The 144,179-nt window shown below is 42.8% G+C and overlaps 2 protein-coding genes across 9 annotated transcripts in view; one reads left to right on the top strand and one right to left on the bottom strand.

Moving 5' to 3' along the window:
- Positions 1-51,978: 51,978 nt before the first annotated feature.
- pdgfd (platelet derived growth factor d) lies at positions 51,979-96,855 on the top strand. Of its 4 annotated transcripts, none has more exons than XM_061218384.1 (7): positions 51,979-52,268; positions 81,734-81,920; positions 82,648-82,828; positions 86,547-86,606; positions 87,563-87,764; positions 89,825-90,039; positions 92,594-96,855. In XM_061218384.1, exons 1-7 carry the CDS (start codon positions 52,064-52,066, stop codon positions 92,720-92,722), a joined length of 1,179 nt encoding a protein of 392 aa, XP_061074368.1. In that variant the 5' UTR covers positions 51,979-52,063; the 3' UTR covers positions 92,723-96,855. The 4 variants fall into 4 exon arrangements, with proteins under 4 accessions (XP_061074368.1, XP_061074367.1, XP_061074370.1 ...); XM_061218383.1 differs by having other exon boundaries at positions 81,716-81,920; XM_061218386.1 differs by having other exon boundaries at positions 51,979-52,625.
- A 38,453-nt stretch (positions 96,856-135,308) lies between these two features.
- dync2h1 (dynein cytoplasmic 2 heavy chain 1) overlaps positions 135,309-144,179 on the bottom strand; it is a 169,881-nt gene continuing 161,010 nt past the window's right edge. For all 5 annotated transcript variants that reach the window (XM_061216771.1, XM_061216770.1, XM_061216768.1 and 2 more), the window contains exons 88-90: positions 143,870-143,951; positions 139,975-140,091; positions 135,309-135,766 (exon numbers count right to left, since the gene is read on the bottom strand). In XM_061216771.1, coding sequence (XP_061072755.1) covers positions 135,608-135,766; positions 139,975-140,091; positions 143,870-143,951 — 358 coding nt within the window. In that variant the 3' untranslated portion in view covers positions 135,309-135,607. The remainder of the gene's footprint in view (positions 135,767-139,974; positions 140,092-143,869; positions 143,952-144,179) is intronic.

Here is a 144,179-nt window from a genome sequence, read left to right as displayed (position 1 = left end):
GTTCTCAGTACTTGTTTTGGTTCCGATTCTGGTGGTCGTCGATACGTTTAGAATTACTGCCGCACCAATCATTCACAGTCAAAATACTCCCCAGGATCTGTGGGCTGCTGAATATTCAGGACTGATATCCACTTACACATTCCATTAAATGGCATCTGATGAAGATACCACAGGTGCCCATTTTTTCTTCATCTTTTCTTAAAATAAACCATATTTTGGCAAAGTATGTTGAAATGTTGAACTGTTTAAAGGGGAATTCCATTCAGATTGAAATGAATAGCGTTTTTCTTTGCTGAAGAGCAATTGTAGTTTTTGAAAAATCCATCGTTTAAGTCAGCTCCCTTGTCCAATCCAAGACATTCTTTCTGGCTCATTACTGTGATAAGCGGAGATTTTGCCTTTCGTTGGAAGGGGCATTTCTGATGACCCAACTGCCGTTATCTAATTTAGCCATAACAGAATTCATATTCATTCACCTAATTGTGGTTAGACTAACACTACAAAGATTCCTGAGGCAAGTGTGAGTCCAGCTAAAATGTAATTACTACCAAAAATAGAAAGCTAGAGTAGCAGTAATGTACAGGTCCATTTAGCCTCTTAATGGTGCATTAGCTTAAGCACGCCGCCTCTACAGTGTGTAGTGGATAGGACTCAGTCTTTGCTAAAACTCTTTACCTGGGACAGAAATGCAACCTGAATTTAATTACAGGAAATTATGCTTCTATGAGCGATTTTATTAGAAATGAACCCTTGTTTAATTAAAGGAACTGACTTCCCATCACCTGAAGCTCAACCTTGCCAAAACTGAGCTTCTCTACATCCCTGCTAAGTCCTCTCCGTCAATCGACCTCTCACTGACTGTGGAGGACTTTGTAGTTTCCTCCTCCCGTACGGCAAAGAATCTTGGGGTGACTCTTGATAACTGCCTCTCCCTGGCTCCACAAGTATCCTCCACTGCCAGAACCTGCAGGTTCTTTCTGTATAATATACGCCGCATCCGTCATCTCCTGACGGAGAAAGCCACCCAGCTCCTAGTCCAGGCGCTCCTCATTTCCCGCCTGGATTACTGCAACTCCCTCCTAGCCGGTCTTCCAGCGTGCGCCATCAAGCCCCTCCAGCTGGTCCAGAATGCTGCAGCCCGCTTGATCACCAGTCAGCCCAGGTCGGCTCATGTCACCCCGCTTCTCATTGGCCTCCACTGGCTTCCTATTGCCTCACGCATCCGATTCAAGGCCCTAGTGTTGGCATTTCAGGCTGCTAAGGGGACTGCCCCACATTACATACAATCCCTGATCACCCCCTACTCCCCAGCTAGACCACTCCGGTCTGCCAGCTCTGGTCGCCTTACGGTTCCCTCTCTACGGGCACCTGGCGGTCGAGCTGCATGTTCACGCCTGTTTTCCGTTCTGGTTCCTCAGTGGTGGAATGACTTGCCTACCACTGTCAGGACAGCAGAATCCCTCCCCCTATTTCGACGCAGACTCAAAACACACCTCTTCAAACTCTACCTTAGTCCTCCCTCCTGATTTACCCCGCCCCCCCCTTCTGATACCCCTATCCCTGTCTAACCCCCCCCCCCCCAAAAAAAAATAAAAAAATAAATAAAAAATTGCACTTATGATGACGACTATATGTTTAGAACAGCAGTCCAGGTGTATTTTCCTAGTTCTGGATGTGATGCTTTGACTTGTGGTAGAACCTATGCACTTGTAAGTCGCTTTGGATTAAAAGCGTCTGCCAAATGACTAAAATGTAAATGTAAATGTAAATGAAAATTTTAAAAAGCTGGGAAATTTTTTATAGAGAAGTGATATTCTATAACAGAAAAACTCCAAATGCAGGAAGCACTAGAAGCATTACAATTTTCAATCAGGGAATTACTCGCTGGAGTACATATTTTGTCGTACAACTAATTTGGGCATTACATTTCCCTGAGGATGATAGTTAGAGTTTTTTATTGAATTCAGATGTGAATACTTTGGAAAATGTCAACACTGTGATCTAATGAGGTGAAAGTCTTTAAACGGGATACATGATTTTGATTTTTTTTTAAAAAGGTTTGTATTCTCTCTTATGAAGACAAACTCACTGTATTCCTCTATTCTGCATTCATTAATTTTTCCAATTCCTATAAGAAAACACACGGATCACACAAGGCGTTACAGATACCCTGTCCTTGACTTTGTTTGACAAAAGGAACAAAAGTAACATGGCATACATGGTCAGGACGAATGTAATCCGATCACTTCCTTGTGTCTGGCAGACCAAAAGGAGCTCATTGTGCTGGTTGATTAAGATTGACGCTCCGTGAATTTAGCGTCCATTCTTCGCTGCATGTCTTCCTAAATGACTCTTTTGTTAATGAAAACAAATTATTGATGCTTTTTCTTGCATCTCTGTGTAAACAAGACGGTTTCTTGTCGATGCCCTGTAATTTCAGAACTCTTTGCACTGTGCCTGATTGCTACTTCCTGCCACTCTGGGTTATTTATGCATGACAAACATGCCACAAATGAAAAGAACATTAATAATTGAGCACCATTTGACAGAGTTGCTCTCATACAGGCTGTGGTGTTCTGTAGTACAGTTTGGGCCTCGCTGAAAAAGAAAACAAACCAGAAAAAAGGCATAATTGGCCACACAAGCAAAAGTACACCGCAGAGAGAAGATTAGGAGCTCAATGCAGTGCAAACAGTGCAAAGTCGAGGAGCAATGCAAACAGTAATGAGACTGAATGTAAATAAAGCGAATCGCGATAAACTTTGTTTTGCTTTCATTAATGAAATACCTGTCAGCCAGGCTCACAGTGTCCTTGTTGTCCTTTTTATTTTTCCCTTTTACAGCCCTAGGGCTTTCCTCTTCCCCACTGCCTGACAGTGTTTTTCCTCCCCAGCTCTACTGGTGAGTCACTCATTTCCTTTTGTGGGTTGCCAGTGTGTGCCTTACATCATTGTAGGGAAGATTTTCACAATCCTGTCTGGAAACTTATTTCTGAAATGGGCTAATGACAAATATTTAAAAACTCAATATGGATACTTCCTGAAGTGGCTAAAGAATATACTGCATGTGCTATTCCTATTTCTGGTCCTTTCATTCACTTTCCATGTGTGCCTGTGACCCCTGCATACTGACCAGAAAATACCATACCATAACAATATTGCAGTGATTGCCCTACCTGCTGCCCAGCTCACGTTATATGTGGCAGGGGTGCCACCACCTGTCTAAATGTAGTATGACAGAGTGGAGCCCCCCCCCCCCCCCACCCCCATTCTATAAGGCAACAGCACTTACACCCCCCCCCCCCATTCATTGTTACATTTCAAATCCAATGCTTAATTTGTGAGCCAAAAGAACAGGAATTGTATCACTGTCCAAATACTTACGGACTGTACTGTAGATGCTCACCATATGTATCAGTGATTATAAAAATAAGTTATATTCTTATTTGTGGTTCATTATTAGAATTTGCCAGCTTGCTTATTCGTAGGTGAAAACCAAAAACTACAACACAATGCTTGAAATTCACAACACACTCCAAAAGGGCATCTGGTAATGTAAGCGACTTACTAACCCTGACACGCACACATTACGACGGCTGTCTTTGAGCAGCACAAATGATTTTGTGTGCTACACCTGCTGACATACTTTTTTCCACAATATTTTGAAACCAAAACAAACATGGAACCCATACAGCTTGCGACAAATGTGCTTTGTGCTGTAATTTGCATGGGATATTTAGCACTGCAGGAAACGTGTTTATTCAGCTCAACCATCGCAGACGTTGGCTCTTGTGTTCACTACGTACCCCTCCCCCTTTTGTCTGTGACAAATTTTTTATTTTCATTGGCTATTGGAAATTCCCCTTGCGATTTGAATCTTTGACGAGCGTGAACAACAGGATTATAACCACATATAATGCCGATAAAATTTGTAGCAATAGTGTTGTAAATGGTTTTAGCATAGTTTTTGTCATTTTGGCAAAACTTGGCATTTTTCAGACTACATTCTATGACTCTCCATGTGTCAGATACATATCTTATGCTGTCTTGTCCCTTTTTCTCAGAAACGCATTTTATGCTGACATTTAAGCAGACTTTTGAGAATCATAATTCATGGCAGTTCATTTTGTATGTAAGATGGATAACTTAACTTTGACGGTGATGTGTGTGAGTTTTAGAAAGTCATTCCTCATTTTGAATTTTGGGACGAATCTAAAATTGCCATTAATAAAAGATGGAGCAATTCTTCAGGAGTACAGAAGTGGGTGGAGCCGAAACCGAGCCGTGTCGAAAATGCAGGAAAACATCTTGGCTCAGCCGAGCGCGCTCCCTGCTCCGTCTCTGGAACCTTCTACCCCACAGCCTCGCAGTGACATCTTTAATTCATCTTCCCCCCTGAAGGCAGCGTTATTCTGGGACAGCCTCGGCAGTGGAGAGTGAAGGTTGGGAGGTCAGCCGTCCACCCATTGGAGTTCACCGCAGGTAAATAGTGCGGTTCTTACGATCTACGCAGCGTCCGCGCTGACTTTTGGATGTGTACATCGCATGCCTTGATACCACTCAGCATCTCCTGGCACTGTCAGAGTTCAGGACGAGGTCACAGGTGAAAACAGCAGTGCCACAGGAGGCTGTGTCATGCCTGACCCGGGGAGTTACCTGAGGTAAAGGCTAAGCTCCTGTCCCTGTTCCTAAGAGGAAATTTAAATGAGATTAATTTAATTCACTTAATTATGCCACGGTACAGTCATACTTTTCCAGATAGGAATGGACAATCCAGGTATTTTAATATGCCCTTTTATCTCGATGCTGAAAATATGAGTGCAATTAAAAAAATGTTTTTGGTCTTTAAAATGGTGTCATGTTTTTTTAGAGAAAGACATCACTAACTGTCCAAAATAAATAACTTCAAAAGGCCGGCAAAGAAAAAAATAAAAAAGTTCATTAGCAGGTCAGTTGATTCAGGGTCCTGATAATAGTGACGTCTGGCTTCTGCAAGTAATGATTTAATGATTGCTTCAAGGGAATTATTTCCAATCGCACAACAATAACCACACACATATAGTTATGTGCACAAACACATGCACACACACACACACACACACACACACACACATACACACACACAAATGCACACATACAGTATACACATGCACACACATGCACACGCAGACTAAAATAAAGTTAGAATATTTGTGGTATTAGTAGGAAGACAGCATTTCCCTATTTCTCAGTTCAGACAGACACCAAGGTCAGGCCCACTGCAGACATGTTGGCTTAACAATAATCTAACCTTGGTATTATGTCCGAGGAAAGGTCAACTTTGAAGAAAGCTCAAACTTACAGTATACTGCTGCAAATGCAAGTCACAGAGTGTCAGCAATGTTCCTGAAACAAGACACAAACAGATCAGCAAGAATGAGGACTAAACTACAGGCTACCAATCTAAATGACACAGATAAGATTTTGTTGGTCTAATCTCCAGCTCCTGGATGAGTCAGAAATGGCGGATTTTTTCAGTGACATCACTTTGCGAGAGTAATGGGTTTTTTGGTGAAAGATGGCACGCTCTTAGACACCCCAGTGGCGAGTCTGGGGGCCGGCCCGGACAGCTGTGCACACACAGAAGAGCATGCCGCGGGAGGGCACAATGCTGCACTGTCAGCCTCCTCCTCCGTGCGGAAGGAGCGAGGGCTTTTCAGCGCCTGCCAGTACCCACAGCTGAGCGGAAGGCTGGCCCCCACTGTCTCTTTCTGCCTCCATTGCTGCCTCAGACTCCTCCCTCCTCACGCCATCTTCCCCATACCCTGAGTGCTCTGTGCCCATACCCTACATCCATACCCTGAGTGCTCTGTGCCCATACCCTGCATCCATACCCTGAGTGCTCTGTGCCCATACCCTACATCCATACCCTGAGTGCTCTGTGCCCATACCCTGCATCCATACCCTGAGTGCTCTGTGCCCATACCCTACATCCATACCCTGAGTGCTCTGTGCCCATACCCTACATCCATACCCTGAGTGCTCTGTGCCCATACCCTACATCCATACCCTGAGTGCTCTGTGCCCATACCCTACATCCATACCCTGAGTGCTCTGTGCCCATACCCTACACCCATACCCTGAGTGCTCTGTGCCCATACCCTACATCCATACCCTGAGTGCTCTGTGCCCATACCCTACATCCATACCCTGAGTGCTCTGTGCCCATACCCTACATCCATACCCTGAGTGCTCTGTGCCCATACCCTACACCCATACCCTGAGTGCTCTGTGCCCATACCCTACATCCATACCCTGAGTGCTCTGTGCCCATACCCTACATCCATACCCTGAGTGCTGTGCCCATACCCTACATCCATACCCTGAGTGCTCTGTGCCCATACCCTACATCCATACCCTGAGTGCTCTGTGCCCATACCCTACATCCATACCCTGAGTGCTCTGTGCCCATACCCTACATCCATACCCTGAGTGCTCTGTGCCCATACCCTACATCCATACCCTGAGTGCTCTGTGCCCATACCCTACACCCATACCCTGAGTGCTCTGTGCCCATACCCTACATCCATACCCTGAGTGCTCTGTGCCCATACCCTACATCCATACCCTGAGTGCTCTGTGCCCATACCCTACATCCATACCCTGAGTGCTCTGTGCCCATACCCTACACCCATACCCTGAGTGCTCTGTGCCCATACCCTACACCCATACCCTGAGTGCTCTGTGCCCATACCCTACATCCATACCCTGAGTGCTGTGCCCATACCCTACATCCATACCCTGAGTGCTCTGTGCCCATACCCTACACCCATACCCTGAGTGCTCTGTGCCCATACCCTACATCCATACCCTGAGTGCTCTGTGCCCATACCCTACATCCATACCCTGAGTGCTGTGCCCATACCCTACATCCATACCCTGAGTGCTCTGTGCCCATACCCTACATCCATACCCTGAGTGCTCTGTGCCCATACCCTACATCCATACCCTGAGTGCTCTGTGCTCATACCCTACATCCATACCCTGAGTGCTCTGTGCCCATACCCTACATCCATACCCTGAGTGCTCTGTGCCCATACCCTACATCCATACCCTGAGTTACTCCCGAGTTGAGGAGCTCAAGCATGGTGCCGCTCCAGATAACTAGTTGGATTCCAGGTTGAGTATGATTTTGTACCACTAATGATTCCAGTTGACTCCTGAGAGAGGAATAAAAACCATGAATCGAGAGGGGGTTGGATATAATAATAATAATGAATGCTACGTGTCTAGCAGAAACAGGACTGTGAAGGGTGGATATGCCACTGAATTAGATTTTACCTCATTACATCCAGCTTTCCCTCACAATCAGCTTGGTATAATACATTTTGTTTTCTGCATTTACAGCATCATTCAATTTATAAAGAACACACCAGAATAAAGGATAAAGGCCATGCTGAGGCAGAATGTTTACTTGCCTTTTCACACTATGATTACAGCAGCACAAAGTGACACATATGCATGCTATTGACAGCTACAATTAGTATTTATTGGGCTTTTGTGTAATGCTTGATTGAAAGAATGTTGTGATGGCCAAGCCTGTTTTGATGGACTTGTTCGTTTCAATGTTTTGGGCATTTTACAAATTAAATGTAATTTTGACTAATGCGATTTCGGAGGGCCGTGTTAACTGTTTTTCAAAAAGTGACTTCTGCTTGCAGAAATGTACTCAAGCAATCAAGCGTCATACTATGATGATTTTAGAAAAGCTTTCCCTTGTGTAAAACAGGTGACACTAATTTCATGATAATCTGGCCACCGTTTCATAGGCAGAATGTGTGTATATGGGGAAAATGTCAGGTGAACAGAGAAAGTCAGAGCCGATGAACAGAGGGAATTATGGACTTGTGCATGTTTGGGTGGTGATTGTCATGGTGGGGAAGGTAAGGGTTGACACAGGCAGATATCCAAAGTATGCAGCTGGACCTCGGCAGTCTTGTTTCAAATTAAATTACAGCATCATCACTGGCCATGTCTCAGGAAATCAACAGCATAAGTATGAGCACAAGTGTTCAGGTTCACAGAGTAATGTACTGGTGCCTTTGGGAATAAGAGGGGGCTGTGTGCCTGCAGGTAGAAGTACCTTCATATCTACAAAGCACAATACATCTTTACACTGTATACTGTAATAGACAGCAAAGTCAACTATCCCATAGTAGAGAAATATAATGAGTTCTGATGTTTTTCTGTATGACAATGGAGATTGAACCAGACATCCATCTTGAAGCACACAATCTTCTGTAGATGAAGCAGGCTTCAATATCACAAAATATGAGAAGGGGTCAGAGAAGAACATATCCCAGAGGGCAACAGTTTCTGATCTTGGCCAGTGCGGAGGCAGCATCAGCATGTGTGCTGCCATTTCTGATGACGGCGTATGGTAAAGGCATTCCAGCTGAGTACAGCAGCCTCTATGTTCTCTGGATCATTTACATAAGAGACGGACGGGTTCAAGCTGGGGTACACCATGCAGCATATTGCAACAAAATCATTGTAAAATGTGCAATATAAATACAATTTGATTTTGTTTGGCCAAGCTCATGAAAATATAATCTATGTCATTACCTGGGACAATGTTTTTATCACATGTCAGCTTTGACCTTGCCGAAGTGGTACAGGAGTGATTTGCTCATGCACCAGCAATTTACATAGATCTGAATATTTGCCACCATACTCGCAATCCTAAGCCCCTTCAGGAGTTTCTATCCAGGAGGTGGCAGAAGGTTCATGAGCCCCATCCATACCAACAAGCTACCTTACTTTGCAGTGAGCCAATAGCTAAGGTGCTATTACTGCTGTGTCAGGTCTGGATTCTACACACAGTTTTTCACATTGCACAAGAAGACATTTGTTGCTACGATAACAAAAATGTATGGTTAAATGAAAGATAAGCTCAATCAGGAAGATGGGCGACAATATTAATTTGTTAGATGTTTTTAATTTGTTTGTTTGGCATTATGTGAGCTGTAATAAATCAGTGCCTCTATGTGTGAGACTGATACGTTTATTTTCAGCGTAGTTAGCATTTTCCCTACTTGTTACTGTAAAATCATTGTCGTGTACTTTGATGACTACATTTCCATTTCTGTTCTATTTTCAGCTGCTAAAATATCTGTTCTGCCATTATACCATATGTTTGCTTCTATTTTGAAATGAATGTCATTTAATTGAAAGTTTGTGCTTTAAGGCAAACTTGTGTTTTTGAAAATATGCCAGAATAGAACTGGCCATAAAGTTTTTACTTGCCTGACCTTCTTTTGTACATATAGTTCAGTCAGACAACTCACGATTGAATTAAATAATATTTATTGAGGTTTAATGCCAATGCAAAGTTTGGCGTCAAGGCTTGGCCTCTCATAACTCCCTGTTCTAAGCCATCTGAAATAACAGTGAGCGACTAAAACCTTCAGAAAGGCATGATTCGGGAGTAAGCTGGGCAATTCCAGCAAATGTAGCCACAGCACAGGCTGGCAGATCAGCAACAACATGCAGAATGGGCAAATGCAGCAGGGTATATGCAGAATGAGCAAAGGCAGCAGGGTATATGCAGAATGGGCAAAGGCAGCAGGGTATATGCAGAATGGGCAAAGGCAGCAGGGTATATGCAGAATGGGCAAATGCAGCAGGGTATATGCAGAATGAGCAAAGGCAGCAGGGTATATGCAGAAGAGCAAAGGCAGCAGGGTATATGCAGAATGGGCAAAGGCAGCAGGGTATATGCAGAATGGGCAAAGGCAGCAGGGTATATGCAGAATGGGCAAAGGCGTGAAGAGGTAAGACTCATGTTTAAACAGCTCCTCTGATTAAGATATAAGCATCATGTGAGCAAACCTCGCTTCTCGAGTTGTCTGCTCAAACTAGCTCCACAGACACCACATCATCTAATGGTTTTGATTTTTGTGTTCAAAGCCAAAAACGGAAAATGCACACCTCGTTTATCAAGATGCGCACCTAGGTATCGTGAAAGCAAAAAAAAAAGGTTGCACATTTCATTTGCCTGCATTTTGTTCATTGGCAACATTTCAGCAGCAAAGCTTCCTCCATCAGGGCTTGGCATTGGCAATTAAAAAACTGCACTGGAATTAAGAGTGTGCAAAATTTAGATTTCTGTGTTTTTTTTTAAATAGTGTGCTAAATGTTTTTACATTTATTTTTTAAATATACATAAGCAATTAAAAACTTTTAAGAGGGAGTCTGAGGCCTGTGGAAGTAACTGAAACACAAGGCTCAGAAACAGGTTGGACAGGGATACACTCACGTCCTAGTCACTGAGACAGTGCCTTCTGTCTCTCAGCTTTGCACCAAAGGCTCCCTGGGGACCAAAAATAATTTTTATTGAATTTCATCTCGATGCGCTCCAAGGCATTTCAACAGGAAATCGCTCGAAGTGGCTGTGCTCTCTCCCATTCCCTGTACTACATTTAAAACACAGAAGCAGTATTATACCGTTATTATCTGATACGAAAGACCTATAAGACCGCTCTCATCCAGGCAGACGGCTGTACTGAAACACATGGGTGAACACATCCGTGGCGTAATGCAACAGCAGCAGCCGGAGATGTAATCTCTCCTTCTCCATTTCAGGTCTGATTTGAAGTCTCTCCCCTGAATGAACACGGGTAATTATTCAGTACCCTTTCCGTGTCCCCGCGCAGTGTTCGGGCGAACCGGGGCAACTGTCCCTCCCTAACACACATGACATTTCCCAGGGTCCGCCGTGCCACCTCGCCTTTCCCGACAAGCGCTCCTGGGCCGGCTGACTCACCGGACTCGTATTTTTAGACGGCGCGCCGCCCTGGGCAGCCAGGCGAGCGCGGAGCGGGTCAGCGCAGGTGGAGTGGCGCTGTCTGGCTGCATCTCGCTCGCCGCACGCAGCAGGTTCCCCGCTCAGACTCCACAGTCGCCTCTCATCTGGGCTGATCTTCTGCTGGAGGAGAGCACGCACCCAAGCATTATGGTCCCATCCAGCATGCCAGCTATTCTGCCTTAAGGCCTTTATTTATCACAACAGTAGCCGTGAACTCAACATCCCGGACAAGAAATATTCCACCGTCCGCCACTTCATTACTTTTATGACTCCCTAAACCACTTCTGCGCTCACGCTTTGCTGCTTCGCTTGTTTTCATGAAATGCGGTAAATTCAAGATAAGAATAAGGGCCTGGGCTCGGTCAACATTTGCCCTTAAATCTGACTCATGCTGAAATGCAAATCCCTTTCTTCAAAACTCACCGATGCGGTCATTAGTTGATCGAAGTTAATAACGGATGGTTGACTCGGTGAAGACGATGAATTGTTTGGCCAGAGAGAGTTTCAGTTTACTGCAGTTTGTTTATTTCGGGCTCACGCCCAGGTGGGTAGTTGCTGTGAGCCCAGTTACAGGGCTAAATGACCGATGTATCAGACTTTTCAAAAGGAGAGGCGGGAAATGGATGCGTCAGCCAGCAGGAAGGCATTAGCTCATTCTCAGGTTTTCCAGAGCGCCTGTCATCTCCCCACCTTCTCGCTTGGCAGCCCGGCGCTTTAGATGGGCTTGACTCAGCTGCTCCTGGCGCCGCTTGCTCCAGATTCTGGGCTTTTTCCAAACCGGCACAACCGTTCCCTCCAAGACAAGGGACAGCGTGCGGCATATAAATTTGGGTCTCGTTTACTTTGATTTGAAAAGAAAACTCATTAACTCTTAATTTGTAGCTCGTAATACGGCCCACGTGCTCCCCTCCCAACCGCTCTGTACGTCGATACAATGTCAATAATTATTTTTTATACAAGGATAAATCATCAGCACGAGACCTCCAGGAGAGGCTATGCGCCTTACAAAGCGTTGAATGAAGCCGGCTGCGAGGCTGACAGAGGCACAGTCCCACTCTAGCAGTGGCAGGGAACAGACACATCTGCACGCCTACTGATATGAGCAAGGTTCCAGTGGGTCACACAGCAGTGATTTCAGTGAAGACTAGAGAGAGGGAAATTCGCTGATGAATCCTCCAGAAGCCTGGGTCTGATCAATCCGGTGGCACCAACAGGGTGGCGCGGACCTAAAGGCGGGACCCAGCCACCGGCTCCCCTCCCTGCCGTCCCACACGCCCGTCCCACACTGGCACACCCACTACCGAGCCTGCACAGCTGGAGACATCCACAATGCGTGTTATCCTCCACCTCCTGTCAGATCGCCACTCGTTTCACCGGACGCGCGCGCGCATACTCACGTACGCACACACATTCAAACAGGCACCGAGATACGCACTTTTACACACATGCATGCACGTGCACATGAGCGTGAACGCACGCATGACCGCACGCGTACACATACGCCCTCATACAGCACGTACGGATGCATGCGTGCATACTCACACACGAGTATAATCGCTATGTGCTACGATCAAACGCAGCGGAGCTAGAGAACAACCGAACAAGCTCCTGTCAGGGCCTCTTCAAAGACATAGCAGTGCTTAGCAGATCATGGAAGGGTTCAAATTATTACAAGTGTAATCATTATATGCTCTTTTAAATAGAGTAATGACAGAAAAACTGAATTTTCTGCATTTTTTCATTTAGCCCCAGAGTTATCATAGTGCTAAGTGCCCAACCCTGACCCTCTTAAAAAAGGCCAGATCTCCTGTGGTGAGTTATGGAGCGAGAGAGAAGTTGGAAGCACCCATAATTTCACTGTTCTGGCTGAACCAATCGCAGCATTAGGCCTCCCTAAGTGAAAAATCTGATCTTGCAAATGGGATACCATGAAACATTTAAAAAGCATATGTGTTGTGAGACACACTAAAAAGGTCTTTAATTTTCTGAAGAGTGTGTTACTGTGATACTGCTCTCTCTCTCTCCCTCTCTCTCTCTATCCCTCCCCCTCTCTTTCTCTCTCTAGCCAATAAAGGGCAAGTCTTCATGATGTGGATTTCAGGTCAGTGAACATAGCATGCAGCTCTACCTCTGAGAATCAAAATTCATCTTCTCATAGATCTGTGCCACCACAGAATACTTGCTATCCTTAATCAGAGGAAAACACTTCCACAATGCCCATTTCCATTTTTGGTTAAATTTTTAATAAAATAAATAACAACCTATTGTTAAAGGACTGAAGATTGCATGTGTGTATATTCTGTCTCTGTGTGCGCCTGTGTGTGTACATGTGTTGGGGGTTTTATGGCCATGTATAAATCATACACCCTGGCAGAGCTCCCATGTGAATCACGAGTCAATAAACACTGTTTATGAAAGGGGCCTAATTACTACATTCCTCATGACCACTCCCAAACATTCCGGTTCCTTCTGCAGCAAATGAGAAACCTGGTACTGCACAGTTTATGATGGCAAACACCCATGTCATTACACACTCCCCAAATCTATACAGGCTACTAGATCTACAATATACTGCACAGCAAAACATTTTTACACAATCTCTTTTCTTTAAGGCCGACCAGCTAATGAAGCCGACTCCACCTAGTGCATACACAACACGGAGATCCGGAAATGCGTTTATATAAGGCAGAACTACTGTAACATTCTTCACAATATGTGATAAACAAACAACTGTATATATTGTATTTGTAGAAAAGCTCTTTTTTTAACCGCTGCTTTTGGTATATTACACATTTGAAACATTTTGGAGTCGCTTTTCTTCTCATTTGTGTTTTTTGTGCGCATGGTGAAGGACGGGCCACGGAATATAGATACTGCTCCACAGCTAATCATTCTGCTAAAAAAATGCCCTCGTCTGGGTTGACAAAGCACTAATGATGTCTGAGAAGCTTGGAGGCTGACATCTTAAAAAGACACTCAAGGGTAAAAGCTTTCCTCCCCTTTCCCCTGCCCTCTCACACATTCCTTGTCATATATAGTGCCAGTAATAGGGCCTTACAGCCTACATACTGTAGCTGCCAGCAGCACTCAGTCACCTCTGCCATGGTAGAGGCCTCTCTCATTTATTCATCGAGACAGGAGCAGATCCATTTGTGAGGTGAGATATGGACAATGTACATGTACAATCGCTCTGTTACATATTTCATGTCCGTCCATTCAGTTACTGGCGATCCTCATGTCGGGCGGACGTCTATGGGGCTGGCGTCAAACGCAGCATTCAAAATGGCTCTGGGCACTTTGAGGATAAAGCATATATTAGGCCAGAGCTCATGAGAGTAAATGCTATTAAATGAAAAGAATGAAATAAATAAATGAGGCATTCGCAGATGAGTTTGGATCGAACCCAAAGCACTGAAGTGACTGCTGAATCACAGGCGGCAGATTAATCCTGGAGGATTTTGTTTTGTTTTTGTTGTTTTATTTCTCATAAATAAAATGTGGGTGGGACGGGGGGGGAGAGGTGTTATGGACAGAACTTAAATAGCTTGTTGGGTCTAAATACCAATGACAGGTGCCTTCTCTCAGGACCAACTCTTCAATTCAATCAAAACCTAAATTGTCTTACTGGAGTAAAAAGTGATATTCACAAAAACGAATCAAGATGAAAAAACAATGTCACGTGAATGTAGTATGTTAGAACGTGAATGTAATATTGTAAAACATGAATGTCATATGCATGAATGTAATATTGTAAAACATGAATGTAATATGTTAGAAGGTGAATGTAATATGGTAAAATGTGAATGTAATATTGAAACTTGAAGTAAACAGGACAGATTTTGTATTGAATGTTGGACACCTGTTAGCTGAGCCAACCACAGGAGTGTATGAAGGGACATATAATGATGATTGTGGTGTGTATACTGTATGTGTGCACTGTATGTGTGCACTGTATGTGTATAATGTATGTGTATACTGTATGTGTGCACTGTATGTGTATACTGTATGTGTGCACTGTATGTGTATAATGTATGTGTATACTGTATGTGTGCACTGTATGTGTATACTGTATGTGTGCACTGTATGTGTATACTGTAGGTGTGCACTGTATGTGTGCACTGCGGTGGAGAGTATCATAGAACAAAATAGAAGCTGAACACACAATAAATGCATTTGCTTTCAGAAAGTAAGAGGAGACATTTGGACAGATGAGAATTAAGAGGAGCTTTACAGGAATTGATGATTAATACTGGAATGAGTAAAAATAAGGACGCAACCACAAACTAATTCCAAAAAGCAATTCTACTGTTTATGAGTGCTAACTCAACAGGGGAACGTGTTGGAACTGTGTGAGTAAATGTGACCTGCCCTCAATGCTAAATGCTAAATGCTAATTTCTCCAGACAAATTGGAGATCTGTCAAGTGTCCATGAGTCAGCTCAATGTAAAAGACAATGTTAAAGACATCAAGGTGGCCTTGTACAGTTGTTAACATTTGCTGGCACTTGTTGGCAGCTGTCCTCAACATTTCCTGAAGGATAAACATGTCGAAGCTTAGCTGTTAATTATCTTTGTAAGTCTGTGGTCTGCGGCTCTAAAACATGAAACAAGAAGAAATTCCTCCGGATGACCCGCAGAAAAGAAGCATTAACATTGTCACTGAACTTACAGTGTGGGTATAAAAGGTATTTTGACAACATCTTGGCTCATCTTACCAGTCTGTGAGGGATTTCATCACAGTGCAGCTGTGTGTTTCTAACCATTACACCATAGCCCACCATTGTTCAGTTGAGAGATGGCTAAATCCTTTTCTGGAATGCTGGTGTGCATACAGGTTTTTGTTTCTACCTATTACCCTGGATTCATGAGAAAATGAGTGGAGTTCACAGCAGTTCACTTACATATCAAAGCACAGTAGATGTCACACATAGGGCATAAGTTTTTGGGTGTCGTGAAGAAGCTCATTGTGAACTGCAGTTGAAATGTCAGATGACATACCAGTACAAGGATCGGATGATAATTAGGCAGCACACGTTGATGTGAAATCCAGAAACAGATATGACGCTCCTCGCCCTCTCCCGATTTAGCCCAACTTGACATCAGCCTGCATCCGCTTCAGTCACAGTGTTAACTTGCCCTTAGCTCACATTAGCAGGCTGTTGAATTATTCCTCCATCTTGAGTGAGCCAAAATGACTTTGCGTAAATGATTGTAAGGCACTTATACAAGTACCATCCACTGTACCAACAACAAATCTGTTTTTGTCATTGTAGGACTTTAGAAATACAGAAAGCTGCGTAGTTGAAAAAGCTTTTAAAGGAGTATGATCATCATATCCTACATCACACTCACAGAGGACTTGGGGAATTGAGACAGGTTGCTGCAAAGAGCCTGTTGCTCTACCATTGACATTTGAACCCCTAACCCTCTAGTCTCGAGGCCAGAATCAGCGCTCCACACCGCTGCCCCTGTGTGCTAAAAGCCGTCCCCCCAGATTTATGATAAGGGGTTAGCAGTGCTGTGATACACACTTAATTTCACCATCTCCTAATGTGGATATCGATATCAATCTACAAGTATTTCAATATTAATAAAATGTAGTGTACACTGCTGCACTGTATTATTCAGTGACTATACAGACCTCCTGGGTGATTACCCCAGTCCTGACCTACAGGTCCACGGTGCCGGTACATAACTCAGAGTTATGGATGGGTGAGGGGCGGCGGTGTAGCACATAACACAGGTGGGATATAAGCAGGAGGACAGGGAGGTGAAGAGGACTGTGACTTTGGGGGAGGGGGGGTGCCGTGTTGTGTGAGTTATGGCAGGAGCGGGGCGGGGAGTGCGCGGGGGGGGGGGGGGGTGGCTGAGATACGAGGGGGGAGGCGTCACGGACGGGCGGCGGGGCGGGAGGAGCAGGGAGGCGCAGGGGGCGGGCGTGGCGAGCGGCTGGCCGTGATGTCAGAGCCGGGCGCGGACCCAGGCAGACGCCTGATGGATGTGTCGGGGCGGGGGAGGATGGGGACACGGGGCTGGCGGTCAGGTCTGAGCCGGCGGTGTAACCGTGGCGACGTCTCCCTGCCCGTAAAGTCAAACACACTGTACCGGCAGCGAGCTGCCCGTGAGGTATTCATCACTGACAGCACAGACAGCCAGGAGCGAGCGCCTGCCTTTTAGGGCGGCCGGGCATTTCCATTATTACTGCTGAAATTGTTTCACATCACAGGCGGAGCGGAGGCTTGGTGTGCATCCTAAGCAGAGCGAGGGAGGGAGGGAGAGAGAGAGAGAGGAGGCACAGAGAGAGGGAGAGAGAGAGGAGGCGCAGAGGGAGAGAGAGAGAGAGAGGAGGCGCAGAGGGAGAGAGAGAGAGAGGAGGCACAGAGGGAGGGAGGGAGAGAGGGAGTAGAGAGAGGAGGTGCAGAGGGAGGGAGAGAGAGAGAGGAGGCACAGAGGGAGGGTGAGCTGAGCAAAATTTTGTTCTCTCCGTCCTGTCCCTTGTCACCCTAGATATCCCCCCCCCAGGTGCTGACAGAGCGCCACTGGCCAGGCTCGTTATCAGCTTAACCCCCCAGCCTCCTTAAATTAACCCCACATGCCATCCCACCGTCCCCTCTGTCTGTCCCAGGGGGAACGTGTCCGAGCCGCGTTTCCCCTGTAACCTTCACTGCTCCCAGAATGACATCATCGGTATGCTGGGCCAGAGTACTGCTCAGGAGATGTACTGTGCAGAACCTGAATCTCTGGGGACTTCACTAAGCCACACAGATCACCATCCGGTACATGCGTATACAGCAGATACAGTTTGTGCTTTGCAGTGTCAATTTTTCGTGAGAAAATGCTGTACATGGGATTTAAAAATGTCACCTTAATGCTATTTCATACATACTGCAGAATAAAAAACACAACGACATTGTGACTCCAGAGGGAAGGTTGATGTATAAAAAACAATGGCTTCTTTCTTTGTTCTTTTCACCCCCTCAAGTCACTTTCCAGCCGATTACATGAAACCCCTTGGTTTCCTCCACTCAGGTTTAGCGATATGAAACAGCGCTCTTCAGGCTTGTTGCTTTGCTGGGACACCTTTGTGAAAACTGCCCAGCAACAGCGTGTATTGTTGGTGTGGCGGGCATGGTACCATCAGGTGCCATCCAGCAGTGGACAGATGACCACCCTACCAGGATGGCCCAGGTGCATCATGGGCCGGACGCACGCGAGAGTCTGAACCGAGAGAACATACAACCCGCATCCGCATTCAGGCGCTGTTAGCTGGAAATTTTCACAACCATTATGAAAAAATGATTATGTTGTCAACATAAACGATTATCACAGTGATATGACTGCTACTTCCCTTTAAGAAATAAAGTGCCCAGGTGTTTAAGAGTCTCCTTGCTGTAATGCCTGTAATACCTGCAATCAGTGGAAACAGCAGTGGCTCTCATATTTTCAAGCTCCGTGGCACATGTGAACAACAAAATGATGCTTGAGGAATTGCTTGAGGAAAAAAGAAAACTCAGCTTTTCAGTAAAGCTGTTGGTCTTACCCTGAGCTAGAAGTTATCTGTGTGCCTTTGAATAGCAGCCAAGCATCCACAATATACTGTAGCATAATAAGTGCTGCTACCTATGAGCAACAATATGACTCATAAAGCATTTGCATTCAACTGTACAGTATCATGTCGAAAGGCTAGCTTGTTCTCATCTTACATTTATGTTATGTTAAGCCACTTGTGAGCAGCATAGTGAACAATTCTGTGTGCCTGCAAACAAACAAGCCTTGTGAGTAAACTAGTATGTTTATGCTATAGACAAATTCTTGATTGTGAATTCTAAATTGAGGATTCTTGGAGAGAAAAGGTAATTTTCACTGTCTGCCGGACATTGTACTAAACATGCATTAGGTGTCTTTGTACACTCAAAAGTAAGGAAACAGTGCTGTTTGCCATATGACTTGAGCTTCATCCAGTCAAACCGAGCTCACTAACAGAGATAAGATTGACTTTTTACCAAATGCAATTCAAAGAAAGGGCTTACTTTTCCATTCTGAAAAGCGCAGCGCTCTACAAACAAACCAATATCTTTCAGACAAACCGAAAAAAGAAAGTGCCGTGATTCCTGAGTAGTTGAATAAAATGGCATACTTGCGGGTGTGAGAGAGGAACAAAAATAAAACTGTCGGACAGAGGAATTGATCTCATTCACCTGCCAAATCGATGTCCTCACTAAGGACTACTGACGTTATGTTCCCTACATCCAGCCTTGCTGAAGTTCCTTGAAGTGCCCGCAGGAGATTCATACCCAAGACCTTCTGGTTTCCATCTCTGCACTCAAACCTTTTCCTTTTCTCAACCATGAGAGGACAAGCGACAGCACTCAGCTCCCCTCCCACCCACCCACCCATACGGAAAGCTCTGGAGGACTTGAGCACACTTCCAGGCTGAACATGAGGAAGTGTGTCTGGGGTCGAGGGTCACCCCGCATCATTGAGCGGGAGATGGAGGGACTGGGACAACACAGTCCCCTGTGCCCAGCAGCTATAATGTACAATCCAAATGGACCAGTAAGAGGTTCCTCAACACTCCCAGCACTACCCACCTGCCCCATGTGGCAAAATGGAGACAGACATGCACTTACAACTGCATAAATATTCATGTAATCTACCCAGCTAGGCACAGAAACTTTAATGCATTAACTATGTTCTTTGTCTCTGCTGGTTATTCTTGAATGTTTAATCAAGAGACATCTCAAGAAGCCAAATTTCAAAAATGACATTTTCAGTACCAAACAGAAGTTAATAACTTAGTAACTGTGGAGCCGATGGTTCAGTAAGTCCCACACAGGGAATTACTTTCCATGTACCTTTTTGGGAAGTACCTTTTTATTGGAAAGAAATGGGACACACATGCATATATATACTGCACTGTATATAGGACCTCCACATGGAGATAATCTAAAGCTCTCATAATCCACTTTTTATCATAGCAAAAATATTAAACAAAATGTATACATACAGCTCTCCATTCTAGTGACCAGTAAGGCACTGCGATATATGCAATTATGGTAAAATGATTAAGGTAATTAATGGCTTCGATGCAGAGGGGATAGGCGGTGCCGCAGTATTAATGGTGGCATGATATTTAATGATATTGTCGATAAAGCTGTTACAGATCCTCGATCGCTGTGAAGCGTGAAGAATCGGGCGAGAGAAAAGCGGGGCGAGGTTCAGGAGCAGGCGGTCGAGCGCACGGGCGGCCGGCAGCCATGCGTGTCTGACGCGAGCGGAACTGAAGGAGCGTGGTGCGGGAAGCCCACGCACGCCACCTCACATAAGACGCAACACGCAGCTTACATGCTAACAGGGAGGTCTGCTGATTCTGGGGATTCCCACTGCCTCGCGGCTCGCAGAGCGGGGCCTTGTGGGACTGCAGTGCCAGCGGCCCCACCCAAGGACTGACCTTACGTTGTAAGAACACGGCCGTACGATGTCCTTCCCCTCCTGCGTGAGGTGTAATTCGCTACGGGCAGTATAATAACATGGGGAACAATCTGACAGTGCCTACGAAGTTCATGATCAGGTGTGATGCCTTTAAGCAAAAAACGTAATGAGAATTACTCCAGCAATCGTTGAGCTGCAAAATGGAGTGTGTGTAAAACATGCTGCCGAGGTCAGCTGCTCTCGGAGAAGGGCATCTGTAAAGCAAGAAAAAAATCGATTGAATTTTAGAAATAACTGGTCATAATATTTGTGTTGAAACACTTGTCCCAGGCCTAACAGGTGCTTGGGAGAACAAACGGGCAAAGTCCTCTGTGAACCCTCCAGACTGTGATTGGCTACCTGTGAACCCTCCAGACTGTATGATTGGCTACCTGTGAACCGTACAGACTGTGTGATTGGCTACCTGTGGCAATGCAACTGCAGACACTTGATAAAGTTGTTCTGCTTTCACTACTACTTTTTGCTACACACTTGAGCAGGCATGTCTCTTAGCCAGTTCATGAAAGAATAGAGCTCAAACAGTGTTTGCAAAACTGCTGTCAATCATAATGGGAGTTCAGTCAAACAACTCAAAAAGAATTAAGCAATATTTATTGAGGTTTAATGTAAACTATGGCGTCGGCTCTGCCTCTCGCCAGTCCTTGTTGGAAGGCTGCCGAAACAGGGAGTGGCTAGAAACCCCCACCCCCCTTGAGAAGCAGAGCTCACCGGTGGATACTGAGGTGGTGATGGGAGCAAAAATAATTTGACGCATGAATTAGAAATAGGAGGATCATTTGCACAAAATAAGCTAGCAAAAGTGGCAATAGCATGGCAGCATTCCAAAACATGCAGTCCAGCAGAAAGAGCCAGGCAGCGCAATGGCTTTAGTGTGCAGAATGAACCAGGCAGCAGGGCAGCTATGTATGATAGTATCAGGGCAGATACGGCAACAGCTAGCAGGCAGCATAGCATGGCAGAGCATGCAAAATGAGCAAGGGCCAGAACAGGAAAGGTTGGTGCTTTATATAGCCCTTCCTACTAGACGTAAGCATCATGTGAGGGGGCGGCACTTCTCGAGTTGTCTGCCCAAACTAGCTCCACAGGCTGCGCATCATTCATTCGCTCCTTTTGTGTCACAAGAGCGACTGTCCAGGAAAGATATACCGCAATCCATGTTTGTGGATGCACATCTGGTTCAGGTATTGTCCATATTTTTTATTTACATCTTCTTTTTTTTGTAGTTATGGTTATTGACTTAGTTATGGTTATTGACTTGATTCTATAAAAATAGATTTACACGATCAAGTTAAAAACAGAGGGTCCTGGCTAATAAATTGTATTATTCATAAAAAATATGTAAATTTTCCAAAATTTTGAAACATGTAGTATGTAACATACACAAGATTCTCCTGTCCGTGTTTTGAAAGTGTGACCCAAGGTCATTACTGAATATGCTTGAATTTTTAGTTTCTTTACATTTTTACATTTACATTTTTGTCATTTAGCAGATGCTTTTAATCCAAAGCGATTTACAAGTGCATAGGATAAAAAAAGTTACAAACATCAAATCCATAAATAGCAAAACATGCATGAAGAGCTGTTCTAAACAAAAACACAATAGTCATCGTTAGTGCAATTTTTTTACATTTATTTTTTATTAAGCGTTAGGGTTAGACAAGAGGGATATCGGAAGGGGGGGAATTAAATCAGGACTAAGGTATAGTCTGAAAAGGTGTGTCTGTGTGGAAATATGGGGAGGGATTCAGTGATGAACCAGAACATAGAACAGGTGTGAATGTGCAGCTCGACCACCTGGTGCTCGTAATGAGGGAACCACAAGGCGACCAGAGCTGGCAGACCAGAGTGGTCTTGCTGGGGTGTAGGGAGCAATTAAAGATTGGATGTGAAGTGGGGCAGTCCCCTTAGCAGCCTGGAATGGCAACACTAGCACCTTGAAGCGGATGAGTGCCAGTGGAGGCCAATGAGGAGTGGGGTGACATGGGCCGATCTGGGCTGACTGGTGATCAGGCGGGCTGCAGCATTCTGGACCAGCTGGAGGGGCTTGATGGCACAAGCTGGGAGACCGGCCAGGAGGGAGTGGCAGTAATCCAGGCGGGAAATGACAAGTGCCTGGACAAGGAGCTTGGTCAGGAGATGACGGATACGACGTATATTATGGAGGAAGAACCTGCAGGTTCTGGCAGTGGAGGATATATGTGGAACAAGGGTGAAGTGGTTATTAAGGGTCACCCCAAGATTCTTGGCTATATGGGAGGAGGATACTAAAAAGTCCTCGACAATCAGTGAGAGGTCAGTTGTCGGAGAGGACTTAGAGCAGGGATGTAGAGAAGCTCAGTCTTGCCAAGGTTAAGCTTCAGGTGGTGGGAAGTCATCCACGCAGAGCTATCAGCCAAGCAGGCATAGAGAGAAGAGGAGAGGACCAAGAACTGAACCCTGTGGGACTCTAGTCTGTAAGGGGTATGGGTCAGAAATTGAGCCCTTCCAAGTCACCTGGTAGGAACGACCAGAGAGGTCTGGATTCTGGGAGCACAATAGTACATAATACCTATGGACATACTGTTAATTTTGTAGACCAGTGCCACAAAAGCGTGGCATGCAGCTCTACCTCCCTAGATCACTCCACAACCTGTGAGATGACAAGCAGAACCTTGTGAAAGTAATCCACAGATTTTTTTATGCAAAGTGGATATACCCGCACTGTATGTTATCCTGATAAACACAGCTCTACAAAAGAGAAGAGACTGTCAGTCAGTCTTAGATCAAACTCGGGTTTAAATGGGCAGAGCACCACTGAGGCATATCTGAGCAGGCAACGAAACGGGAATGATGGTAGAGGAACATCACAACAAGCATACATTACACTCACTCTCTCGCCCTCTGTAAAATGTGCATTAGCTCCTCTTCTGCTACCAGCCCCTTCACTTCACAAAGCATGTTCCACCGGAGACCCACTCACACATACACCAGCATGCCCCCCCCCCCCCCCCCCCCCCCCCCACTCTTTTTCTCTCTCATACTAAATATGCAAGACTTGTATTCACAAATGTTCAAATGCATGTATGCACACTCACAGACATGAACACACATTTGCATATAAGCACAAGCCCCCATTCATCAGGTCAACCCTTTTTCATACGTGCAATCGTTATTAGCCGTGTAATACATTTATGAAGAAAAATGTGATTCTTCCATCAGAGACAAATCTCAGCAAGAGATCCGTTGGTGAGAGGAAACTATTTTCACATAAAGGCTGTTCAAAGGAAGGACCTTGAAATCTGTGATTTTCTGATTTTGTACATTACATTTCCTCCAGCTGGTCATACATGCCCAGGGCTTCGGCTGTGTTTATCACTGAGAGATTTTTTCTCCTGTTTTCTACAGAAAACTCATCTGATGTTTTCCCCTCTGGGAAAATATCGCTCTAAATTTCCAATAGCCAAGGGACAGGTTCCATTACTCATGGATATGTTCTTATGGCCCAATCAAGGAGCTGTTTTTCTCCCATTTCTGCTCCTGGGGGACAAATTCTAAAATACATATAATATAAAATGGTTAAATCTCTGAGATGTGCCTGGGGTGTTCTCACTTAACAATTAGTCATCTCTTTTTATCCATAAAGCACAGGACTTAGACCATGTGATATTTCATTTAAGAGGTAAGGAGCAAAAGCAGCAAACCATGACAATGATCCAGGAGAACAGGGGGAGGGGAGAGACAGGGATAAGAAAAGGAAGAAAAGGAGCGATAGATCGTCTTTGTGTGTGTGTGTGTGTGTGTGTGTGTGTGTGTGCATGTCTGTGTGGGTAATTTTCTCAATGTATTTTCTGAACTGGGGGTGGCAGGTTGTGGGATCACTGAAAAACTGTCTACTAGGACATGGGGGTTGGGTGGGGTTGGGGTGTTATCTATTTTTATTTCAGGCATGATTGTTTTGAGAAATGCACTTAAACGTACACTTCATTATGTGCAAGATATCAGTTTCCTTTTCCATTTAATGCTAAAGTTTTCTGTTAATCTTATCTTCTGATCCTCTTTTGAGCATGGCTCATCATTCTCAAAAGTAAAACAAAATCTATACAAGGCATTATATCAGCATTTCAAAAACATCATTTGGCTAATCGGGGAGGGACTATGCATGAGACAATATTAAAATTTCATAGTACAATTGTCTTTCCCAGCATTTTCACGATATGCAATATTATCTTGAGAATTATTTAAATAAGTTGAAAGTCTTAAACTTAACACTTAAATGGCTTAAAAATGTGAATGTATACCAATCATAAAATATCTGTTTCTAAAAGTTCTTATCGTTAAAAATATTAACACCGAAGAGCCAAAGCATTATGACCACTCACAGATGAAGCTAATAACATTGATCATCTCATAACAAGAGTGCATGTCAAGGTCTGGGGTATATTAGACGGTAAGCGAACAGTTGGCTCTCGTAGTCGACATGTTGGATGTGGGAGAAATGGGCAGGCGTAAAGACCTGAGCGACTTTGAGGGCCAAATCGTTTTGGCTAGACCACAGGGTTGGAGCCTCTCAGAAATGGCAAGGCTTGTGGGGCCAGCAGTAACGAGTACCTACTGACAGTGTTCCAAGGAGGCACAAATCACGAGCCGGAGACAGGGTTTTGGGCACCCAAGGCTGATCGATGCATGAGGGCAATGAAGGATATCCCGTCTGGTACAAACTGACAGAAGGACTACTGTAGCAGAAGTGGCAGAAAATGTTCATGTTGGTTACAGGAGGAACACACAATGCACTGCGTAGCCACGGACCGGTCAGGTTAGCCCATGCTAACCACCATAAAGCACCTACAATGGGCACGGGAACACCAGAACTGGACCTTGGAGAATTGGAAGAAGGTTGCCTGGTCTGTTGAGTCCTGTTTTCATTTGGACGGCCGGATATATGTTCACCGTTTACCTGGGGAAGAGATGGAACCAGGATGTACTGTGGGAAGAAGATAGGCCGGTGTGGAGGGAGTGTGATGCTCTGGGCAATGTTCAAGCGTTTCCCTGGCCTCCAAATTCCCCAGAATTCAATCTGATTGGCAGCGCCACCTTGCAACTTACAGGACTTAAAGGATCTGCTGCTAACATCTTGGTGCCAGATACCACAGGACACCTTCAGAGTCCATGCCTCGGTGGGTCAGAGCTGTTTTGGCGGCACACAACAGCATATTAGGCAGGTGGTCATAATGTTTAAGCTCATTGGTGTATACTTACATTGGTTATTGTCCCATTCCTAGTAGGTACCCTGAGTGTACATATTTGTTTGGAGCATAGTGGTGCACAGATGTGGGGATCAGAATGTTTAAAAACATGCAAGTCCACAGGAACAAGAAATGAGATCGTTCTTCCTTCCCAATTTGCACCACACACACACACACACACACACACACACACACGCACACAGCAGCCTATTTGCAGCTGTCTTGTCTTTTAATAAAGTTGCTTCTTATTGGAGGGACTAAGGTATGGGAGGAAAGTAAAGACTGATAATGATCATTTCATCCCTTAGTTCAGCCTTTTATTCAGTCACCAATTAGCGAGTGAGTCTGAGCAGCTGGGCGAAACGTCAATAAGCTTTTAGCAAAGCGACTAGGTGAGAGACAACGCTTTCAGCTCACTGGAGCAGCTGTCTCCCCTCCTCCCTAACCACCCCTCCCCCACAAAAAAACACCACAAAAATCTAAATCTGCCTCTGAAGAAAGCACACTGCAGCCCCACATTGCAAAAACAATAAGGTGCATTGATTTCACCTCATTTACATACCAACAGCACACTCCCCAGACAACAAGTGCGTCAGTGTGTTAACCCATAAAAAAAAAACGCTTAGTGTAAGAGACAGGCGGGTGGGGGTGGGGGGGGTGGGTGTTGTGTGCCATGGTGCAAGTGAGGAAGATTAAAGTGAAAACACACACATTCAACCTTGCTCGCTAATTGCAAAGTCGTCACACAGTGATGCTGAAACACCAACTCTGACACAAGGAAATAAAGTTTCTACTTCTTTTATAATTAAGTGTGGTTCCTCAAAGAATGTTCTCCTCCCACATCCACATTGTCTCTCGTCAGCCGTCATTTTCTCTTTTTTATCATGGTAAGCTGAATGATAAAAAATGGATTCAAAAATCCAAAGAATGGATTAGGAGTGGTCAGGAATATTGTCCTGAAACAGGTATTGAAGACTGAAACCGTTTTGTCCTCCATCATAAATCTCTCGTTCTTTGCCTACGTCTTACCCTCCATCTCTTTCTCCCTTTGCCCTCTCTGTCTTCACTGAAGCCTTCCAGTGGATATGCACACAGATGACTTGGACAGAAGTCACTTGCCTTTACTATGCAGTGGGCTATTGGCAGGGAGTTGGCAGAACAAACATGATTATTACATTACATTACATTAATGGCATTTGGCAGATGCTCTTATCCAGAGCAACATACAGTTGATTAGACTAAACAGGAGACAATCCTCCCCTGGAGCAATGCAATGCGGGGTTAAAGGCCTTGCTCAAGGGCCCAACGGCTGCACAGATCTTATTGTGGTGACGCCGGGGATTGAACCACCAACCTTGCGTGTTCCAGTCATGCACCTTAACCACTACGCTACAAGCCGCCTGCTTGTTATATCAACAACATCCAGGACTCTACACTTTGCAACAAAACAAAATCAATTTCAGCCGGCCTACTCGCCCCCCCCCCAAACAACTGATAGAGGGTTTCATGGCTTGTCTGATTAGTTATTGGAGTCTCTGAGTTCAAGACATTAAGTAATTCAGTCATTCAGTATGATTGACTTTTCCTTCCCACAAATGCTCAGTGTTGTATAAATGATATTTCTAAATTCTAGTACTCATACTCTATACTCATATCATTGTCACGCGGCAACACATACAAGTAGTTGTTTTGTTTGCCTTAAAATGGGAAAATGTATACATTTTAAGTATGTCACAGGCTTAGCAATATGTCTGTTTGCCATTGTTTGACTGTGTGTATTCACCCAGTGCCTTGTGTGACATGTCAAGAATAAAAACATATTGAAATGTTCATACTGGTGAGGTATATTAGCCACTATACATAAGATAATAGTTAGTCTATGCCTCCTATAGCTGCCGCAAAATGGTAAATCAGTGTACTAGCAAGCAATATGTTTCTGCAATTATAATTAGCAACAGTGTCAGATGGCCTGGACTGGGATGAATGCAAATAAACGTGCAATGTTAGAATATTTTTTAAGTAATTGGGAGAGCATTTCTCTGAAATGGGAATGAGTATTTCTCTCTGTAAAGAAAAGAGTGGAGTAAAATGGTACTTATTTCTCGTCATAGCCCTGTACCTCATTAAATGTGTGATTTGAAAGTAGCCAGGTCCAAAGGCCATGCATTAAAGTTTGATCGATGGATCTCTGTCAAAAATGAATTCTTTTAGCACACTACATGTAGAATGCAAGAACTGCATTCGCTCCTCTTCTGCTACCAACCTCTTCACTTTACAAAGCATGTTCTTCCCGAGACCCACTCACACATACACGGACCCGCATGCTTTCCTCTCTCTCGCTCGCTCTCTGGCCTCTCTCTTACTCTCATCCTCTCTCTCACCCTCTCTTGCACTCTCTCTCTCTCAGAAGCACACACACACGCCCATGTACACACACATACTGTACATAAGAGAGGAAGCAATACATTAGAAATTAAAATCTCAATGGATTTTGCATGACCAACATGTCTTCATCATGTAATCTTATCTACAGAAAAACTCTGCCTTCTGAAAGGCAGGACAATGGATTTATCAATCTGAGCAGCTGCACACTTTAGGGACCAACTCATGGAGGCAGTCAGAGTGGAGACACTCTGAACATTGAGTCTCTGAATAAACCATCAAACTCCTGAGATCAGACTGAACAGAAGCCCCTCCAGGAGCAGAGCTGAGACCCTGCAGTAAACTCTGTTCTCACCAGACCCACAGGCTCAATGGACAAGAGCACCCAAAACCCAACAAATAAGTCAATCTCAACAAGTATTTTAGTACTGCCAATGAGGTTAGCCCGTTTGACTAATTTCAAGATTTGTCAAGAACATTTCACATGGAAAGAAAACGGTAGTTTAAAACAATATTTTCTACTTGAGAGAAAAAAAATAAGCTTTCAAGTCTCATTACAAGACAGAAAGACTTTAAGACACAGTTTTGCAGTGAGGTCTGTCAGCTCTGCTCCTTCTTCTCTCCTCCAGCTCTCCACGTCTCCGTGTGGCTCCGTACCGCCTCTGCTCCTGGAGGAGTTCCTGTAGCGTTTTGCCTCACTCTTCCATATTTTGGGATTCTCTCCGTTTTATGGAGACAAGGGTGCATCCTAACTACCTTCTGTACTTCTGTTTTTTGGTGCCTCCTTGCTTTGCCACTAACACGTCTACATGAAGGAAGGCACACAAAGTGCAGTGCTGGGGAGATGAAGCCATTCTGCAGCAAAAGACCAGGCTGTACAAGAACCTCTCTGCAGAGGGAACCTGGAGTAGGGTGGGGGATGGCTGTGGTCACGGTGTTACCTTTAGTAATGACAGGGGGGAAGACACCAGTCCCTCTTGTCACTTTTGTCACACTGTTAAAAAAACTCACAATAAAAGTACAATTTGATTGTTTCCATTTTCCATTATCTTTTCTGCCTGCGATTCAACAAAATGCCCAAGCAAGAAAAGTCTTCAGTTTTACAGGGGAGGGAAACAGTTTATGGCAGCAAGCCATAGCCTGAGGTACCATGAGTAAGCAACAAGAGCATCATACATAAAACATCTCTTATTTTTGCCATTATCATTACTGTTGCCAATGGCACCGTTGCATTCTGTGTGCACCGGCAATACAACAGTTTGTGTTTTCCAGTAAAGAATTTTATATGGAATCTGAGTGTGTCAAAGGGCGAAGGCCGCAAGTGAGAACAAGCCTAACCATCCATACATCCTACATACGAACAGTGCTTACAAATGTCGTTCGGAGAGGCTTTCCCCGAATCCCACAAGACATGTAGCGTGTGTTTTTCACTGGGAAACAATGCCCTGAATCAGAAATGTACACAGGTATTCATGGCCTTTGCTGACTGGCAGCATGGGAAAACATTGTATGAAACCACTACACAAACGCAGAAATGAATATGCAGTTAGGGAGAGCCTATTTATGTGATAATGACCACTCGAAAAATTTCACAAAATGTTTTCAGATTTCCCTGGATGGCTCATTCATGAAATATGCACATCTCCTGAAAAATCGCCTCAGAAACATGGCATACTGAGCATGCACCTTTCTAAAATGAATACTGCTGAAACTGCATATTCATCTTTTCTCTTGTTTTGCTAATGAAGAAATATTCCGCATATTGTAAGTACAGCCATCACGGTCTATTATAGAGCTCGTTGAAAAAAGGAAGGCTACAGAAGGAAAAGTGCTGACAGCCTTTTGTTTATCTCTCTCCCTTTATGCGGGAAGGTTCCTATGAATGCCGCTGACAACAGCTGTCATCTGCACAGCTAATGACAAATTAACATAATAAAGACTAGTGAGTCCTTTAACTTAACATGTTTAACAGGGCGATCATAACTTGCTAAAAGTCTGGCCAAAGAGAAAAAGCAAAAGGGAGGGGAAACAAGGGAGCCAAGATGGAGAGAAACAGAGGGCTCATTGTAATCACTTATTTTTCTCTTTTATCTGTCACTTGTTCCTGACCCGGAAATCCATTGAGGTCTGCCATCTTTAAGGACATTCCAACTCCTTAAATGTTCCTGCTAGGAGCCAGAATCTTTCCTTTGAGCAAGAGAACATGAGCGCATCTTTTTTTGGAAAGTCTGACGTATTATTGAATGACCCGTGGATCCGTGGATCTCTCCCCATCTGCCACGCGTCTGCCACGGCTGTAACTGACGTGGCCTCGAACGGACCTTTGAAGGAGCAAGGGCATTCCATTTGCCTAATTCACGTTTTCAAGATTTCCCCATCTTTACTGCTTTTTCTTTCATCTTATTCCGGTGTCTCTTGGTGGGTGGAGCTAGGGACAAGAGAAGGAAAAAGAGGGGGAAAGTAAGGGATTGGAATGAACCCAGAGAAGTGAGGTGAAAAGAGTGAGAAGACAGATGGAAAGAGAGATGGGGTGACAGTGATTTCAAAGGGGCAGAAGGTCAGCCATAAAAGGTCATGGCTCCCAAAACAGGAAATACTGTCAATAAGTAGGACTACACATGTACATTTCACAGGGGGAGGGACAGGTAACACCACTGACCATCCAGTGCAAGTTTCCGTTAGCCTGACGAATGCACAATGGACAAATTCAGTAGCCATGACAAATTATGTTAATGTTTTAATGCGTTGTTTCTGATTGTTAAAGAATATCAGAAATACATTAACATTTCTCATTATAATTATGTACTATTTTCTTAATCAACCATATAATAATCACTGTTTCGGTTACAATTTCCATTGATATTTATTCATTTTTCTTGTCATTTGCCTTTTAAAAAATAGCTGAGGCAATATGATACAATGTATTGCTATGCCAACAAAGCATATTAAAATCTGAAGGGAGAAGAAGATGTAGCACGAGTTAGAATGAAACAGAAATATGGAAACATAGAGAGATTGAGATGAAAAAAAGAAGGAAATAAAAAATGATGAAAGTTAAATGGAGCAATGAGAAGGAGAGAGTGACGGCATTCTCTCATTGGGTTAAATGTCAATATATCAGCCTCCAGGTGTTAGGTGGGAACAGAAAGTGCCGTGACAGATTAACGTCCTCGCAAAGGTTATTTTGGAGCTTGTGCCATCTTTAGTCCCGAATACGGAGGTGTCATGTCATCGCACACAATACAGGGGGGGCAACAGCTGAGCTCTTCTCTAGGGTGATGAACAACGCTGTGCTGCTTCAGGGCTAAATCTTCACCCAGACACCTGGTCCAGAAATAGCCCACTCTTTTACTCTCACACTGTTTTCATTTCATCTTTAATTTAAAGTCATTTCAAACCCGAAAATGTACCGAAAGAGCGTCAGTGCACATCCGTTTCAGAACTTAAAATACATCTTAGTTTTACTGCTTCCCTCTTGTGGTACAGAACGACCATCTAATGGATCCTCTTGACCATAAGCCCACACAAAGCAACCGAAAACAGACAAATTTGAGATGAGAGAAGTAGGAAGTAGTAAGTAGAGAAGTTTGCAATGTGACAGTTTGCATTTAAGTTAGGTTTTCAGGTTAGACATGATAACTTCAATTACGTGTCAGAAATTGTATGTGTCCACACAGTTGTCAGATGACACATCCAGCTAAATCAATGTTTTTCAACTGTCACCATGGATACTGTAACAGAGGCAATCTGTGGGGGAAGGCGCTGGACTGGGGGGTGGGAATCATTCATTTAGATTGACTGAAATTGAACTTGAATGGAATACAAAACCTGTAGCTGTAAAAATGTTGTGTTTAAATGTATTACTCCCATTTTCATTTAAAGGAGCACACACACATACACATAAAAACCCCTCACTCTTAATTTATTTTCACCCAGCGATTTCACTTAATCATGTGGCTTCCTTCCCTCTCACAGTTTAATTTCTCCCTGTGATTCTATTTCACCTTCTGATTTCAATTAATCTTCTCAGTTCATCCTGTGGTTTGAGATCTGAGCAGCCTCACTCGATGTCCCCCAAGACTGAATCGCTATGAAATACCCAGTCATGTCAATGGGTACATGTGAGCTCTGTGAGCTTAAATGAAAGTAAGACTCACTGCTCAGCAAGCGAAAATTAATAGCACAACACATTTCATGAATCTCAAGCTAAAAAGAAGTAATTACTTAATTAGCATATCTTCCAAGCATACACATAGAATGAGCTGGAATGGCCTAATTGTTATTAAACTGAATCAGAAATGGAATTAAACCTAGAAATATTGAGATTAATGACACTTCTCCCATGCATGTGATTTACTTTAAATATATTTCAGTTTAAAGAAACAACACTGTTGATCACAATAATATATTTTTCGTTTTAAAGGCATCTGGCTGAGGACATACAAGTAAACATGTCTCAAGTATTTTGTAAAGCATAAAGTATAAAGTGTCTTGGATGACAAACACGTGTTGCTGTGAAAATATTTGTAAAAATATTATGTCTTTTATTTTTATTGAATGCCCCTCATAGCATAGGTTTCAGCATCATATAATATATGGTTTTTGAGAATAAAACCAGAGGCTCGGTCCCTTACAGGGGACAGAAATGAATTGCTGGGTCTTAGGAGGTTATAAGCAATTACCTTAAAAGCAGTTTAATGACTCAGAACACGCATTAACATCGGAAATTAACAGGCCAGTCATGATTAAAAACCCAATTAGCCCCTTTCAGGGCCTCAGAAATGCTGGAACAGTGCAGTCATATTTACATATTTATTGTGATTTACGCAACGTGTTGATTTTTAATGTTTCTCAAGGGTAAATATTTGGGTACAGTCGGATATTTCCAATTCAGCGCAGGCAGCAGTTTCCATATGAAATAAAACCTTCAAGCCGGTATCTGTAAGCTAGCTGGGCTTGGTGAAGAGTGTATTCCCTGCCCGTCTCACCAACACACCGTAATCATAATTTAGAGAACACAAAAGAAACTCTCTGCACTCAGCAATTTCTGCTCAAAGGCATCCCTCCCCGTCCCTGTGTATGCTTCAGTCATTCCTAACCACAGGAGACCACCGATCCGTGATTCTAGTGTGGTCTGAGCTACCTGAGCTCAATTCACAAGGCCCCGGCAATATGACAAATTAAATAACACAAATCTGACACAGTATCCACATATTTGCTGACGCAATTCAATGCGTGTACAAATGCACAAAGGACAGCAGCAGCACCGGACCCAGGATTCAGTCCTGAAGTGCACTGGTTCAGTCCTAGTGCGGCCACCTAGACGCTGCACCAGCACGAGAGGGCTTGCCAGTAGGGGTCGCCTGAGGATGTCGAGTGGTGAGTCTTTTCAGGTGGTGATTTTATTTTGAGGGGGGGGTGGGGGTGTTGCACAGCACCATGACAACCGTCCTTCCCCAAAGTCCTTTACAGTTCCTCCCACACATCTGTTATCTCCCTCAATCGACATACAATGTCCTTCAAGTTATATGAACAGTACTTCCAGGAAATTAGCCTGGCAGAAGACCACCTACGTTCTCTGTCATTAAAGATTCAGACCTCCCTCGTGTACAAATGTACATTTCTTGTTTTTCTCTCCCCATTTAAAATGCACTGGCCGATGCCTCATCTTCTGAGAATTGGCATCTCGATTGAAAGCTTGTAGAACCTATTTGCCTTTATTTCGCCTGTTTTCTTGTTCCCTCGCCAAGAAATGCAATGATCCATACAATTTGGATTCAGCCAAAGAGGAAATGCAGCAGCAAAAAATCAGCACCAAACATTCAGCCCAGCATTAACCCATATCCAGAACATTTCCATCTCAAAAAAAGTAAACATCAAATTTCTTGAAAAAATCAGCTTTGATCCGAATGATGATCTAATTTGCCATTCATATTCTCCATATGGCATTGTGCATACAACATATACAGCAATTCTGTACTACAACAAAAAAATACAAGATGGAATTTATAATCAATGATCTGGTATTTGCAGTGGTATAACTTAGCTGTCCTCCACAAGAGAGGGAGACATACAGTATCCATTTCAATTGTTTTGCCAACAGCTGCATGAATGATTAAGCTTGAGGGATGTCAAAGGTCCACTGCTGCTTCTCTACATATTTCAGCATTATTATTTGAGCTTCTTTTAGGTCTTTCACTCTGAAATACACTTACATATTAGTCCATGAATTATCTGGTATCTTAACTGCTATGAACAGTGAAATAATTGATATTTCTATTAATAATCACATTTATATTGTACATTAACTTCACACTCCATACCCAAGTTTAAAATAAGTATTGTGTACAGGATATAGACTACCAACTCTTGCCAAGACAAGACCTTTAAAAAATGATGCAAGACATTACAGTAGCTAACATTAAAAGACAAAGACTTTGTTTTTAATAAAAAAGTTTCAACAGCCAAAAACTAAAATAAAAGGCATAAAATCTCAGTGAGTCGTATTCAGTGCGGTTATCTCTGTTGTTATAAACCGTGGATACTGACGAGAGGAAATAATGAACTGTGAACGGGGCCTACACATTCCATTTTCATTTCTTAACCGCAGCGGCAGAAGGCGGGTGTGGGGCACTAAAATGGCTCCCCTAGCCTGCAGCCGAGTGAGAAGGTGATGTTTCATTATCGCTCACTGCATTCACTGTCGACGCAAGCTTGGCCCGGGTGTCTGGATCATGTAGCGCACACAGACACTGATATGTTATTAGGCCATTTGTCAGCAGTGTGTGGCCCGTACAATCCACAGTGAAAAGGAATACGTCACTAATTTACTCTGCGGGTTAATTCAATTAGAGTCAGAGCAACTTTTTTAATGAAGTGTAGTCTATATAAAATTGCATTAACAACACAAAACAAAACAGACGGAAGATATGTTCAGCTATGGAGATGATTTTAAGCCTGTGCAGTTATATCTGTGACCATATAGTAGTGACTGTGGAAAACATCACATTCATTGATTTGAAAGATGTCTTGTCCAAATCAACTAGAATAACTAAAACTTAAATTCCAAAACTGCAATGAATAGAAATGGTTTGAGAGCTAAAAATGTAAAGTACATGAAAACCAAAATATCTTCCACTTATTACATTGGGAAATTCTTCTCATGCAATTCAAGTCATTTGGAAATATTTTTTCACTTTTTCAAAATTCATCATACAACTCTCTACACCAACACGCAGCTTGACAAAGCAGTTTATTTCATGCCCAAAATGCACTACCAAAACACTGCTAACATGTCAAAAAATAAAACCCTTACAAAACACCAGCAAGAACACTTAGTCAATCATAGCACAATCACCTAAAAAACACAAAGAACCAGGGGCATTACAGTAGATGCATTCTTTTCTATCAGTCTTTGAAGTAGTAAGTAGTGTTGGACTCTCTAGTTTTTCTTTGGTTTTTGTAATCTGTTAAAATATTACTTTGTTTTTATTGTATGGAATGCACCACAGTATATGCAATGGGGATGAGTCATAGAAATGCTATCCTAACAAATTGCTGTCCACTTCAATTTTAGCCTATAGTATATCATATGCAAATTGGACTGCAGAAAATGCAGTTTTTTTTGGTGGTTGAGCTTGAGTGAGAAATGCATGTTAATTGAATGCATTTTCTGTCAATTCAATGAAAAAACAAAACAAAGCAGATTGGTCCACATAGAGTGATGTTGTGCTAACTGTGTTTTGGAAAAGTCTTGGTATCAAAAAAATGCTTGTAAAAAACTGTAAAATAAGGATAGAAAGAAAAACAATAAACAAGAGAAAATGTTACATACACCTTTATTATCTAATTATCTAACAATATCCTGACAGTGCACTACCACCTATCAGTTTCTCTTCTGTGGAGCTTAGCTGAAGCTTGTGTATGAGACATTCTGAAATGTTTGATTAATTTGTTTTGTTCCTCTTCCTTCAGGAAATCCTCACTATCTGACTGCTAGAGAAATCTCAAGCTGATGAGATGCAGTGTAATTATTAATAGTGTAGAATAAACAAACAGCCACAGAGGGTGCCCAAGTAATGGAGTTACAGTAGGTCTGCTTGATTTGCAGCGTCTGCCATTTATATTGCAGCGATACAATGACCTTCTCCAAGACTCACTGAAGACCCAAGGTCTTTAATGCTTGTGAATATAAGTATTATATGCATTTCATACTGAACAGATGTGACTACAGCATTCATTGTATTTCCTGTAAACTCCCATGCATACAGAATAAAATGCACTTAATTGCACACTTAGTTCTTTAATCTAATTTATATGGAAATAATATAATAATATAATATTTCATCTTTTTATCCTGTCCAACTCATGTAGTGAACAAGTATGATGCCATATAAGCAATTCATGACTTTTGCACACAAAGAGTCAATCACTCATCAATCATTGCATCCTGCTCTTGATACTGGCATATAAAAAGGCATGTCAGGATATGCACAATGCTCAAAGATTGTAATTGTCACCCTTGCAAGTCTCATTAGAATTTGTTTATTTCCTTATCGCAGCACAGCAAACACTTGACTGCATTTGTCGTTCTGTAATGTGCTGTTGCTAACCATGTTGCCAACTTAGTAAAAACCCAACACTTTCGGGGTTACATGGGGTGACATTAGCTCAGGAGGTAAGAGCAGTCGGAGGGTAGCCGGGTCGATCCTGCCTAGGGGGATGTGTCCAAGTGCCCCTGAGCAAGAAACCTAATGCCCAAATGCTCCTGACGAGCTGGTTGGTGCCAATCACTGTTGGTGTGTGAGAAACATCAATTGCACAGCGCTTTGGATAAAGGCACTATATAAATGCTGACATTTACCATTTAGTATTTACATGAATTGTGTCTTTGTGTAAGAACATGTGTCTTTGTGTAAGAACAGCGAGTGTTCACATATATCTTACATGATATATTGTGCATTTGTACACATTTACAATAAGTATTTGTCATTGGCTTTTCAACAGACCCACAATTCAAGTGAAACCCTACACTGAACGGGAACGGAGGAAAATGACAGCCTGCTTGATATCCAATCTCATCTAGTTATGTGCTTGCAAAAGCAATCATTATCACCCTTTGGATCTGATCAAACACATGATTCAACGTGTGAAGCCAAGGTGTTATTTCAGCATGCACATACTGACAATCACCTGCAGCCATGGGAAAGCGCAATGTCGTTACAAAGACCAAGGGGAAATTAGATGAAGTAACCTGGGGCTGAAATGGCAATGTGTATAGCCTGTCAACTGGACATTATTGGTCAGATATTGATGTATACAGAGGCATATCAGGCCAAGCATCATCAGCATAGCATGCGACTTTTAAGCAAGATCCAGAGAGGAAAAACATTTAAAGAGTGTCAAGGAAAACATTCAGTAAATAATGCTTGGTTAGACTCTTCTCTAGTACCTCTAGAGAAAGTAACCAAAAGAGACCTTTCAGAGGACTTAAAATGCGAACATATGCAACATCTTCCAGTAAATCTCCCAGGCAAGCACACAACACCATCATTCATAAACATTCATAATCTAGTAATGCGGGCATGACATGTTGCTCTGCGAGTCTGTCACTAGCAATAAGTGGCCAGACATCATTTCAGACAGCTCTTTAGTGCTGCGAAGGCTATGAACGCTGTTTTGCAAGAAAACACTGCATAGAAATGAAAGGCCACTGCGCTACCTGATCTGGATGCTGAATGCACAATCAATGCACTGGGTCAGCTGAGGCTCGTTGCACTTTTGATTTCAGCGAACCAGAGAGAGAGAGCTGTCAATAGGGAAAACAGCTATAGAGACCGGAAAAAGAGCTCGTTCAGTGAATAACACTGAGGCCCTAAGCGTCTCTCCGCAGCCTGTGTGCGATATGGGTGATATGGTGGACAGCGCCTTAACGAGCGTCTAATGCAACGCAACAGTAACCGAGCAGCAGAATTAGCGTCAGGTCCTTTCACCATTTCTGCGCTCAGTTTAGTTCTAACCAGTGTTGGCCTGCCAAGGAAATACGTTTAATTTTCATGTTCATTGAAGGAAATTATTGCAGTGCTTATTAGAAATGCTTTATTACAACAACAGTAGCCTGTTCGGAGTCCAATTTATCTCTCCTGTGTTAATTACAATTGTGTGACTAAAGTGCCTGAGAAATGCATTTGTATGGAATAAAAATAAGAATTACTGTTTGGGAGTAGAGTAATATGTTCCCTTAAATATTTCATTGTCATTTAATGTGGTTTCCAATAGAAAAATTGTTGCCCTCCTGCTAAAGAGGCGAGTGTTTGCAGAAGGCTTTGTAGCTCTTAGTTGCCAGCATTCAAACAAAAATGTCTCCTTTTAAAACTGGATGGGAAGCAATGCATTGTGGGATATTCTGGATGGTCTCAGGAGTGTTGTCTTTGTCTAGCTCCCAGCCTCAACATATCTTGCAAAAAATCGTTGAAAGAAAGGAACCATTGATAATTTTTAGAGCATCAGCAAATGGGTCTGGCAGTATAATACAGTAGAGCAGAGCTTATATTACGCACACTTACATAAGCACAAACTCACTATCACAAGTTCACACACACACACACACACGTACATGCATGCACGCACGCACGCACGCACACACACACACACACACACACACACACACACACACACTGCTCATTGTTCTGAAACAGGGGGAGAGGAGGCACAGCCAATCACTCTCAGCAAAAAGGTAAAAATGAAAAGGACAGAAAAATTTCTCTACCACTTTGTTGAGAAAGCAAATTTAAAAACAAGATTTTATTAAAGCTATTGGTCCCTTGCATTTTCAGACTGACAGCTTACAGAAGCTGAGGGAACCATTCTTTCTTTGAATAAAAACAACTTATTATACCGTACAGTCAATATGGAATAAACAACGCATTATTAATACAAATACTGACTTTTGATTGAACAAATCATTTGGTGAACTGCGGTGTAGTTAGCTCACGTGGGCACCACCTGGGATACCAGACTGAAAAATGACACACTTCAGAAGAAATGTTTCCTTTTAGGGACCAGGAGGAAGGCTACTCAGGGACAACACTTCAAAGTGACACAAACCGGACAAGAAGAAAGAACATGAAGGACCTAGTGCTGCATTTAATCTGACTCCTTCTCCTGCAGGAAGACACCCTGGAGAGGACAACAGCAACACAATCCTTGTTGCAGGCTAGCAGCTATGTACTAAACATTCAGTGATTTTCCTTTGATTTTATTCTTAGGTAAATTAAACATGGTTAGCATCAAGACAAAATTAGTGTAAAAGAGATAATGTGCACTGGGCTCCGAGGAGATCTCCACATTTATTATTCACAGATGAATAGTTAAAAGTTTACAACACCCCCCTCCACTTAATCACATACTATGTGAAATGGGTCTGATGACAACGTTCTTGACATGATGTACTGTGGTTAACAGATGGGCACTGCATGAATCTTTCATCATATTTAAATAGTCATATATTGTAGAAAATATGATTGACAATAACTATGGTCTATCAGCAAAAACCCATTAACCTGAAAATGACATGGATTTAAATGCACTGTGAAACGGTAAAGCATGAAATGGGGAAAGTTAAGTGAAAAGTACATCTGAGCTAGGAAGAAGAGCATGCTGGGATAGTCTCCCTGTGGGACACTGCAGCTGCTGTTAACACACAGGGAATGGCAATGAATAAAAGCTTGGTGGCTTTCTGGAGATTGGACAGCTGCAAGGCCTGCCCCTCTGTTGTAAATCCAACCAAGTCAGTCTGTCTCTGTCTATCTGAGGCCCGGTCCTGTTCTACAGTCTCACAGCACCCCCATCCCCACCATTCTGGAAATACAATTATATTACATTTATTTCTATATTAAATCATTAACCTCATTCCAACAAGAAAATGCAAACAAAGTTCAAAATTTTGTCTTCCCTACAATTGACCTTACATCTAGTGTGTATAACTTATTCATATATTGAATTAATGCAGTGCCCGTAACCAAAATTATGAGGATGAGACCACATACATTTCATGAATAGCTTCTGCAGTGACAATTATGTTATTTTTATGTAGGCAAAGCAGCTTTGGTACCAGTGTGGTCTGGTGCATCTTGTAGGGGAAAATAGTCATTAGTTTACTTTGATGTGTAATGGGTTTAAGGAGACTGGCATGATTGTGGCTGTGAAGATGGCAACACACTGTAGCTATGCCAAATGCCTTATGCTGAGGCAACACACAAAGGCAACATCAACCGACTGGTCTGTATCCTCTCATTTAAATTAGCTGGCTAATTTATCACCATTCAATCAGCAGTGGGGAGCCATGCTTTTCAGGGTAAATGCATTGCTTTTCAAGTCCTGCTCTGTAAGAACATAAAAAACAAATGACCAAACAAACAAGAGAAACACTATAAAAGCCCTTTCACCTGGCCTCTCGAGATTGACCGATTCCTACCTTGTTTACATAAAAATTGATCTCCAAATCTGAGGCTTTAGTGGCATTGAATCTAAAGCCATAGATCAGTCTTCATCGGCAGAGATTTTCACAGCAGGCTTTTAGTGCTTATTTCAACATGAGGAGGAATGAGGTTTTGATGAGTGTGCAAACAATAATGGAAAATGGAAAGTTAAGCCTTTGGGCTCAATTTTAGTCGCACTCAATTTTTAACACCCTCCTGCCCTGCAATCTAATTATAGATGCATGGGAGGTGCCCACAGACATTGTTACCAGGCATGCGTGCCAACTCACCACCCTGCAGGCTGGGAGTACAGCAAGGGGCACAGGCCTTCCCCACCAAATCCATGCCAACATCCACATTAAAAAATAAATAAATCAAAATATCTGGGAGGAAATCGCCCTTGGAAAACACAGGGGTTTCAACGGGCGGAGAGGGTGTGATGAAAGCAAAACGGAATTCACCTCCGCCTGTCCACTTCAACGCTGTGTCCTCATCCTGGCCAGAAACCGACGACCTGGCCACAACTGAAAACCTTCAAATAGAAAGCCTCTACAATAAATCCTCAAGTAATGAAACCTACAGCCAAATATTGATGGGGTTATTTGCCAACCCTTTTATAAATCCACCCTTTCATTTAAGATTCAGTGTTGACTTGTTATTAATGAGTCCTCCTTGCTTTGTATCCCAAGAGTCAGCCAAAGCTTTTTGTACAAAAAGGGGGTGGCGTTAGGGGTGAGATGGAGGCCGTTATTATTTGCCCCTTTGTTTGTGTGAGCATCAGTTGTCTATTGGTTTCCATCAAATGGCTAGGTGATCTGCACTGGCTCCACATGGAGGATTATTACCTAGCATTATTTCTATTCATTATCATTGAGTAGCAGTTTCAGATATGATGCGCATAATCTCTCTAATGTAGCCTGCTGCACTTTCTCGAGCTCAGACAGTTCATGGGCCTCCACCGTTCCCTGAAGCCAGCTTCGTGAATGGTGTTACTGTGTGCTGATGCACTGCAGGCTTGTGGGCTCCTGATCCCTGCACCCTCTGCAATCACAGTCACTTGCCTGCTCCAACACTCACACAGTCTCATTTCTGCCTCATCTTCAAGGACTTTTATTATCGAGCTGAGCTTCAGCGAGCTTCACTCGTCTGCATCCAATTCTAGTTCATTGTACATTAGGAATTGCTATTAAGAACATGTACAGCAGCTTTGTTTTGGCACATGACATACATCCACTGATCTAGCCAGGGAAGATTCCTTCCCTTCTTAATGGATCAGTTGAACACTTAAAAAGATGAAGAGAAAGAAAGTGACATTTCATTTGAATTTTAAGCAGAATATTGTCAACTAATTTGCAAAGCTAAGTCTTGTTTGTTGCTATTTTGGAAAGGATATTTGTATTCTTGTCTTTTTCATTTTGTTTTCATCTCTGTTGGTGCTCCAGACAGTGTTGGTCCTTTTTGAATAAACTCCTACACAAGTATATGTTGACATTTGGAGAAAGTAACTTACTGCTTGTACTTGGACCCAAAATAAAAAATGTTACTAAAAAATCTGCAAACTCATCTGATAATTAACACAAAGAGAAGTACCACTGCCATCTCTCTTCAAACTTCCCACTGTCAATCAAAGGCTACCACCATATGCTCCTGTCTTTCACTCTTAGACAGCCCTTGTGTGAGGGAGGTATTGCTCCACTGCTTTGTATGTAATGCTGACAAATTCATAACAGAAATTGCACAAACACTGTAGGAATATGATGGACATCTAAGGACATGTAACATGAAAATATTTTTTTTGAAGTTGGCTGGTATTATCACCACATCAGGCAAAATTGGCATGTAAGTTACAGTATCCCTAAAAACAATTATACTGTCAGTTTCCAGGGCACCAAGTGTCAGAATGCAATACTGCACAATTCACTGTTTTATTGAAATCTTTTGTCTAGCTCTGGTCAACTTCCTTAATGCAACCGTCAGGAGGTGAACCTGACAAGCCTTACTGACACAACAGTTCTGCTGATGGCTTTAAATGACTAAGCACTCAAATATTCACTTGTTTTGCTTCCGCTGTTCAGATAATTTCAGATACATAGAAGGAAGTAGAGGGGGATTAGTTACAGAACAAAGACTATGAACTATGAAAGCAATTTACTGTCTTAATGACACCGACCGTCAAGAGAGAAAGCTGCCAACATACCATTTGTGTACCTAAGTCATATCTCTTTTCATGGTTTAAGTCTCTGGTGACATTTTCAGAATCACTGGCATTGACCACGCACTATCCATTAGAGGAAAGCGGATATACTGTATCATATCGGATGTCTATAAACAAAGAGTCTAAATGCAGACGCTCGTGCTTTGGCAAATGTGTTGCAATGGACTATTTACTTGGACAAGCTTTATTTTGTTTTCAGACTATGCTGTTTTTCTGTGAATCGCGCATGCAAAGAAATTCCTATAGAGTATCAGCAGTTCCATTTAACTCGTTTTCAAAGAGAAATTCAAATCCCTCATAAATCATATTGCAGCAATAATAACACAGGGGTCCTGGATCACCAGGCAAGCCCATAAAGTGTACCGAGATGGAAGACACATATTTCTACAAGATGGAGTGCATATTCACAAGGTCACCACGGCGTATTTCGCTCAGCCGTGGACACACGCAGATTGAATCAGGAGACGTGTTTCCGCATGCAAAGAGTGAGGAGCAGATCTGACAGCACAGCTGGCTAATTCACGCAGGGGCCATGTTGTGTTTTTTTACATCACCTGAGCCTTTCTAGAAAAATTACAGCCATGTGAACAGCACGCATGACTTCAGAGGACTTGGGGCAATGCGTAAGGGCCTCACTGTTATTACTCTATTTTGGGAAGTAGAAAGAGCTATCTATATAGCTGCAGGTAAACGTGAGCATCCCCTGAGAGATTGCGTGATTTCCTCCATCAGAAAAGATGAGACATGCCAAATGCCATCTATTAGAGCCCCACTTTACGGGCAGTATAAAGCAATCAAGCCTAGATGGAACAGTACAAACATAATGGAGAAAGGCAAGCAACAGATTTCTGTTCAGTGAGTTATTTAAACAGAAAAAGCAATACACTGGGACAGAAATTCTCTGTTTAATACCCACATCTGTCCAACTAAAGCACACATCAGTCAACAAAATCAAGCAGCTCTGTCTAAAATGCCTGCTTCAATGAAGTGAGTTCAAGTGCTTTTCTCTTCAAAAGCTGAACTTTTCTCTCTGGGAGGTTCTGGGTTAAACTGCACTACATGGCTTCCATATTCGCAGAAAGAGATATAATCTCTACCATGTTGAGTAGCAGTTTCCAGAAAATATTTAATACAAAGGACGGTTTTAAGGTCAAAATGACAAAATAGATCATTCTCTCAAACTGAATGACTACATTTGAAGACTAAAGTTGCAGTGCATATGTGCGTCTGATAATCAGATTTTTTTTAGTATTTAAATTCACCACTGCATGATATTGATGCCCTTATCAGTCTTTCCTGACATAACCTTTGAATAGTTTATTTAAAATGTTGTTGCATACATTTCCCCCCTGGGAGATAGCATTAATATGTTACTTCCCCCAGAGATTTTTCAAGAATAACTGCGCTTTCTGTGTGGCTGTCTTCCCAGACGTATTCAAATCGACTGATTTATTAAAAGCAATTAGCTAATGCTTGGAAGGCCATTACAGCATTTTTTGGCAATCTGAACAAATCTATCTATATTATCACATGATGCGAGGTAACCACTCCCTTAGCTAAAAATGTACATTCATTTGAACTAACCGATGAATATCAATTGCATGTCACATTTTGTAGTGACTGAGCATACTAAGATGGTGTCCATCACGAGTTGGTTTGTGTCATTCAGACTGATCTGATTTGGGCTCACAGTATAGTAATTAATGAATCACAGATCCCGGCATGTCCCTCTGAGCTGCAGCTGCTTCTAACGGCTCTCTCCGAGAGGAAAAAGTTTAACCAGCCCACCCTCCACACAGCCTCCAGCTCCTATTGCAACTGTGACCTCGTGAGCTATTTCAGCCATTTTAAGACTATGTTTTGCGCATATTTATTTATTTACGACGGGAGAAAGATATGCTCTAATGAGCGGGCTGCGCTGCGGGACGCAGATGGTGCGTGACTGCGCAGCCTCCTCGGCGGGAGGAATGCGGCAGCGAGACGCGGTGTGAACTCCGGGTCTCGCCACTGACCCGGGGCGCAGACAATCCGCACCCTTCAGTGAGCACCACAATGGCCGGCATACACAGGAGTTCTGGCATTCCTCGCGGTTTCACACCCTCCCCCCCCCCCCCCACGCATGCCGCCCGCGCTGAGGAGGGACTATCCCGGAGAAAGAGCTCCCCCCCCAGCCCCCGCATTCTTTAACACGGAGCAGCACCTGCAGGTGCTCCTCCACCACATTTAAAGAGACGCTCTGACACGGCTGAAGGCATTCTCTACGCACCGTCCGTTATGTTTCATTATCTCAGGCTGATCTAACATATGTACACAGCACCCAGCTTATTTATTCCCAGACTAAATGACCTGCTCCAGTCGAGTAAGCAGGGGGTGCTGACCTTGCTGAATAGCACTATGTTAATAAATCTCAGGGGATTCAAAGCGTTGACCTGGTGAACTGGTGCCCGGTCTACCCATCATTACCTTTCCTGCACTGAGGGTGTGGAAAGAGGAAAGGTGGATAAAAAATGGTGGATAAAGTAATTGAGAGCTTTGTGGTGTGGAGATTTTGTTCCAGCTTAATTGTTGCTTTGCCGTTGGTTTCTTCATGGCTATTCGCTCATTCTGGCAGTGATGCAGATTACTTTAAATAAATCTTGCAGTACTATCATATATGATTTTTCATTAGCATATTATTATTTCTTAGTCCTGGGTTGCAAGTGCAATGAAAATATAGTAAGAATAAGAAGAAAAATACAAATATTCTGTCCAGCAAAAAAGAAAAGAACAAGAAAAAAGAAACCAGATCTTCATTTTTCACCTAACTTGTTGTATAGTGCGCACTCAACTTTTTAATTAGTTCCACAATCTGTTAGAGGTGTAGATTTGCTGAATTCATATTTTAGTGCTCGTCATACCTGCTACCACCAAATACCCATTTATTTCTTGAAATGTGTTTACACACTGTATAAATGGGGGCGGGAGTGACTATGGACAAACATTTAACTCCAACCATTGCCATGACTCCGTCCTGTCCATTTAAATAGTAACCTTCAAATTAATACATAACATGTCCTCTTCAAATCTTCAATGAAAATGTAAGCAAGTCTCCAGGAAGTTCAACCTGCTTGATTGCGTTTTCTCTTCTCTGTGATTCCAGATAACTCTTGAGAAAGTAGTGCTTTTCAGACTGTTATATATTTGTTTGCCATGAAATATGTATGGACTAAAGCAGGCTGCTAGCCTTCAGCAATGATCTGTCATGGTGTCATAACTACCTGATAGGAGTCCATTACGTACGTGATCAAATTCCCCAAAACACTCACAGTGTCCTCGGAAAACATGTGCAGCAAATGGTCATGAATTTAACCTACTGGATGAAATTTGCAATTTCATCAAACAAAAATAAATCCACCTTCTTTCTAATTTGGTCCCTTTTTTATGATTGCATCATGCTGGCACCCATCTACATGTAGGAATCTAGGTTGAGAGATGTTTTGAAATTATCGGAATAGCCTAACCACAGTATAGTTGGGTTTCACACGGACATAGCCGTATATATGTTCTAGTTGGTCAGAAGACTTTCGTTTTCAACCGAATGTCGGCAAGTTTTCACCTGAACGCCTCGCTGCCATTTCACTAAGGTTTCAGCAAAGACATGTTGACTGGGTCCCCTCCACCCACCTGATCAAAAGCAGAAAGCCATGCTCAGAAGTGCTGAGGCCTGTCAAAAGAGAGTGCATAATGGGACGTGACCTTCGACTCGTGCACGAAACGACGAGACGAGTCCCCACAAGCTCCCTCTGTGCTCACACAATCGACAAAGGCATCCCAGCATGCCTGTGATGCAATGCAGCCTTAGCCCTGTGTGGTCCCCTCTCCAGTGGGCAGGAGATAGGTCTTTTCTGGCAGTCCTTAGCCTATGGGGTGGTAGAATGTGGCCTCTGTCCAGTAGTACATATCCGAGCCCCAAAACTGCAGCCTGCAGGTCACAGGGGCTTATCCATTCATGCAGACATTAGACCATTCAGTCCTCAAGAGCTGAACACCCATAGGTTTGAAATGGTAAATGGTTGGCATTTATATAGCATTTATATAGCGCCTTTATCCAAAGCTCTGTACAATTGATGCTTCTCATTCACCCGTTCATACACACAATGGCACCATCACAGGCACCAACCAGCTCATCAGGAGCAATTGGGGGTTAGTCTTGCTCAAGGATACTTCGACACAACCAGGGTGGGATCGAACCGGCAACCCTCCGACTGCCAAGCGACTGCTCTTACCGCCTGGGCTAATGTGGTCCCATGTACTGTTTTAGACAGAACATCTTCATTAACCTATGATTGACTGTTTGGCCAGCACAATTTATGTCATATACGCATGAACTTCAAATCAACAAATAAGTCGGAACAAAATATTAGCCATAACCATAAAAATGGGTCATATACTGTAGAAGCAAGGTGCACCTCACTCCAGAAAAATAAATAGCAGCTCCAATCAAAGACCACTCACTGATGGAACTGCTTTTATCAGATGCTTTCAAAGCAACTGTTGCTTCCAGAGATTTATATGGAGAACCAGAGCACTTGAACAATCAACCAGGTGGATTCCACAGGCAACTGACAAATCAGACACCAGGGGTGCCATCAGACACAACAGAGGGAACAACAAACGACGGAGCGATCAATAAGACCGGCAAAAGGCACATCGAGAAGGTCCCGCAGCCGGCGGTGATGATGGCCAGACACTGGTGAGACTGGTTATAAGTCAAGAGGCACGCTGCTGAGAAGATGTGACTGTCTGTGCATGCTTAGAGTCCATTAGTTCACAGAACTACACACAGGCCCAGGGATCTAAGGGGTCGAGGTGAGTCATAGATACATTTAAACTTTATTCAGGGACGCTTTCCTCAAAGGTCAAAGAGTTGTGCTGTCTCTCGTGTTTTTCAGTCACAAACGTGCAGTGAGAAAGTAATGCCTGACATGAGAAATGTGTGAATCGACCACCGACGAAAGCTGTGCAGGGATATTCTTCCTCATTGCAGGAGAAGAGCATCAGTAATTAAGAACAACGCAAATGCTTCAAGCACATGTGTGAAGAGGTACATTACTGATTTCAATTAATTTACTGTATTTCCACATCAACTCTGATAGCATGAACACTTAGCCACAGAAATATCTAAAATAACCATGCTGTACAGTGGAATGCGTTAAAATAAGAAGCGCTCTTAAAAGAATTTATGGTAAGAAATGTATTTTTCCACATGACCAGAAATTACAGCTCAAATATGTACTACTATTGTTATATGTGGAAAGAACCATTACTTGGCTGCCAGACTTTCTCAGCCGCAGAGCTCCCCTCGGAGTGTGTTTTGAAAGCTGTGGAGGAAAAAAGATCATATCAGTGGCAGCTTTTATTTCCTCTCTGCAATTGTGCATTAATTTTACAGTTCAGCTGTCATCCCGGAGCTTAGCCATGCACAGGCTGCACATTAAACCCAGATCCAGGCTCTGCACAGGGACTCCCTTGCCTCCTCGCAGGGTAAAGTAGATTATAAAAATGCTACATGAAATCACACCCTTAAATGTGTCCACACCTGAGCACATTTCCCACCCGATGCAGATCTCACGGGGTTATTTGGGTTCAATGCGCAGCTTTGCATCTCCACAGCAAATGAACCTTCGGAGAGAGATTTTCATTCGATCCCCTAAAGTACAGCTATATTACTGTTTCACATTAGTAATCAAGCGAAGCTTGGACAAAAGCTTGGACAAATCTCTGCAGTAATAAATTGAAACGCCCCGTGTTTTGGTGGACATTCCCTAGAGATGGGCTTGGAGTTCACTTCGACAGCACTGTCCGACTCTCCAGTGTAGGAGGGATGTTCTCAGGCTCTGGGGCTTTTCTCTTGGCTCCGTTTGGACAGAAAACAAGCAATTATAAATTAGTGGTCTGAAAGCATGCATCCCTCTCCAACCAACAAATACACTAAGAGCAGTTCCCATGGGCTGGGCTGAAAAACACACATAACTCCTCTGAAGGATTTCACAAGGGCCATCTCTTTTATCAAGTAATTATCTCTTAATTACGCATCTCACTACAGCTACACATATTGGCATTAAACTGTGCTGCCTGGCACCAAATTATTCTCTGAAGTTCTAAAGTGTGATCACACAGCACATTTATTAATGGGATTTCTTTTCATGGCATTTTAGCAAGTGGGCATTGAAGGAATGGACATATATTTTATGCAGTTACACCTTGATGGATATATAGATATACAGTCAGTGCACACTTTATTAGGTATTTATTATTATGACTTATTCTTTTGCTGCTGTAGCCTATCCACTTCCATTTTTTGCGCGTTGTGTGTTCAGAGATGCTCTTCTGCATACCACTATTGTAATGTGTGGTTATTTGCGTTACTGTCACCTTCCTGTCAGCTTCGACCAGTCTGGTCATTCTCCTCTGACCACTCCCATTAACAAAGCGTTTCTGCCTGCAGAACTGCTGCTCACTGGATGTTTTTTGCACCATTCTGAGTAAACTCTACAGACAGTGAAAATTCCAGGAGATCAGCAGTTACAGAATACTCAAACCAGTTCGTCTGGCATCAGCAATTATACCACATTCAAAATCACAGAGGATCTATCATCAGACCAGGGATCTACATTTTCCCAGTGTTACAAAAGAGTCAAGTTTTTGTATTTTTGGCAATTCATATGCCAGGTGTGTCGTATTTATTCATGTATGGTGTTGCAATTTCTTAACCACATACAGTACCATGCAGTTCCATGAATTGCGACTCTGCTTCTCGTCACTAGAACAGGCTCTGGAGCACCTGGTATTCCCCGTCTCGGTGGCAGAGTGGGTGAGTAATTGTGGGATGTAGACAAGTCGCATGTGTCTTTTTCTGCTGGAGGGGACATCAATACCAGGGTGGTTTGATTTATGAATGAGAGCCGCTTCACGGTATTAATTTTACCATTCTTTAGGAATCTTGGGAGGAATCTGAATTCATAAATCACTCTGCCTCACACAAGGACTCGGGCTTGTGTCAACACCAAGGACGGTTAATGATCCTCAGGCCTGCAAGCATAACACATACTCTTTCTGCGGCGAGTTAATGCAGAAATAATGCAGAGAGAACACTTTGATAAACATGCCACTGTTTCATTGCTGAGTATAGCTCTCATTTCTGCAGGTGGAAATTTAATGAGGCAATGCAGGTTAAGTACCATGCATAATGCAAGGATGCACCCCACATATTCAGCCCCCCACATGGGAGTGTGTGGACCCGAACAGCCCGTAGGCAACATGATCATATATATAGGCCTAGCTCTGGCTGCAAGGCACTGCGTCTGAGCATTCCTTCACTGCAGCACAATTCACCTGAACGCTCACGTGCTACCCTCAGAGGAACCATCAAACCGAGTGAACCCTGTTTCTTCGGCTCTCCCGCTCTCTCTGGGACAGTGCAGAGACATTCTGCCTCCCGGCACGCTGCTGAGCCACCATCAATTTTTTCTCATTTTTTTTTTGCCAACAGAATGGTTGGAGTCAGAATTATGGTTAAAAAAAAATTGATTAATTGATCAGCCTTATCTCATATTTAAAAATAGATGGAATTTCTTAATAAAACCCATAAGCCAAGAAAGCCGGTAAGAATATTTATTTTGACGCATATCATTCCATTCAAATGGCAGATGTGAAATAGAAAAACAGCAGCAGTAGTTATTAATGTCAAATAAGCTCATGTTATGAAAAATGTGAAAGAGAAAATTTCTTAACTAAGAACGCTTTTGCATGCATGTATACACATTCAAGCACATTTCGAGAGCTGAGGTGGAATACTTGTAATATACAGTTCTTTATACAGTAGTAGTACCTTTCTGGCAAAATGAAACCTCCTGGTCATCATAGCATCCTACCTTCGCTTTAGATAATTTGCCCCCTAGAGGACACACAACAGTAGTACAATAAGTGACCTTAGAATTACTAGGTTCTATCTGCATTCTGAGAGGTTTTGAGCTATGGGAATGAGAATGGGAACCAAGCAGAGGCGACCTTTTATATTTAGCCTTTTTTCCAACTTTTAATCAGTATTTGTGTGTAAGACTTTACACATATATTGAGTGCCCTATAAGCAACATATTTATGATGCTAACTTATTTCCGTAAAAAATGTCAGTTAGAACTTGTAATTCTAAAATCTCAAATAGTCTTACAGCTTCTGGAACAAACCTGTTATTCAAAGTGCTGAATGTCCTTTCACATAGATTCACTGCATCTGAACACCAACTTCCCAGCTACCAAGAATTTACAGAATGTGGGTACAGTAGAACAGTCGATTTGCATTGATTTGCAGGACCACTGAGTTCCTTCACTTCGACAAAAGACACCAGGCACTCCTCTGAGAATCATTTAAGATCAAAAGAAGGTATTTTTAAGTATTTTGTGTTTTTACTTGAGCACATCAACATAATATTGCTGGGACGCTAATATTGCTTCACATTTAACAGTACAGAATCATGAAAAGGACCAGACCCAACAACTAAAAAAATAAAAAATAAATAAATAAATAAATTAGATATTAAAACCCTCTTCTTCCATAGATGAACTATTTCCGTTAAACTTCATGAAGCCTGCATTCAATTCTCTCCGATGTAAGTGAACCCTAAGGATAAAGGGTGGGTCTCAATAGCATTACCTCACTCAGTCGCTTGCATTCCGAGCAATTACAGGGGCCTCCAATCAGCGAGGGCAGCCAAGGCCACCGAGGAATATTGTGTATATTCAATAAAATGCACAATAATCTTTTTTAAAGGTGCAAATTAGCCTTCTTAACAACAGCCATTTAGAAATGCACATTGAAACCACGATCAATGCATCAATATAAATGTAATTGCTCAATCAGTAGGCCTACGTACTATCTAAATCAAGATCGATTCATAATGAAGCATAATTAGATAATGGAACGTTTAACTATGAAAGTCCTTTTGTTGACTACACCAAAGAATTACCTCATGAGCCCATTACTCGTAGTGTGCCTGAAACCGTTTCAATATTTTTATAACTAAAAACGGTGTCGATGGTTTTGCATAGTTTTGATAATACCTGACTAACCTACATATTAACTTAGCCACGGATTTTTTTTAAAGCGATAACTATGTGCAATTTTATTTAGAAACGTAGCTACAAGTAAAGGCGTTACTTTTCTTTAAGCAGTGTTCTGCTACGTAGAAATATTTTCCTTAGTGCGTAACACAGTTTTTTCCTTTTGTTTATTTTGCCTCAAGTGAAGTTCCCTAACTGCTTTCATTTTCCTGCCGGCGTATTTCCTCGTCTGGTGCTGGGTGGGGGTAGCTTCAGCCCACTTCAGATCTGTGGGCTTTGCCTAAACATCTTACTTGCGTGCATGCGTAACTTTTAGACAGGGGCACTTGGATGCTGCAAGAAGTGCTCTCGCGTCTCGTCTTTGAGATTGTCGGCAGAACACTATTGATGTTTAAATCAGTTTACCAATATAGAGTACCCTTTTGGAATTACGGACACGGATCTACACATAAAGTAAGAAATCAGCGACCACTATCGCGACCGGTTCTTCCTTGGCCGTGGAGGGGATATATCAACCTGCTGATCTACAGCAGCGGTAGGTTTCGGCTGCTGTAATTTTGAAGCAGTCAGCGATTTTATACCAGCCTGACAAAGGAGCACTGTAATTATGTGAATAAAAAGTTTATTTAAACTTTTCAGTCGGTTTGAGCAGTGCAATTCTCACCACAAAACAGTGGATCTGTGGACAGTTCACCTTCAACATAATTTTTTAAAACAAGACCTCCATTTGGGATTTACTGTTAACAGGCGGCTGCCAAGGTGAACAGCAGAGAATTCCCAATGCTATTGTCAGTGCTTTTTGTGATAACGCTGCTAAGCAGTTGGCATCAAGGCTCAGAGGCCCAGGCCGTATCAATAAAAACGCTACGATCTTCAAACATAAGGCGTGATGGTAAGTTAGTTGCTATATTTTCACTAAGTGTACACATCCTCAACCTTCAAGACCAATCGTTGCTTATAGTCGAAATTTGTTGTCTAACTGGCAATAACTTTTTGCTACCATATAGCGACTCCTGTTGGGAAAGAGTCGCAAGAATTCGTGCTTCTATGTATTTTCAATTCGGACGCACGTTCAACAAAGTGACAGTTAATGCAGCTGAACTGTATTACCATGTTGTTGTTTTTTTTTTACAATAGGATATGGTGTAAAATACTTTAAGGTGACAAATTCTTAATTATTTTCAGCAAAGATGATTTCCATTTATATAAATGTGCTATATTACATGGAACCCCTATAATTTCCGTGTTGTGTATTTATTTTAGAGTGGTGACAAATACATGATTTTTGAGACAAAAAGAAACAGGTAGAAAGCACGCGAAGGACTGTGTTCTAACAAGGCATTTCGTTGTATTTTGACTGCTGTACTCGGCATACAATCGGACATCCACTTTTATAACGTTAGGGCGACGGCAAAAAAAAAAGAAAAAAAAAAAGGACACGCGCAGCACACGACACCAAACACAAATTAGTGGTACATAATTCCTTTTAATTACCCCCCTTGCTCGAAGATACTACTTGAGCATGAAGCGTAGGCTACTTGGTTGGTTTTCAGGAAAGGATTAAATAATTATGCTCTAGGGGATATGTGCGGAAGGCTACATATTTATTAGTGTCGTCGGACTGGTGACTAGATGTAACCGACCTCCAGACCGGCGGTAGCAGTTGTGATTTCTGATTTTCGGGCGTTTAAATCGCTTTGAGCAAAGCAGCATAGGCTATGCCTATTGAGTTGGAAGTGGAATGCACAAAGTTCTTAGAATCGGATCCAAGCAGCTCGCACGCTGATCATTATCTCTCTGCCAAGCCTCAGAACAGTCTCAAAGCATTCCGATTGCACACGTGCCTTTTCCTCCTTTTCTCCTGTTCATATTGGGGTTCTGCTGCGAAGACGTATAGCTGCTAACCAGGACTTTACCAGGCTGTTATTCAGTAAACAGCAACATTCTTTATCTTTGCCTCCCCAAGTACAATTCTATTACTGCTATAATAGAAAAATCTTTATAATCTTATCACAGTCTATGGTATAATCTTTTCAAGATATAAACATACAAATAACTTTCTTGGAGCTGCTATGACACATTCTCATTTCCATCTAATGTAAAACATTCACTTGGGCACATTAATGAAGAATTGTATCTAACCATGTGTGTAAAGATTAATTTATCCACTTAACTTTTAAGACTGAAGTCCGTGACTTTGCGTTGCAGTAACACAGTGCTTACCAGGGATGAAAAAGAAACTGGAGTGTGCACAGTACGTCCTGTATTATTGAGCCACCATCACAAGTTGTAGGTCTGCCATCAGGCAGGAAAAGCAGCTCAAACAGAAGTTACCTCAGACATCTGGGCAGCTACAGGCCCATGTTTGGCAGTAGAGGATGTAAATACAGTTGTGCCTCTGCAGACACAAGTCTTCTGCTGGCTGGTGCAAAAGCCATAATGAATATCATGTAACAGGGGAACAATTCTGTTACCACTTCACTGATCTCAGCTACAGCATTAGGACTCATACAAAGGAAGATCGCTATAATTCTCTCATCTGAAGAATGCAAAATCAGTTAAGTCAAAGGTATTGAACCAAGTAACTGGTAGCAGGAACGAATCTGGTTTCCAAGGCCAGTATTTTAATTAGAAAAGATTTTAAAAGTATTATCAATTGCAGTTCTAAAGGGTGTTTCCACCTGGTGGGATTAAATTCCAGGGCCCACATTTCAGTATTCTTTCAGTAGTGTAAGTGAGTGTAGCGGTTCTTACTGTAGTATGGCTCTTAGTATGAAGAACCATACTTCTGAAGGCCAGCGACAGTGAGCAGTGGCCCACTCAACTTCTCAGCCCTCTGCAGGGTCCTGCTCGCCCTCTCTACTCAATGCAAGCTAGCTGAGGTTCTGAGCTGCTGTCCCTTCTTCTCCTGCCCCGAGAAACATCCTGACAGTTGTGTAAATAGGCTGCGGAGGTGCACAAGAAATATGACAATGGTCTCCGCATGGTCTGACTGTGTGCGCATTCGCTGTGCATGGGTGTGTGTCTGTTACAGGAATGAAGAGGTTGAAGATGTTTTTGAGAAAGTCTGGAGTTTATCTGTGTTTAACCTGTCCTCCCTTGGCAGGTGGGGTTGTAACAGTATGCGTAGTTCACCAAGAGGTATTCTCTGTGTTTGTCTAACCTTTGTTGGCACACAGCTCAGCGGTGCACAAGCTCAACAGATTTCCACTACAAAGAAACCTTTCATTCTTTGAAACAAGACCTACCAACCGACATAAATAACTGCTCAGAGCCCCCCCGACATTGGCAGAACCTATAGTACATAAACCCGATTATCTTATCTGCAGGCCAGACTACTCTTCAGCGCTGCCAGTGCTGCTGTCAAGCGTAATAGCAATTACCTCAGAACTAAAATGAATTAAACCTTACACAATTACAGTACATCAAAAATAGTCAGCTCCACCATTTCCTCACCAGGATCTCACATCTTGAAAAGATGGTGGCCTTGTCAACCACTTACCCCCCGCCCACGTTATGAAATTGTAGTCTGAAACAGGGATGAAGAAGAAGACTTTGCTTGTCTTTCCACTGTGGGCTCGTCTTACTGAAAACATGAATGGAAAACATTAAGCCAGTTTCAAGCCAAACTGTCATCTTGATTGCCAGGCCCTTTGTGGACAGGTGAGAAAGCCCTTGCAGATCCTTCATATCAACTGGGTGTTTGGAAGGGGAGGGCAGTGTGGGGCGCTCAGGACTGGAGTACCAATCAGAACCATTTTCATTATCATGGTTCGTCCATTTCCTTTTTTTAAATGAGAGCAGACAGTCCACCCTCCAGCAGAGTAACAGACAGGGAAGGGATCATGGCTGTGCCAGTGCCATGGCAGGGGGACTCCTGTCCCACTGACAAGGTTATTAATCTGGCCTTCATGCAGTTCCTTGTTGCTCTCCTCTAAAATAAAGTACCTTAAAGAGCTGCGAGCCAGCGCATGCGGTTTAAACAGTAATTGTATTCAGGTCAGATTTTTCACAGCTATGATTCTTGAAGTGTATGAAATGATTTTTTTATTTTTCAAAAGTGTGGGTTTTTGTGAGCAGGCAGGGCAAACTACCATGCTGAGAGCCCAAAGTGTTGACTGACTTTTAACTGACTTTAAATTAAGTGTGTTGTTGTTATTGATCTGCTGACTCAAGTGATATGTGATATCCTCTCGGCACAGACAGAAACGGTCCATGTTGTTCATCATTAGCATTACACAAGAGTTTCAACTGACTACCTAGAAGGCATTTCTGCAGTTCATTATGTTCAGAAAATAATATTTAAGGAAAATACACCCGTTAAATGAAAGCCATGTCATGATGTAGTCAGTACAGTCCATTTAATGGGACTCATGGCCAGAAGTGTAATACATATTGATCTGTGGGATTTCTGTGGTAAAGTATGATGCGTATGGCTGGACCAACATAAGAAATGCAATATACAGTACATTGAATATTACTGACAGAACATGATACACCAACACAAGACCGGTTTGGTAAATGGACAGTTTGATTTAAGATGACAGGAAGCTAAATGACTTGTAGCACCCACAGCTGTGTCCATCTTGTCCAATAACAAACCCAATGATTTCCTTCATGAGGGGTTTTCCCTTCTGGTGAAGAGCCATTAGGCTCGAAAACGTTAGTTTTGATGGTATTAAATTCACTTTGTATGGGAGCATAGCCAGTGTGCAAGTCTTCCTCCTTCCTGAGTTCTCCTTTCACACTTTCAGGATACATTTATCCTGAAAGTTGTTTCAATAAATAAGGCAATGGCAGCTTCTACTGAGCCAGCAGACTACGGAATTCAAGGTTAAATTCTCTAAGGCAATATTAGTCACCTGTGACCGATCACCTGCTGGCACACTTCGCCACAACGCACTCAGTCGATAGGCTACATAACCAGGCCCTATTTCCCGTGCCAGTTGCCTAGCTGCGGGTGGGTTTCCTCAAGTTTTCAAAGCGGCTCATGGCCCATGGCTCTGATCTCATTCCCAACTAGTATCTCTGAGGGCAGTCTAGCTGGCCACCAGTGCTTTACATGGAATTCATAGCATCAAAATGCTATAGTAGTATATCAGGGAGCTTCCACCACACCACTAATGCAACTTTCTCTCAGAGAGGACCTGTTGACATAAGCTTGAGGTGACGCAAAAATATCTCCTGCACAGGGATTGCAAAGCACAGTAGTCACCATTGCAAAATGCAAGGGGGCTCCCTCCACATGGTGTAATATGAGTTTAGCTGCATACATGCCAAGTATTGGCATCTTGTGTCAGTGGACCTCATGGGATGTCCCTGCAGTAATGTCAGTTTGAATTGCCCATGAGCGACTCGATCTCCACACGGGGAGTGCTTCTTCTCAGGAGAGATGAAGAACAGATACCCCTGAATTACAGCTCAGAGCAGCAGCATGGAAAGGAAATTAAACTATGCGGAAAGAAGCAAAAAAACAGGAATTCTTTCCCCCAGTAGGGAAATTGGAACAATGCAAAATGCACCACTTGCAGAGCTAACCGAACAGATGCATTACATAACGGTACCTCACTTTACTCTTCAGTGTGAGCTGTATAGTTAAATGCCGTCTAAACAAATTCAGAGTGAAATCGCTGCGACACATGAATGACCCGTCATTCATAGATAAGTAAAACCTCTGACATGGAAAGTTTTGTTTGAGGTTTAGTAATGAAGGTTACCTAATCCAGCATGTGCAGTTTTATCTATACAACAAGGCTTTTCCGTAGCTGCGGTGAGCCCTATTTATAGGGCACCGCTCTTGGCAGCAGCGAGGCGCTGTGTAAACAGCGCTCGACGCTCGGCGTGGTCTTGGGGTCCCACGTCGGGCCGGCTCGACGCACGGCCAGCTCGGCTGCCTGTGTCGGGCTCTCATTGTTTAATGTACTGTGTTGAGAGCAGGCCCTCATCCTTGGCTGACATCCCAGATGGTTATTTAGCTTCACAGATTGAGGCTGTTCTACTCCTTTTCGGAAGGAAGTTGATTGCTCTGTGGATGCAGCACACAGTAATTGGTCTTTGAGCCACAGTTCGACTGCACTGTGGTTTGGGTTTATGGTCCTTCTCTTTTTGACTGATGCATTTGTCTTTTTTAGTTTGAAATACGAGAGCAAATATGTGGCTTACTAAATGTATTGTGTTGAAGCATATACACATGTCCTCACTCTTTTAGCAAACCAAAGAACAGTGTACTAGCATGTAGTGTGTGAGTAAGGGAACGGGAAACTACTGTATTCAACTATTAAACTACATCTAATTGCAATAGATCTGTCACTTCTCTGACAACTCAGTGACAACTTATGGGTTGTTTTGAAACTGATTTATCATTGTTGTCAGAAATATCCTTTCTTAGAAATTGTTTCAATCCATCATCTTATATTTACAAAGAAAATACCGGGGTGCAAAAATGCAGCCTCTTCACGAGTGGCGGGGTGAATTGGAGCCATGAGAAGGTCCACAGCATTCCCACTGCTGGGCATCTCCTCGAATAAAAACACTGCATTCTCAGATATAAAAATGTTATTTATTTACTTTTAGGTCCTGCATGCAGCCGTGCTTGAACAGAGCCGACCAGTGATAGTGTGGGGTGGGTCACCACACCCCTTCCCGGTTTTGACAGTCATGTAGCCGCAGAGTCTTGGCCTAGCCCATGAACCTCTAAGACTGCAGGGATTTCAAGAGAAAAGAATAAAATGGTTACTTGGAAACACAACAGTCAGCTGTCATATTGTGTTACTGAGAAGGGACAGGTGCATTTGTGCCCTCATGTCTAAATCTGTTTTCTCCACACAAAGAAAAATCCGGTCTTTTCAGAGCCATCTCATCTCAAGGCTTTAAACAAAAAATTCAATTTGGATTGAAGAACACGCCTCAGTATCATCTTTTGTATAATATGATATATTCTTTTCTTTTTTATGACTGTATTTTGAACCCAAATTACCAATGCCTCACAGGATACAGGCTGGGTTTAAAATGAAGTTTAAACTCCTTCTCACAGTGACAAAGGTGAATAATGCTGGGGTTGTGAAGTGGCGGCCCCTGATTGGGCATGTACAGAAGTGACCTCACTACTACCAATTCAGCAGCCAACAGGAAAGCACATTTATATCTGATAAGTCTCCCCAATGTAAGTAACATATCTGTTAGAATGCACATTGCTTCATAGGAATCATTTCATACGTTCATGTTCATACGTTCCTATTTTATTTGGAGCTCAGGCAAGCAGCTGTTCTGTTGGAAATAGGTGGGCCCACACAGAATCAGACCCAGTGTGGTCTTGGGTGGATGTGTGTCCCAATAAAACAGTCGACATGTCATGATTATTCATCAACACGTGGACTTGAGTGAGATAGGGTTTCTGGGAACATCTCTACCGCTCACCTCTCTTCACACCCCACCCATGCACAGGTGGCTCGCACAGTGGCTAACTGTTACAGGGCGGCGTTTACAATAATCTGCCCCCCCCCCGTGACACCCTGTGGTAGCCTCAATTCCAAGGGCTTGCTTCTCAGCGGTGCGTCAGGGAGTGCCAGAACTCACCCCTCACAAGATGCTCCACTCACACACGGACCCAATCTGGCCTAGGCCGGGATGAGGCCTCTTGGCACATGCGCGGGTGGGAGTGTCTGCACTGAGTAATGGGAAAGAGGGAGAAACATGGTGACTTTGGGTGTAGGCAGGGGTTTGAAACTGCCAGGGAATGACTCAGGGTCACACAGCTGATACATCAAACAACTGCTCTAATCCATAACAGTAATAACAACACCATGGTGGTCATTCTCGTCATGAAGTCATGAACTGAGTAATCATTCGCTGCTCATCATCTCACCCAGAATGAGATCCAGCTGAGATTTAGCTTAACCACTGTACAGTAGAAACGAGAAAATAACTTCCTCTTTACTGTAATAAAATGAGTGCTTGGGAATTTGGCAATATCGTGTGGAGAGCCTTCTGGCGACATCTTTATCTGTGTATACTTCCTAAGCCTGGCTCAGTGCTGTCCTAAAACCTTGAGAGAAATGAGCCGACGTGCCTCTCTCCGTGCGAGGGAGAAAGTGCTGAGAGCTGTAGCTGGCTCAGGATGCAGACCTTGTGTGGAGATGCTGACTAGTCACTGCTGTTGGCTTTGGCGGCTTTAAGATTAGACAGCAAAAATAAAAGAGGGGGAAAATACCCTCCGGGCAATGAGCATTTTTTCCCCGTTTTGGGGCCACCAACATACTGTTCACATCAAACCAGGCGAGTACAACACAAGAGCTGGCCCTGTCTCCAGCTCTCTACAGTCTCAGAACAGCACACTTGAGTTGTAATGTTGTGAATAGAATCATGTTACAGCTTCATCACTGTTGGCTACCTTGAGAGACATCCTCTGGCGGGAGGCAAGACGAAACTGTTGGATATTCTGAAGTGACTCGGTTTAAGCAAATGTTTTCACTGGATTTTTACCCTCAAGACCCATAGCTAAGTATTTTCAGGGATGCTTTCCTATGGTCAACATCATATTTTTATATTGCATGTTAACCTTCAAACATATGTAACAGTAGAAGTATATATATGTATACTAAACCTGTAAAAGATATAATAAACCTGTAGCGTAGTGGTTAAGGTACATGACTGGGACACGCAAGATCAGTGGTGGTCCTGGTGTAGCCACAATAAGATCCGCACAGCCGTTGGGCCCTTGAGCAAGGCCTGCATTGAACCCTGCATTGCTCCAGGGTTCACTCCTTACTTTTCTGTGAATGATTTTGATCTTTATGTGTGTGAGATATGTGTGTATATGTGTGTATGTATAAGCTACTGGATGCCTAAAATTTCCCTTAGGATGATTAAAGTATCTATCTATCTATCAATCTATCAACTGTATGCTGCTCTAGATAAAATGCCATTAATGTTAATGTAAAAGCAGGCCACAACTGAATGATACCAAATGGCATTTATCTAAACGTGCAAACGACAGCTTGAGGCATCAGCTCTTATTTAAGATGTCTGAAAAGAGAAGTAAACTTTGTTCCATGGGAAGGTGACGCAGGAGACATACAAAGGGGAGTGCCAACCTGACAACGCATTTACAAAACTGTAAAAAACTGCTTCTGCTTAATCCATTTGGGATTAAGTGGCCACAGGCACACTTAATCCCAACCTACGTATAATGTAAACATATTACTGAGTTTTGCCTTTTTAAAAGGGGGGTTTGACATGGAATGACACAAGATTCAATACACTCTGACAGTGTGAGGAGAACAACAGAAGTGAAGCTACAGTTTTTACTGCAGCCAGTTAAGGACTGGAAAAGGTGCCTTGGAAACAATCTTTTTCAAACATTCCCATGATAGTCAAAAACAAGATTCTCTGATATGCATCAGAAAAGTTTCTTCTGCGAATGTGTGAACACAGTGTAAAGGAAATTTCCTAACTGATCGTATTTATAAGCCTCTACATTTCGTCTGAAATGTAGAGCGTAGAATTGAAAGCTTCAATCTTCAGATTTTAGATATCAAGTTTGAGAATATTTAAGTTCCATAGCGTTAAATTGTTTTGTATTATATGCATTTTAGTTTGAACAGTGTGAGATAAGATGCAGAAATCAAAGCTCTAAACATGTGAAGAACACATTAAATCAACATAGGCTACAGACATCCCAAGCAGTGTGCTAAATCAAATGGCTGTATCAAAACCACCAGGACACATTTCGCTGCATTGGAGAGTATCACTATACATAGAAAGTCACGTCTATTCTGATAATGTAAACCTCTTTGCGTAAACTGCCTGCAGTATAGACTACACTTTGCATTTCAGTTACAGTCCCCTCCAAAAGTATTGGAACAGCAAGGCCAGTTTCTTTGTTTTTGCAATACACTGAATACATTTGGGGTTGAGATAAAAAGATGAACACAAGACAAGAGTTCAAAATTTCAGCTTTTATTTCCTGGTATTTATGCTTAGATGTGTTAAATTACTTAGAACATAGCACCTTTGGTATCAGACCACCCGATTTTTAGGTGAGCATAAGTATTGGAACAGAGAATATTTAAGTAAATGAAAGTAAATGAAGTAAACACTTAATATTTGGTAGCATATCCCATTGACATCACAAAACTGTTGCATTCTTCTTTTGTGATGCTTTTCCAGGTTTTTCCTGCAGCCTCTTTTAGTTGTTTGTTTCGATTCTTACTACTGAGTGGTTTGCATCTTGGGGTATAGCCTCTATATTGCTGCTCTCTTCGAACGGCTGATTGAGATACCTCCTGCCGTGTGGAGTTTGTTTGTGATTCCTGTTTCTGACTGATGAGTTTTTCTTCACAACTCTCACAATGTTTGTCATCAACTGCTGTTGTTTTCCTTGGTTGACCTGTTTGATGTCTGTTGCTCAGTACACCAGCAGTTTCTTTCTTTTTCAGGCCATTCCAAGTTGTTGTACAACCTATCCCCAATGCTTGTGCAATGGCTCTGATCGATTTCCCCTCTTTTCTATGCTTCAAAATGGCTTGCTTTTGTCCCAAAGACAGCTCTCTGGTCTTCAAGTTGGTTTATGTTTTCTAACACAAATGCAGTCTTCACAGGTAAAACCCAAGGCTAAAACCAAGAGTAGACATTCTGAACTATTTATTGTTTAATCAGTCAGTTTAATCTAACAGGACACATCTGGGCAACAAGAAACCTGTCAGTCACGTTCCAATACTTTTGCTCACCTAAAATATCTAGTTAAAAAATACCAGGAAATAATTTTGAGCCAGCCCTGGTTAATTAACTATATTTCTTATAAGTTTTTATCAGCTTGAGATATTAGTAATGAACTTAAGACTTAAAAAGGAGTCACATATTTCTGACCGTACTGTCTCCATTAAATTGCATAATCTTAAACAAGGCAGTTTATTCAGAGGTCAGAGGAAAGATGGATAAGGCGGGCAATATCCTAGATAAGCACCAGAATTGAAGACTGTCTGTGGGGAGGATGGTCATAAAACATGGCATTTTGTTTTCAACGTGTACATCATTGTTGTGCAAACGTAATGTTATTATGCACGTGTTCACATGGCTCAATGTTGTTGGAATCCGACTAAGCCAAATTAATATACCCCCATAGAGTTTTTGGGCCTGTACTCCTTGTTTCCTATGGTATTGTTGGTCAGACCCAAGTGAAAAACAAAAGCATGTCATCCAGCTATGGGGATGATAAAACATTCAGTGTTCTCATCACTGAAATAGTATTTCATCATTTTTACAAAGTGATATTATTCTAGGTAAGATGTCGGGCTGTACAGGTGCATGAACTGAACCGTGTGGGCATGATTTGACACAAAAGTAACAACGCAAGTAACTAAATGCTGTTTACATAGTAGATTTGTGTATTGTTTGGGTGAATGCAGAATAATGTCTGTAAAAGAACAGGAAATAAGAGCACTTCAAGGCTTGTCTTTATCCACGGTTGTGAATGAAATGCTCCCATTTGTGGCTTGCATCCTCTGAATAGAAGCGCAGATCTAACAGTGTTCTTTTGAAGCTGGCTTTGGTGTAGTTCAATCTCTGAAGTCACAGCCAATTGTTTAACATACAGTATTTCATGAAAAAGAAATTACATGGTTACAGTGTTTCTGTGTACCAAGGACACCGTCATATTAGGAGTGTCATATCAGAAGGTTCTGAGGCTGTGAAGAAGGCTCATGTGGGTTCAATACCAAGGAGCTATTTTCAGTATAGTCTTCTTCTTATCAGAGTTATGTTATCACCACCACCCCTAAACAAACACACACACACGCACACACACGCACACACACATATACATACATACTCACCCATTTGCACTAATTCTTAAATATAAACACACTGCTGTGACATTACTTTCTCCCTGCTATATGATTGGCTGCCCAATGGAAAGCTCCTCCCCCACCCCCCACCCCTCCCCGGGAACAGCTTGAGTGGCACTACTGGTATGCGCAATGTCACAACCGCAGTGAACTGTGGTTTGCAGGCCGTGTCAGTTGAGGACAGGCCTGTTGGTCTCAGCTTGCTTTTCATCTTTTGGCCAATACAAAATGGATGGATCCACCTTGCTCCTTCATCACTTAACCTGAAAATGACAGCCATCAATTTAGGCCAATTACAATCTGTCCTGGAGCTCTGTGATTAATGCCCTCCCTCGTGTATTGATTTGGTGTGTCTGGAGCAGTGTTTGGATGACCATACACAGCATAAACATCAACCTATCATTGCGGCTTTTGTGGAAAATACGAAATATTGATGTAACCCACAATGCTGATTTAACCTTTACAAAAAACCAGCCTATTTTTCATTTTTTAAATCATTTAATTTTTTTGTTCAGAAACGAAGCCGTTATGGATCAGGTCTGGATGTCCATTGTTCATCTGCCTCGTTTAACAGTCGATACACCTGTGTTAGGGAAAATGAATTGTAACTGGGGAGGTGGGTTTCTCTGATGACACTTGCCATACACAATGACAATTCCCAGTCAGAACCTGTGTTTCCTGAAGGGTTCAGCTCATAGAGCCACTCTCTAAGGAGTGCTCCAAATCTGCTGTGAAGTAATCACTATCCATCAGTAGCTGTGAGGAGCAGAAGTAAGTGCCCCAGATGGTTTTAGGTTCAGAACTCTGGAGAGGAAAACTGCTGTTGTCCACTGGAGTAAGGTGAAATACATTTTCTGTTTGTGCCTGGCTACATAAACAGAAAATGTCATTTACAGAAACCAACACTACAGGTGTTGGTAAAGAGCTAGAAAGCAGGATAGTCTGTCAGCATATCAGCCTAGGGTTGTCATCACATTTCTGTCAAAAGGAGGACGAATTGATAAGCCCAAGGCTGATTCCAGCTTCCCTCTGGGGGAGAATCAAAACTGGTCCTAGACAGGAAAGGAAGTGTGTGTGTATGCATGTCTCAACAGGAATTCTTACTTAGTTCTGATTTAGTATTTACGGTAAGTCTTCCCATTTCCTGTGAATACCTAATCTTAAGGTAACATTTTGAAGTTATTAGGACATATTATTTACGACCAACACAAACCCTTGTGATATTACCAAATGAACCAGCTTTGCTGCTGGTCCTACTATTTTCAGAGTTCATGCCCAACTGAAAACGTTATTGATCGGGATACTGTAGACCATTGTGGGCTGCAGTGTGGAGCTTGGTGATATATGTTGTGTGAGTGTACACAGTGGTATTGCTCTAAGGTTAGGTAGGGACAAGACTTCCCCTACCCATCTCCTCTCCTCTTTCCTCTCTGTTTACTCTGCACTTTTCCTGGGAATTTGTTTTCCGTTTAGTTCATTAAAGCAGATGGATGGCGCTGTCAGGTGCTGTAGTCCTGTTGCCCCTGACGATGATGCAGTCCCTCCCCTCGGGGTGGGCGGAGTTGACATTGACAGCTTAGGCAGTGTTAAGACAAACCAGATCACAGTAACACTGATGTAATCATTTTAATTGCACTTACCATCCATGCAAAGATAGGTGACGGTTTTAAGTTCATATGTGTGAAAAATTCATTGGTAACTTACAAAGCCACATTAAAAAGCTGGGTTACACAGTGCATATTCACTAAGGTTTAGGTATACAGCTTTTGTCATGGTTTAAAGTTTGACAATTTATTTTCACCTCTCCTCAGTTTTTAACTGAAGTATCATTGCACCCTGTTCAGAAAAAAAAATGAGTGTCAAATTTTAATAATGGTATCCGTCACCATTGCGTTTTCAGAGAAACAATTTTTGAACTCAGAGGCTAATGCTGTATCGAGCACAAATGTGGGTGAGTGTAGGTGGGAGCTAGAAAGATAAACACACATGACTCCAAAATATGTGATAACATTTACCATGAGCTGTCTTGTTGCATAAAGTGAATGAGAGCATTTTTCTTGTTCCTGTATTCTATATTTCCCATATATACTGAAATATTTAAAAAGTATTTTTGGAAGTTACACCTTACCTAAAAATCCTATACAGTTTGGAGCAGGTCGACATGCTTCCCAAACTACAAGATATTTTAGTTGTCGCACCTGTATTATACATTATCTCGTATTGAAGGGCATGCAGGGTGGCACGGATGGTGCAGTGGGTAGCACTGCCGCCTCACAGCAAGGAGGTCCTGAGTTTGAATCCCGGTCGGCTGAGGCCTTTCTGTGTGTTCAGAGTTTGCATGTTCTCCCCGTGTTCGCGTGGGTTTCCTCCCACAGTCCAAAGACATGCAAGTTAGGCTGATTTGAGAGTCTAAATTGCCCGTGGGTATGAGTGTGTGAGTAAATGGTGTGTGTGCCCTGTGATGGACTGGCGATCTGTCCAGGGTGTATTCCTGCCTTTCGCCCAATGTATGCTGCGATAGGCTCCAGCCCCCCTGCGACCCTGTTCAGGATAAGCGGGTTAAGATAATGGATGGATAGACGAAGGGCATTTATGACTATTTCGAAGCCTGAAAATCTGAATCTGATTAATAATTGTGATATCCATTTACTTTATTTCATGATCTGTGAGGGCAATTGGTATTGGTTTTAAAAACAGAATGAGAATTTTCTATACTATTTTCTATAAAATGAACATAAGGGTGTCACAGCCACTAAATGAATTGCACGTTACCCTCACCGTTTTTTAATTCCGTTATTGCAGATTACCAATGCCCCTTTGTTAGCCCTGGGGTTAGTTTGCAAAAAGCAGTCTGAAATATCTACACGTACATTTGCACCTCCAAACTTACCTGAAACAGATTTGAAAGTGTACAGTCCTGTAATGCTTATAAATACTATTTTGTAGTGATCACACGGCTCTCAACAGAGGTATGGCTGGTCTTAATGGCTCATGCAGAAACTGCTGAGGATGAAGGGTATTCACTGGATCTCAGTTAAGTTACAGTTGTAAGTTCTCCTGTAAAAAGCTGTGGCAGAGATATTGTAATCAATAATGTATGTATACAGTGGGCGTGAGTGTGTGCGTGTGCGCATGCGTGCATCTGCGCGTGTGTTTGCATGCTATCATTCTGGTTTTCTAATGAACATTCAGGGCCCTGGGCTTTGTTCTTTAGTTGTCTTTGTTCTTTTTTCCTCATTCACTCTTGTTTTTGCTGTCAGCCACCCAGGAATAAAATGCAATAGAACATGAGATGCAATAAGTCGTGGTTCACATGGTTTATTTAGCAGTTAAGAATGATCAAAGACTCTTCTGTTAATTTCACGCCCGTAGGATTTACATTAAAACTTATAGTCAAATAATTAATTATAGCACTGAATTTAAAGTTTTTCCGATCACTCTCATATTCTGAAACAGCTGCACAAAGACTATTGTCACATATTGTAAATAGTTATGTATTCAATTGTAGAACAAACTTATTACTGTTGAACTTTTATTTTACTACAGCGATTTGGTAAATCAGAGTGTACGTGTCAATGACATCAGCACCACCGCTGCTCCAGGTAACCTGTGAACACTCATTTACAGGATGGAACTCGCTTTATTTATAAATCCTGTCTGTGTGAAGGTTCTCAGCCTGACCCAAGAAGTTTTTCAAATTATGACCTAATATCATCCCCATGATGATGTAAGAAAAGGAACTGTCTATAGTTATACCAGGGCTAGGTTAAAGTACAGTACTAGGTTACAGTATGAAGTAGTACAACATAGCTCCATAGAATTTTTCCTGAAGTAGTTATTAGTCACAGCTTTTTATATGATAAATTTCTGTAAGCAGTATATCTCAGTACTGGAGCCACTTGTTCTTTAATTCCTATAGCCAAAGCATAATTAAAAGCAATGCTACCCTTAGAGGGATCTACAGTAGCTGACCTGATAAGTCCCCACCTCATCAGTAGCCACAAGTCTTCTGACACAGTGGCTAGCAGGTGAAAATAAGCACCGTCTGACTGCATGAGGACAAGTGTGCATGTTTTGGGAACTCAAGAAAAAAATAAAAATAGAAATAGAATCTGTTAAAAAAACTAACATTCTGCTTTGGAGAAGCTAAGCTGAGGGGCATAATTATCTTTCCTCCATACAGAAGCACACATCTGTGTTTTTCTGGATTTTTAGTCAATTCTAGGACGACACTATGAGATCGCCATATGGCCACCTCTAATCTCTTACTGGGTGTGAACCTGCTCAAAGATAAATCATAACTGCTTTGCTGCAACATGCTGCTATTTACACATATAGTGCAGTTAAAAAAAAAATGGTTGATTGTTTTTCTTCTGTCATTTTAATTATTTGTATTGTTGAGGATATGTTGTAGCAAAATTACAAAAGTAAATGTCCCCACAAGCATAGTATTCAAAATAGTACTGTGTGAAAATTGTAGCAAGTGGGCCATTCCTGAACATCGATGTAAAGAAAATAGCTGCACTCCCACGTTTCATATTTTATTGAAACTTGCATCAGTGTAAGTTTCCCTAGTGACCACATAATGGACATTTTCACTGCTTTTAAAATATTTCTAGTCTAAGTGGCTTTTAGTCCGGTCTATTTTATTGATATATGCTGCATTCAATGGCAAGAGCCCACCCGTGTTGCTCTGAGGGGTCTATAATGATAATGTTTTCCCCTGTTAAATGTGTTAAAGTGGGCAAGTGGAGGATAGATGTTGACTGTCACTGGGCTGCAGTCTCAGCCACTCGGATTGCTACACTGATGGCATGCATGTCCTTTGCTCTGGTGGCTCTGACAGTTAATTGGTGGATTTGGCATATTCTCATTTTGGTACATTAACTGCATTTGTGTTTGCATTGGTAATGTGATATCATGCTCGTTTCCACTAAATTGCTGTAATACTTTTCCTCTTTCTCTTGCGTGTATGTAATGCTATCACTTGTCTTCATTACACTTCAGTAGATTTGATAAGCTATTCGGAGCCCTTTTTAATGTATTAGTAGATGAGGTAGCTTAATTAAAACTAATGACAAATGAATTGATTCAAAGGTATTGATCTATATTTTCAAATGACCGATGTCTGTTTAAAAGACTTAATTACCACGGACCTCAGGTTTGAAAAGTTTAAGTCAGGACAAAGAGACATCAGGAAATGCTGACAGAATAATTATAAAGGCAGCACTGCACTGTTCAGAGAGAATTCATGTTTACTACGCATTCTTTCTGTGAACTATCTAGAATGTTCACTAGAAGTTCATTATCTCTGTGAAACCCCCTGTCTGGAATGAAGTCTATGCAGTCTTTGTATACAGTTCTGTTAATGCAGGTCAGAATATAATTGATCTATTTGGTGGAAAAAATCTTTGTGTTTGACCATTCAATCTAGGAGATGACTAAAGAGAGAATAAAGAACGAGCATGGTATTTGCGAAAACAACAGCGGTGAACTTGACCTCATCGACTCTTGAGCTTCCGCTGTGTTGGCCGTGTGTCTTGGCCATGACTTGGGTTCCAGCAGCGATGGGGGAAACCACTGGCTCATAAATCCTTCAGCAGCTTGCCAATCTTACAGATCCCAGCCAATGGGATTCACCGCCTCCATGGTGGACTGTGAGCCGGACAGTGGACAGCTGTCGATTTCGGGACGCCTGACATGTAGCTGTTCACCACAGTGCCTCCTCCCGCTCAAGCCTTCAGCAGTACGAGGGGAACAGATGGAGAGGAGCGATTCAGACCCCGGGTGAGCCGTGGAACTGGCACAGGAGATGAGGGAGGGGGAGGGAAGTGTGTGTGACTCAGCTGCCAGAACTTTGCTCGGGGGGTCGACGGAGTCGTGTTTTCCAGGTGTGTAGACCCCAGATTAAAGCAATGTCAGCACACAGGCTATCCTGTCAGTCCCTCTGTCTGGAAATGACCTGCTGGGACCAGGCTGAGCTGGGTGGCAACAGTGTTGGAAGCTGGCTTATTTTGAAGAACAGAGCAGTGGAATGTATAATGAGTGTGTAGGTCTGGCTGCTCATCTCTGCCCTGGTTGCTGGAGCGCTAAAGCGGGCTCTTAATTGATATGCATTGGGCATTACCATCACAGGATCATTGCATTACCAACACAAGTGCTGTAGAAACTAGGCAGACGCATTAGCCATCCTTTGAAATGGGACACACTGAAATTTTGGGGAGGCTGGGGGGTAGTTCAGATGGCAGCACTTTGAATAACACTAATGACAGAAGAAATAAGGACAGGAATTCAGGATGCACAGTACAGGAACTTAAGCTATTTGATATTGTGGAGCCATGTCCAACCGAGGTTTATCTGGTCACAAATTACTCAACCATAGTCAACATCCCCTGTTTTATATTAGGCTGAAAGAACTGTGAAAAAAGATAGAATTATCAAGTTCATTGCCCTTCATAACGACATTGTGGGCAAGTACGGAACAAATTTAACATTGCAAACACTCTTTCTGAGGAAGAACGGAATTGTGGGGTTGTGGTCAGAGTTTCAGGAACTGCTATAAAGAAGCGTGATGTGATCCTGTGAACATAGAGGTCCAGAAGAGGTGAAAGAATACGTAAGTCTCTTTTAATTAAACAGGAAGAGTCAAACTGATTAAAGCTAATATCAAGACAGACTGGGCACAGAAGGGAAAATACATTCACAAAAAGCTGGCTGTGAAAAACAGGAAATCTCTTTGAGCAGTCAGGGCTGAAGATGACCTCAAGAGTAGGTCATTCACATATGTGGGCGCTGACCCACAGAGAATAAGGTGAGCGCAAGCCTGCTATAGTAAAACGAGTGTGCCGAAACAATCAGGGCCCTCTGCAGCACGTGACCGGGTGAAGTGCTTTGATTGCAGGGATCGGAGAGCAACGGCTAGGAGAAATGCTGGGGTGCAGGCCTGGAGTATAGGGTGAGGAAGCTGGACTCTGGACCTAAGGTTAAAGCGATCGGGTGGGAAATAGCTCAAGCAGAGGCAATGACTTAATAGTAGCCTCAGGGAAACAATCGGCTGTACAAATTGTTTACAGAATGCTTTACAGAAAGTAACCTCAGCGAAGGACGTGTGCAAACAATCCGGTCAGGTTATCTCGACCGTGATCAGCTATTTTGCCTTTTTAACCAAAATTCCTCTGCCCAAATTCCAAAGCTGGAATGATGAATTCCTTGAGGATGGTGTGAGAAAAGGCAGCTGAACGAGGCGAGCGCCATGGACAGCTACCAAACACAGACCCTTGGTCCTGTGGGCAGGTACAATGCCAGTGCAAGGGACAGCTACCAAACACAGACCCTTGGTCCTGTGGGCAGGTACAATGCCAGTGCCAGGGACAGCTACCAAACACAGACCCTTGGTCCTGTGGGCAGGTACAATGCCAGTGCCAGGGACAGCTACCAAACACAGACCCTTGGTCCTGTGGGCAGGTACAATGCCAGTGCCAGGGACAGCTACCAAACACAGACCCTTGGTCCTGTGGGCAGGTACAATGCCAGTGCCAGGGACAGCTACCAAACACAGACCCTTGGTCCTGCTGACAGGTGTGAGAACACAAGGCTACTGGCCGAGCTGATGCACTGCGTGCTGAGCAGCACCAAGGTGTGTTGGACTACATTACAGTAAGGTCAGAGCGCACCTGCTTTGAGTACCTGAATCAAACATACTCTATGGGCTTGCTGTTTTCTGAGGTGTCCTGTTCAACTTTATTCTCATGGCCAGATTTACTGAAAGTGTTAGCACATGGTAAAGGAGTTAGCTTTAACAAAACCAATATTTCTATCAATGTGATTTCACAACATTCATTCATTATTTATCCTAACCCGCTTATCCTGAACAGGGTCGCAGGGGGGCTGGAGCCTATCCCAGCATACATTGGGCGAAAGGCAGGAATACACCCTGGACAGGTCGCCAGTCCATCACAGTCATTTCAGAACATTGGGTGCAAAATCTTTTGCGTAGTCGAGAACATTTTGTTAACTTTTTCCTAAACCTGAAATAAATCAGTGTGCGTTTCACAGACTTTGATATGTCGAGTGCCCAGAAGACATGGAATAATGTGTCATTTCGGTTAACCTTTTATTGGCTCTCAGGCAGGAGCAGATTAGCTTTAACTGTCTGACAGCTCAGTTGTGTGATTCAGCTACTTCTCACATCAAATTCTTTTTGTGAAATTCTGTTTTGTAATTTGTACACACATTTTTTAAAATGTTTTGCACAATTACAAATATATACAAAAGCCAACAAATGTACAAAAATAAATAAATAAATTTGTTAAAGGGTCAAAGCAAATGCCATGTTCCTGTTTGAATACAAGTAAAAGGTTAACCAAAAAGATAAAATGTCTACACAAGCATATTTTATAATACATCCACTCGCGCATTTTTTCCTGGCACAAAAATGAAAAATGTTTCTTTTTCAAATGCAGTGAGTATTGCGACATCAGACAGTGCGAAACACAGGTACGGTTGGGAGTGTGGATGAAAAACACTTAAGGTGTGATGCTGTAAATTGGACAGAGATAGAAGCTGCTAGTGAGACTCATGCTAAGATGATTATGTAAGTGACAAAACATTAGTCTTAATTTACTCACTGTCAAACTGCCTTGAAATGTTAATTTTGAGTACAGAGTATGTGTCATTACATCATAGATGTGCTATTTTGATCCATATTCATTATATGTGTTCTAATGCTTCATTATACAAATGCAAATCTACAGTATCATACACTATATTTACAAAATACATTGCTATACAGTGTACCAGATACCATTATAGTGTTTTTCATTTAGAAATTCTGCTGTTTTCAATCGCATGTAAAGTTGTGTGATTGGTGTTGTATAGAGGCTCAGTGATACTGTGCATTTAGTCCAAGTCACACCAGTTCACTCCCCATTTCATCATGAGTTGAGACCATAGACTGTAGAAAAGCTATTTGAAATATTTGGCTGACAAGTGTAGCTCCTCCACTAAGCGTGTGAGATGGAGTGACTTCTGCAGTGACACAAAATAAATGTCTCCGATTCGACCACAAAGTATTGGTATTACTATTACTGTGCTAATAACATAATAACATAAACAAAATCGGCTCAGGTTGAGGCATTAGACTAAAACAAAACACTGATTGTGACTACATTTTCTTGTGGGAAAAAATGATTTCATTTGTAAAGGGGCAACTAAAACACTATACTGGAGCCAACCGCGGTCGTGATAGTGAGCCACGTCTCTCAACAACACCAGGAAATGAGCTTCAAAAACAAAGGCCGGTTTTGGCCGCTTGGTTGAGAAGCAGTTTTATCAAACTCGCTTTCATTTGCCATGCATATAGAGTGCCTGCCTGTCATTTTCTCATATCATTCCTTCTGCTGGCCAGCGATGTTATATTGCCAAAAATACTTATTACTCTAACAACAAACAGATGGACCCACCACTGTCGCTGGCCAAGCTGAAATATTGAAGCAGCATAATTGATTAATTAGCCAATATGAAGCACTTTCAACTGACTACCGGACTCATCCAAGAGTTTGGATTAGACAGGGCAGTCCAGTGCCTTTGCAGGGTTTTTTTAATAGCAGGGTCATTACCGACTCACCAAAAGTGGAAAGACAGATTGCAGATTTTATGCCATGCATAATTCTGAAGCTCCCTTTTCTCGTTTGCCACAGGAGCAATGCGAGCCCTGTCTTTTCAGGTTATTACCACCGCTAATGCTGCCTGGAGGAAAGGCTATGTAATAATAACAGGAGCTAACAGAACTGGGGATAAAGCCCTCCCAGGTGAACCTATCACCAGCTGGAACAATGGGCCGCTATGGGTGGTCCAGAGGGAGGAAGAAACGCTGTAAAGAAGAACTGAGACCTGCCATATGCTCGGGGAACTCAAGGGGAAAATATAATTGTTTTTGAGTTTGTGAGTGAGCTTGCTGATGTCATTGACACTCTGACTCATCACATTTCTGAAAGCCAGAATTATAATTTGTTTCTGACAAGAGACGATAATCCAAACGGAAAGTGAGATGTGCAGAAACAAATTATTTCAAGGCAAAAACAAAGAGAAAGCTGGAGAGAAGACGCAGTCTATCTTTCAGGAGAGGGAGGTGGACCAGAGCTTTCAGTCTCCAGCAGATCAGAGGCCATGTCCCTCGACCCATGTTTACTGCACCCCACTCCCACACCATGCTGCAACACAGGACACACACGCTCTCTACCCCTGGGTCACTGTGCCTGTAGCCCCGCTCCGTGGGGTGTGCGCTGTGTAATTACACGCTGTGTTGGTGGGAATAGGCGGACGCGCGCTCTGGGTAAAGCCGCGCTTGTACTCCCGCGGGGGCCGGTTCGGGGCCAGCGGTGTACGAGGACGTGCGGGTGCAGCAGAAGCCGTGGCAGCTGGGCCGGTCCCAGGTGAGGCCGGGTTCAGCCCGTCTCAGCGCACACGGCTGCACAGCGCCAGCCCAGTTCTGCACCGTTAGCTCTGCTCGGGTTTTCCCCATCACTAAGCATACATAATTAACTGCACACCTTTCACCCTGTGTTTAGGGTTATCACTGGTCTAAGGCTCCGAGGCTCTGTTTATATAACGTCTGTTTTCCATTGTTTTAGAAAAAAGTGGGTAAACAATTGTGAATACTTAGTAGTAACTATTGTACAACTATTGGGCAGTTGTTATGTCTAGGGTGTATATCAGTAAGTACTTGTCAGCAGATTCTTAATCACAATGTCTGATAAACGATGTTATTTTCTCCTGCAAACATCATGCATTTGTGTTCTTTCCACCCTCACTCTTTTTAATGGTTTTGATTTAGAACCAGTGTCGAGTCTGGTGAGAGATGGTTAAGTCATTTAGCACTTTTACACAATGCCTCATATTTTATTGTTGTCCTCAGTCCCCTTGAGTCCAGTGCACATGAGAAATACTTGTCTCAAGGCTAAATGATTTGTAAGATATCCATTTTTATGTCTTTGTTTCTCAGAATAGCTAATTAAAATGTTCATCAAAAATAATTATTGGAAAGGAGATACTTATTTAGTTATTCCTGTCCCAGTGCACTATGTGAATTAAAGCTGGGGAAAAGGCTGGGCAACACCATTAAGTGGGTCTGCTGCTGTAAAACAGGCTTTAGATGGCCAAAAATAAATAAACTAAATGCTTGAGTTATTCCAAAGAAAAATCAACTTGTCACGAAGGAGAGAAAATCGTAAAATCTCCCACCCCTGGTTGCGACTTGTCACAATCATTCACTTAAAATTAATTGAAACAATGTAAAACTCAACAATTGTAAAATCTGTGTGAGAACATTAGGTGTACGTGAATGTCTCCCTCTCTCTCTCTCTCTCATTGCTCATAGCAGCCTCATGAAAACACATCAAACCTGTAAACATTCCATTTATGTCCCGCTGGCTCCCCTGACAGCTGTTTTGGCCACCCTGTGGTGACGCGGATACATTATTTATCAGCGTGGCTTGTCAGCTGGTGACAGGCCTGACGGCTCTTCGCAGACATTTCGCAGGTTGGGTCCTCCGCGATCAGAAAGTTTCCATTAAAGATTTAGGGGTGTGTGGGAGTCTTTAAGAGGGGAGGAGGTTAATGGCTTTGTACCACCCCACATCCGAAGCACAGCAGAGTGTGCAGAAATATCAAAGGGCTGTACGTCACAAATTCGGACCAGGAAGCCTCAGGGAACTCCTCACGAGTCGACGATTGTACTGGTTTGGATGGGAAGTCAGGACAGGAAGAGCCCTATATCCCCTCCCTGGCAACTACTGGAGGGAAGCCCTCATGCTGGCTGCAGTTAGGCACCTAAGAGCCAGTGGACATATTCAGCGCACATATCGTCACAAGTTTTATTTGTTCCATTTCCATGGTTTAGAGGAGTTCCTCTCAACCGCTAGGTCAATTTCCTGGGGTCAGGGGACAACTACCCAGTTGGGTATCCTGGTATTTCAGTTATGTCAGGAAAGTGTCCTTTGCACTTTGTGGCTGTGCTGTGTGAGAGATTGGCTATTACAAAAACCGAATACACAGAGGACCCTCAGGAACCCCTGAATTTCTGAATTACAGCCTTACATGCATTTGCATCTTGCAATCATTTATTCTCCATATTTGCTTTACATTCAACAGTTTTAACAATGCTTTTGAGAGGATTTTATTCCTTTTAGGCATTTAATTTCCATATATTTTAGCTAAAATTATACATTTTCTTTCATCTTAACCTCCAAGGATCCTGCGTCTTCAAACAAGGACATTACAGTATTTATCTTAACATGAGGGACATTCAAGTAAAATATTTTCACTGCAACGTGTTTTTGTCATCCAGTACAAAATGTAAAATACATTCGCTTTTTCTCTCCTGGGTCTCAAGAGGTTAATAGGTAATACCATTTTATGAATCAATATTTTATTAATCGCACTGTTCAATTACTGAAATATTGACTTGAATGCAGGACAATACTGAATATAGTAGGTAAATATCTGTCATTAACCATGAATATTGTTATTCATGTTATGATCTTATGATGGTTAGTTATTGCTTAACGGGGATAACGGGTCTGAGGAGGTGGTATTGGCTTCTTGCTGCTGGATGACTGAATTACAAATTCTAGGTTGGTCATTGAGGATGCAGGGCTCGAGTTATCGCACATGTATTATGCTTGATTGATTAATGAATCGAAGGGTTTTCACGTCATGACAATTAGGGAAGAGACACGTAAATGACAACATGACCATGATGCAACTTAATTTCTGTTTCTGCATATGTAAAACAGTCTGCACTCTCCTGTCGTCTTTCCGGTCAGGTATCTCAAGGTTACAGTAGTGTTACCACACCCAGAAATGACAACACTGTTCTCAGGCCACAAGCCCATCAACACCCCTATTGTTTCCATGAGGAAATACTCTAATGCTACTTTTATAAATATACATTTCTTACTGTACATTATACATTTCACTCTTGCTGTAGGTACAATAAGAGGCAATATAATATCATAGAACATGATATAACATTTACGGGTACTGATACCTCCTGAAGAGAATCACTTGCATGGCATTTGCGATATGGTACACAGGCAACAAATTTGACATATTCCATGGATAACATTTAAAATATGACTGATAAAATCCCAAATGAAAAACGGTGCCACATGATTGAGTGCGCGCGAGACCCAGTGAGCTGAAGAGCCGAATACTGTTTGACAGCAGTGCGATTACACTTATCTGTCTTGCTAAATAGCTGCGTTGGGGACGCTCCGTGGAGAACAGACGCCACGCTCCGCACCATCGCAGATTCCGCTGCATAGCCCCTGAGATGCGTTTTAGGGCGGTGATGTCACTGCTGTTCGCGACGTTTAAATAAAGAAATACACATTACTGTCGAACAATTACAAAACAATTAGCCCTGCCCTCTACAGTCATACTGGAAACTGTACGCCGTGTTTTTCGGCGGGTAAGCCCAAAGGGCCCAGTCTGTGAAAATATTAAGTCATTTTCAGAAAATGTAATCAAACTTTATAAAAACAAACATGTCAGGACGTAATTAGTGTTCCAGCCATGCGGCCTGTGACTGCAGTTCTCCGATATTTGGGGAGCGATGTTCTCATTCATCGCACTTGTGATGCATATTCAGGGATGTGGCATCTCAGGTCATCCCAAACGATGTTGAGAGAGAGGGCCAGAGCAGAAGAGAAAGCAGGGAGGGACAGAGCAGAAGAGAAAGCAGGGAGGGCCAGAGCAGAAGAGAAAAGCAGGGAGGGCCAGAGCAGAAGAGAAAGCAGGGAGGGACAGAGCAGAAGAGGAGGGAGGGACAGTGCAGAAGAGAAGAGCAGGGAGGGACAGAGCAGAAGAGAAGAGCAGGGAGGGACAGTGCAGAAGAGCAGGGAGGGACAGAGCAGAAGAGAAGAGCAGGGAGGGACAGTGCAGAAGAGCAGGGAGGGACAGCAGAAGAGAAGAGCAGGGAGAGACAGAGCAGAAGAGCAGGGAGGGACAGAGCAGAAGAGAAAGCAGGGAGGGACAGAGCAGAAGAGAAAGCAGGGAGGGACAGGGGTAAACCCACACAGAGCGCTGGGCGGGTCGGGAGCGGTTTGGGATGTGCCGGTCCATTACTCTCGCAGAGGTGTCGTTTTATGACTCCGGCTGCCTGCTGGCCCACCAGATTGAGCGCGCTGGGAGCACAGAATTACATTAAAGCAGGCCACTTCATCTTCCTGACTCCCTTCGCCTCTCTCCATCGCAGAGAAAGCGTCCGCACGGCGCAGGCAGGCCGGGACACCGCGGCGCTGCCTCGCAGGCCAGCACGCAGACAGCGGCCTTATCCCAGAATTCTGGGAATGATTTCACACCCCCCGAGAGAAAGAAATCCTCTTGTACAGGCATCTTTTTTCATTCCTCGTGTGGACATGATGGAACACGTTTAAAGAACATCAGACGGATGCTCTGCTCTGGAAATGAAACTGGGTTTTTAGTGTTCCAGGGCTCCCTGTACAATGTAAATACAACCACGAGCATAAAAGGCTGACATGAGAACACCTGAAACGCAGCGGTAGAAATGCCTAACCAATCACAGCGTACCGTGAATCAAAACAAATCAACTTTGATGATGCGGCATACTCAGCTGCCAAACAGGAAAATAAAAAGCTTCTTTTAGGTTGTCTTATTTCATGGCTGAAGGTGATGTTTTTAGGAATAGAGATGTGTGCTTCCACTCAACAGTGTTTCTAAAATCCAAATACTGAACCTTCATTTATTTTTTAATTCTGTTAAATGCAATAGCATTCATATACATTCTTTAAACTCCAATCTCTCCATAAGGTAAAATAAACACCCACCCTTCAACAGGACCTGCAATGTTCCTTCAGCAGTCAGCAGATGGCCACTTATGGGCCAACACCCCGGTAGCCTCACCTCAAGGCCTTTAGAACTCGTCATTTATAATCTCCTGCAACAGACTCCAGTTTCATATAGGGTCATCACTGTGGGAGGTCACACATTAAAATGGCACATACTGCCAGGTTGCCCTGAATTCATTCAGAACCATAAAAAATTGAATGTCCTGCTTTAGACAAGCTGCCCCCCTTGCAAAACGTAACTCCGTAGTGCTGAGCCAGCAGCATTTTGCATTTTTGATACATTGGACATTTACTGTATGTTTACTGCATTTGAAAAGAGCCATTCTGTCGATTCACTCCAATGTGACTTGAACTTGAACTTCCTGTGTAACAAACTAGACACTTGACCCCTTTGGACTACATGTCTGAAATGTGATTAGTTTTGACCTTAAGTCTGAGGTATCCCATGCAGTAAGTGGTCAACTGTAATTTCCTATTTGTCGTAAGAAGTTTATTCTGGCCCTAAAAAGTGACAGGTTTCAGAAGATGGTTGACAGAGCCCCAGGATAGTGTAGTTATAGCTAAAAGAAAAGGTGTGTTTTCCTTATTAATACCCCTCACAGCAGCCATATCCCTTGGACAAACTTAATAGTATGCTCAATTCTGTTCATTCTTCTAAATTGCTTCATGAATTTGGACCTCATCAGGCTTTCAGTCAGTATGTACTGTAGTGACCAATCATCAGTAGCTGCATACTGTGATTCCAGTTATTCTAAACATTCTTCAGGGAGAAATTCAGAACAGCTGTAAAAATACTTCCCACATCATCTCATTCAGCATGGTTACTGCACCGTATGAGTGTTTAATTAGAGCAGAGAACCTAAAACCTTTTATTAAGTAGAGTATGGATGGGTACAGATAATGTACAGCATGTGTTATGATTATTTTTATTTTTTTTCAGTTTGTTTTCATTGGTTTTCTATATGGGGATTACAGTGTTTAAACAGGATTTCATCCATATGTCAACTAAGAAAAGGAGTGGTGAACACATAGATCACCCCTATGCATTTTTAGTCCAGGATTATAGGGTCTGCCGACTTGCTTCCAAAGAGCTTGCCATGAGCCGTGAGCTGTAAATAAACCGCAGTACAACGTGTCTGGAGAGGGAGGAACCGCCATTTCATTTCCAGAGCTTATAAACACTCATCAGCTCCCTTTGAGCCAGTAAACTCGGACCATCAAAGGGATGTAACTTAGAGAGATTTTTAATAGCATTTTTGTGGAGTTCTGAGGAACAGACCCGCAGTCAATTGTTTCATATTGTGTGAGTGTGGCTACATTTCAGGAAGTGGGTACAAAGTGCTTTTATTACTCGGCTGATGAAAGCCTCCATAAAGTTTTGTTCGTTTGACTCTTCCTGTTGTACACATAGTTTTAGTGGAGGTAATTACTGTGGAATTCAGTCATTTTAAAATCCTATCTATCCATTTGATCTGAATTGAAGGTTAACAGACTTTGACTGTCCAGTTTATGAAAATTTTCTTAATACTCCTGTCCAGGATATTCGTATTTTGAAGTATTTTAATTTTAAGTAGATGTCAAGGCCACAGTTGCTTCCAATGAATGTGAACATTTTATTTCAAAGGGATGATTTATATACCTATAGAAATGTTGCTATATGCATTAATTCAATAGAATTACAGGAATGTAAAGGCTTGGATTTATTGAGCATAAATTTAAAGATATGTGACATGTGCCCTCTTGTGACTTCTTGTCACTCATTTTTATAAAGATTAAAAGCATTCTATCAAACCTTACACTCTGTCCAATGTCCCCAGATGTCTCTAGTGTACTCTTGATGTATCAATGACTCAGTACTTAACCCAGAGGTTTGTTTTAGATCTGAGGTTGGGCTTGGGGCTAAATCCTGATCCCTTATACAGTTGATATTATTTTACTGTGTTGGTTACTATCCAATACCATTGGTAATATCAGTTTACCTTTTAAGAATGTAGTAGCATATTTGCACAAATGTTGAGAGACAGATGCTATTGTTGAAGTATGATAAATTAGCAGAGTTTGTTGCCTTCTGAAGGTGTGATTCACACTTCTCCACAGCAACCCTGCTTTCATGTATGGATATGCTTAGTAACAACACTTGACCCAACCATATTTCCTTGCCACGGGAGACATGAAGAGCAATAATGTGAATAACAAAATATATTTTGTTCAGGTTGTGAGTGAGTTAGGCTAGGGGTGTAAACATGCTAGTATATCATATATGTCAAAATATGGGTGTGCGCAAAGGAGTGGACACATCGACTTGGAATGAGGAATGTTTGAAATGAAATGTTTGTGCGTATGTGTTTGGACATTTGTGATTTTTCCATTTGCTCAATGGTGTGTTCCACTCATCACCGCCTTTCAAATCCTCTCAAAACCAATGGTCTACATTCCGATTGACAATTGAGGCTTTTAGAAAAGAATAGTTGTAGGAAAACGCTGGTTTGGGGAGCATGGTGTTTACATTTGTTGCCATTTGTCTTTTTATGAATTTTTTAAATATTTAAATGTAATGCAATTTTGGACTTACCCCGCATACAAACAGCTGTGATAGATTTACCAATTTACTGCTTTCTTACGGTTTACTAACTGCTTAAAGTTGTCTCTCACTTGTTTTAGCAAAATAGCTGTGACCAACAGGCTTCACGATGCTGAAGAATACATTTGCAGTATATACTAAAGACCCTTGGTAAATGTCCACCCTCATACCCAGCACAATTGCAGAAAAAAGTGGTTTTGCCCCTCTGATTTCATTGGCTTTAAAATACCTCCACACTGCCTGTTCTTCACATGTGTTTATCACCACTCTTAAAATGTGTACACCTCACAGAGTATCACTTTTATACCATTTTATATCATTTCATATTACCTGCATTTACTGTCATGTTGTTGTCAATATTTCTATTGAAAATGTCTTTATAGAATTATGCAACTAGTTTACATCCCTCTGAAAAGCTTTGTTTGCATCAGCTATTGAAAATAGCTATATATTTATTTTGGTAATGTGATAATAAGATTCTGAAGTCAGTGGAAAAACTTAAATTAAGTGATTTTCGTGAATTTAACTTGTGATCAACATATTTATCATTTGTTTTCTGTGTTTATATTGAATGGGCTAACTGTTGTCCTGTCTAGTGCTTTTTGCTTATTCTTGTCTCTTCTCATGCTTTTTTGTCGTGTCCCAATGATTAAACACACTAACTTATACAAGTTGTGACCACTAACAGACAGCAATCACCTCACAGACTTGTACCGGAAAGAAGAGACCATCATAGTGTCAGAAAGCAGCCACATCCAGAGCCCTCGCTACCCCAACAGCTACCCCCGAAACCTGCTGCTCTCCTGGAAGCTCCTCTCTCCAGTGAACACTCGCATACAGCTGGATTTCGACAGTCACTTTGGCCTGGAAGAGCCAGAGAATGACATCTGCAGGTGAGGGGTACCTCGTATACAGTATTCTAGCAAAATGACACAGGGAGGGATGATTGGAAAACATATGTCCTTCAGGCAACTGTTCAAACTTGATGAGCTGAATCTGAAATCCTGATGTCAGGAGACCATCTTTAAAGACCACCTTTCGCCTTGAGATTTAGTTTGTACAATAATCAGCTGTTTGTAATGCCGCTTGCCTGTGTTCAGATGTATGGTTGGAGTATGGGCATTAGAATACCAGGGACTTCTTTCACCCTGGGAATAGAGGAAGCAGATTAAACGTTTATCGCCATGACATGACCCTGATCTCCCATCAGTTTAAGTGCTGGCTGTGAAAAAGACAACATATCAGAGAAGGAATCAATGATCATCAGACCACCCCAAGATGCATTTTATGGAGAGCAGAGGGGAGGGAGGGGGGGCAGAGAGAGTGAGAGGGAGGAGAGGGAGAGGAAGAGAGATTGATTGCATAATATTCACGCAAGCCAAAGTCATCTTTACTGGTGTACCCTCTATGTCAGTGGATCTGATTCCTGATGGAGAGAGTCCCTTTTTTTTGGGAGGGGGGGGGGGGGCAGAGAGTCATTGGCTGAGGTGTGAAACTCTCCATTCCTGTGGTCCTTTAATTTCCCAGCACTGTCAGACTCACAGTGCCTTACAGTAAACACAGGGCTGTTTCACACTTCTGTGAAATTGACTGCCCTGGCTCATCTTTCCCTTCTCACAGATACGACTTTGTGGAAGTGGAGGACATATCTGAGACCAGCACTATCATTTGGGGGAGATGGTGCGGGCACAAAGAAGCTCCTCCCAGATTAACTTCCAAAACCAACACCATCAAGGTCACGTTCAAATCAGATGACTACTTTGTGGCCAAACCAGGATTCAAGCTCTACTATTCTCTTGTGGTAAGTGCTGCTTCAGAGCCTCTTCAGTATTTGAAGTAAATGGCAGAGCATCAGCAGAAGAGGAACACTGAAAAATTATGCCATACTTATCATTGAAAATCCAATAATGAGAGTTAGCTGTCCTTTTACATTGAAAGATAAGTGGCAGGAAGCCCTAAAGGAGATTGGTGTGCAAGCTCCAAGCAACAGGAATAGCAGCAGGCAATGCACTTCAATTATAATGCTTAAGGTAAAAATAGTTAAGAGCACTAAATTCTAGTACTGAGAATAGTTTTTAATACACGATAAACATCTCCTGTATCTCTTGTGTTAGATACTTCTTTAGTATCACAAGATGTGCATCACTTTTCATTATATAATAGTCTGAGCTACAGTAAGTAAATCGAAAGTAGGATTAACCCGGAGAAACAAACAAGACAAGAAAATTACTTCTGTCATTTGAAAATTAAACTTTTTTTTTTTTAAATGAAGAACTAGTGATTGTTCTAGAGCATTTGCCTTGAACCCATATTAAATAAATTACTCACTGACATGTTGTCCCTCCCACTCCTTTCCAGTTTTAGCAAAGCTATTTTAAATAAAGAAAATTGCACTTCGTCTTGTGATATATCTTCCCTCAAGTGACAGCAATACTGTGGCAGAAACAAGTTTAACTAAAGACATAACTTGTTACCCATTAAAATAGTAAATTAAATAACCTCTCATGAACAAGCTGTGGCATCATCTTCATTTCCTCTTCTCTAGGAGACAGCGGTGCTCAGGCACAGCTCTTTAAAGGGTCTAATTTGCTCAGACACCATTTTGAGATAACGATGCAATGAACAATGGAAGAAAAGCAAAGAAGCAGATGCTGGAGATCGTATCTGCCCAACGATTGTTTAACCGCACAACAGCAGGAAAGATAACGGCCTGGATGGGCGAAAGTATATGACATTTTTATTGCTGTCGGCTATCTCAATAATAAGTTATTGGCTAGTTCCCCTACTGGCCTATGAGTGATATTCAATGTTTTGTGTGCATGCAATGTGACCTTGCCTTCCTCATACCCATAATTTGAGTGTTCATGAGTATACATTTATATGGAAAACATATGGATGTATAATTACAGATAAAAGTTAATTACAATGTTGTCCTGGTCATAAATCTTACCAATTTCCATTCTTAATGTCTTAACTTAAATTATGAGAATGTTGCTAAACAGGGTGATAAAAAAGTGTCTTCTAGGCTTTTTGAAATGCGATACTGTATATAGCATAGGACATTTAGTGCCGACCTGCACAGGGCTCTATTGAATTGTGGAGGAATTGTAACAGCTGTCTAATGTGAAGTATATAGTGAAGCTTTCAAAATACTGTAAATAATGAGGGGCCTCCGAATTGCAATGCCATCACACACTGTTAAATGGACCCGCTCTTCAGACTTAACTCTTCTCTACTGATGGTATGCACTCTGGACAAACAGGAGTCGGGGGTCACTAATGTCAGACAGATGCAGCCCCTTCCCACTAAAAAGAATTACAGAGTGGCTGTTGGTTAATTGGGGAGCATTTCAAATTAAACAGACCACTCAAATGCAACTAAAATACAGTTCTCATGAGGAAACATAACCAAATAAATTAACTGCTTGTGAGAATAGGGGCTGTTGGTGTTTTGTTGCAGAATTTTTGAAAAAGGGAAATAAATTCACATTACTGTGCAGTGCTGCAACTAGAAGGGAGAGTTCACCTTGAAAACATTTAGTAAACTGTCCTTGGGTTTTCTCTTTTACACAGTACCTGAAGTAGGGTGGTTATATTGGAAAATTATACCATTTTCAGGCTTAGATTTATAAACTAATCCTATGAGGGCCAGTTTACAACTCACAAAACATGCTCTTCATGGCATTCTCTTTCAAATGTTTACTGACTATGAAAATATAAATAACTTTCAAGTGATTTCAAATGTTGAATTTCACTTGTAAAGATATCAACTGGTGACTGCTGTAGAGTACCTTCACCCCCTTTCATCTAAAAGAATGATGTGTCGATGCGGTCATGTCTTATGGCTAATTTCTTACAGAGACTTTCCACAGCAAGTGTATCTTGTTCTCCTTCTTTGCACTGTTGGTCCCCCAGATGACTAAACGAACAATGACTCAACCCGACGAGGGCACTTGGTACACTCTAGGACCAGCTGTTTCGCTGAGGTCATGGAATCCTGTTCACGTTCAAACTCAGATCTGTCCAGGAACCCGCACATGAATGAGAATTGGAGGCGGGATGCCTTTGAAGTTTGCCCTCTTATTTAGTTCAGGTTTCCTGTCTCAGAGAGATTTAGGGGCTCTGCTCAGCACAAAGGAAAGGCAGTAACCTTAGACATAACAACTTGGTAATGAAGTGCTTCTTAATCGTGATAGAAATTACAGCTGACAGTTTTGGAAATGTGATAGCATACACATCCATTGTGCTTAACGCAGGTCTCCTTAACGCTTCACAGTTTGACGCGCAATACCACTCCTGACAAATCTGACACGTCGTTTAAACCGCTGATTACATATGATTCCAATGGCATAATCTCGATGTTTTGTCTGCCTGTCATATTATATAACAATAGGAATTCTGGAGGTATGTCTGTTCCGTTTATTCGGTAGGAAAATATACACAAAAGCCAGCTTCATGATTCTTTCCACATTGCCGCAAAGAAACCTTTTATCCGTAAAAAAAGAACAATATTGCATAAACAGTATGTGGTCTTGGAAAGGAATGTGCCTTTTAAGCAGTGGTAAAATAATCACTAGAATGGCAGTATCCTTTTTGCTGTTACTGTGGTCACCACTGTAAATAGTCTAAATAAAGTGTTGGCTGATAGCTGTTATTTTAGGTTCAGAGTTGGAAAACAAATGGTCTGAATAGCAGTTGCTAGATCTAAGTGTTTCTCACTCTCCTCCCTACTGTTGAAATGAACTTCCTCCAGACAAATGAAGACTGACTGGACAGAATAACAAGGAAGGGCAGAGGGGTGCAGGAATGCTTTTTTATTGTCACAGTAATACCTCTCTCTGAGACGTTGATAAGGTGCTAACCTTTCGTATGGAAAGATGAAAGAAAAATGTTCACACCAGTGAACTATTGCTCCCTGTGTTCTGTACATTCGCGAGACACAATGGAGATGCGAGCAAACTTTGTGAACTCAAAACGAAGTTACTGTTTATCTTCGCCATAAATCCGATCTCCCTGGAGACAGTTTTCTTAATTAACTTAGTTTGTTGTTCCTTCCTGGGCTCTGTGACTGTAAAGCACTGATCGTATAATATCTCAGAGAAACAGAAATGAATGGTTGATACAAACAGAATCTCTGCATACATACATTGATATGAATTGCATTTTTGAAGGAAGTTGGCCGAGTTATTTAATGACAGCCCTGGCGGGATTCTGGCATTGCAGTTTGACAATCCCTCTCAGGTCTAATGACATCATGGGAATCACTGAGTGGATAGGGTCTGGAGTCTCCTGACACTCCCTGTATTAATTAGCCCTTGACCCAAGCACATCTCTGAACTCCATAACATGGCCCATCTGAGACTGAACCTGGCAACCCCTTGTGTGTGGCGCGCCCATCATTCCTGCGCTAGCAAGTTCTGTTCACGCTGCTTGCCTTCATTATGGATTGAGTCTAATGGGTACAGATTAGTGAGTCGGATTTCTCAGCTCTTTTTTGTTTCGTTGCTTCTGCCCCCCCAGGACGACTCCCAGCCCGCGGCATCAGAAACAAATTGGGAAGCAGTCACCATCTCCGTCTCGGTGAGTGCTGTGCTGCACTGCCTGTGACAAATGAAGACCCGGACACGCTTCCTCACACCCGCAGAGAGGAAGCACCGTCCTGCACTCCCCACAATTCATTAGAGACGGAGAGAGACGGCATGTCCAACCATCATACAGAATCTTTCACCCTGTTCAGTTTTTACAGGTCTCGTACACACCCTAACCCCTCCTTTCCTCAGACACAGAGGTGTGAAAAGGACTGTCTTCAGCTCCCCTCAGGTGGCATTTCCCCTTCACATTTAAATAAAGTCATTACAGCGTAATTTATCCCACATTATGAACTGATAAAGGTGTCATTGAACCTTAAGTATGCTCTTAATACTGAACAGGGACAGGGCCTGTGATTAGAATGGGCTGTCATCCAATGACTGATTTCATAATAACCAACTGCAAGAGTCAGCCGCTGCCCGTCATGCTAAATGAGCAGTATTTAAGGTGACAGTGATGCAAACTCTCACAGTGCAAATATGTACAGATACAGAGCCACACGCACCACAAGACAATGATCCCAAGCACTACCTCACAGTCACTTGAGACATGGTTAAGTGACTACAAAATTACTGTTTTACAATCGCCATCTTGAACCTTTGTATTAAAGTGCAAAGCAAAGGATTTGGAGGAAATTGACAGGATCCTTACACAGAAAGGGTGGACAAAGTTAAACATCATTTTTACAAATATCATTTTGGGAAAAAAAAAATTTCTGTGTGCAAGAACAGAATACTATTTCGTAAGCTTAAAATCCAGCACATTACCTGCACTGTTTGCATTTTACATTTACATTTCTGTGCCAATTATTTACACTTAATTAATTTTGAATTTAAAGAGCAATCACTGTATGTCAGATGTTCATCAAACCAAATAATTAATTGCAGAGGAGAGCATGCGGCAATAATTCGTATTCGACTTTATGAACCACTCCACCCCTCCCCCAGGGTCCGGCCGCGTTCCCTCCATCGGTGACCGACACGCCGCTGACCGCGGCGGCTCTGGACCACACCATCGCAGCGTTCGACACGGTGGAGGAGCTCCTCAAGCACCTTAACCCAGACTCCTGGCAGGACGACCTGGACAGCCTGTACAAGGAGACCGGACACTACCAGCCCAGAACCTTCCACCATGACCGCAAGCACAAGAGTAAGCTCCGCCTTTAGGTTTGTGGCCTTGCAGGGCCACGGGAATCAGTTTCTGATTCCACCTATTTGAGCATTCTTTTCTGTTAGCTTACGGTACGGTTTGTGTGCCACTTTTTGTGAGAACGAAGGGAAAGGTTCTTGATCTCTCTGTGGGATGTCTGGCTTTAATAGGCCAGGAGAGTTTTATTAGTCCATCAAAGAAGTAGCTTCTCAATAAAAAATGATGAACATAAAATAGCTTGTGGCTACACAACACAATGGTACACTTCAAGGTGTAATGGAGTGTTTTCAATGATATGTTCAGTTTCACCTGGACTTTTGTTACACTTCCGCTGTATTCCTGGATAGCTCAGCCATTGCACACTGGTAAATATTAACCTTGTAATATTGCATGATTTACCCTCACAATTCTGCCAGTTAAGCCGCTGAAGGGTGGTCACTGGGTCTCCAGTCATGGTTCATCTCCTCCAGCTGTACTGGTTAATTTGGCAAAAATAAGGACAGTCGCTAAAGCGGTTTGTGTGAGGCAAGCCATAAAGGATTGGGCTCAGGACATCCTCAGCCCAGCCATATAAGGCCTACAGGGCAACCATGCCAGGCCCCTGCCACAGTAACCAGGTCATACAGAAGAAAGCAGCAAAGCTGCATATTCACATGAATCAAATGAAGTGCGTGAGGCTTGGCCGGGCCGCTTTCCTGCACACGCTCCTCCAGCGGGGCTTTCATTTGTCAGACCGCTTCCCTTTGATCCGAGGAAAAACAAAAACATCTCAAGTTATGTTTAGCGATCCGAAACCTCATATTTTGGCCGGGCTTACCCCGCTCTCTCCGCGCGCTCGCGTGTAGAGCCGACCGCAGGCCTCAAAGGCCTCCTGCCGGGGCTTCTGAGGGATCAGCGCTTCCTGAGTCAACACTGCAGACCGGCAGAGCCGACCCGCAATCCCCTGTGCCTGATGGAGGACCTGCCGCAAGCCCTAATGCAGAGTGGACCCCAGGCTCTAATTGCAAATTCAGCCAGAGCAGCCAGCCAGAAATGTTACTGCGGTCAGCAGTTACCTTTATTTTCATTACGAGGGAGAGAAAAAACCTTTAATACCTCCTCAAACTAGATAAACAAGGGATATGAACTCCTAATACCCCCTGCCATGTGAAACCTGGCCTCTTGAACCCATTTGATAGACAAGGCAGCTTTGCAAATGTCCCACAGCACACATTCTTTTTCCTTTTACATTTAATTTACATTCCCCTCAACTACTCATCCCCTCCCCATCACAATCTTCCCTCTGCAACCACAGTAACAGAGCAATTAAGGGAGCTCAATTAAAAGGTAATTTGTCTTAATTTTTCAAGCAAATGAGAAAATTAGATCTCAGAGCTCAATGCAGTAGACCCAGTCCAATTACATTGTTTGACGTCATGTCAAACCTCTGGCCCATCCGTAATGCAGCTTGTGGCCGTAGGTAGCGTCTGTCTGTGTCTTTATTCCCTCTCTGCAATTTGGAATTTGGGTGATTTTGTTCAGATTTTGCTTTGTTAAAGGTCCATTGGCACACAGGCAGCCATTTCAGTTAGAGACCCAAGAGTGACCCAACAACTTCTATGAGCCTGTGCAAAAGACTACGATTTCCACAAAAAACATGATTTGTTCAAACCAGTTAATCACTGAATTGCACATGGTAACTCCACCCATTTCAAGGGTGATTGAAGCCTCAGTGTTCCATTACTAATCCAAATGTTCATTGGAGATAATCTGACCAGTGCAGACTGAGCCACCCAGAAGGTACTGTTTGAACATCTGTTGAAAGAATACATTTATGAGGATAAAAAGGATCACTGTATCTCAGCAATATGAGAGCCAAATATGTGGGTTTATCGGTGAATTAAATTAAATGCATAGCGATATCACTTCAAAAAGTCAATAGATATCTAGCTGCCCATAAGAGAAATAACCTTCCACACTTATACCAAGGTGTAATGGAGTGTTTTCATTGGCAGTCTGCCCTACAGAGACCAGGGCATTTCCAGGGCTGGGTTTTTCCACTCACCTTCTCCCTCCCCTAGTTGATCTGGACCGGCTGAACGAGGATGTGAAACGCTACAGCTGCACCCCCCGAAACTTCTCTGTAAACCTGCGGGAGGAGCTGAGGGCCACCAACTCTGTATTTTTCCCACGATGCCTCCTGGCGCTGCGCTGCGGGGGAAACTGCGCTTGTGGGACAGAGGACTGGCACTCCTGTTCCTGCAACCCTGGCAAGACTAGCGAAAAGCTATACGAGGTACGCCAAAATGTCCCCTCCACCCCACTCTGTTCTCTTTTAATGCTCACCTACTGCCTGCACATGCAGTACAACAGACCTACCTTGCCATACTCTCTCTGAATTTTCAGTCATGAAATGCATTTCACACCTCCAGCCAAATCAGCCCTCAACCAAACCTCTGTCAAAATCATCCCTTTAACATACTTGCACCCCACAAGAACCTGAAACAGCCCTGCCTTGCACAATAATATACCTCCCCACCGAACCTCTGTCCATTACCAACCCAACTTCCCTCTCTGCCACACCACCCCATCCTCACCAGCACTACCTCCACATTCCAAACCCATTTCCACACATGGTGCAATCTACTCTGCCTCCACCCATACCATGGTGAAAATGTCACATTTCCCAAGAACAGTGCAGAGAAACTGAAGAGCTGATACCATAACTGGTTCCATATGGGTTAACATTTGGCCTGGATTAAAAAGGATTACTTATGCTATACTGTTACATGCAGTGCTACCTCCAAATTCAGTGCACGGACCACCATTATATTATGAACCATAATATTCTTTGGCCTTCCTGATCGTCATACTTACTACCTCAAAAATATTATTGTCGCCGTTTCTTATTTCTCTGCCTCGTTGCATTGCCTCACCAAAAAAAAACCCTAAAGAGGCGTGGCAATCTCCTTGACTTCCTGCCATTCGCTACATAGAATGAGGCAGGCCATGGCTCAGAGCAGTCGGAGCTCATAGGTAGAAGAAAAGCAGTCCAGGTTTCCATTTTGTGGAAACATAGCTTTCCTGTGGCGTCTGGGAATGTGTCTGCGAGTTCACTCCCCGGCTCTTATCAGAGCGTTCATGTTTCTTTTTATAAAACACAGCTGCCCGTCACTCTGTAACTACAAAATTATCTCAAAATTCCACAGCAGTAAGAGACACACTCTGCATTACAATAAGTCAGGCCCTGGCCTTTACACTACCCGAGCAACTTTTCCAGACCAGAGACAAGATTTGCCCAATATCTGAAATCATCCACACGTTTTTGAATGCCAGTAAATAAGAAATGAATTCTTCAGCAGATAAGCTTATGAGTAGCCGACCTTTGAAACCCAACTCTAATCTCTAAAGTTCACCACCAGACATCGACAGCTAATGTGCTCTGGATACTCACAGCCTGGTCGCTGGACTGATAAAGTGCATCACTTCATGAAGCTCAGATTCATATCATGTCAGATTAGTGATTTCCATTTTTTGGATTATGTGTTTCTTGCTGCATTTTTCTAACATTGGATTTTACAATCTTTAATATATAATGAACACTTTCCTTGTCGTACGTGAGGATGAACAGACAAAAATGTTTCAAGGGTTGCAAATAAGGTTTACTGTTCCTCATAGTTGTCCATAACAATTACTTCTCTTTGAAGCTTGAATTTTCTAAAACAAATAAGAAAATTGTGTAAATGGAAAATACTTTTGTTGGATGCCCTAAGTACCACATTATGTTGACTTATCAAAGCCTGGTACTTCATGACTAATCTAACATCCTATATTGTTCTATGTTCCAATACCTACCATAGATCCCTTTTGAAGGTGATGAAATAAGACAATGTGAATATTAAATAAGAATATGGCCATACAATGCAGCTATAGGCAGTAATGACTGCAACAAGCACATTAATTTGGACCACGAGCACATATATAAGCCCCCTGGTTAACATGTCACTTCAACCATTTACAGTACATCTCTGTGTGTGTGTGGGGGGGGGGGGCAAGTCTGTTTGTTTTGCTTTGAAAAGTTGGAAACTGAATTAATCATCATCTGTTATCATGCAAGCTGCTCTTGTGGATCTAGAGGCAGCTACTCAATTGACAGGCAGAGTGAATCCATTAATCAAATGTTGCCGTAGGAAACAGTTGGCTTGTTGATGCTTTGTTTTGAATATTTCCTTACAACCATCTGACAGCTGTCACTCACAATTTTTGGCTGCCCAGAGGCACCTGTTTTTGAAAGTAAAGATTTCCTGTGGAAGACTGCTCATCAATCCAAATATGCATAATTTTGAGCAAAACCAAAGAAATTAAGTACATCAGAATCTTAATCTGAAGAATCTTGCTCCCATTGCATACAGGGCATGTGCAATATGCAGCTTCAGGTATTATTTATTAACTTCAAAGGTTTGCTCCACAGGCACTGCATGACAACAGTCGAGTCACTATCTTATCCATCTCAAAGCATGGCTGAGAAAGAAATCTATTAAGGCTTGGGAAAATGAAACAAATTGCTATCTCAGTGTTGCTTGTATAATAGGCAGCACTGAAAATAACCACATTTTGCAGGATGCTATGTCAAAGTGGGTGGCTGCAGATGTCCAGGGATGTAGTCAGGGTCACGTTTGTAAATGTTCGGTTCCAATTCTAAACCAGAGATCTTCCCTCTCCTCTTCCCTCTCCTCCATCCTCCTCACTCCTTTTCTCCACCTTCCGTTCTGTTCCCCCTTTCTACCTCTCCCTCCCTTCACCAACCCTTGGCTCTTCCTCCCCACCTCCTGTTTCTGTACCCCCCTCAGGTGCTGAAGTTTTCTCCTGAGCCCGGTTACTACAGGAGGAGGACCCGGGCCCGCTGGGTCCTGGAGGAGGTGCAGATCCAGCACCACGAGCGCTGTGATTGCATTTGCCATTCCCGACCCCCGCGATGAGAGGGGCATGCTGGGAGATGGCGCCCAGGACCTTTGTCTTGTCTTTTTTTTTTTTCCTTAAGAGCTTCTCCCTCGTCTCTCTTTCCAGCAAGAGCCATCACTCTCTCTCTCTCTCTTTCTCTCTCTCTTCAGCGAAGTGAATTACTGCCCCCCAGCTTAAGCCACAGCTTTCCTTAACCCTGTGAGGTCTGGGTGGAACGTGTCAGTGTGTATAGACCCATATGTATGCGTGTGTATGTGTTTACCTCTATTTTCTTCTTAAAGAGTAATGCTATATCAGTATATATCAAAAATAGTAAGACAGTCTCAAAAAATAATCAAACAACAAGAGTAAGAAAATCATCCAGGGTCTATCCATGGTTCTAAGGAAAACAGTATTATTTATTTGATTTTCTTTCACTTTCTTTTAAAATGTGTAATAATGTGCTTTTGTTTACTGTGCCTTTCCCCTCTTCTTTCCTTGTTTTGACTGGGTCAGTCTCATGGGTCTCTGGGTCAAACCACAGTAAAATTGTTAAAGACCGAGAACCGGTTAAAGACATAGTCCTTAGACACGTCCCTTCATATCCTCTCATTGGGGTTTGTTTTGCCAGGAAAACAGATTTTACCAGTCTATTTATATTCGTTACTGTATTGTATGGTGACTGAATCCACCTTACCACAAATATTTTGCCCACAGCTTTTACAAGAAATAGGGGTCAGAGTAATTTATTTTCCGTTTAGAAATGCTTATGGAATTTGGTGGTACCTCCAGCCTGACTGGCCCATCGCTGGCTAACATCAAACCCAGGGAACGTAGGCGGGGACTTCATCATATTCCTCCCTTCTGAGAACCACAGTGAGATGAGCAGCTTAAAAGAAAACTGAATGTTGAGCACTTAAATACACCCATATTCAGACAACAATGCCTGAAGACCTGTCACCCAAGAAGGGTGTTTTTGCATCTCGGTGTACTTTTCCCTCCTCTCAAAGCCAAAAAAAAAATAAATGTAATGAGAAAAGTCCAGTAATCTGTTAATTGTAAACCTTTTAAAAGGATGCTTTGATTAAACTTTATAGGGAGTGAAATTACAGACAGTTTTTCTATCCCAAAAGAAGCTCTAATAAGCTAGCTGTCGAGGGGTTCCCTGTAGCTGAATTGCAATTGATTCTCAATCCAATATTATGGCCGAGCTGGCATCCGCCTCCTCTGCATAAGCAGGCTAACTCTACTAACGAAGAAGATTGCCAATATCAAAATGTCCCATCACAACACTTACTTGACTCGACTACTGTGTGTATTAAGAGGAAAAAGATAAAAACTGTGAAAGCTGTAAAATGGTATCGCCTTCCTCCCGACATCCTTGCCACATACCTGTCAATTTTTTCAGCAAATGAGCTGGAAATTGAACCTTTCTTAATTGGGTTTAATTCCCCCATTGTAGAAAGCAGCTTCTGTGTTTCAAAAATCGAATGATCAAGTAGTACCCAGGCCTCACTTCCACATAAGGCAGTTTATTTCTAGCATTTACTGCCAACAGTCGATCCAGAGGGTGTGGAACATTTCTTTGGTGTCATATTTAAATCGCATGCTATCAGTTTGTTGATGTCAAGTAATGTTACATTGTTTCTGCATTGAACAGTTTCCAACATGCGATGCTTGCCCAAATTTGTAAGACTCCTTTCCTGGACTCTATCCACTAGCACAACTTCTAACAAGCCCGATCAATTGTTAGCTATGTAATATAATGGTTTGATAAATTAGCATAGCTAATAAAAAATAATGTATGACAAGATTTGCTATTAAAAAAAAACTAAACATTTTGCCAAATCAATTACGACAGCAAAGTTTGCTTATTGCTAACACTAACTAGACATTTTAAAAATTGAAACTGCCTAGAGGGAAATTAGATTACTATCTTCTACTAGCTTCCCAAGTTAGTGCTCTGGGTAATGAGTTAATACTGTGTATTTAACATATGGGCAGACAACCAGGCTAAAACTGACAACTTTTCGAGCAAACAACATTTGTTCCTAGGTTCAATGCATCTCGTGTAGTAACAAACTAGAACTTACAGTTCCTCATATTTATGATTTACGGTGATGTGACCTAGTAATAATGTTCTGGCCGTACACATGAGAGTGAAGAAAACATGACTCATGACTTGAATCCTTTCTGCAGTTCAGTGGTCCTGCTTTTCAGCTCCACACGTTTTTTGGCCTTGTGGTTCTTATTTGCAGCATATCTGCACGTTGGGACCCGGTTCAATTCAGAAACTACATCACATACCCTGAGGTCATGCATCTTGTGGGCAGTAAATGGATGTAATTTGTGAAACCCAACACATTTCTGACACATGAGGAGACAGAGGGGACTAGGCTGTAACTGAAATGCACGTGAAGGCTGTGTACGAGCGGCTCCAGTGCCCTCCAGGCTCATATCAGCCCCGGCATTTGCATTCTGAACACAGTGAAAGGAGCAGGTGGAGGCAGTCTCTCCATGTAAAAGGCCTGAGCCTGAGACAGCAGGGGTCCATGTGACGACCAATGCTGTAATGAAACCACTCAATTACATTTTATTTATCTAGCTCTTTTTACAAAGGGTTTGTAATACACTCAGTGAGCACTTTATTAGGTATTTATTAGACTTAATTTTTATACGTATTGGTCTTCTGCAGCTGTAGCCCATCCACTTAAGTGATTTGACGCATTGTGTGTTGCTCTTCTGCATACCACTGTTGCAATGTGTGGCTATTTGCGTTACTGTCACCTTCCTGTCAGCTTTGACAAGTCTGGCCCTTCTCTGACCTCTCTCATTAACAAAGCGTTTTTGCCGGCAGAACGGTTGCTCACTGGATGTTTTTTTGTTTTTCGCACCATTCTCAAACCAAACTCACGGAGACTGTTGTGCATGGAAAACCCAGGAGAGCGGTTTGAGATGCTCAAACCACTCTGTCTGGCCCCAACAATCATTTGATGATGAAAGTCACTTAGATCTAATTTCTTTGGTCTGAAAAACAGCTAAACCTCCACATAATTCCTGCCACATAATTGGCTGATTAAATATTTGCATTAACAAGCTGGTGTACAGGTTTACCTAATAAAGTGGTCACTAAGTGTATTTCAGTTTCCCCTGGCCTGAACCCCCACCCCAACTCAGTATGGGGCATTCTCTTCTGCCTGGTTTACAGTGCGGGTTCGCAAATACATGATCTGTCAGTTTCAGTTAGGGGATAGGAGGCATCTGCAGGTGGTGGTCCAAGGGTGGCAGTCTGGAGAGGTGGGCATGCGGGGGTCAGACAGCAGGCTACAGGCGGCTGAGAAAGGGGGTAAAAGAGTTAGGGAAGGGCTACGGGTAGAGAACAAAGATGCAGAGAGACGAGAGAATAGAGTGGGCAGGGGCTTACTGTCAGGGGCTTACTATGGCAGCGTAAGTACTTGGACTGAGACAGGAACCCACACAGTCATGGAAAAAGGCAAGAATCCTACCTACCCCCAAGTGCCTGCTTGTGAAAAAGCAGTTACAACTATTGAGAGGGGACAGTAAGTAAACTGTATCGCCCCAAACCATCATCAAGCAGTCTGATGGGCCAGTAAAAGTTTATGGGAATAATGGTGTGGCCTTCCACAGAGCTTCTCGATATGAAGTCCCTGAATATGTCTGATCATGCTAGCCTCAGCATTGAGAGAAATTCCAGAGAAATTTGGGAAGTCTGTGCAACACTGATATGCCTGAAAACAGGCCGGATCCATACTTTTTGATCAGGATGAGGAAGAGTAGACTCGCAAGTTCATGACAGGAAACACATTTTAAGACAAAAAAAAAAAAGTTAATGAGCTGGCTTTCAAGTGTTCCTACAAAACTGCAACCCTTCCCATGCAAAGACAGAGCGCAGTGTACATACAGTATGTATATAGTATATTTACATGGAGAATTGGGTGCAGATTAGAAAACCTGTCAGTACTGGTTGCCTCCCACAGAATGCCAAAGTCAGATGCCTTTAAAAGAATGTTTTCCTTGTCTGCAGTTCACACAAAGGCATTGCAGGGGATATGTTTCTGTGTTTTTCTTTTTTATTTGCCTTTTTATATCATTTTTGTTCTGTATCAAACTGTGTAAATAAAATATCTATGCCTTGGTTGTCCAAACAAAAGCCTACTGTATCTGCAACAGGATGTGCGTGTCACTCTGCATCGTAGCTCTCGGCCGTGCTCCTTAACTTGGTAACACTGCTCCTGTGTCATGCCTCATTTGACTCCGCACTGCACCGCGCTTTGCTCTTGAAAACAAGATCAGCCCTTTTCCCTCGTCAGATATTCCTTGCCATTTGATCCCAGAAGAGGCTTTTCTCTTGAATCCACAGCTGTTTCAGACATTTCTGCAAATTGCTCAGATTACATTTTCCATCTGCATTTCTGTTCAAAGAGAGGGGAGCTCCTTGCAGCCTGTCATATTCAGAGCCTCCTCTTCAATCTTGATGACAAATTCCTTGGAGCAGAACACATTTGTTTAGATCTCGCCTACTTCCGTGCGCTCTGAAAATGACTACACCCAATAAAGAGCCAAGGAAGGACTCCCAATCCTGGAATGTTATGAATTTAGCTGAATGCTACATGACTGTGAAGGGTAAAAGGTGTGCATGTGTGTGTGTGTGTGTGTGTGTGCGCGGGTGTGTGTGTGTGTGTGTGTGTGTGATTAACTCCTCGGTGTAATGGAAAATGTTTAATCCATTGGGGGAAGGGGGTGGAAGTTGGCCTGCGGTTTGCCAGAGGGGAAATGAACAGAAATGATGACTGCTCAGAGAGGCACACAGCTGCCTGGCACTCACAGCCATTGCTGATAAGAAAATCCCTCTAGTTCAGCAGAAACATTTTCTCAGATGCACTAAGTGAACATCCTTTGTGTTGCTAAAGTTGGGGAATTGTATTTTGTCAAAGTGACATCAGCATTCATCGTTCTGACTGATCGACTTCACGCATCCTTGTTTGTGCTTTTTTCTGAAACAATAGCTCTTATAAAATCTATGTAGGACAAAATGTTGCCAAACCTGGATATTTTATCAAAACTAACACTTCATCTGCACTAGTCCCAGTATGTAATCCTGAAAACAATAAGCCTATAGTAAATCATTCATTTTGTAGCTCTTGTTTTATTAAAGAAAACAGCTGGTTGTTTTGACAAATAAAATATGCACATGCAGTAAAAAAAAATATTTATGCACAAGCATACATAAAACATCAAACTGTTCACTGAAAAATGAAGACAGGCTCAAAATCTCTGGCCTTCCTGAGTGGATCGTCATACATGTAGCCATGCGAATGAGTACACACATATTTAAGCAGGCCCCTTTGTTTTGTTGGAACGTAAAGATTGTTTTCGATGAAAGGGAATAAAATTAGCATAATAAATCTAACATGACACTAGTGCTTTTCTGGCTTTTCTGGCTGCACAAACAGATCCTGCTGTAAGAGTCAAGGAACTGGACTCTTGACCGAAGGCCCTCAGAGGACGGGGTCCCGTCAAACATCAGACCGTCTGAACTGAACACGTTTGAAGTGAAAGCGCAATGCGAATCGCTCTGGACAAGCACACAGACGACTAAAGAGCCCAGTGGACACAATGTGCCTTACTGAGGGCAGAGTCATGGAAGAGCTCTGAACAAGCAGAAGATTCCTTCCACTTGTCCAAGCATGATGGCACATCGCCAGCACGCCATTACCTGACAGAACAACTTCATTATTCACCCATCAAACGCTGTGGACCTGCAGTGCACTCACGCTCACACACCATCTGCACCGTGGGTCAGGGAGGGTGGCTCACCCCAGGAAGCCAGACCCAGTGGCCCCTCTTCAGTACAGCCAGGCATGTAATTCACCTGGATTGACTGTGAAATCTTCACAGCGGCGGCCATTTTATGAACCGATCGAGGCCAAATGCTTCACTGACGGGTACGGAGCGGTGCTCCATCTGGGATCTGAGGCTGCACCCACCCGACTGCAAGCCCCGATCCAGCGCCGCGCCCCAGGCCTGCTGAAGTTCAGAGCGTTAACCCCTGACTGAGTGCTGACAGACTAAGATCTGCTGCCTTCTCCGACCGGGACTTCTCTGGAGTGCAGCTGTTCCAGTTCACGTATATCGCAAGCTGCTGTATGACCAGTCTGGCCTTCAGGGCACACAGAACCACTACATTTTGGGTGATTTTTGGCCTGATTTTGGGTGATTTTTGGCCTGATTTTGGGTGATTTTTCACACTCCACCAATTGCCTGCTACTGTGCAAGAGTGCTTTCCTGTGAACCACCATGAACACGGAATGCCCACCGATTACCTACTGTATGCACACTCACGCATTTTCTATTTGAATTTGCTTGTGTTCTATTATTTAGAATAAACAAAACGTAAATTCAACAGCTTTAGTCTGATATGGCCCTTGTTCTTAATTGAATAGCAATTTTCCAGCCCCTTGTTCAAATTTACACACATAAATTGCTGGATGACGATGACTCAGCCTGCCGTGGCTGCCACGCCACTAAATGCAGCACTGGATTCTTTTGGGAAACCCGAGTCTTGCTAGACAGGAAACAACAATTAGAGACTTGCATAACCATGGGCAGCATCACTTCCTCTGGTATTGTCTGGGCTATTCCCAAATATGTGCATTTCTGAGAACCTTGTGGCCATGTTAAATAACTGAGAGGCAATATTTTGGATTTTGCTGAATACAGAAGGCTTGCTTATCTATTGCCTGTCAGTGCAAAGAAACAGCGAATGAAATTCAGCTGATGAAACATGTAATAACACGTGGGTCAGCGTGAGTCACTATCCTGCCTTTCTTGGAAATAGGAAGGACGCTTTAAAGCATAAATATGATTAGGTGATGATTAGTTATGGCAGCAGCTCCGGTCTGAACCTACATGAAAAATTCCCCCTTATTCCTGGGTCTGAAACCATCTGTCAAGCACAAACCAAAGCCACAATACTTACAGTAAAGCATAAGGTAGTATACCTGTACAAACCGCTCAACATAAATGTTGCACAGTGCTCTCAGAGCTCAGCTGGAGGTGAAATGAATTGGTGAACACTCAGGTCACATGTCTTTTTGCCCTCGTTCCCCTTCTCTCTTTCTTTTCTCCCTGCCTGTACGAACTCGTTTAGCCGAATTTATTCCATATTCTCACCGGGAAAAAGGACTCCGCCTTCGCCATAATGCAGTCATGGGGTCAGACACACTATTCCACTGATATTTTCTGGGGCTGCTCACAGAGAAAGAAGAGATGCAAGCGTTATATGATCAAGGGGTGGGAATTTTACAGCCGTGACCAGCCGAGGAAAATCAATGTGCTTCGCTACGTTGGCCTCAAATGATGTAGCAAAGTCAAATTCATGCACAGTGAACGAGGGGCAAGCCTTCTGTATTTGGTGCTAGATGCACAGGCCAAGTGAAAAAGTATGGGAAATATATAATATCTCACTGAGATATGAAACATAAAAAAAGCGGTTAGATGCTCACCACTTCTTGCAAAAGAATATGAATGCATGCAAATCCCTGTCAGGACATCCAACTTTACCGATACACAATAGGGATGGGCATGGTTACTCAATTAACCGGTTTAACTACCTCACCACAAAATATACACAATAGGGATGACCATGGTTACTCGATTAACCGGTTTACTGAAATGAGCACTTGACTGAAATGGCCAACGTCTTAACCAGTTAACCTTTTTTTATTATTATTAAATTCTGCATTATAGTGGTAGCTATAAAAATGCTACCACTGAAGGAGTTGCCATTTTCATGCAATCACCCTTGTCAGTGTCATGCCTTCAAAATATTTGGAGTTTGGAAATATTACCAGTGATACACTGCTATAGATACGTTGTCTTTTGTGAAACAAAAAGTCTTTTTTTTTTGCTCAACCACCTAAAATAATGCCCCTGTTGTGCAGTAAGATATCAAATGAATGTGCTTATACTGACCTTTATCATTTCGGCTGTAGTTCAGCCTATTACAGTATGCTTGTACGGCCCATTACAGGAGTTATAAAAATAGATTTTTAATCGGTTAAATCGATTCAATGTCGGCAGTTAACCGAAACATGAAAATACTGAAAATTCCCATCCCTAATACGCAAAATACTGTGCGTTGTCTAATAAGAGGCTGATTTGGAATTAAATAAAACCAATAGGATTTGAATTGGCCTTTTATTAGCCATTCTTATTTACTCAAGTCCAACTGGCAGCAGAAACGTGGCAGCTGTTTCCGTAGTTTTGGTTAGCGCTTACGGCTCACAAAAGCCACAGGAATCCCAACCTTCTGCCCTGCCATTTTATTTTTTTATGCATTTCTTTTCTAAGATGTGGATTTTTTCCTGAAACGCTGGCATGGGGAGTCTTGCCCCATGTGGTGCTCCAGGGAGACTGCGGGGGCGTCCACGCTAATGGAGCTGATGCGCCATTTTTTTAATGTCTGCTGAAATGAGAAAAACAGGAGACAACAAAGCGCTGAGAGAAACTGAATGTGCAAAAACCCTCTGAGTGTGGGCTCCAATAACCAATCTGTTCCAGCGCTGGACACAAACGGAACAGGCTGTTCAGAAACAGGCCTGTGGCTATCGCAAACACATTTTTAAAAACAAGTCAATACTTTCTGACGTTTTGCCTGGCAGGTATGTGACTGACATAGACCTCTATATAAAGAGGGGTTTAGGCCTCGGCCTGTATCATTCACTTATACACCTCCCCCCTCCCTTAAAGTATGCAGATTGCTATGGTGTATTCTGAAATCAATCTAATTCTCAATACACGCACACGTATGCAAATGGCGTCTGGACCCGGGGTAATTGCTCAAATGTGAATTTCATGCTCACAGCACTTAGTACATACAGAATATATGCTATTTATTTCACACTGTAATTCCATAGATTATATGGACACCAGGAAAAACAGACATGGATGCATCAGAATGGACCAGGATTGCAGAGGCATGTTGTGAGCTAGCTTCCAGATGCTACAACGCTATCCTACAGGAGGAGTGGCAAAACATTCAAACATGGTACAGGACCATGAACACAGTTGTGCTTTTTTTCAGTAAAAAGCCTTGATTTGCAAGGATGACACATTGGAGCATCCAATCTAACAAAGGCACACAAAATGAATACAAATGAAAGCCAAGGCCACAAGAGCAGTTATCTAACAAAAGAAAAAACCCCACTGCCACCAAGAATTGATTTAAAAAATGTGTGTGTAGGTTTGACAAATCATACTCAACATCTTTCCTGGGGGGTCATAATTACAGACTTTATTTATCAAAAAAACTGAGCACCCTGAAAATGTCACCGTTTACAGGAACTATCAACAACGTCATTGCTGTCATGAACATATTGCTTACTTCTTTAACATTTTTTCCCTATCTGAAAAGTCTGATTGTCACTCTAGACTTATCAGTGTGCCACCCACACCTGATATTGAATCTGAAGTGAGTACACTGATTTAGTTAGCCATGACAGTCATTCCTTCCCCCGCTCCAGGCCCACAGGCCTATACCACTACCATATTCTCCAGCATGAAGGGTGCAAATATCAGTCCTCACTTTCCACAAATTGAAAAAATGACTGAATTCAACAAAATTGTGCGAATACAACCCTTTCCCATGCCCTTTTCTAAATCAGCCACTCAAGTGAACCAGAAACACTCACATTCTTTAATAGTTTAATAGATAGCATGACTACGGTGACCATGACTACACAGTAGTCATATGTGAATGGCTACTCTCAGCCACCTCGTACCTCCACTGCCAGGGAAAATAGTTATTTGCAGTGAAACAGCCAGATGAAGGGGAAGATTCGGGAAGCGCACAAAGCCAATCGTTTAGAGAGATACAGTAATGTGCCGCAAGTGGCTGGCCAATTACTGTGCCAGAGCCTTGGAGAGGCAATCTGTTCCAGTTGTAGTGGAATTACCTCCTGTCTCTTACCGCCCTGCTTCTCTCCCTGATGATAACCACCACTCACATCTGCTAATGCAGGAAAACCAGGCAGTGTTCCTCCTGCATACCTCCCAAAACACATATCTGCTTACTGTGAATTTTACTGCAGTAGGGGCAGCCTGTAGCCCAGTGGCTAAGGCAAATGCCTGGCACGCGCTAGGTTGGCCGTTCACTCTCTGGTGTAGCCACAATAAGATCTGCACAGCTGTTGGGCCCTTGAGCAAGGCCCTTAAACCCACAGTGCTCCAGAGGGGATAGTCACCAGCTTAGTCTAATCAACTGTAAGTCGCTTTGGATAAATTACATGTAATGGCTAAATTACATGTAATGGAATGACTGAAGAGGAACTGACAGACACAGTCATAAGTACAGTTCACCCAGTGAGCAATTTCTTTATCTCTTTTGTCATATGTAAAATATATATATTTTGTATTACAAATTCAGAGTGGATGGCTCTTCTCTAATCCACCCCCAAGAGAAACTTCAAAATCAGTCTGCTCCAGTCAAGCACCAGCACTGCAGCATGCTCACGTCATAGACAGCAGAGCTCTTAGGCAGATTAAATTGGAAGTGCACACTTCACACAAATGTCACTTCCTGATACCTTTGAAAGTGCAAATTTCCCACCTTTAAGATTAAAATTAGAGAATGGACAAAAGGGCTTCAAGTCCATTGACCTGGAGAAGTTAATTCCAGGGAAGCGGTGGAGAGGAGGAAAGTTTAGATTCCCTAATGCACATCACTGTTTCAAATGTCACCCGCAGAGCAGAGAGCTGAAGCAGGTAACCTTCACGTTGGAGACAGAGACGCCCGCACGCCGCACTGTGCTCATCTGTCCACTTCCATCTCGTCGATCGAGGAGCTAATTGAGTGGTTTCCATGACCATACCACCAAGCGCCCGAGTTATGTGACTCCAAAGAGTGACCGTGTAGCTCCAGCAACTGCTCACATTACTGAATGTTCCGCTCTGCTTTTGAACATTTCGGAAAGCTTATGGCAAGTTTCTGCCATACACTGTTGAAATAAAGTCTGGAAAGATATCTTTAACGCATCTGATCCTATTACACAAGATCCCAACCTCACTGTTTGTACGGTGGGGATACACTTAAAAAATGAGGCAATATGCTGAAATGAGAACAGGAAACTGTATTGAACACTGGATTTGGCTAACTGTTTTATTTGTATAGTTTTGTGTAAATGTATGAAGGAAAGACAGCAAACAGCATTGTATTTATAAATGGAAACAAGATGAATATTCTGGTTGCTGTTTTACTCCTTATATTACATTGTAACTTAGGCTTTCATTACACGTGTATTACCTCTTCACTAGCTGTTTACTAATGTAGCAATGTTTAGCTAATGGGTGACAAAGTATTTGCCAGATGTTTTCTGACAGAATGAATGGGCTCATAGTTTAACCTTCATTTTATATGGACATTTAGTAAATTCCTACACGCACTAAGAGCATCAGAGCTGTGTACATACATTTCTGTAGAAACTACCTTTGGTCCAAGTAAGCACTAGAGGACAATAAAAATCAAAGGGAAGACATTGAAGCCTGTTTTCCATCTGGATATATGCAGACTACATCAAGTTAGCGTGCTGAACAGAGCAAAATGTTATTGTGGTGCCATTTCTGTCAAGTGATTACTGTTTATTTCTCGTGTTCCAGGAATAGAACCTTGAAAAAAAAAAAAGAGTGCGCAAAACAACTGCCAATTATAATCCCAGAAGAATATAGTAATGCACTTCAATTCGACTACAGAAATAAATAATTTGGCTTTCGTTCATTGTAATGGTTTTATCTGAGGAATTGCTGACCTCACAAAGTACAGTTACATTTAATTAACTTTAGGGTTCAATGCAGCAGGAAATTTGTCAGCACAGTTATTTTATTAAGAAGTTTATTTACAACTTTATTCCAATTTACCAGCATGACTTAATTAGCTGTTTGCCAGTTCATCAGGCACTTCTGACAGAACGATGCCCCAGGGCAGAAATGACATGCAGATAGAACCTGATGCTCTACTGACAGATAGCCTACTGTTAGTTTGATGAGTTGCACTGATTATAGCAAACACATTTCTAAATAGAATAACAACACTATAATAATTAATTTGTGAATAGAAAATGATGTGTGTAAATCATAGTCGAAGTAGAATTTTAGTATGCAGCAATATACAAATTTTGTTTATGTATATATTTGACTCAAGTGCTGTAGGACACATTAAAATGATCAGATAGTTCAACAAATAATTTCCTAAAGCACAGTAAATATATTATTACAACAATGGTATTCTGTCAATTAGAAACTTTTAGGGTTTGGGCCATGGCAAAGAAATATGTCAGATTTCACAGATTCAGATGCGGCAAATTTATTTCATGCTAGAAGCGATAACTTCACATCACAGAGTGGCAACCATTACATCACAGCCTATAAATGTGCTTGTTGCTCCTCACATCAGTCTCTTAATTCATCTCATATTTTTATTATGTATAAGCACTAAAAAATGCAACTATTCAGAACTTCAGTGTTACCATGGAAACACAGTTTTTGTATGCATGTGACTAAGGCATGGTGATGCAGGGATTTGACGTTTGCTGGCGTGGAGGTGCCAGGCAACACTGTGATTTACAGCAGCCGTTTTAATCACCCGCGCTCCATAAAAGCAGGCAGAGATCTGAAGGTTGCTTATAAAAGAAACATGACCTTTTTTATTTATTCATTTGCTCGCCTGTACATTTAGCTTCATCCTCTCCACTAGACCCAATGCGAGGTTGGTTCAGTCCGCGTATCTCCACTGTCAGTGCTTATTTACAGCTCTGTAAATATTGAAGTGCTTTGTCCCTGGTGGTCGCTTTCTTCGTGAGGTTGATTGATTGTACAGCAAATTCCAGTTGCCATATTGTTGTTGCTTTTCAGGTTTTCCCTGTAAGCAGGTATAGCCCTATACTGTTTGACCCAGCAGTGCCTGTAAGCACTTATCCTTTAATGACTCGCTCATGTTTGCAGACTGAGACTTTTAGAAGGTAAGACAATGCGAGAGTGTAGTATGAGACTACAGACTATGAATGGCACACATTACAAAATGCCTACTCTCCCCGCACTGGCAGTGGTGTTTCTGAAGGGGAGAGGGGAGAAAAATAATTGTAGTCCTACACGCTTTCAGATATAATGGCATTTGTTGGCGCATGTGTGTGTTACAAATGACCACAGGTAACAACATCCATTTATCAATGGATTTGTCGGGACTCTGGCTCAGACGAGAATAACCAATTCCCAATTAGTTCCTGGAAGCATAGTATTGCTAAATAAACAGTATTTAATCAACTGCCAAAACAAATCATCAGTATTCCCTGGCCACCAATGAAAAATGTCACTTTGGCACCCTTGAAACGCACTGAACGATGTTCACCCTTGGCATCTGCAGGAGGCCTTATACAACGCGAATTAAATAACTACATAACGTCACTTAAGAAGATAAACACGTCATTTTACAAACTGGGCCAAATTCTTCACATCATTGAAAGCTTGTTTTAATAACCTTGTGCTATGGGGTGGCACAGGGGCGTTGAAAATGAAAATAAGAAGTTAGGAATGCACTGATGATGCAACCTGCCTAGCTCCCCAGGGCTGAACATGACAGAGCATCCAGTAAAGGTGAAAGGGCCCAGGCGGGGTGGAGGTGATGGGGACGTCATGGCAAGGACACGGGGTGAGGGGAGGACAAACACGGGTACCCGAATGAGTCATTGTGCCGAGTGTTGTTGTACTGGGGTCCCCAAGGCAAGCTGTCACCCATGACCACCGTCACATAGCCTGAGCAGTGCAAATTAATAAGGCTGTTCACAACTGAGATGCTTACAATCATGAAAATGACGTCAAATTCCAAATTTTGACCATAATAATGTATTGCAATGGTTACATGCATTAACCCTAGTCATATGTGCTTATACAAGTACTCAGTTTAAGCTAGAAGTCATCTTATCAGAACATTTTTTGAAGTCAGTTTTCCAAAAAGTGCAGCAGAATAAATTTGCACCACAATAATAGCATGTCTATAGTTGACAACTGCTTGTAAAATGCAACACTTCTTGAGTTCTAAAAAAAACCAAAACAATACAAGCAGTAGGCCATGTCAAAAGAATGTAGTCTATGGGTTACAGAGGAACTGAAAACTACACAAAGAAATGTCCAGAACAGCCGACACGCCACTGATATAATCTTTATTCATCTACTGTCTCTTAAACCCCTCTACAACAACTTCCTTTTCCGTGTAGATCCCTGCTGAATACTTGATTGGCAAAAGATCATTTTCCACAGTGCTTTGTATTCTGTTGGTATGCATGGCACTGCCTTCTGTACTAAGCTTCAGACTAAATGAATGGTGAATGCTCTGAAATCCTTTTAAACACGCTTTAGTATTTTCACCCATGGATTGGTCTGGAAAATACATATGGGAACAGTGCCTTTACAGATCAGGTGTTTTTTGTCGATTAAGTTTTTGTGAAATGTTCTTTAGTAGTCTTGTTAGAAGTTATCACTCTGAATAGGGGTTTACATACAAAGGATATACAACCATTGTCCGCGAGTTTTAAAACCCTGCAGTTCCAGAGAACATTTCCTGTCTGTCATCAGAGTTGCATCAGTGCTGTGTTTAAGTACCATCATCAGCAACTCCCCGCAGCATGGGCACGGCTGATGTCCACGGCATTGGGAGGAAGAGGAGCGTGAAGCGAAGAGGCTCACCTGTCCTAAAGCCCTGCGGTCCGTTTATGCGCTTTCAACCGATGTCTGTCCGGGGCTATCCTCACACAGTCCCTGGAGTGTGTAGTACAGCAGGTCACATGTGAACCCCTCCCCACAAGCGCACCGCGCTCAGCTCCATTAGCTCAGCTGAATGCGCCGCCATTTCAGGATCGCTCTGGACTTCATTAAGAGACACTCTGCAGCTCACAGCTGATCCGGCTCTGCATTTCTGACGGACGAAGCCAAACCCCAGGGTTACTTCTGTCCCCATAGCCTTGCTGTTTGGGTTGGATAAATGGGCTCTTTTGACACAACCACGCATCATTAGAAGCCGCGAGTGGCTGATGTGGACGGAGAGGCAGTGCTGAGGGAGTGGGCTGCTCTTTGGCCGCGTGCGCTTTTCTCTCCGCTCTGTCCCTGCAGAGGGCCGACGCCACGTCCCAGCACATGCCTTTTTAAACATCTCCTTCAGGCTGCCAGAGAGGCCTTCTCCCAGCCAGCGTGTTTATTACAAGATGATCACAGGCACGAGTGTCAGGACTTTGGTGGGAAAAACTACCGGCAGTCTGCTTTTCTGGGCTATTTCTGTAAACACATATGCTTTTCTGGCTTTAAGTTATGCATGAGATATTTATGTGTGTATTTGTACTGCGTCATGTGCTTGTTTGTATTCGTGTGCATGAGTAGAGACTGTCTGAAATTAAAATATGTATGCCTCACATAAGACCTTATTTCAGTGTACTGTGTGTGAAGGCGGTTTTCATATTGTAACTTGCCGGGAAGAATCGCCTCTCACTAAGAGGCCAGTGAAGTTTGTGTTCACAGCCCGCATGGGAGCGGAATCTCTAACAACAGTAAAACTTTAACAGGCCTGTCGCAGAGAAAGCACAGACTAAAACAAGGTCTGGACAGCCTCCCCATCAGCTTACAAATATGACATTTAGTTTGAAAAGAATTAGTAATAGCGTGCTCACAGTTCCTCAAGAGAAGAATACCTCATTGTGTTAAAACACTGGTTTGAATGGGACCGTGCCTGTACATGTTTTTTAAGCACAGATTAAGTCAATTGTAAAAATTCCATCATCGAGATGATTCAGAAATAAATGTCCAGGCCAAGTTCGGACTGCACTTGCATCAAGACGCATACAACAGTCACTTAGGAGTTAAACCTTTACAGGAGGTTCAGGTGTAGTGGGTAGAAATTGAAGCCCACAAACAGAAGGTTCCTATGACAACTATAAAGAATATTTTTATGTTCTTCCTCAGGTCTCATACTCAGTGGAAACCATTTTGAAGAACAGAAGCATGTGCAGTGGTAGGCCACATGAAGCTATCCTCTCTGTCAGGTGAACAACACTGTCCATGTTTCTCATGTTGATGTTCTTGTTGTTCAAGCACATTGTTCATTGTTTGTTCTACGACCTTGGCACACATTATTTTGCACGTTCCTTTGGAAAAATGCGTCTGCTAAATACAATGTAATGCAAAGAATCAGTCACCCATCAACTTCTTTAAATAGTCTACTTTATGAAACTCTGTTACCATAAAAAATACTAGAGGCAGTATTTGCATTTGTTTGCGGTTGGCCTGGGACTGGCAGAACTATTATAAAGCCTAATGTTGTTAATTTGGCTCAACCATAATCTCAGGGATGCCTCATCTCACTGTAATATTTGCATGTGGAGTACTGCACAGACTGGTGGTTAAGACTCTCTCAGCAGGGGCCAAAAAGTTCATTTTTCAACAAGAAAACACTGACAACGACACTTTCCAACCCGCATTCATTATATTAATTTCATTGGTACATGCGGTACCCCAATGCACTCTTGCACTGCTTTGCAGTCTCCTAGTGCTCCCCAACTAGCCTCTCTCAGTGCAGCGACAGAATGCCCGGTCAAAGCAAATCTGAAGCCCATACTAAACTATTTTGGCGCAAAGAAACGCATCCGCAGGAAAACAGTAGATGACACAACAATAAGTAGCTTGGCCCACTCACCTGAACCCCATTGCAAGTCTGCGGGCTAGCCTTCTTCAATCGCGCGCATGGCCTTCCCCATGGTGAAGTGTGCATCCATTCCAAGCGCTCAGCGGAATAAATCCAAATTCAAATGACTGGTTCACGCAACTGGAAATGGACCAAGTCCTAGATTATGTTTTCTGCACTGGCATCGATCCACGTATTGCATGGCGCAAGTGACCGACAATGTATGCTTCTTATCCAAACATGACTCTTTAGAAAACAACTACACACGCTCTGCACTGAAGCAACTACGGATAACCGGTTTGGGCATTAAGCACCATAAAGTACCCTGCAAACTCGATTGTCCATTGTGCGACTTTAATCTTAAGGTTCTTAATCATATAGCCGAATTGCGAACTGAAAAAGAAAACACAGTTTCTCCCAGACGGCAAACAGCGCAAAAAAAAATCGATGTAATATTTAAATCGGGTTCTAAATGCGAGACAAAAACCCAAGCCTACACCTTATTACAGCGTTATCAGATAACAGATCGACTTAATTTCCTCGAGAAAATGCCTTTATGTGAATGCACGATAATTCGTGTTATGTTATACTGTGTGCTGACTTTTATTTAAACAATGTGAAAATTGTTCACTTATGTAATTAATCAATGCCAATTACGTGATTGGTGTTTCTTTGGCCATGTACATACAAGAGCAAAAGATGCTGCCATTGCATTGGCGTCAATGTTATCTGTGCTTATACATTATAAATCAATCAATAAAATAAAATGCCTCTCTCTGTGAAATGGGTGCATGCAGTCACGCAGGTGCAATGTGCAAATGCAGGGGCATGTACGGTAACAATACTTGGGCAAAATGCATTGTCTGAAACTTGTCTGTTTCTTCTTCTGAATACACTAATGTGGAACCCCATCTGATTTAGAAGAATCAGATTCACCAGACCCATATTTAGTTTCTATGTTTTTTTATAATACAATTATGAATTCCCCACAATTTGTAATGCATATGGGAATCACATTTTTTTTTCACTAGGTTTACCAATGTTTGTTCAAAGTACATCAGTTAACAATTTATTATTCCTGTTTTATTGTACTATAAAACATTTACAGGTATATATCTGGAATAAGAATGAATACCACAGGTTGTGCCAGCTTGCCCCTGCCTTTGAAACACTGTAAAGAATTCAGAATATCTGTTTTATTTTTATAATTTAAAAAAGGTAATATAAATAAAAGAGATATTGATAATATTCATGTTTTTCAAAATGGTTTCAACTCATACATTTTCATTGGCTGTAACCGTATTAAGTTGTTTGATTTAACAGTCTACAGTTTTACAAACACAGTTTGTAAAGTGGATATGCTCAGAATTCTAAATTCTCTAAATGTAACCTGAGGCGTCAGCTGTGGTCAGAATTCTAATCTCTTACAGCCCAAAATAACATACTGTACTCTTATTTTGGAGGGAAAAGTTTGTAAAGACAAACCAGCAGCCTAAAACTGGAAGTGTTCAGGTACGTCTCAACAGCTGGAAAGTGCATACTCGATAACTCTACTTCCACCCTCCTCCACTCCGTGCCCTGGAAACTGTTCTTTGTGGACTCCTTATTCTCCCTCCACTGTCCCAATTTCGAAGTGTACAAACAAAACTGCTTAGACTCCGCCCTCCTCCACTCCCCCGACAAAGTATGCAAAGTGTATGTCTTTTGACGTTTCTGGATGACACGCCCACATACTATGAAAACCCAACCAACAAAATCTGGGAAAGCGGGGGTGGCAAGGAAGTTGAATTCCCCAAATTATGCAAAATATTTAGGCAAATTCATCTCGTTATTATCAGGCATATCACCCTACCCGGAATGCAAATTTTCAGTTTGTGCCTCATATACTACAAATATTCTGCAATTTAAAACAGGGTTTATATATTTGTTTGTACATAAAATCTGCATGACTCTTAATAAGCAAGACAGCCACAATTAGGCTATTTCTGTTGCGTACGTAAACATGCATGGATGAATGAATTTGTTTCCAAATGAATTACATATTTATTGCCAATAAATATGTTACAGATGTTACAGTGGGAAATAATTGTTTTTCAATGTGAACACTGAACATTGGAAAACTATTACTCATATATGAAGCTCCTGAGCCAAGGGGCGACATTGGTTCAGGCGGTAAGAGCAGTCGTCTGGCAATCGGAGGGCTGCTGGTTCCCGCCCTGGGTCTGTCAAAGTGTCTCTGAGCAAGACACGTAACCCCTAAATGCTCCTGAGGAGCTGGATAGTGCCTTGCATGGCAGCCAATTGCCACTTGTGTGTGTGCATGTATGAATGGGTGTATGAGAAGCATCAATTGTACAGCGCTTTGGATAAAGGCACTATGCAAATGCCAACCATTTACCATATAGGCGAGGCTATGTTTCACTAATCTACAGAAATGTTTCTGAATTAGCATATGGGAGATGCAACTGACAATAGCCAAGACAATAAACTGTTACAGTACAAGGTGTTCAGATCAAACACATTGGGATTCTGGGAGTACAGGAAATAATTATGTTTGTTTTGATGTTTACTCTGTTGCTGGTTACATATTAATTAGTGTCTCAAGGCAAACCGCAATGTCAGTTTGTGTTTTTACAGGTTACTGTATCCTACTATGCAATTGTGCTTGAAACTTTAAATGGGCTGAGCTCATGTACGATCTCTAATTGGCTATAGGAGTGGACTCGGCGAAAAAGGATGATTATGATAGGGCTATTTCCTCGACAAAGGATGTCAACTTTGATGATGGCAAAGCCGAAAAAGCATGTCCCAATTTCCTTCAGTGCCGCTCGTTCACTCCTTTGCTCCACATTCGTTCACTGGAGTGGAGGAGTGGTAGTGGGGGAGTGGAGTGAAGGAAGGTGGAGTGAAAGATAACGGGACTCAGTCTTATTGTTGTCGCTAGCTCCGTGGAGCTCAATACACATTGGTGGTGACTGAGGTGCTTTCCTCCCTTCACTGTGTAGCACTCAATCATTAGATGAAAGGCACGATATAAATACAATGCATTAGAATTGAAAAATAGATGGAAATCACATGCAATCAGAGCATAACATGAACATAAAGAAATAAAATAATAAATAAAAATGAGCGGTAAATGTAACTGGCGAGGGGCAGCTTCCCCCGCTGTGGACAGCTGTGCAAGGTGCTCTCAGCAGCAGGGCAGGGGGGCCGGCGCTCGTAGGTGGGAACAGCAGATGGCGGAGAGCCGGGGTCTCTAAACGAGGTCATTTCTCAAGCACTCCTCTGCCTACAGAAGCGAGGGATTACATCACGCCGGGGAGGTAAGAGGAAGGTGACTCATCGTCTTGTGACAATTCTGCTCCATTAGGGTCATTTTTCCTGCCTCCCATCCTGACGGACCTCAGCCCTCAGCATTGGCTGGGAGGCAGAGGAATCCACACATTCAGAGAGTCTCTGGCAACAGCTCTTTATTCACATTTTAATTGTGTCGCCGGGTACTTCCCACCTCTCTGTTGGTAATAGCAGCATGGCAGAGCCCCGGTAACCCTCGTCTAAAAGGGGACAGGTCCTTTTCTGTAGGGCGGGGGCAGGAACCATGCTAAAAAAAATCACAAAGGGTCACTGCCACTAATGGATGCTTGAAAGGCACTTTCTGAAAGCAGGAAAGGTCTCGCCACACAGAGAAATCATTTTGAGGAACTGGTGTGAAACATTTGCTCCACCACTTAAGCCCGTTCTAAAGTGAATTTCTCTGATACTGCCACCGGCTTGTCCTCAATCTAAAACCTGCGCGCTAGGTCAAGAATTTAATCCATTCATCACGCCGCAACCAATTCTGAATTTCAAATAGGAACAAATATATATCTATAGAAATATATATATATAGATTTTACTTTAAGCATTCCTTTATGGCCCGTACTGTATGCAGGGTTTATTAATGAAAGTTGTTTACTTACATATACATCAGTACATTTATTGTTCATTTGATAATTTTCTGATAATAGACATGTCGTACTGTTAAGCCCTCACTTGGTAATGATACACATCATTTTCTATAAATACTGTGCAAGAACAATACAAAACGTACTAGGCCTACAGAATATACAAAAGAAACCTAATAACTCAGCTGTTTTGTTAAAGAATGCTTCAGAAGGGGTCTTTGTTATGTCATTGGATATTTTAATGTGATATTGTGTTATTGTATTATTGGTTGCAAAAGGTCCAAAATAAATTGGAGAAATTCTAAATTGTGAGCAAAAGTTTCATCAAGAAAAGAAATAAATTGTAGAAATAATTTCTTAACTATATTGAAGTATAGTATATTGTTATATATTACATGCTACAGTAATGCATGAATGTTTTGGTATGACATTAAACATTTTAATACAATAAATATCCACAACTTCATAATGACCCACAATAAACACATTTATGGTGCAATAGAGGAGAAATGATACAGTTACATAACAGAATATGTGTTGATATTATTTTATCATTTATTTTATTACAATGGACTGGAGTTCTGTTACTTTTAAGTATTTTTGTTTTATCGAAATTCAAGGCTTCATGAATTCATGGCTGAAAGTCAACATAGTCAACAGTCTCTTGCTACTTCTGGACCTTCAGTTTCAGTTTTACGTACTCGAGTTATACATATATTCTTTCTATCATGTGTGCAATTTGACTACTGTTCTGTCATTGGCAAACCATGAAGCAAATGCATAGAAACAGTGTAAATTATTATTATTTTGTTCATTAGCTGTTGTTGTTGTTGGCAACCAGGAAGACTTGGAGCAGTTGAGAGTGGAATGGGCAGTGGATAGATGGTCATATAGAGCTCATAAAGATCACTGTTGCGTCTGAATTCTGTGTTTTGCGAGCAAGCATTCGTTTCCCTTCTGTTGCTATATTTCACATCTTTCTTTTGAGGGAGAAATCTGTATCTGCTGTAATCACAAACACATTTTCCATCTGCTCATCATGCTAGCTTGCATCCTGCTCCCCCTCCCTCTGCAAATGCCCTTCTCGTTTATGGACCTGTAGGCTAACAGATGCGCTGTACATTTCCTCATGCGATCTGACCCTTGACCACCACTTCTCTACCGCTTTTTCATACTGACAACCTTTCCATTTCTCTCTCACTCTTTCACACACACTCAGTCTCTCTCTCACCCCCCCTTTGCAGTCCTCAGCTTACAGGCAATCCTTAATACTTTTTATGTAGTCATATAGTACCTAAACAGCTTTGTGCTGTTGTGTTATTAGGTTACTTTCGAAAGTTTATTAGGTAGGGTGACAGGGAAACGGCTGTTTCCTCAAATTCACTAGAACTTTACTGACTGTGATTTCTCGCATAAGAAATCAAACAAACCGCCTTCCAGGCAGGCTCCAGGATTAACTGGGAGCATGGCTTCACGGATCATGCCTCTCTTTGAGAGAATATTTGAGAGTCTGATTTTCCATTACATTCGCATCGATTCAGCCCAGTACTGAAGTTGCTTTGGAGGAACGGGATTTGGGAAATAAAAGCATTCATCATCATTTGGGGTTGTGACAGGAGTCTGGTGGGTGTAGGGGATAGCCTGTGTCAGCAATCTGTCAGCACTCTCACACTCACCCTCCACACATTATTCTACACACTAATGGCTGCATCTTTCATCTATTGCTATTACAAAGTCCTTGTTGCGGCATGGCATTTTTAATGTCTTTAGCCGTTAAGGACAATTTCTTTCCCCACCCTTTCCATTTAGTGATTTATGGCTGCGGTTTGTGCTTGGACCACCTTAAGAAAAATGTAGGCAAATTTGAAACGGCAGCAGAATCATCTTTAGAGAGGCGCTAACTGATCATTTATGTGTTCCCCCTTCTCTCTCTCTCTCTCTCTCTCTCTGTCTCCCTCTCTCTGTCTTTCTTTCTCACTTTCTCTCACTTTCTCTCTCTCCGTCTCTCTCTCATACAGAAAAGACAGGTCATGGCTTTGAAAATGGCCTTTTCCTCTGTCTCCATCCTGTTTTGCCCACAGTTCTCTTTCGTCTGCCAAGCAGAGCAGAAGGCAACAACTGACCGCATACGTATTTGTTCATTTAGTTTGGTAAATCAAAACTCAGTCTGATTATGAAAGGAATCTCTTTTATATAAAAGCATGACTATGATGACTCTTTTCCGATTCAGAAATAACTGGAACAATCTTCCAATCCTCAGAATAATTGCAATAAAAACTAAACATATTCACTCATTTTTTCCAGGAACAAAAAAATATTTACAGCCAAAAGTGTACATCAGAAAATATGACAAAACAATGTACATGGTGAAAACAGAATAAAAACAGCACAATATGATTTTATAATAAGAAAATGACCCAAAAAAAAAAACTTTAATGGCATACATCATACAAATAAGACTGTATGAATTCAATCAAACCAACCTTGTTCATAGGTATCATAGGTACGCTCAAAACCACTGAAAATCCAGGAAACTGGAATATACATGGCCTGAAATCTCCAGAATCCAGGTTACTGGCAGGACATTTTATATATGGCAAGCAAGCTTTTGCGTACAAAGAGTATGCCAGCCTCCAACTTGTTTTCTCAATCTTTCTTCAATCTTGTTTTCATAAAATGAACAAAATGTAACATACTCCAGTCAAAATGAGGAATGGCATTACTTTATTTTTCAATATTTTGCACAATAACCACGTGACAGGCATGTATAGACTTGTTGACATGACAGACATGAGTCAGAGGAAGGCATTTCATGTGCAGCTCCACAGGCAAACTGCAAGCACCTGATCGACCAGCAGGGGTCACTAATGAGCGATGTGAAACCCCTCCCTATCTGCATGACGTAAGCTCCATCTTCACATCATCAGCCTACTGGACTGGCTACATGGTCCAGAGGTTGTTACCAGACTGCGAGGCCCAGCCATACACATTAACAGGGCCTTAACAGGATAAGCACCCAGCAGCACTATTTACATTTTTTATCCTCATAATAGTAAAAAAATATATATATCTAAAAGAAAACGATATATATATATATATATATATATATATATATATATACATATAGGCAAATGTACCTTTTATATTGCCAGTCAATACATCATTTAACTGACGAATACATTTCCCTGAATTGTTTCAAATAGTATATTTATGATTCATTAACCCCTAGCTAATAATTGATACACATCTGTAAGGGTTGCTAATAATGCACTAATTCATTATGAATAAGATCCCTCCACAGGCCTTATTAATCTGTACCTAATGGCTTGTTACTAATTAATGACCTAGAAAACTGTTAAATAATTTTTCCTACATAGGTCTTAAATAGGATATAATTGGTTTAGGAGTCTATTAAAAGTAGGAACTTGGATTATAGTCTGTCCCAAGGGTGCTGTAAAAACTAAGAAAGAAATGAGGATGTTTATCAAGGGTATATTCTGTATACTGTTATGGTGATCCTTTACAGCTAATAAGCAACTAAGCTTTCTTTTAGCACAGGCATGCCCCGGCAAACAGCAGCATTAGCATGGAAGCGGCCATAGATAAAAAAATGATAAATTTTTCTGGCTATGGATTTTGTGTATCTGTTGTAAAACAAGACACGGGTTGAAGAAGATATTATTACTATTGATAATCTGTCAAAATCAATGTTTGAATCTACCACTGACTACAGCTTACTGTATTAATTTAGTTCACCAGCAATATGTGCGCTACAAAGCAATCCAGTTAAAATCTTATAATCATGTGTTCATTTAACTTTAACAGTATTTATGATGGATGTACTTTCAGATTGTATTTAACACTGGACATTTTATTTCATAACTGTGGTTTTATATTGTTCTTCAACCCAAGCTCAGAAGACACTTTGGACAGAAGGAATGTGGAATGTGGAATGTGGAACATTCTGAGCACTGAGGTCAGGCTCATACCTGAATCAAACGTTTTTACACGTTTTTACAAACATCTATATTCACCAACATTCAGAACACAGTTCAAGTGTGTGTAAGAGGGCTATCATTATCCAAAGTGTCTAAAATATCCCAGAGTATCTCAAAACCAAGGCCTGGTCAAGCTCAGTACTGGTTAGGTATGTAGAAATTGATCATTGCAGGGTCTCTTCACCTTGACGTTCTCATATAGAGAAATGTAAAGTCATTTGATGTAACATGCTCTATCTGGGCTTAGCAGTGCTCACCTGGTTTAGTTCCGGGCACGACACTCCCGTTGGGACAGGAGCACTGCAACAGAGCCTGTATTTGCACTTGTGTGTGGTTTAGGGCGCAGTGTCGGGACGCACAGAGCAGTCCGTCACCCCGGGGCCCTGTTCCCATCTCCAGCTCTTATTACATTTCAGCTTCCTGCCTGAAATGTGTGCGGAGCGAAGCTCATGGGAGGCAGATTGCGTGCCTTCAGGAGGGTATGAGACACTCAGTACTGCTCCCGAGCTGCCGTGCTCAGTGCTGCTCCACAACCACGCTCAGTGCTGCTCCACAGCCACACTCAGTGCTGCTCCACAGCCACACTCAGTGCTGCTCCACAGCCACGCTCAGTGCTGCTCCACAACCACAGTCACTACTGCTCCACAGCCACACTCAGTGCTGCTCCACATTCACACTCAGTGCTGCTCCACATTCACACTCAGTGCTGCTCCACAGCCACACTCACTACTGCTCCACAGCCACACTCAGTGCTGCTCCACAGCCACACTCAGTGCTGCTCCACATTCACACTCAGTGCTGCTCCACAGCCACAGTCAGTGCTGCTCCACAGCCACACTCAGTGCTGCTCCACAGCCACACTCAGTGCTGCTCCACAGCCACACTCAGTGCTGCTCCACAGTCACAGTCAGTGCTGCTCCACAGCCACACTCAGTGCTGCTCCACAGTCACACTCAGTGCTGCTCCACAGCCACACTCAGTGCTGCTCCACAGCCACACTCAGTGCTGCTCCACAGCCATGACGTAGCTCAGGCTGTGGCCTCCTCCACGGGTCTTACTCGGTTTCTAAGTCAAAGAATCCTGTTTTCTTACAATCTCCATTTTGCTTAATTTCTGATTTCTCAACCCCTCATAAGCTTTGACAGCATATTAAGCTATATGCAGTTATAATTAATTCTGGGAAATACAGAAATTAAATGAAGACACTACACATTACATGACCTGCTACAGGCTTAATGTTTGGCTGAGGGAAAAGGATGAAATCTCTTTTGCAGATGGATATGGCCTTGCTTACCCCGTGACATAACAGAACCAGTCAAGCAGAACCGACACAAGGTGATATGACAGTGGATTCTGCGCCGTTGTTTGCCGCATGAATTTGATTGACATTTCATTTCCTCAGACCTCAGCAGGGGACACGGAGAGAGAAAACAGTGAGGGATCTTGTTTCTCAACATTTTAATGATTACACTTACAGTATATTCATGTACAATTATAGAGAACCCATAGTCTTAGGGAAGCTATAGATATAGGCAGATAAAAATGTTTTTTATATCATCTGAAATGTGCCAAGCCACACTGGCTTTCAGGCAGCCTCTGCTACTGTGGAGAATAGCATCATGAGGCAAATTATTGGTCTTCATGTTCCACATATTTATGTGGAATGCAACAGTGGCTCCTCATTATTTCTAACAGCTACCCGCACCTCCAAAGTACAGACAGGTGAGCAAATATTCTTCTATCAGACTGTAAGCCAGGGAGGGAACCCACACACAGCTCTACAGACACAAATTATTCCTGAGCAAAGAATAAGGAGGAGAACGATTAGGTCTTGAACAAAATTTATTGTGCTGAGCTGAGAGATTTTCACACACACACCATCAATGCAGCGCTTGCTTTCCAGTAGAGATAGAGAAGATATTCTCCCATACTGCATCATGCATACTCCCAAACACATGCATATGCACACTATGTGTGTGCGGAGATTTTTTCTATCTGTATTTATTTAACTGATAATATATTATCATTTGGATAGAAACCAGACACAGGCGTGGTTTAAACAGGTAACTGTTTATTAACATCTTCAGTTTCCACATAGATGTAAATTAATTAGCTAATAAGCTAATGTTAATGTGTAATCCCTAACCTGCATGTCGATGGACTGTGAGGGGGTAGCCGTGGGAAACCCATGCAGACACGAGGAGAACATGCGCACTTCACACAGAAAGGTCCAGGGCAGGGCTTGAACCCAGGACATTCTTGCTGTGAGGCAACAGAGTTATCCACTGCGCCACATTGTTGCCCCAGAACGTTGGCGCTCTCTGGACAGTAGCAGAACCGCATATGTGATCAAGACCGCATGTATATACAGTACATAGACCAATTGACCAAGACAGCAATGTGAGATGATTTTTATTTTTTTGTGCTAGCTGGAGATTTTACTGGTCACATCCCGATCTAAACAGTTTCTGTGGAGGCTAGGCCCATCACGCTTTTATAAAGTTGGACAAAATCACTCCTGAACTGGACTTACAGCATGGCCATTTTACCAATTGCCATTCTATAGCAATATGAGGTGATGTAATAACGCAGAGTTCTATTTCACAAGTCTACATTTGATGTGAAAGAAAGGTACACTCTCATTTTATTCCTCTTGGTGAGTTGAAAATCTTTGACACAAATAGCATTGGGAGAAGTCGGACAGAAATATCTCTACAGAACAAGATGAAGACCGAGATCCATTGATCACACAACAGTATTTTTTTCTTCAGTGTCATAAGCTGTAAAGAAATACGTGATAGAATTATGCTGTAATTTCTACACATCTGCACATGTAAATTGTTTCATTAATCTAAAATTGAGGAGTGCAGAGCCAAATCAAGAAAATAAAATGTATTTGTCCCAAAAGTTATGGATCTGACTGTATATCAGAGGAATCAAACATCCTTAGAGATGCGTGGAAACATTTTCAAGATTTATGGGCTCCTACATTATGCAACACTAGATTTTCCAGTGATAAAATATTATTCTGAAATACACATTTCAAGTGTCTGCACATTACTAAGCCTTGTTTCCCTGTTCTGGCTCATTCAGCTTCACAGCGAATCGGTCCTCTTTCGGTCCAAATCTTTCCTGCGCTGTCCATTGTACTGAACGCCACTCGCAATAGGTAAATGCAGATTGTGTTTTACATAATATGGAGATCATGCATACATGTTATCACGCATGTTAATTCAGTTTGAATAATAGATAATGGGTTGGGCGGGGGGGGGGGCTGCTTTGCTTGAGCACCATGGGTTAGAGCACAGACAGATGGAGAGGGAGAAAGAGGGTACATTTTTTACTCTACAGATTTAAATTTTTCAGAAGTGCACTTAATACTTACTGTAAAGAGTAAAACGTTTTTTCATGGTATTTAAAATGTTAAGGTTTAAGATGTTCTACTAGATTATTCTGCATCTGATTTTTAACAAGGCTGAGTTATTTTGCTTGGCACATTTGACAGAGTGGAGTGGATTTGTTTGTGCTGTTTAACAAGGCTGAGCATTAATATTAAGCTTAGTCCAATGGCCTCAGGTACTTGCAGATTTGATTGCTGGTCCAATTTCAATAATTAAAACAATGGTCTTAAGTGCTGTTGCCTATAACTACTGCAGCCAAAATATTCACTTTCCTAATTGTCATCCTGCAAGGGGCTTCATTTGGATAATAACGTCAAAGATTAAATCATACATTTTGGTAATGAAGTAGGTTAGTTGTTTCTTTTACAGCCATGACCAGTGTGTTACATAAGTTAGACCCTGGAGAAATCAGTGGCGGCCGAACCCCAGAAAACCACATAACAGCACCAAAGCTGTCCATAGCTATGCAAGCACAGGACACCTCATCTTTCTAATATGTGATGTTCTTCTATTGTGAAGAAACACACAGCATTATAATTAATGAAACATTAAACTAAACTAAGCATGTGAGGTAAAATGACATTTTCGACAGTCAAATTCATCAGGCGAACTAGTCGCGGTGCAATAATTAAAGCACTTATCGAAATGTAATTGTTCAGTTCCCAGAAGCATTACTCACAAAGACAGGAAGCTGAATGAAGATAGAAACTACTGCACCAACCCAGTAGTTGTAATGGAGAATTTTATGAACAATAAGAATTCAGGGCAACATTGGCTCAGGCAGTAAGAACAGTCGTCTGGCAGTCGCAAGGGTTGCCGATTCTTTCCCACCCTGGGTGTGTCAGTGTGTCCCTGAGCAAGACACCTAACCCCCAAATGCTCTCGACGAGCTTGTTGGTGCCTTGCATGACAGCCAATTACCGTTTGTGTATGAATGGGTGAATGAAAAGCATCAATTGTACAGCGCTTTGGATAAAGGCGCTACATAAATGCCAACCATTTACCATTTCACTACAGTACCAACCCACATTCAGTTGAAATAGGGAATTTAATGAAAAATAAGAATTAAGGGCAGTTTCCCCATGGTGGCGAGCCGTGCTGGACATGTGACAGTAGCTGGCTCTGTTGTTTGATTGTGTTTGTGTGCAGACAGCAAGACAAAGGCTGCCAGTCGCCAGGTTCGCAAGTGCTTCTGGGTAACTCAGAGAGCTATGGATTGTTTTGGTCTGTTTCTCTCTCCCCGCACAGCCAAGTGATAAAGCAGAGGGCTCCAGGCAAACACGACCATATGTTTCCTGTTTTTTACCTTCCTCCATCATTTCTGGAGAGGATCCCTAGAAGAGAAATCACACATCATCCTCATTAAAGAAAATTTTATTTCATTGAATAAACAATGCCCTGGTTTAGATGAAGACACTGCTCAGAAAAGGGTGGGGGGGGGGGGTCATATTCTCATATTCCTGCACCTCTGATTCAGCCAGACAGCTGCTGTACTGTTGACTATTTAGCTCACACTGTATCGTCTATTTGCTTACCAGGAATCCTTAACCAGGGTGAATTACATTGGTCTTATCGTCCGTTTATACATCTCCAGATGACTGAAGGAATTCAGTTCATTTCTTGAGGATATTAGAGCAGTGCCCCACCTGAGATTGAAATCTTAAGACTACATGAGCAGTTTTCGACCCACTGGACCTCATTTCATTCCATTGACCTCAACCCAACCCACCCAATCTCTCCTTAGCATCTGCCAAACGCTAGATGGATTGAGCAGTTTCTGTAGTGCTTCACCCAGGTGTGTGTGGCTTTGTGGTCCCTGAATGAGATGCGAGGTCAGGAAATCCAGTGTTGCCTGGATTCGACTGGTTTTTCTCAGGTTTAAGCCTTTGTTTATCAGCCAGTTCATACATTACTGGGATATAGTACAGTACAAGGGTAACAGTAAATTAGTTAAGTGGATGCAAACATGGTTACGTTTCTGTGGTCAAAAAGATTGACGCTGACAAGAAATTTCAGGAAAATCATCAACAAAGCTGGCTGCAAAAACCAAGTGATATTTATGGCATATTGTAGCCTCCCTTGGCCCAACTTCATGCTCAGCTCAAACTGTCCTGGACTTATGCCCTCATTCACTACAATCTATTACAGATAAATAAATATCTTACATTTGAGGATATCAACAGGCTAAAATTATTTGGCTGAGCCCCAGTCAGATCTGGAGCCCATGCAGCAGTACAATTTTTTATTGGCACATGACAGACTACTTACTAACAGAAGACCTTGTTGAACATTATATGCATTAAAATATGTTAGCAGCAGTGCTGAAATGACCTACATCACATTGATGTATCTGCCAATGTTGTGTGTGGGAGATCAAAACCACTGTAGTATTTACAAGTTATATACATTTTGAGAAGCAACTGCGATATTCAGTCTCACAAGAGGACATTCCTAAATGTAAATCAAACAATGTGGCTAGTAAATATATGCCATATACCTTTTATTTATTCCTCCTCTCTTCAAAGCTGTTTCTAAACACATTTCTTGATAAACCACTTGGATTTTAGAGAGCAATTTGTGCCAAATCACTGTAAAATAAATAGAGAAGAATTTTTCCCCAGATCCACTGCAAAGCAGTAGTTTCTGAAAAATAGGAAGTAAGTTGTTCTAAGAAAGTCAGGAGGTGTTCCTGAATAGTTCATTCACATTGAATTCTGTAGAATGTTACAGTCCACAGGGCTTAGTAATAATACAGATACTTCAGCAATAGAAGTGAATTTAACTTTTTACATTTTTACACCCCGAAAACATCTCTAAATACAAAAAAGACCTTACCCAATAGTTTTCCCTTTTACCCAGACGTGTGTCCTCTGGAACTTCAGAAGAATCTAAAGACATCGGATCAATTCACGTACATTCTCTCAATTCACACTTTCTTTTAGCACTAACAAGCGGGTATTGTTCTTAATGCTTGGCAGTGTGCTATCGTTTGCTGGAGGTTGATTGAGCTGGAGACAGTGATATGCTCCCGCTCACTGCAACAAGCCTTTCTCAATACAGTCCCTCCTGGTGATAAAATGTTAATCTCTTTAAATGCATCACATTAGGTAATTGAATAATCCCCTCTCCTCAACGCCATTCAGTAATTAGTTCCCTCCACGGATTCAAAGGAAGAGACCACACCCGACAGCAGCAGACGTCAAAGAGTACGCCCAGCTTCAGGAACAATTCCATCATTTTGAAGCGGACCACAACCAAGATAATTTCACGGTTGCACACGTTTTAAATTAAATTGTCTGTGCCAATCAGGCTTCAGGCTCTTTCTTCTTCCTGTTTGGACTTTTTGTCACCCATAAGATTTGCTTTGATATACATTATAGATGAATCAAGGGAATTCGGATTTATTTAATTTTTATAAGATGGTATTCATTAGTCAGCAGATAATTTAATATTCATATCGGGATGAAAGCCATTCAAAAAAATTAACCGAACAAAGAAAACTGCCTTACTGCACTGCATGAATCACTATGCTGGGACGATCATTTTCCTGCTGCAATTCCTCTACAGTATACTGCACATCCTCCTGATGTGTTAAAATGACTTTTTACCTCCTGGTCCCGTTCTCTCTGCCCTGTCCCAGCCTTTTTCCCTCTGACATTGCTGTTATCTTTCCCGCTCACTCATACATACTCAACCATAATGCGCTTTCCCTCCGCCATAGCTGTCCAGCATCACCATTACGTTAAGGGAGGTCTTCCTTCGGGTGGAACTACAGCATTCGTGCATTGAACTTGACCGTTTGCGGTCTGCAGGTGGAAACCGGTTCAAGATCATTCTCCCTTACCTTGTCCGCCTCCACCTCAGCAAAGTTCTGTCACTGTCTGGTCCCTTTGGGTCCATGACAATGCTTTCTCTGGGTGAATTATGGCTGCTCTTCCATCTTCCATCACCAGTAATGAGTACTTTTTATCTAAAGAAGTAAGCGAGTTAAATGCTTTTTTTCTCCCACTGTAGCAGCCAGTGAAATAAAGCAGCGCAGAGATCTCTTGGGTATGATTTTGTGAAGGATTATGTTAATGTTGTCAGCTGAAAGATGGGATCCAGTGAATAGCCTCAATACTTTCCCTTTGAAGAGATTACTTGTCTTTGTCGATTGCTGACACCGGAAATTATTCAGTGAATAACCTTGCCACACATTTAAAACATAGATAGAGATATTTCTCCCGCGTGAATTGTCTAACCATCATGAATAAAGCGCAGATGGAGCTGCTGGGGAGCTCATCCTGTTAAGGCCCTGTCTGAACGCAGAGATGGGCTCTACATTGCAGTATGAAATATGGGGCTGTGCTGTAGGCAGCAGAGATGCAGGCAATACGTAATTGGCTCTACCAACACCCAGGGATGGAAGGGCTTCAATAGGCACACAAGCTGTATAATCACTGAAAATAGGAGTTATATTTATTTTGGCAGCTGGCCCAGTGGAAAACACTGATGAAGAAATCCTTAATGTCGACCTCTGGGCCCTGTTTCACAAGGCAGGATTACTTGGCAGGATAACTGCACACAGTAACTCCACGTAACTCAAGGGAACAATTGGCCCTGAGCATTGTATTCCTCTTCAAGTAGGTTCTGTTGAAATTAGGAGGAAAAACACAGATATAGCATTACTGTCCAAAATGGAAAATATATTGTGGTTTTAGGCCATATCGCCCAGCCCTAGTAACATAAAGTTACATAAATCTACCAGTTTGGTGGAAATGAATTGGTTAACATGCTTTAACCCACATTGTTAATTTGATACAAATGTGCAAATAAGATAAGTATTAAAATGCTGTGGCTTTTGTCTTATTTGTCTTTGAAAAGAATATCACATCAAGGCAAAAACAATGCAAGTATATGGTGCTGTTTGGAACTAATGGTTGGCATTTATATAGCGCCTTTATCCAAAGCGCTGTACAATTGATGCTTCTCATTCACCCATTCATACACACACTCACACACCAACGGCGATTGGCTGCCATGCAAGGCACCGACCAGCTCGTCGGGAGCATTTGGGGGTTAGGCGACTTCGACACAGCCGACACTTCGAACCGGCAACCCTCCGACTGCCAGACGACCGCTCTTACTGCCTGAGCCATGTTGCCCCCACACTATTATGAACTATTGTGGCTCTATATGATCTGCCATTGCTGTAAAAAAAAACAAAAAAAACAGGCCCATTGGAGTGAACAGAGTTGATACAACTCTCTCTTTCTATGGCTCTGGTTTCTGCTATATCATTCAGGGTTTCCATGGAAACAGCATGAGATAAGCATAACCTTGGCTTATTGTCGCAATTACAAAAAGAACACCTTGGATTAAACCTGACACAAGGCACCTGCTGTCAGCTACAGTCCCCTCCAAATGTATTGGAACAGCAAGGCCAATTCCTTTGTTTTTGTAATGAGACGAGAGTTCAGAATTTCAGTTTTCATTTCCTTGTATTTACACCTAGATGTGTTAAACGACTTAGCACCTTCGGTATCAGATCACCCAATTTTTAGGAAAGCAAAAGTATTGGAACAGAGAGTATTTAAGTAAATGAAAGCAAATAACACTTAATATTTGGTAGCATATTCATTATGCGCAATGACTGCACCAAGCCTGCGTCTCATTGACATCGCTAAACTGTTGCATTCTTCTTTTGTGATGCTTTTCCAGGCTCAGGGATCTTCTCTTCAGGAGGTGAAATGCATGCTCAATTGGGTTAAGGTCTTGCAATAGACTTGGCCAATCAAAAGGTTTCTACTTTTACTCCCCAATGAAGCCCTTTGTTGTGTTGGCAGTATGTTTTGGGTCATTGTCTTGCTGCATGATGATGTTCTTTCCAAAAATTTTGGACACATTTCTCCAAAAGTTGGCAAACAGAATGTTTTTGTAGACATGTGAATTCATCCTGCTGCCTCCATCATGGGCTACACCATCAATAAAGGTTAGTGAGCCCACTCCAGAAGCAGCCATGCAAGCCAAAGCCATGACACTTGTGCTTAACACATGAGCTTGGATGTTTTGGATAATAAGCAGATCCCTTCTTTCTCCACACTTTGGCCTTTCCATCACTTTGGTAGAGGTTCATCTTGGTTTCATCAGTCCATAAAACTTTATTCCAGAATTTGTGTGGCTCATCTCTGTACTTCTTTGCTAATTTTAATCTCACCTTCTGATTCTCAGTACTCATGAGTGGTTTACATCTTGTGGTATCGTCTCTATATTGCTGCTCTCTAAGTCTTCTTTGTACAGTTGATTGAGATGCCTGTTTTGGGGCTTTTCTTTGCAGCTATGCACAAGCTTTGCAAAATGTTTCCGTCGTCAACTGCTGTTGTTTTCCTTGGTCGACCTGATCGATGTCTGGTGCTCAGTATGCCAGCGGTTTCTTGCTTTTTCAGGACATTCCAAGCTGTTGTACAACCTATCCCCAATGCCTGTGCAATTTCCCCTCTTTTCTAAGCTTCAAAGTGACTTGCTTTTCTCCGAAAGACAGCTCTCTGGTCTCTGGTCTATAAAAGGTGTGTATAGTGTATAGCAAAAAAAAAGAAAAAAATGAATTGACCTTGCGGTTCCAATACTTTTGGAGGGGACTAATATGCATATGGTGAATATGCGATGTATATCAAGCTGCCAGTGTCCACTGTTCCAGTAGATGATGGAACACAAAGACAGAAAATATTCTGATACACGCTAAAGATAAGCTAATGAAGGCACATGGTCCTAGCCAAGAACAATAGAGAGCAAATTCCATTAAAAACACTTGTTTGATAGCAGAAATTGTTGAATCACGACCCGGTTTCTTCCCAGAAAACATGTGCTGACAGATGCAAAACCTACCAAGGGTGTTCTGGGAAAGTAAATAGTTTTTTAAGTGTTTCTCCCCCCTCTGTCCTCTCCCTCTTTCTTCCTTTCGATGTGCGGGAAGGGCAGGACACCAAAGTGAATTGGAGAATGCATCCAAATGCAAAACAAAGTGTTTGTAACTTACTGAATAACTTACAGCATCAACATTACAGGAAGAAGCAGGACAGGAGGCCACAGAAAATGTTTGTTATTTTCACTAAGTGATGCACTGTTTGCACGATAACACATTCACATGGGCGCATGCATTAAAATGACCAAACTATGGCCTGCTGTATTTCTATGCAGTAGCCAATCTGAAAATAGCTCACCCACTTATAGCTAACCTAAACCCAGAAACTGAGACAATTTCACATAAGTAATCTCTTTTATTGGGCTATTATCCTCCCTAGTGAGTGTGTACTTTAAATCTATAAATTTCGGTCCGGTCTCAAACGAATGGGAGTGAATGGAAGCCGGACTAATGGGTATACGTCAATATGGTTAAAGGTTGGCAGGAACAGCTGATGTTGCGAATATTCACTTTATGCAAAATGAGGGAAGCTCCACACATTCTCTAGTGTTATATCAAAGTGAAATATCCCTTTCATGCAAATCCAGCCATGTACTTCCAAGAGTTCCATGAGCATGTCTTACGGATGTCCACTTAGTTGTCCTATACCCATTTCTGTCTCCTCTTAAAGGACATTTATTCTTCTCCATACACATCCTACAAATAAATAATAATAAAAAATTTTTTAAAAAGTTTATCAAACTTTATTGGCAAAATGAGTTAAATTGCGTCTGGTGGCCCATTGATTGAATCAAAGTCTTTCCTGCAATATCACAAAGGCAACTGTCATCACTCCCTTTGACCCTTTGACTACATGTCTTGTTGGAAACATTAGGTTGCTGAATTCCGTTAATAAAGAAACCTTCAGCTTATAAGCACTTTCCAATACCCACAGAAAGCTTTTGTTCAGCTCAGCTTTCTCTTCATACACATCCAGGACAAAACAAACTAGTGTGTTGGCATTCAGTTGATTTTTCTAGAACCCAAAGAAAACCCTCTTAGGGCTCTCTATGTGATAAATTCCATATACCAGGATACTTTGGTGGGAGCTAAAAGAATGAACACTTAGCTCAGAGGCCTCTAAAACTCTCCATCTTCCCCTCCTCTGAGTTTGAGTACTGAAGACCGGTTCAGAGAGAGAAACCTGTCCTGTTCGATTTCACTATTCTGGTTCAACACAAAGAATAACTGTGAAAGCGAAAGCCCTGAATCCTGTCCAGAAAAAAACCGCAAACCCCATCATTACTGAAATCCTGATATGCAAATGCGGCAGGTTCTCGCTGTAAGCTTTGATGAATGTGTCACAGGGCTGTCAGAGAAGGATGCCTTTGATGAAGTGCACAGGGTTCTGGCACATTCCATCGGTGCAATGAGATTTCCCATCTCCTGGTTGTCTCTGGACTGGCAGATCTTTCATCAGACACTATTATAGTCAGCAGCCTCTGCCCACGCCCTCACCCAGACATACAAAACCTAAGAACAGCTGCACCAACTCTATCTCACCAACCATCCTCACACTGTGCAAGCAGCTGTATCCAAGATTCTGATGTGTTATGTTTACAGATTGTTTTCAATCAACGATAACGCGACCCCTTTGAGGGAGAAAAATATTAAAGGTACAATAGGTAATTTCGGACTTCTAACAGTCAAGAGAGGAATAGCAGCAACAAACACCTTCAAATCACAACACTGTTTATCCCTCCCCCTTCTCTGTAAACGTGCTGACATTGAAACACCATTGGCTGTGGAAATTAGAACCAATTTTCAGATAATGTCGTGCCATCAACTGTATATTATGAAATTTAAGGACTATAAACACTGGCAGGGGGTGAGTCAACATGTCACTGAACTTTTTTCAATGATAGGAAGGGATTTGCAATGGTTGTGTAACAATGTTTTAACAGAAAAATCTTGTACCTTTCTACCTTTAACTTTAAATGAAGCAACCTTGACATTCCTGTTCATGCTTGATCTGAAAGGACTGAACGAGAACAGAGTTATAAAAATAACAAAATAAAGGATGCTTCAGAAACACCTCCTGCTATTACCAAAGACCAAGCGTAAATGTGCTAATTACTAAAGGCAAAAGTGAGTTGACATTATGACGAATGAATTATTCAAAGGATCAATCAGCCCAACAGTGTTTCTTTCTACAGGCCTGAAAATCTTCAAAACATCCCAACCCATGTATACTTAACATCAGTATCAATAACTAAGAGGACCACGCCTAATTCGCATTCAGCCTCTGCATCCACCGGGCCCACAGGCCCAGATAAACACAGATGATGCATGGTTTATTAAAGGCTGGGAGACAGTGCTGTAGTCGTAATTCAGTCGGGCACTGTGTGATTTGCAGTTTCTTGGAAACCATAAAGTGCAGTGTAGTATGACATATCATCCTCCCTCCCGAGCAAATTAAGTGGCAAATGTTTGTATTCAAGTGTTCAAGGGCAAGGGCATTGAGTGTAATGGGGAGGTGTGTAATATGAAAACAGAAGCACTGATAAGAAAAGCATTTCTGAGCTCAGCTTAAGTAGTAGTTTATCTTATTTTGCTTTACACGTTTCATTAGCTGCAATGATTAAGAAAACACTCAGACAGAGGACCACAGTTAAATGTTACTTGAATATGCAACATAGAAAAGGAAACATGGTCATTGTGTTGGTGGTTTACTAATGTCGTAATATTGACGTCAAAATATGTTCCAACGGTAAGCAAATACATTTCTTTCAATAGGCACGGTAAGAGAATCAACCCAAGAAAGGTTTTGCGGATCTGTTTAGAGTGGTTGTTTGTGCTCGGCATTAACAGGCATCAACATAGTACATATTCTATGGAGGCTGATACTGATACCCACTCCAAACTTGACCACCGGCAATCTCAACCGTTGATGTGTTGTTAATCTGAATAGAGATTAATCCTGTAATATATGCTCCTCTTTCAGACATTCGTAAGCCCTGATCCGATTATGTGATTGCAGAAGATGAATAGGGGGGGGGGGGGGGGAGTGTAACTAGGTGTCAATCAAACTAAGACAACCCGTGAAGGGTGATGAACGGACCCAACGTCCTATGACAGGCATGGAGCGAGACGCTGTCCGAATTATACACAGAGGTTATGCAAGGCTCGAGAGCATTGAGCCAATTTCTGCAGCTTCTCGCCCGACCCTACAATGTAATTACTGCCAACAGTCTCACACAGGCATGAACAAACTCTGAAATTGCTATGTCTTATCAGCTCATAACCTTCATCTCATTTTCTTATTTTTAACCAACAAGATTTGGATGAGATGACATATTGTATATGGTGCATCAAGATTTTGATCGATACACAGAATGGATTACCTTCTGGTGGACATGCTTTGCATGTTAACTTTGGTCCTGCCTAAGGTAGCATATCATTATAAGCACAATCCATTACGGCTGGCAAACTCCACCCAAAGCACTTTACAGTGATGAGGGGGAAACTCACCTCAGTCACCACCAGTGTAGGACCCGTCTTTGTGACGCACGTCATTTTGCACCAGAGCGCTCCCCACACGTTAGCTGACTGGCAAGACCGAAGATACAAGGGTATTGGACGTGCAAACTCACCAGTGGCCAATCAGACGCTACGATACACACACACATAGTCCAAATGTATTCAGCCCAATTGTCCATTTTTTTCCCCAATCAGCAGGGCAGAAGGCAGAAGGTTTTTTTTCCAATGCTGTTTTCTGCTTTGCCCAACTCTGCTCTGAGAGCAGTGTGATTACCCCCTCATCTCCTCCTACATTTAATCAGAGCCAAGTTTTTAATCATCTCTGTGGGTCTACTCCAGCAGAGAGGACAGGGGAATGAAGAGCAATTGTCCAAGCAAATGCATTAATGCCCGGAGAAAGCTCTTCTAAACGGTTCCTTATCACGAACGCCCCACCACCCCGCCGGAGTGGAAAAACGGGACAGCACATCGATAACAGGCCAGGTAATGTATTCAGTAAACACGTTCACTACTGAGGAATCTTAATCTGGAAGCTCACGCTACACCTCAGACACCGGGTCCAGTCACGAGCCAATGTTTCTCCAGTCTAAATTAAAACTCTGACGTGCTTGCTCGAAGGAGATTACGAAACACAAGGCAAGAGGTATCATCACATCTACCTTAAGATGCAGGCTTGAATTTTAAATTCATGGTTCTTTCTCGTTTACCAACTCTATTTGAAGACCGTTTAGGCTGTTCTCAAACAGACAATTGGATTTGAAACATCGCACAAATATTTATGCTTTTGGATTTTGTAAGAATGAATTATTTTGCTGCAGGTACAAGCATTTTTTTCTGTAAATAGTGTGCAAACATACAGTACAGAAACACTTTGTGGAATTCTGGCTTGTATACTGTTGCTGTAGAAAAACAGACAATAGAAAAGAGTAAAAACAATACAAAAACACAGAAATGTTTTTAAAAGTGCTAAGTCATATGTCCCGTCTTAACTCACTCTGAAAAGTAAAACAGGAAATTAAAAAGAACATTCCAAAAGATTATATCTGAATAAACAACACCCAGAATTTGCCATGACATCATTGTCATTCCTTTGAAGTACGAACACAAAAGGGAGTTGGTATGTCTCCAGTTTTATGTGCTGACTCTAAAGCACAATTATAATGGTACAGTCAGCATGTGCTATAATGTTATTTACGGCCTACCCACCTCTCCCTACAGCAGGCTTCCGGAGACTTCCAGTCTCCCTCGCTCACTGAAATCGCAGATCCCATATACGTGGACACAAATGACCGATGGGGCACATTCACTTCAAGGCCAGGCCCTGAAACCTGAGAAAGACCATTGGAAGGTGCTAGAGTGACTAAAGACCGAACCGAGTCATTATTCTAGTTTTCTAGCAGACAAAGCCACTGGAAATCTTACCTGCTGCATTCTCGATAGGATTAAAGCGAAGATTCACTTGCGTAAATGTATATCGACTGTTTCACAGTGTGTATCGAAAATTTTTGACCCTGCGACTGACCCCATGACAGCGAAACTCCTTCACCTTTCACATTAACCAAAGGCTTCTGTTCAAACCATAAAGAAACGCAAAGCATTCACTGTCCCTGATGAACAGTCTGTGCAATAGCCAATCTTCCGAGAAGCACTTGGACAGGAACGTGCTGGGAAACTGCTGAAAGTTCGCACTAGGTTTCTGTGATTACTTTGATATTAATGACCCCGGAGTGCTTTCCCAGCACCTGAATTCCAGCCTGCTTGTTCCGTCTCTACTGTTGGTGAAAACAAACAGGCCACTGCGATCTCTCCGGTCATTTCTCGCTCTCGCCTCCTCTTTCCAATAAATAGTGTTCTGTTGAAATGTAATACCCTCTACCCCACATGCGCTGTCCAATCTCAGCCACGCTCAGAGAGAACCAACGCTTTTCCCAAGCCCATCCATCAACCCTCTGTCCAGCTAATTACTCAGAGTTCTCTTGTTCACACTTGGGTGGAGAGAGAGCAGACATACTGAACAGCTCCTGGGCTCTCTCACATACCGCAGACACTGGGAGAGGGATGGAGGGAGGGAGGGAGGAGGAGAGAGAGAGGGAGGGAGGGAGGGAGAGAGGAGAGAGGGGAGAGAGAGGGAGGGAGGGAGAGAGAGAAAGGGGAGAGAGAGGAGAGGGGAGAGAAGGAGAGAGAGAGAGGGGGAGAGAGAGAGGGAGGGAGGGGGGAGAGAGGGAGGGAGGGAGTGAGAGAGAGAGAGGGGAGAGAGGGGAGAGAGAGGGAGGGAGGGAGAGAGAAAGGGGAGAGAGAGGAGAGGGGAGAGAGGGAGAGAGAGGGAGGGAGGGGGGAGAGAGGGAGGGAGGAGGGGAGAGAGAGAGAGGGAGGGGGAAGAGAGAGAGGGAGGGAGGAGGGAAAGAGAGAGAAAGGGGAGAGAGAAGAGAGAAGAGAGAGGGAGGTAGAGAGAGCGAGGGAGTGAGAAAGGGAGAATTAGAGAGGGAGAAAGAAGGGGAGAAAGAGACGGAAGAGGGGGAGAGAGAGTTAGAGAGGGAAATAGAAAGAGGGAGAATGGGATAGAGGGAATGAGAGGGAGAGAGAAAGTGGAGGGAGAGAAAGATATGGAAGGTAGGTCACAGGTGTTCTGCTTCATGTCTCCACAGACAGAACTCATCAGCTGCTCCCATTAGACGTTAGAGAGAGATAACACAGTGATGGTCAGCAGGGTTTGCTGCAATAACTGCTCTCTCTCAGTAATTCTCCCTGTTCCCGTGTCCCAAGTTGTGCTTTACTGTGGGCATAATGATGGGACACCAAGAAAAACACTCAATCATCTTTTAAAAATGACCAATGAAGTCAATATAAAAGCTCATACTGACTTCAAATGTACACATACAGATACAATAGCCCGACAGTTAGACAAACAGTCATTCAAAATTATGGATGGGGTTTTTTAATGCTCTTATGGGGCTTAACCCTCTTTCTGTAGCATAATGCAGGTTGCAGTAGAGGTAGTCTATATTTCATAGGACCCCAGAATGCAGGAGTGCTTTACATATTTACCATCATAATATTTAACACCATTATGATGATGATGATGATAATGATGATGATTATGGTGATTGTAATGATTATGATTTTGATGATGATGATTATGATGATTTTGGTGATGATTATCATGATCGTAATGATTATGATGATGATGATGTTAATGATAAATCTCACTTCCCTGGGGAATCACCGGGTCATTACATTCCTCCAAACTGGAGTGTTTTTAAAGGTGTACGCTGGGTGTCAACAGTGTGTGTGTGTGTGTGTGCGTAGGTGTGTATGAGTGTGCATGTGGGTGTACAGTGCAGTACGTGTAGAGAATCCCAGAGACCAACCTGAGCCCAAAGCCATGGAGTCCAGCACAGAGGTGCATGGAGAGATGGCTCTGCTTATGCATGCATGTTTCAGTATGCGAAGGGAAGGTGTGTGTGTGTATGCGTGTGCGTGTGTATGAGTATGCGGGTGTGTGTGTGTGTGTGTGTGTGCGTGAGTGTGCTTGTGTATGTGTGTGTGTGTATATGAGTGTGTGTGCGTGAGTGTGCGGGTGTGTGTGTGTGCGTGTGTGTGTGTGTATATGAGTGTGCATGTGTGTGCGTGCGTGTGTGTGCGTGTGTGTGTGTGAGTGTGCATGGGTGTGCGTGAGTGTGTGTGTGTGTATGCGTGTGCGTGTGTATGAGTGTACGTGTGTGTGTGTGTGTATATTAGAGCGTGTGTATGCGTGTGTGTATACGAGTGTGCATGTGTGTGTGTGTGTACGTGCATGAGTGTGCGCGCGCGCGCGTGTGTGTGTGTGTGTGTGTGAGTGTGCGTGGGTGTGAGTGAGTGTGCGTGTGTGTGTGTGTGTGTGTGTATGCGTGTGCGGGTGTGTGTGTGTATATGAGTGTGCATGTGTGTGTGTGTGCGTGCGTGCGTGAGTGTGTGTGTGCGTGAGTGAGTGTGCGTGCGTACGTGCGTGTGTGAGTGAGTGTGTGTGAGACACTCACAGCCTCCTTGCAGCTCTGAGCCTCGCAGCTCAGATAAATTACAGCCGCACCACCCTGCATTCCCTGCAGCTCCCACACCCATACCCCGGAATAAAATACTCTTCTGCTACATTCTCTGTCATATTTATTACCGTATAAAATATACTCACACTTTCATCTCTTTAACTCCAAAATATACACACACAAATACATTTACACTGACATCATTTGTATGAAACTCGTCAATTACGACTGATTGATCGATTACAACTGAACTCACTTACTCACTTACAATGGCTGTGCTATAGATTTGTTCAAGGGATATATGAATATATACTGAATTACAAGATAACTATATAACAATAACAGTAATGCTAAGAATAATTTATGAGAATGTAGGAAAGGGGCCACTGGCTCCTGGCGGCCCTCACTGCTGTTTGAGGAAGAGAGCGGCTCCACACTGGATCCACTGGTCAGGGCTCCCTCCGCAGGGCACGTCGATGTTGGTGACCACGCGCACGCGCTCTGCGCTCGTGTACACGGGCAGGGAAATGCACTCCTCAGGGGTGTAGCAGCCGCTGGCACTCTGTTTAACACCACAACACACAACACAGAAACGCTGGTATTCTGTTTAACATCACAACACACAACACAGAAACGCGGTTATTCTGCTTAACATCACAACACACAACACAGAAACGCTGGTATTCTGTTTAACATCACAACACACAACACAGAAACGCTGGTATTCTGTTTAACATCACAACACACAACACAGAAACGCTGGTATTCTGTTTAACATCACAACACACAACACAGAAACGCTGGTATTCTGTTTGACATCACAACACACAACACAGAAACGCTGGTATTCTGTTTAACACCACAACACACAACACAGAAACGCTGGTATTCTGTTTAACACCACAACACACAACACAGAAACACTGGTATTCTGTTTAACACCACAACACACAACACAGAAACGCTGGTATTCTGTTTAACATCACAACACACAACACAGAAACGCTGGTATTCTGTTTAACATCACAACACACAACACAGAAACGCTGGTATTCTGTTTAACAGCACAACACACAACACAGAAACGCTGGTATTCTGTTTATAACCACAACACACAACACAGAAACGCTGGTATTCTGTTCAACACCACAACACACAACACAGAAACGCTGGTATTCTGTTCAACACCACAACACACAACACAGAAACGCTGGTATTCTGTCTAACACCACAACACACAACACAGACAAGCTGGTATTCTGTTTAACACCATAACACACAACACAGAAATGCTGGTATTCTGTTTAACACCACAACACACAACCCAGAAACGCTGGTATTCTGTTTAACAGCACAACACACAACACAGAAACGCTGGTATTCTGTTTATAACCATGACACACAACACAGAAACGCTGGCATTGTGTTTAACATCACAACACAGACACGCTGGTATTCTGTTTAACACCACAACACACAACACAGAAATGCTGGTATTCTGTTTATAACCATGATACACAACACAGAAACACTGGTATTCTGTTTATAACCATGACACACAACACAGAAACACTGGCATTGTGTTTAACATCACAACACAGACACGCTGGTATTCTGTTTAACATCACAACACACAACACAGAAACGCTGGTATTCTGTTTATAACCACAACACACAACACAGAAACACTGGTATTCTGTTTATAACCACAACACACAACACAGAAACACTGGTATTCTGTTTATAACCACAACACACAACACAGAAACACTGGTATTCTGTTTCACAACGCAACACAAAACATAGAAAAGACCAAGATGGCAACAAGCTATGATACTAACACGCAACCGCTATGGTGAATTTTATACAAGTGGTGGGGAAGATTGAAGGAAATATGTTAAGACCCAGAAAAATAAATAAAAGGAAATTAAGTTACACCAAGAATAGGAAATACATGAGATCAGTGAGCTAACAGGATATAGGGAATGAAACATTCCACAAAGCCTAGATCAAGAACCTGCATTTCCTGACAGAAGATAGGCCAAAGTTTGGTTGTGGAACCAAACCTGACTGGAACTATGAAGGTGAGTAGAGTGGTTGGACACAGCCCGGGACTCATCGCCTCTCGACTGCACCGTGCTTTGGTTGTTCTCAAGAAACCAGTTCCGTCGAGCAACACGTTATAAAAGGTTCACGTTACTATGGATACTAACACTTTTCCAGTTGATTAATTTAAAAAAAAGTTACTAATTTATACTCTTGGCGGGTTACCATGGATACGAGCACATGCCAAGAGTATAAATAGTTACAGAAAATGAATTCGATAATCACCTGGCGTGACAACACCTGGTGTGAAAAAGCTGAGAGGAAGAGCGGTCTACAAGAGAGCTTCAGAGCCGAGTCGCCGCTCTGCCTGCTGGCCCAGGCAGGGCAAAGTTTGGGCCGACTCTCCGGGGTTCGCCCTCACAGGCCGCCCATCAGTCACGCTACATCACAGTCACATTCACTTCAAAGCCCCACGGTCAGGATGCCGTCAGAGCGTGCGTGTGTAAATGGTGAATATATGCAGCGCTCATTAGAGAAGAGCACCTGTGTGGAGAGGGGCTGTTAAACAACACACAGCCAGAACAACATCTGGACAGTGTGCTAGAAACAATATACAGCCAGGACGACGTCTGGACAGTGTGGAACACACACCACACAGCCAGAACGACATCTGGACAGTGTGCTAGAAACAATATACAGCCAGGACAACGTCTAGACAGTGTGGAACAAACACCACACAGCCAGAACGACGTCTGGACAGTGTGCTAGAAACAATATACAGCCAGGACAACGTCTAGACAGTGTGGAACACACACCACACAGCCAGAACGACGTCTGGACAGCGTGGAAGAACCATTACACAGCCAGAACGACGTCTGGACAGTGCGGAAGAACCATTACACAGCCAGAACAACGTCTGGACAGTGCGGAAGAACCATTACACAGCCAGGACAACGTCTAGACAGTGTGGAACACACACCACACAGCCAGAACGACGTCTGGCCAGTGTGGAAGCCGAGAGAAAGAAGAGAGAGGGGTGAGGGGGAACTATTTTTCTGTTTTCGTCCCACATTCCCATGGTGGCCCAACTGTTTGTCTCTCTGCTGGACAAAGGCATGAGCGCGTTCCTCTTCCCAGGTCACATGTGCAGTTTCCTGCGGCGGTCTGAGGGTCGTCTGCCTCAGCGATTCCCGCACGGTCAGGGGACGGGAGTCCCTGGGACTGCCGGAAAAGTAAAAAAGGAGAAAGAAGGAGAAGAATGCAGGCTCTCTTTGAGCCAAGAACCGGACAGGAACCCCCCAGCTGAAAAACAGGAGACGAGGAGACACGCGAACAATGGGGAACTGGCTGGGCTGCGCCCCGCTCCCTCCACCCACAGGGGCCAACGGTCTGCCCTCCGACCCTACCGGCCTGACCCCCCCCCCCCCCCCGGAGACAGGCTGCGCAAACAACCCCGTCTGCAGGTGATGTCACAGGGGGAGGGGGTGGACACGTGGAGACAGCGTGCCACCCTGAGGGAGGCAGAGACGAGCTTTAGGCCAGGGCTCATAGGCTCTCTGTCAGGGAGGAGGTGTGCGGCACCTCCAGGGTGACATTTCGCACAGCTACAAAAACCAGGAACAGACACAGCACCGCAAACTTACCAAATAAATAAATAAATAAGTACATCCTTGTAAGTTCTTCCGTATTTACATTAACAGTGTGTCCATAAAGCTACTTCTGAACTGAAAGAAAAGAGCTTGGCCGATCTCATTATGTTCCATTACAGGTTCAAGAAAACTTTTTTTTTTTTCTCCTTCTTTTAAAGTTAATGAAATCAGCGTTTAATCGTTTGGAGTCATCCCAGCCCAGGGTATACTGACATAGCTATAATAGCCCTAATACCTGAGTGTGACTCCTCTTTAAAAATGACCTGCTATCATGAATCATCTGGACTTAGGTGCTGGATGAAAGAGCCTGATCAAAGAGCATTAAGTATGCTGCGTTTGAATGGAGAGGAGATGCAGTGTGTGAGGTAGATAAGGTTCTATTGATACCAGTAAGGTCAAGTGCTTAGAGAGCATGTGCGTGTGTCAGAGTGTGTGTGGGCGTGCCTGCGAGTGTACATGGGTGTGTGTGTCTATGTGTGTGTGCGTGTGTGTCTATGTGTGTGTGTGTATGTGTCCATGTGTGCACGCGCGTGTGTGTGTGTGTGTGCATGTATGCGTGTCTACGTGTGTGTGTGTGTGTGCCTGTGTGTGTGTATGCGTTTGTACGTGTGTGTGTATGCGTTTGTACGTGTGTGTGTCTATGTGTGTGCATACCTTTCTACGTGTGTGTGTGTTTGTGCGTGTGTGCACGGGTGTGTGTCATTGCGTGTGTATGTGCATGTGTGTCTATGTGTGTGTGTGTGTGTGTGTGTGTGCGTGTGTCTATGTGTGTGCACCTGTGTGTGTCATTGCGTGTGTCATTGCGTGTGTATGTGTATGTGTGTCTATGTGTGTGTGTGTGTGTGTGTGTGTGTGTGCGTGTGTGTGTGTCTATGTGTGTGCACCTGTGTGTGTCATTGCGTGTCATTGCGTGTGTATGTGTATGTGTGTCTATGTGTGTGTGTGTGTGTGTGTGTGTGTGTCTATGTGTGTGCACCTGTGTGTGTCATTGCGTGTGTCATTGCGTGTGTATGTGTATGCACGCTCCCGTGTTTGAGCAGGACAGAGAGCAGAGGCTGAGGGGACAGCACAGTACCTGAGGAACCCAGGCGATGTGGCAGGCAGGCACGGCCGACACACTGGGGGAGTCGTGCTGGTTCTCAGACAGGCGCTTTCCATCAAAACTGCAGCCTTCCAGCTTCAGACCGCCAATCTGCCACACAGGAGCATCAAATATTTACACCTCCCAGCCGGCAGCAAATGTCACAGCTTACACTAACCAGCTGCTGTGCTCCTGGAGAAGGGCGCCCCCTGTGGGGCGGGGCAGGGTGAACCCCGCTAACCGCACACAGACACAGGAGAGAGCCGCCTCGAAATGCCATTTACAGTACCCCCCCCCGGACACCAAGGTCGAACATTTCCAGAACTCCAGTAACCTCATGATGATCACTCTACAAATGCGGCACTTTTTCCACATAAACTGCAATCACTGTGGAGGAAGCATAGGAGTTTGCACAGAATGCGTTTGCTCTACACTACACAATCAATCACTACACACTGCAGTCTGCTGAAACACATACTGAGGAGTAAGTAAGGCCCTTGGAACAACACACAGTTCACAGTCACCGGTACGCACGGCTGTCACGCACATCTGCGCCACGCTGGGACCGCAGATATTGCGTACGGCCGAACGCGGCGAGGGCTAATTTAGGTTACAGCGGGTGAGGGCGGGGCCCCTGTGGCCCCCTTCTGTCCGCGGAGATGAGCGGAGCGCGGGGCCGCTGGAACGGCGAGAGATTCGATTAGCCGTCCGAGCGCAGGTGCCTCAGCCCCACCGCCATGCATCTTGGCGACAGGCAGGGTTATGAAACAATGCGCAATCACGCAAAACGGGGGAAACTGATCCTCTCTTCCTGTCTGGGAGCGGGAGATGCACGATAAGGAGCGGCCTCCAACCCTGCCGCTATCTTAAATATAGAGAAATACCCTTGATTGTCTTCCTGTGATAAGCAAAAAAAAAGACTTTCCTGATGAGTGTGGTACCGGGAACGCAGCTTGCATTCCTGCCCGCTTTTGGTTTGCGTTTCCGTGAAGTGGGACGAGAACCAGACCGGAGCCAGGGGTGGAACATACTCTTCCTCTCCAGAATGCTAAGGCTAATTTATACTAAAAAGTGTTGCTGGCCAATCACGAAGGTGCGGCACGACTTCCCCATGTACACTACGGCGAAGACCTGCCGGATGGGTTCTGTTGTCTCCATGGTAACGAGACGGCAAAGTACTGACCATTTATTTATCATTTGCAAACTGTCCAACAACAATACGCAACAAAGATTGATGGTGTCCAGACATAAAATTGCAGTGGCGTCAGGCGACACTTCCCTCAGTTCAGAATACGTCATTTTTGACAAGCAATATTTGCCGAAAATTTACACTTGATCCCTAAAAGCCATCCAGCAGCACCAAGTGAAGAGTCCCTCACTGCCTCTACATGCCTGCTATTAATACAGAACTGTCTGAGTTTGAAGTGCTTGTGAATTTACGTGTATATAATGTGTGAATTTATGTGCATATTATGTGTGAATTTATGTGCATATTATTAAAGTTGCCTGCCTGAAGGCTTGTTTGAGAAAGAATGAAACGAATGAAACATGGAGACGGTTTCATTGACAAGGTGAAAGCTTTTGTCTTTAAAGATTACTGTCGCCCTTTTTTCTACTATTTGTCTAAACAGCGAGCCCAAAAATCATATGCTAGATAGGTTTAAATGTTCTTGTTTTAAATGAGCATTGGTTTAAAATTAGGTACTTGCTCAGCTACACTGATGTTTAAATCAATGACCATTCCCTGACTACATACCCAGTACCACACTTGGAATTAAACAGCAGTAAGTGTTTTTGTTGCGTTTCCTCAATAGCAAACCAGGCAGCACACCAGTACAGTAGATTATGCACGAGCAGTAGCTCCCGCCGTCTCTCATTAGAACTCCGATTAGAATGTTTGCAGTTTATCGTGAATTTTAGCATCTACTGTGAATTTCAACAGCTGCCTACATCGTAATGAGTGACGTCTGTAGGAGCCATGTGAGCACTTAAGATACGTCACTTATTACGCTGTAAACAGCTGCTGAAATTCACAGCAGTTGCTCAAATTGTATTCTCTAAAACAAAACACAACATTTCCTGTTTGCAGTCACCATTTAAGGTAAGTGCATGCAGACGACAGCTCCCAGATTCCTCTTTCTAGGATGAAAAAAAAAAGGTTTCTTTCAGGCTAATTTGGAATTATACCTGAGGGTGATTAACCTGGGAGGTAAACTGGACAGAGGTATGACGTGAACTGGACAGCTACAACAGCCGTGTGCTGGTCTGGTGTGAACGTGTTGGGGTGTGAACATGTTGGGGTGTAGCTGTGCTGGTCTGGTGTGAACGTGTTGGGGTGTGAACATGTTGGGGTGTAGCTGTGCTGGTCTGGTGTGAACGTGTTGGGGTGTGAACATGTTGGGGTGTAGCTGTGCTGGTCTGGTGTGAACGTGTTGGGGTGTGAACATGTTGGGGTGTAGCTGTGCTGGTCTGGTGTGAACGTGTTGGGGTGTGAACATGTTGGGGTGTAGCTGTGCTGGTCTGGTGTGAATGTGTTGGGGTGTGAACATGTTGGGGTGTAGCTGTGCTGGTCTGGTGTGAACGTGTTGGGGTTTGGGGTGTGAACATTGTGGTCTGGTGTGAATGTGTTGGGGTTTGGGGTGTGAATGTGTTGGGGTGTAGCTGTGCTGGTCTGGTGTGAATGTGTTGGGGTTTGGGGTGTGAACATTGTGGTCTGGTGTGAATGTGTTGGGGTTTGGGGTTTGGGGTGTGAATGTGTTGGGGTGTAGCTGTGCTGGTCTGGTGTAAACGTGTTGGGGTTTGGGGTGTGAACGTGTTGGGGTGTAGCTGTGCTGGTCTGGTGTGAACGTGTTGGGGTTTGGGGTGTGAACGTGTTGGGGTGTAGCTGTGCTGGTCTGGTGTGAATGTGTTGGGGTTTGGGGTGTGAACATTGTGGTCTGGTGTGAATGTGTTGGGGTTTGGGGTTTGGGGTGTGAACGTGTTGGGGTGTAGCTGTGCTGGTCTGGTGTGAATGTGTTGGGGTTTGGGGTGTGAACATTGTGGTCTGGTGTGAATGTGTTGGGGTTTGGGGTTTGGGGTTTGGGGTGTGAACGTGTTGGGGTGTAGCTGTGCTGGTCTGGTGTGAATGTGTTGGGGTTTGGGGTGTGAACGTGTTGGGGTGTAGCTGTGCTGGTCTGGTGTGAACGTGTTGGGGTTTGGGGTGTGAACGTGTTGGGGTGTAGCTGTGCTGGTCTGGTGTGAACGTGTTGGGGTGTGAACGTGTTGGGGTGTAGCTGTGCTGGTCTGGTGTGAACGTGTTGGGGTGTGAACGTGTTGGGGTGTAGCTGTGCCGGTCTGGTGTGAACATCGCTCGCTGAAGAAGGAGAGGAATGACAGCCGCCAGTGATAAGGGCAGAGCAGCTCAGAGGAACGGGGCCAATTTCACTCCTTCGAGCAGGGTGGGGAAATCTCCCCCATCGATTAAAGGGCTGTGAATGGAAGGGGAGGGATGGCGTGGAGATTAAAGGATGAGTAACCAGCCCGAGTCTGACAGGCGGGACAATGACAATGAGATCACCGGGGCTGTAGGAATATCTCTCTGAATTCCCCTCCTCCCGGGGAAAAGCAGGATTAAGTCACAGGTTCCTCTCTGCTGGCCTCCGTGCCGCGGTGCCGGCCAGTTGCGACCGGTCCGGACGGAAGGGGCGGGAATACCGGAGCCAATTCCCACCCGACCCCACCTCGTTCCCACACGCAGAGATGGAGCGATAGCCCTGAACAATGGAGCAGACTCTTATCGGTGACAGGGGCTGGGTTATGGGCTGCCCGCGGCTGTCCTGTGAGAGGAGCTCTGTGCCCAGTGTCCTGTAGCTTCCCCGCGCTCAGGACCGCCCTTTACCCTGGCTCGTACCTTCACTTGGAGCTTCGCCTCCGCAATTCTGCTCTTCCAGGACGCCACAAACTTCAGACTGTCCATGGAGCAGCCCATCGCCCTGGAAACAAGGAAGAGCGCACTGGAAATCCAAACCTCAACACACAAACAACACGCAGTAAATCCAGAGTATTTTGTCCCAATCACCTGGGTTAGCTAATTAGCGCAATTATTCAGCTAGGATGTAGAACTACTGTAATTAGCTGGCTGAGTTCATGGGTGGAAAATGGACTTTACTTTACGACCCCTGGACTCTCTACCTCTGCTTGCTACCAATCTTACGTAAGTA

Source organism: Conger conger, chromosome 13 (genome assembly GCF_963514075.1).
Source record: "Conger conger chromosome 13, fConCon1.1, whole genome shotgun sequence".
In the NCBI taxonomy this organism is placed as follows: domain Eukaryota; kingdom Metazoa; phylum Chordata; class Actinopteri; order Anguilliformes; family Congridae; genus Conger; species Conger conger.
This window is presented reverse-complemented; position numbering and strand designations above follow the sequence as displayed.

What these genes read in the sequence shown, in the direction of transcription:
- pdgfd (XM_061218383.1), top strand. Translation starts at nt 52,064, where the DNA reads ATGCTGCAAGAAGTGCTCTCGCGTCTCGTCTTTGAGATTGTCGGCAGA. An exon ending in CCTGCTGATCTACAGCAGCG is followed by an intron (nt 52,269 to 81,715) that starts GTAGGTTTCGGC and finishes GACCACTAACAG; the next exon opens with ACAGCAATCACCTCACAGAC. An exon ending in CTAGCGAAAAGCTATACGAG is followed by an intron (nt 90,040 to 92,593) that starts GTACGCCAAAAT and finishes TACCCCCCTCAG; the next exon opens with GTGCTGAAGTTTTCTCCTGA.